The 144,179-nt window shown below is 40.5% G+C and overlaps 1 protein-coding gene across 5 annotated transcripts; it reads right to left on the reverse strand.

The window, feature by feature from the left end:
- Positions 1-11,388: 11,388 nt before the first annotated feature.
- Positions 11,389-107,773, reverse strand: SNCAIP (synuclein alpha interacting protein). 5 transcript variants are annotated; one of them, XM_053932499.1, is made up of 12 exons: positions 72,741-72,816; positions 72,529-72,645; positions 71,144-71,246; positions 53,579-53,651; positions 42,720-43,582; positions 40,920-41,099; positions 39,248-39,361; positions 33,778-33,903; positions 28,397-28,566; positions 21,476-21,568; positions 18,013-19,081; positions 11,389-11,958 (listed from the first exon to the last, which is right to left on the reverse strand). In XM_053932499.1, exons 3-12 carry the CDS (start codon positions 71,198-71,200, stop codon positions 11,953-11,955), a joined length of 2,751 nt encoding a protein of 916 aa, XP_053788474.1. In that variant the 5' UTR covers positions 71,201-71,246; positions 72,529-72,645; positions 72,741-72,816; the 3' UTR covers positions 11,389-11,952. The 5 variants fall into 5 exon arrangements, with proteins under 5 accessions (XP_053788474.1, XP_053788473.1, XP_053788472.1 ...); XM_053932498.1 differs by having other exon boundaries at positions 72,731-72,812; XM_053932497.1 differs by lacking the exons at positions 72,529-72,645; positions 72,741-72,816 and adding an exon at positions 107,537-107,773.
- Positions 107,774-144,179: the final 36,406 nt, after the last annotated feature.

A 144,179-nucleotide genomic window follows, 5' to 3' on the forward strand; every position in this document is an offset into this window, starting at 1 on the left:
TAAATCACGTCACTGGAGGAAAATTCTTTGAAGAATAAAGTATGACTGGGGGCAGGTTCACAGCATGTGAGAAACTCTGAAGATCTCTGGAGATGAAAGACATTACTTAATTTTAAACACTGGGGAAAATTCCCAGTATAGTTGGAAATTAATAACAATATTCCCAAGGAACTTCATTAGAAGGAGTTTTTGGGTCATGTGACATAGTACAGGTGGTTGAATTTTATCATGATGGATACTGTGTAAATGACTAAATAAAGGAGAAGACGACATGATGAAATAAAAACAATAGTAGTATGTATTTTCTAAAGTGATCTTAAAATGGATGCTCAAAATAGATGTAATTCTAGGATTTTGCTTATGTGAAAAAGCCTTCCCCCCTTTTTAAGTTTCTGTTTGAATGAACAGAGAGATTTCCTAAAGCAAACCATGCACTAGCCGAGTAAATTCCAGTTCAGGCAATATTCATATAAATGCATGTCCTACCTGTAGAAGTATATATGGTTTCTTTTCTCTGGCCACTATAGAATTCATTCTGCTAGTGAGAACCAGCACAAACTTGACATTTCTGAGAGAAAATAGAACAAGAGAACAGTATGTGTCTGCTTATCTATTTCAGCTTATTTTTAAATGTGAAAAACTTTCAGTAAAGCCAAATGCCAGCAATTTACAGCCAGGTAATCCTTTTGGCCTGACTGATCAAGAAATGGCATTATTTCAGTGCTATAAAAGAAATGGTTCAAAGAACTGGCAAATGGGACACTTTTTTTACACTAAATTTAAAACAGTTGCAATAGCCAAAATTAGCCAAGGTCATAACCATATATAAAGGTGCTATTTTGAACAGAAAAAAACGAGCTATCTGATTTTAAAAAAATGTTTTTTGCCTTGCTGTATTTTGGAAGCTTCAGTGTCTTTCCTTCTTCTCCCCTATTCTTCAAATAACTTTTCATACCACTGTGTTTGAACAGCTAAAAGCTGTTTGTATGTGGTAACTTAAAATGAGTGCTGTGTAAGCAATCCATTCCTCCTGCAATCATGGGTGGTGCCCAGAAGAAATGATAGATTTTCTGTGTGAGTTTTGAAAGACAGAATACTTGAGAGTCCACATTATCCTGACCATTACAGAATGGTTTTGCTCCAACACATGTCAGGGAAATGACACTGAATGGGCTTTCAGGGAAAAACTGTCTGACAGCCCAACTACTTGCAAATCATTAAGTTGCCAGTTTTTTCTTTCCTATCAATAAAGTAAGATAGAAAGCAGAACGAAGTAATTTAGCCACATAGGCAGTTAGCAAATGCAAGTTCTTGAGAGCAGAGGATGTTGATTAGCTATGGGACCTGTGAGAAGCCATCTCATCCAGGTAATTATGAGGCCTCTGAGACCTGCTGGTCTTTTGCCTGGAGCAGTACTATGATTTTTGGCTGCTAGATTTTTTCCAACAGTCATTGCTACAGCCACTGTAGACTTCTAAATCATTATTTTGGCTGATGAAACAGTAAAGGCTTGAGTTCATCATCCACAGGATGATCTCACTGCTCTGCAGGTGTCAGGCAGAGATCATCTCTGCTGTCTTTTCAGCCTTGTTATAACACAGGTTAATTACAAGAAATGTGGCTATAAAAGAGAATGTACTTCTCAGTATTCTCACAACCAAAATTTACAACATATTAAGAAATTTTGAAATAATTAAATATCATTGTAGACATGTCATTTTTAACAACAACAGGTTCCCTCTGGTGTGAACATGGGGTCTCAAACACCCCTACACTCCTTTCGTTCTTTCTTAACAAGGCAGCACCCCAAAAAGCACACATGGGCATGCTTCTGTGCTGATTTTGTTAAAGCATTTGTGTTTACATATGTATTTCATTAATTTAGAATAAAACAAAATGATTACTAGTAAGTCTGTCTATATTCAGAAATATTTTGTCCTGCGCTGGTATGAAGTTACTCATCTGTCTCCTGTCATATGCATGTCAGCCCAAAAGAAAACAGAGCAGAGCAGTGAAGTCTCCTTATTATTCATATCTGTCACTGTTTTGGAAACTTACATAATCTCATACTACCTTTACCTTAAGCATTGTTTGCCATTTTCAGCACTACCTTAGAATGTTACACGCTCTGTCTCCCTCTGGTGATCAGCGAGGCCACAGGGCAGCCGGCATCCCCATGATGCATTTCTGTGGTCTACACATAGGACACTGTTCATTTGCCACTCAAAATCCAAATGACTGCATGCAAACAATATCTGCATTCTTACCCACATACCTTCTATTTTAACAGCTTAGTCCCTGCATTTTGCCAACAGTTTGCTGAAAAATGTTCCTGTAATACTTTAGTGCCTGAAGCTAGAGAAAATGTTAGACTTATGCTTTAAAGCCTGGAGCATACTGCACTCACTGTTGTATAAAAAAAGCATCTTGAATACTGAAAATAATATTCTGAGGATAGTTACTAATTGGATAATCATACTACTGACATATGATTTTGCAGTTACTGTTTCAAATAGAATTCCAATACAAATGGTTTGATCTTGTCTTCTAAAAAGTTTGTATGTAAAATCTTTCCAAGCCATGTTGAATCAAGTTCTAAATATATCATTAGGAGAATTGTGGCTCCTAAAGAGACTTTTGAATTAAATATTTCTTAAAGAGCACCATATTGTCTTGCACAACATACTTTCAGTTCTTTGAAGTTACTGTTATTCTGATAGGAAGTGTTTGACTGACGTATGCTCTGCTCCATAAATCTAGATGAAGATCATAAAATGCCAGAGAAAACCTGCTAGTTTAACAGTAGCTGCCAAGTGATATTTTGCATTTTACCTGTGTGACATCCTAAATTCTTCTGATGTGTATCTATACATTTACGTATAAATATACATACAAAAGAGTGTATATTTATCCACATCCATCCACATACTTAGGGGACAAGGGTAAAAATGAAAAATCAATTTCTGTAGAAATGTATTTCTCCTGTTTCTGGAATTCTGTATTGTCCTTACTTTCAGAACAAACTCATTCTCTTCCCCTATCTGACTTAATAGTCCTTAAAATGGTGGCTTCAAACTGCTTCCAAAGGTGCAGTTAGAGGAGAAGTATGAGGGGCCTCTTGACTGCCAAGCACTTTTCTGAGAGACAGCAATGGAAATCTCCACACGGCTTAGCTACTTTGGTTTTAATCAACACCAAACTCTCTTTTCCTTAGTCTCTGCTGGATATAGTCCAGTCTTTGTTTTAAAGGCTGTTCAGAACAGATAACAATGTTAAACACACAGAATCTGGTCTAAAATATTCATATGGAAGTGCAAGTCTCTCCTGTCTTTCAGGAGAAAGGCTGAAATAGGCATTGAAATGGCTCCCTAGAGATGCCTATTATTTGTCATGTGGCAAATTTCTATACCCAACAAAACCAGAAATTCTGAAAGAGCAAGTTCACTGCTTTTCCAATGGAGGACTTTCACAAACACAACCTCAAATTAAATTAAGCAAACATATGCATTTGATGTCCAGATGAGTATTTTGTTTTTTTAACACTGGCTAATGAAATATGTGCCTATTTAATGTTTGTTTTAAAAGTATAACAAAAAGCAAACTAAGAGAATGCCTGAGGTTTTTAATTGCTATGGCATAAAAAAGGATTTTCTCCCTGTTTCAACCTGTTCATATGAAGACAGCAAAGGTTTTCAATCTGAATATCTACATTGGGATTTATTTGTGGTAATCTTTGTTCTTTATTTCTTTTAATGCATTGAATTATGCTTTAAAGCCCTTACCTTCAGAATCAAAAGGTTTGAGAAGACATACTGCTATTCTACCAAAAACTGGCAAAAATCATCCTCAATGCTGACGCTGGATGTCACTGGATGGCAATTTTCTACCACAGAATTAGAATTGCTGATGAATATGTTTGTTTTCTACTCCCTACTGTAGAGGGAAAACAGCTTCAGAAAAGCCACTTAGGAGAGCATGCCCAGGAACATATCAGGCAAACACATTCAAGACACTGAGACATCCAAGTGACTTTTAGGTGAGACCAGTCAGCACTTTTGCTACAGTGCTGTTTGTAATACTTCAATGCATGTAATTTTGTTTCTTGCAAATGCATTCTCAGTGGATCCAGAAATTATAGGCTATAGATTTTGAGGATGTTTATTTCTTCTGTTAAGATTTTAGGAAATCCAAGGACAATTGTGATCTGTAACATCATCTGTAAGGGGTATGCAAAGGATTTTCTTATTATCAAGTGTCTCAGAAACTCATTTCACACAAATGCAGCTGCCTCAGACATGTTTTTGGGATTTAAATCTTCAAGGTAGGAGGAAGTTTATTGTCTCCTCTAGGTCAACTGTCAGATGTCATGCTCCAGGAAATAAAAGAATTGGCTGATTTATTTACTTTTTCACTTGGTAAATAAAGGACCTGGAATAACACAGATCTAATCAGCATCCTGTTGTGTATTGCCAAATGAGCTCTTCTTGAGCAACATCAGTGAATTATCCCCTGACACCAGCAGGAAACAGTGAGCACTGCAGCATGTGAGTGCACTGCAGCATGAGGTAGCCAAGAGAACTACTAGTACCTGTGGCAAGTTCAACCAGTGACATATTACAAACAATTCCCTCTGAAAAACATGAAAAAACTGTGAACAGCCTGTTTTACACATGCACTTTTATGGTGCAGCTCTTTTCTGCACAGGCCTTGTCCCATTGTTAGGAAAGCAGACAGTTTGTAGGGCACCAGCACTTCTGTCACTTGGTAGGTGTTAGGGCAGTGCAAATCATAATGACTATTGCTCAGTGAGAGGCTTGAGTACTTCATGAAGCAGCTGATGCTGATGATGGAATTCTTCCTCTTTTCCTCCCAGAACATTCCAATATCAGCAGCAACTCTGGCTTTAAAGAGCTCTTCACCAATGTTCTGTTTTAATGCCAAAGAACTGACTCGGTCACTGGAATGGTAAATTTTTTCCTGTGCTGCTAGAAAGACGACTTTTTTTTTTTTTCTTTTTTTTTTTTTTTTTTCTTTTCTTTTTTTTTTTTTTGGTATGTCTAAGATGCTTTTATACATATATATGTCCAGCAAGAGAATGACAGGATCCATGTTTGAACAACAGGGAAAGGAACTTGTAAAGTAATATAGAAAGCAGAAAAAGTGCTTTCTTTACTTTTTTTTGTAAAGTAAGATAGAAAGATAGAAAGAGTACCAAATACAGGACAGGATTAATCCCAGGACCTCCGTTCTCTCATTCCACACTTGCTCTACTAACTCACTTGGGCAGTGGCAACGTCCCTTCACCAAAATATGTACCTTTAGTTGCTGCTCAAGGTTCTTCCCTTTGATTAAAGCTGGTCTGTTCAATTATTCTTTGTAAACCATCACAGAGAATGTTTAGGTCTGGAAGGGATCACTAAAGGTCAGTTAGTCCAAGCTCCCTGCTCTAGTAGGGGTCCCTAGAGCACATTACTCAGGATTGCGTTCAGACATGTTTTGAGTATCTCCACAGAGGAGACTCTGCAACCTCTCTGAACAGCCTGTTCCAGTGCTCAGTCATCCTCACAGTAAAACTTTCGACATTGTTCAGGTGGAACTTCCCGTGCTCCAGTTCCTGCCCAGTGTCCCTTGTCCTATTGCTTGGCACCACTGGGAAGAGCCTGGTCCATCCTCTAGACATCCTCCCTTCTGATACTCACAGACACTGATAAGAACCCCACTCAGTTGTGTCTTCTCCTGGCTAAACAACTCCCTCAGCCTTTCCTCATACGAGAGGGCTTCAGTTCCCTTTTGTAGCCCTTTGCTGGTCCCACTCCAGGAGCTCCATGTCTCTCTTGTGCTGATCCCAGAACTGGACAGAGCACTCCAGGTGATGCCTCACCAGGCCAAGTAGAGGGGCAGGATTGCCTCTCTTCACCTGCTGGCAATGCTCTTTGGAATGCAGCCCAGGATTCCATTGGCCTTCTTGGACACATTGGGTCTATTTTCTCCTGTGCCACTACTGCATGTACAGTGAAACATGAGATTCCTGAAAAAAAGACTTTGCTTATAGCTCCTGGTGCCCGGTGAGAACTGGACATTGCTCTGAACAAAAGGATTTTATCTTAAAAGACAAGAAGAATATTTTAGAAGCTGTCACATTTGGTTAGATATTTTCAAGAAAGCTTAAAGTTAAGTCACGTATTTGATTCCTTAGCAAACCTGTAGGCGAATCTTACCTGACCAGTGTTCTCAGAAAATAAATGCCATATCATGGTCCACTAGCAGAATTGTTGGTTGTCTTGACAGTGCTATAAAAGTCACAATGTGTGAAGACCTCACAGTTTTCCCTTTTAAGTTGATTCTTAAAAGGGAAAATCACAGTAGAATCACAGACCCATTAAAGAACTTCCTGAAAGGGATCTCAGGTCATCCAAGTCCTGCTGCCTGCCTCATGGCACTTCTGATGGTTGTTGATGGCATGTAATTTCTGACAGTCCCTTCTCCCACCTGTTCTTAAAATCCTCTAATTATGACACTCTCCCATCTTCCCCCTGGCTATTGTTTCCAGTGCCATCATTACTTGTGGAAAGTTTTGCTAACACATGACCTCCGTATCCTTCACAACAGTTCTATATTTACTGCTTCTTGTTCTGCCCCTAGTAGACAATGTGCAGAACAACAAGGAGGGGCATTATTTCCATCCTCCTTTATAGCTGTATACTGGAAGACTTAACATTTGGTCTTAACATTTTCATGCATATGCAAACACATATGTTTATGGCCAAGCCACAGCTTTTTGAACTGCAAAGCCCCTGAATTTGTCCCTCAGATGCAGTTTTTCCATACCCTCTCTAAATATAAGGCTATGTTCATGTCTGTACAGGAAAGAGGGCTAACTCCTTTTGGGCCTTTTCCCTTCACTTCTAGACCCACATGATTTTCTTTTCTTGGAGCAGTATTGCCTTCTGAAAACAGAGATAAAAGGCTAGCTCTGTGTTCCAACAGCATCAGGATTTCTTATCAGTTTCCTAAATATACCCTGAATAATTATTTTCCTTCTTCCTGTGCACTGCTTGCCAGTAAGCACACTGGCAAAACACCTAACTGTTAGAGTGGGAAAGGAAGTGACTCTGCAGCTGTCAAAGAAAAGTTCTCCAGGAAACAGATGGCTAGAGCTATTATTTACAGCTGACCATATATGTTAGACAAAAGCCCACACTACAAAATCTGGAGTATCTGGAAAAGTGGTGATACATTACTAAATGTATGCAAAAAGGATGGGTGGTTGGTGCTGTGCATGCAGCACCCTTCTTTACTCGGAAGAGGTTGTATGGCATATTAAGAACCCATCTGATTTCTCCTGTCTAAATTCTCTGATACTTGGATCAAAGTTACATATTGACTGGCCATTATAATGAAGTACAAATTAGATGGGTACAAATAGTGAATAGTCTGTCTGGTATATGCAAGAAGGTGATAGGGCAGTGATATTCTACAGAGGCAGAGGATGAACTGCAGTTAAACCCCTGCCTGGGCTTTTACACTTGGGCATAGAGTGCTTACCGTAGTTCTATGTCTGAAAGATATTTTGGTTGCAGGGCATGTGCTGTACTTCTCCTGCACAACTGTTTGGTTACTTCCAACCTCAAAATGCAGAGGGAAAAAAGTTATACATAAGCTAACTAACATACTTGGGCACAGCTGTACAGTGGGAAAGACATTCTGGAACTTAGGATAGGAAATTAAATATATTTTGAGAAATTATTCCTACTATGTCATTGAAAAGCCATTTCATGACAGACAATTAAGCCTTGCAGTTTGATGCTACAATTGCAGGGACTACTTTTAAAACAAATCTTTCTATTGATTTTTCATTAAGTAGGTTTTCAAAAGGCTAAGAAATATTTCAAGTGTATGAGGAGGTGAATCTTAGTCTACATGCAAAGTTGTTTCACCTTTGAGATCCCTTCACTAATCCATTAATTCATACCTGGCGTATGATGTGCTGACATTTTTACATTAGTTTTGATTGTGTTGCATGATCATATCCTGACGTTCCTTGTGATGGTAGGTGATGAAACATGCAACAGATCAGCTCTCAGAGTGTGTATTTCTGAGACAGTTACCATCTTGTTATAAATAAGTGGATGTTGGAGTATTTTTTCACTGTTATGCTGTCAGTCATATTTTGTTATATGCCATTGATCTTATGCCAGTTTGATGTTACAAAAAGGTTTCTGAATGACAGTTTACTGTGAAGTGAATATTAAATCTAAACTGTCTAACTAGTCTCTTTCATTCACTTCATACAACTACGCTGACTATGGTTTATTTATTAATACCTTACTAAACCTAAGTAGTTGACCTCTCACTTGGACACTGAAAGGTAGACAAATGGAGTATTATGAAAATATTGCTCTACTAATTCAGGACAGAGCACAGCCCACCATTCTGCTGATGAAATTAAAGCATTTTTGCAGTTTTGATGCTGCATGTGTGTCCATATGCTGCTTGTCTCAAATACCAGAACCAAATAAATCAGTCAACCATGAAAAAAATCACAAGGCTCTTAGCAAATTATTTTCATTTTTCAAAAAAGGAGTCAGAGATTACCTGAAATTGGGAATTCACTACTCTGGCACCCTGTTGATCACCTTTGGTACAGAACTGCAGGATAAACACTGGGAGGCTTATTCTGACATCTTCTGGGTGACAGATCATGAAAATTTATTCTTTGTATCTGTGGTGTCCACAGGTACAGTTTTACTAGGACACACATTGGTTCATTAGCAAATCACTGACTTCTTTGATCAAAAACTTCTGAGTGGATGGACGATGATCTTTTATGTAAGAGCTGTTATCATAAGGGGTTTATGTTCCTGCTAAAATCTTTGGGTAAATGATTTTTTCTGAAGATGTTTGATGGAAATTCCCTGATCATCTGCCTCTGGGAAATGCTTATGCTTTGCTGACAGAAGCCTCACTCATGCCAGAAGGGATATGTTTTGAGGATTATAAACTAAACAGGAGCAGTAACAGCACCTGGATTTTATAGCTGCTAAGGATACAATTACACAAAGTATGCAGCCATCAGCCAGCTGAAGATCACAGAATCAGCATTTCTCTAAAAGGCATGACATCATGTACCATGTGCAGGCTTTGGGGCCCTAGGTAGGAAAGAGACTACATATAAGGAACAATAAAATCAGCAGTTTATACAACATGAGTTCACCTTAAGCCTTCCAGACACTACTTTTCATGCTTACATCAAGCTGGCCTCTCTTCTGCACTAGTTTTTCCCAAAATATCTTTCTGTTGCAATGTGCTCAGGAGCCATGGATGTCTTTAATCACAGACCCCAAATATCTCCTGGCATTATATTACCTCATGTAGTAATACTTGCATAATTAGATTCTCCACATGCTGTATAAGAATATACTTTGGAAATACTACATTGCAGAGAGCAGATAACTTTTAAATTCTCAGTTTCTAGAGTAGGCAGTTTCTTACTTCTATGGTTTGACAATATTTACATCTTTGCTTCAAATCCTATCACTGAAATTCAGTTTTATCCCCTGCTTCAGCTAGGTACAACAGACTGTGGCAGACTTTACACTTCTCCAGTCAGTCAAGATCATTCAGCACGATTGCTGCTTCTGCCATTCACATGAGCACAGTCAACTCTCTTCACATTCTCAAAAATGCAAATTGCCAGAGAAACAAGAGGGGCTTGTTTTAAGCCCCTCTACTAGACACAGAATCTCTCCTTTTTAGCTCACTTTCACCACTCTGGCAATTGCACATGTGTCTCTTCTCATTTTGCTTTCAGATTTTTCATATGCACACAGATGACAGGAGGCCCAGTTAGAGGTATTGCTGTTCCTGACTCATGGATATTTTTGGAGGTTTGGTTGTTTCTTTAAACAGGTCAGCTAATGTGCAAGGTTTATCACTTTAGCTAAAAATCAGAGTGCTGCCAAGTGGCAGATAAGAACTGTGGAAAGAATTTCTGAATTTCATTTCTGCAAGTACAAGCTGCTATTTTTTTATATTGTGTGGGCTTTGGGGTAGTTTTTTTGTGTGTATTTGTGTATTGTGTCTTTTTATTTTGTTTGGTTTTGGTTTTTGTTTGGGGTTATTGTTTGGTTGGTTGGTTTTTGCTTGTTTGTTTATTTGTTTTTCTGATGTCTCAGTTGGCCCTGTATTTATCATTAGTACTCTGTGTTTATCCAAGGTGCCTGGGGCATTCAGCCATCTTGCTCCATGCAAGCTGTGTGGCCAAATGTGACATCACCCTGAAGACTGACACAAAGAAAGACATTTATCACACCTAATTAAAGGCATCCAAATAGTAAGTAACTATTCCTATAGCTTTGCTATCTCAGCTCCCCTGTAGTTGTAGTAAGTAGGAAGGGATTAGCTGATTCTCCTGGCAAATACGACATATCTAATAAGTAGAATCATAATCAGGAATTTTCTCTCTCCTCACTGACCATAAATGAAGCCCAACTGTCAAGATAAACACAAAAAAAAAAAAAAAAGGCAAGAGAAACTGCACTGAAAGCAACTCCATTGTACTTAATCAAAATCCTCACATGCCCACATTTTTTTGGTTACTTGTTCTGCATTTGCAGGAATTTAATTATCACAAGATCATAATTTTTATGTCCCTGCCCACTACTAGGAGGCTGGAACTCAATGATCTATAAAGGTCCTGTCCAGTCCAAACCATTTCATGATTCTATGACTGTCTTTGTGACAAAGAAAAAATTTCCTTGGCAAACTTTCTTTGACTTCCCTGTGTTCTATTAGAACAGTCAGCAAAACAAATCCTCATGAATTTGAATCTTTCTCAGCAAACAGTAGCAGTCTTTAAATGGAAATAAATCAACATAATCAAAACAAAATAAAGCAAAAATATACACACATATTTGCTATAAATAAATGTGACAAGTAAAGATTGCCTAGTAGTCTGCTTTTGAATGTTGTGCTGTAGGATGCATTTGAAGAGTGTACTCATAGTTTACAGAAATGAAGTGAATTATTTCACTTTCTCTGAAAAGTTAAAAGAACATTCAATAAAGCTTTCAATTCAATGGCAGCTTTGAAAGAATGTGAATTAGAGTTTCAACAGATTATGCAGTAACTTCAACAAAGCTGAGCACGCTGTCAATGCTTGGCAAGTAGCAGTAATTGGTAACTTAAAACTGCATTTGTACTTTTTATTTCTATGCATTTTAAAGCTGATAAAGGACTACTAAACATTAAAGCAACTCTTAACACAACTAATTGATTGAAATCCAGAAACTGGATGTTGTCCAATTATCAAATGAACATCAAAAAGAACAAAAAACCTTACAGCTCAAAAGAGGAAATGAATTACAGGAAGTATCTGTACTCAGTGTATCCTATTAACACCGTCTTTATTTTCTTTTTACAAAAAATAGAAATAACAACAGATAAAACATACTAAAAAAAAAATCAACGCTTTTGCCTTGATCTCACTGAGGAGCTGCACAGGCAGAGTCCTGGATGAAACTTTGACACTATATGCTGTTGAAAAAGGGAAATAAAGATATATGACAATATATCCATGCAAGACACAAAGTACAAAACGTGTTCCATGGCCTAACAAACATTTTGAAGATTGCAAGTGTTATAACAATTTTCAAATTGTTACTTCTGCTCACCAATGCGCCTTTACACAGCACAGCTTACAAACAAGTTACATATACACATATATCATATAAAAGATTTGTATATGGTCTAACTGATACAAATTAAGGCATCCTAACAGCTGCTGTTTTGCTGGTGAGGGGTATGTCTAATATTAGTGTTTCAAAAGGCTATATTTCAGAAATTTCAAACTAAGTGAGATGTCATGACATATCTTAAAGGAAGAATTCCTGCAGCTCTGGCTCTTCAATACTCTTTTGACTGTCAGATTTCTGGATTTTTCAGTTGATGTCATCATGCCTGGAGAAAAAAAGGAGAAAATTACTCAGTGGTAACCCTTAAAATATAAACGGGTTGACAATGTGTTTATTTACCCTATTTTGTTCCATTTGTATGTATTCAAATCAGAATTCATATTTCTCTCTGGGATTATTTTTCCAGACATATGCTGCACAAAATACTTTTTAATATTGTGGATTTTTTTCTGTGTTATAACTTCCGTTCTGAAATCAAACCTGAAAACCAATGGGATGATGAGAAGCTTTTGAAGTCACAGCACTAACTAGTGCGCTATTGTCATGTTCTAGTAATAATGCAAAGACATAAAAAAAATTCCTTGTACTATAGAGAAAAGTATCACAGTGACAGAAGGATCCACTACAATCAACATTAGACATATCCTATTGGTTTTTTACTCTATATGTAATAGCATTATCTTGTCCCCATTAATAATCATCAAAGAGAAATTAACCTTTCTATCTATTGCATAGGAGATTTGAATGACAGCTTGCCAAATAGAGTAGAAAAATTAAACACAACATATTTGTAGGACTCATTTTCTTTACTCCTTTCATATGTTCTTGTTCTGAATTGCCAGTATGTTTCCCTTCTCTTCAATTAACTTTCCAACTGATTGCTGACTAAGCATCCAATCCACGGCAATTTTCAAACCTGTTAAGAGCCTCACTTTTAGTTTTTACTACTGAAGAGCAAAACTCCTACAATACAATCATGACTAGCTGGTTTGCTACTCCAAAGGACAGACACTAGAGTGAGCAAGAGTGTGTATGAGTAAGTTTATCTTTAACTCATGAGCCTGACTCTTGTAAACCAGAATAGCTTTATTTCAGTCTACAACCATCACAAAGAACCAAATATTCCCAAGAAACTTATACTTAGGATGGTTAGTTAATCTGGTGATTACTTCAGGGTTTAACAGAAGCTGACCTCATGGTTTTGGGTCCTAATAAGAAGTTCAGGGTGATCATTCTATTTTAAAACGCCCTTTATTCATCTAAATTACAGTTGTCACATACCCAAAGCAACAGCAAAAGGCACAGAATTGAGCCAGACGAGACAGACTTTGCAGAACTGAGTCTGAGGAGGTAAAAGAGGAGCTTAACTCTTTGCTATACCTACATGGCATTTCACGTGCATTGCTATTATCATAGTGTTAACCGTATATCTTTACTAAAAGATGCTTTATAAGGCTAAGACTAACCTGCTGCATTGGCTTAGGCTTGAAAGAGCCTGTGGGTGAGTTCCCCATGTAGAGACTCATGAGGCACACCGAAGACCCCCTTTGGCAGCTCTACATTTGCAATGTGGCCTCAAAGAAGAAAATTTGTAGCTAATGCAGAGATGTCTCTAGGTGACAATACTGAACAGATATGCCTTTTACAACTGTGCGTCCTGACGTGGTGAAAATGTATTACTAATATTGCTAATTAGTAACCAAATTTCTAATTCAATTTCTAACATTATAGTGCCTGTATCACCACTAATACACCCTCCCATGCATCAAGCAGTGATGCATGATCACAGCAGTTCAAAAGAGAGCAAATGTAAATCTTCCTCGACAAAGTTAGTTTCACATTCATGTTATACTCTACTAGTTTGAATGGTTACTATTTTGTTGGACATATAGATAAGCATTCTTTTTCTGCAGAATATATTTGAAGTTGTATTTTATCCAGTATTAGGCCTAGCAATGGGATACGTATTAGTTTAGATGCACTTGCTGTTTTAAAAGCATGCCCATTTTATATGAAAGACATCTGATGATGGATTCTGCTGAGTGCCCCCATATAGGAAGCAATTTTTGCTCTTGATAGCTGTACCCAATACAGGGTTTTATATTGATATGGTGAGTCACTGCTTATTTTAATGTAATGCAGATCTCAGATGATTCAAAGTGTGGGAAAGAACTGTTCGTTGGCATACATGTAAAATGGAAAAAATACTACAAGTATTTGATTGAAGTTGTAATATGTAAAAGTGAGCTAATTCTTCCAAAAGAGGAAAAAATATAGAAAACTTTCTTGCACATCCAAAATTTCCTCCAAGGCTTGAAGAAAAATAGGGTGCATCAAATTTAAATTTAGCACAAAGAATTTAGCACAGTCTTCTACTATTAAGCTGTGCCCAACTTAAAAAAGTAAACTACAAAGCCTTACTGTACTTTAGGGTATTTTGAATGAAAATAAAAAAAAACAAATGAAAAGAACAGAAGCAGAAGAAAAAGTGCTGGAAACTAGTTGGCAGGAATGCAATCTCACTGAAAGTAGATTTTGTATAATGACTTCAGATTTCAGAAAATCCTAATTAAAACCCCTATTATAAGGGTGTAGTGTCACAATGGGCTTGGGACAGCATTCAGAAATATAACTGCCCAATGTAAAAATCTGTTAAGGTTTTAACCACCAAAGACCGTCCTGTTTTCCAAAAAACTTTTTTTATTTTTTTCAAAATAGTTCTGAAATGGTAATTACATAATGTCTCCAGACTATCCAGGGAAAATTCAAACAGTGTCCAGGAGGCTGTAGTGCACAATGGTGATGTTCTTTTAAGATTTAAATGTCACAACTACTGGGCATCGTTGTAGTTGACAAATGACAGGCACCCATTTTGCTATTCAAAAATCATAACATATGCTAAAGGTCATTACAAAGGCTAGCTTAGAAGCTCTGAGAACCTTCAGGTCTATGTCCTGATTTCTGACAAGCAAAATACAACTTCCATTCTTATGTGACATTTGGAAATCTCATGTCACAGACTGGCACATAGTTTGCCCACTTCCTAATTTGTGGGTACTGTAACAGCTTCCTCAAGCCATACTGTTTGTGCACTCTGCTCCGTGTTTCCTACTCTCTGGTTTTCCAAGTGTCCGTGGTAATGGGGGCAGTTTTAGGACATGGTGCCTGGACCAGCAATACCTGGAGGAATAGCCAGGAGTTTGTGCCCAACCATCACCCTCCCAGCAAGTGACTCCACAGCCCTGCACTGGCAGCCAGATATTCCCTATCTCTCATTTCTGGGAAAATGCCACATAGCCATTCTCACACAAGAGCAGTTACACAAGGCAAGTGACCAATTACAACAACTGCCTACACGTAGAAGATGATTCTAACATAAAGTTGATCTTAATCATTTTGCATTACTCTATGAACTGGACAGGCAACTGGATGTTTTGACTGGAAGCTGCCCACTGATGCTCCCTCAAACTGCTGCTATCCAGTTTTCTGCACAGAAGTTTCCCTCTTTGTTTTCAAGAGAGAATGAAACTTCTTGGAAATCTTACAGTTTCTGGTTTCACATACACTGTGCCAATAGCTTCTGAACAAGACTCACATTTCCACTACAGAAATTGAGTTTTTAAGTCTGGGAAGGTCCTGGCAATAGAAAACTAGTGAATGGACCCCCCTGCCCCTTCCCCCATGCATTAGATATTTAGAAAACACTAACTTGAAAGTGAGTTAGGACTGTAGAAAAACTAATATCAAACTAACTTTACATCTCAGTTTAACAGAAAAATCAAAAAGGAATTTGTAAGTGTTAAGAGTTAAGTGAAAATGACAGGTCATTTTTAGAGAGAATTTGCTTATAAAGTAAACATTTTATCAAGTGTTGTTTTTTTCCAACATATCTTTATGGAATCAAGGGACTGGTTTCTATCTGCCTGAATAATACTGATGGAACAGGACTAAATTAAGGAGTTTGAATATAGTCAGAGTTAATCAGAATTTTAAAAAACAGATTTAACTTCAAAGTCTAAGGGAAAGTAAGAAAAATGTGTGAAAATAGCACTTAGACATACAGTAAAGCATTCTGCTTCATGTTCTCTGTACTCTCTATTTAGAGATGAACTGTGGTCTTTTTGCTGTTCTCATGAGAGGAAATTTAATTTCCATTCTCATCTAGTGCTTGACTTTTATTCAACAGAGGCAGAATACTCAGCCAAAGTCTGCTACATACCCTGCTGGATTTATGAGCATGAATAGTTTCTGTACTTGCTTGGAACTGAAATCCTGTAGCCAGTTCAATGGTGATATCAGCAGAAATCCATCATGAATTTCTGCTTTTCTAGGAATTTAAATGTTCATCTACTTCCCCTCTTGTGAATCAATCAATTCGAGTGCTTCAGTTACAATGTTAACAAACACATACAATTTGAGAAAAGAAGGCAACCAAGATGCTAAACATTACCATGCATAAGCACATACCAAGCATAGTTACACAGCTCTTCATTCAATGTGCTAGAAGAAAGACTGGTGTAGCTGAAGTAAGGATCCTAAAGTACAACATCATAACAATTAAGAGCATGCACAGAGCTTCCCACATGCCTAACATGGAAATATACTAAAAGAAGCAGTCAGATAGCCACAGTAACATTTTAACAGGTTTCATTTTGCACCTGAATCTTTTACATGTTTGAAACATGTGCTGTGGTCCTTTGGGTTGGTATGAAAATTTCTTTCCACAGTTCTGATGCTAGCAGCAGGGATATGTAAATATGGCCTTTTCACAGAACAAGTATTTTATATTGCAAGCATCAATACTGTTAGAATTACCTCATACAATCCTTCAAATTTCTTAGGGAACTATAAAAAATGCTCATGGCCTTGAAACCTATCAGAACATCTTTGAAAACAGGCTGTCTGTTCTCCTGTCACCATGAAATCTGAATTACCCATTAAAAAAAAGAGCCATTGTGTTATATACTTCTTTGTAAATTGGCTGTTCAACTAGATGGTACGTGTCTTTAAAGACTCAAATCAGTAGTTCATCTTGTGATTCTGAGTAGACTTTGAGAAATGCAGTCCCACTTCTATTTAGCTGTTTAAGTCTCCTTTGAATTTTTCATTCAGTTTCATTTAATTTCATTTCAGTTTGCAATAGCATTACTGGTCTAACAGCACCCACTAATACAGACTATTCACTCTTTCCAGTTCTCTCTTTCCACTCTTTCTTTTGCCTCCTCTTTGTCTAAGATTTTCCTGTATTTTTCTCCCATTACCTTGTCATACTTTTTACCGTATATAATTCACTACAGCTGCTCCTCCTCTTATTAGCCTGCTTTATGGGGTTTTTTTCATCCTGAAATTATTCTTTTGCCTCATATCTTTCCATCCACTGCTTCCCTCCCTGCCTGTCTTCCATAGAGGATTAAATAATCTACAATTCCCTCTCACTCACCTCTATTGTATCTCCAGATGCTCACATTTCTCTCAACTCCACAAACATACTGCATCCACACTATTTCCTACATCTGTCTCTTCTATTCAGTGCAAAAGCACAGAATTAACTAGGTTGGAAGAGACCTTTGAGATCACTGAGTCCAACCTATGACCTAAAAAATTGAAAGATGCATTTGTTCCAATTATTTTCTCCTTTTTTTTAAACAAGAGGACCAGCCTTTTAACTGCACACACCTCTCTTTCCCTTGGGTTCCCAGAAAAGGCACTCTGTTCGCTACAGAGAGGGGAAGATCTGAACCCAGTATGTTTTGTAACAGGCCAACCACATACTCTGACACAAGAAGACTGTCCTGTGAGAAGAAGGTGGTCAAAGAAGACTTGCTGCTGACAGCTTCAACATCTAGGGCTGGCTGTAGCTCCCACAGAAGTTGGAAGGACCATTCCTGCAGTTTTTCCTTGTTATTTTTCTTACTCGGTTGGCCTCATCAGTCTTTATAGGACAGGACAGGGCTAGTCCTTCAGATATTTACTCCTAAGAAAACCCATGGTTTCAAGACTGACATTCTCATTGTATGTTTTGTCACTCACTGCAACACCAAACATCATTTCTATGTGAATCACATCTCTGTGGAAAGCTTTCAACATAGAATATGGGAATTGTGTGCCCTAAGAGCACAGGCTCTATACATAAGCAATACCTGCCACTCCTTGGAAAATTCTTCTAAAACTAAAACATGGATGGGCTTTCTGTAGGTCAATTACAATAAAATATTTGTGTGTATCATTTTGCAATAGAAAGGCAGAAGGAAGAAGTTGTCAAACTTAGGAATTACTTAATGAGACAAGAAAAAACAGTCCCTCCTTTCAGTATACTCACTGGCTTGTTTCTTCCTTTTGAGACAACTGCTGGATTTCCCTTGCTTTCTGTTGTCTTCCTTCCTAGTGAGGTAAAAGGCAGCGTTGAGGAGGTTTTGATGAGGTTTGCTGTTTGACAGTTGTTGTTGTTATTTTGGTTGCCACTCAGTGTCTCCATTATGGACCGAAAGGCTCCAAAAGGCCTTTTCAGGTGGTCCCCTGCATGCTCCCCAGAGCTGGCTGGAGCCCGCACAAATCCTTTGCTCCGGTCTTTATCCTTTTCCTCGTTTAGTTCTGACTCTGCTAGTTCCACCTGCACCACTGGCTCCTCAAAAGTTACTCGAAGTTTCAAATTTTGAGAGGTTCTGCGCTTTGAGGATGGAGACTTGAGAGCACTCTTTGGGCTGGTTGCAACCTTCTGGGCAGTAACACTGTCTGTGCTAGATGGAGAGGTGTCTCCACAGAACTGGTTCTGAGGCACTGTACCAGACTGATATGGGGCTTCATTATCTGCATCGCTGCTCTCTGAAGTAGGGGAAGGACTGTGGCCATCCACAGACTTAGAGACCCTGATACCAAAAGGGAAGCGCCGTCCTGCTGTGGACGTATGCTTCTTAAGCATCATGTTCAAACTCTCTGTGCTCTCAACACTCTCCACTATAGGTTGAGGTCTTGGTTTGTCAGTTCTTTTCACAGGGGTGTTCTTGTGGTCCTCAGAATTAGCTGAATCTGTATCAGACTCACTGAGAGACCGTTGCATCAGTTGCCTCAGTCGGGCTAACTTCAACTCCCTTTTCTCTGGCAAAATCTTCTTCACGTTCTTGGAGGATGCATGAGCATCCTGAAATTCCAAAGTCAGCTTTTCTTGCATACAGACATTTTCAGAGATTTCCTTCCCCAACAACTGACGCAAGATTTTATCGGAGTCCTCATCTTTTATCATAGCTCGAGCATGAGTAGATGTGCTCATTCCCAAGCTGCCAAGAATCTGAATCCCATCTTGGGTATTCAATTTACTTTTTGGTGGAGACAATTCATCTGCTTCAGATGATTTCCACTGGGGCTTGCCAGAAGCAGGAGATGACAGCAAGCTTAAAGAAAAAGAGAGGTAAAAAAAATTAAGGCATATCTAAAATGTGAAAGTGGCATTTCCAATATAGATGTCTGTCTCAGTTTATTGTTACTTATCCTTTTCATTGCTACTCACATGGAATTCATTACTGTGGTGCCACAGCAAAGATTCCATAGAGAAGGATGCAATACTGTTTCTACTCCTATGTAGAATTTGAGTATCTTCACTTTCTCTTACAAAAAAAACCCCACCCAAATCTCATTAAAATCAAAACAGAATGGTTATTCAAACACCAAATATGACTTCATGAGGAAAACTCTAGAGAAATGACACCTATTTGTCTGAGCTGACATGCAAAAAAAAACTCCACAAGGCCAAATGCCTACTATCCAAGTCACATCATAATAAAAAAGTAGCATATTCTAAGTCCTGTGAAAGTGCCCCCTCTCTGCACAGCATTGGTTTTGTAATTCTAAACTGCATCTCGTGTTAATAATAACAACCATATAAGACTTCATAAAAAATCAGGGCAATTTGCACTGGAAAACTTTTAAGATATGAAATACTGACAAGCAAGAGAAAGGTGACATGAATGTATTTCAATACAAATAGAATAATAAATTAAATTTAGAACTCCAACTGTTTTACAGAAGGAAAGAGCAATTTCAACAATACCTGATTTGTGAAGAATGTAAATTGCAGAGATCTTTTCTTTTCCTGTGACATATGCTAGAGCTCATAACACTTCACATTCTTACTGTAAATCACTTTTCCTCTAAGGACAAGGTGACAAAATTTAGGTTCTTGTGAGGCTGGCAAGCACCTTCTTCTCTGATGAGTCCATAGTTCTCACAGTGTAAAAAATTCACATGCCTATACTAAACACCTCATTTTCAATTAATTTTATGGTTTTTTTTTTCCTGTGGCAAACCTACACACTGAAGAACATGCATTTATCTACAGCATTCCTAATAAAAGGGATATGTTCTCTTAAATCTGCTACTGCCTCCTTGGATGATGAAAATATCTACAAATGAGTTCCAACTAGAAGGAAAAGTAGTAGCCAACTATGAAATAAAATAAATAGAGTGTAATTTTCAGACTTGCTCACTTAACCAAAATGATGTTGAAGCCTATCCTTTTGCAGGAATAATAAATGATGAGAGATTTGCTTTCACCTGATCTTATCTGATCCTGAAATTAAAACAATCCTGGTGCACACCAGAACTCAGATGAGAGACCACTTGGAAAAATCAGGCAGCAAAAACCACAGAAACCAAATGAGCTGGAAAACAGCATTTGGTCCCATTGTCCCTGTTGAGCTGGCACACAGGGAAGATAAAGATTTCTAAAAAAAGGCAAAACCCCCTTTTTCCAGTGTGGTTTTCTACTTCAGCAAGAGTTTGGAGTTTACAGCCCTTTCCGAGCTGAAGTTCCTTTACACAAATGTGTCTCTAATCCTAATGTCTTTGTTATCTACAACTGCAACTGTTTGCACTTGTTTGAAACAGTGACACATGAAATTCACAGCCATGGAGCACTTGTACAGGAAAATGCTCAGGATTCTGCAAGAATTGAAGAAAAGCAGTCACTGATCCTACAAGTTCACACTTGATGACCCAAAACTCTGATCGTCAATGGATGCAGAAGCTTTCATGCCAGCTTAACAGTTTCACATACATGTAGCTCCTAACAACTCTGAAATAGGGAAAAGCACTGTATATGGCTTCCAGAGGGGAAAAATAGATTAACAAATAAGGATAAACTGAGCTCTATTTGCAGGTGAGTTACTTTATTTCTTTCAAAATCATCTTCAGATTGCTGTGAGAGTGAAGTCATGCTTCATCTGGTTTGATGCAGATCTCTCACTGTCAGGGAGACCCAGTCCTCTGACTTCCTTTTTAATGTCTGAAGCCTGTGTTTCTTTCTGTGACTTCTGACAGGATACGTAAACAATAGTTTCCAGAGTTTTGACTTTTTATACAAGCTAGAGCAGGTAAAAGATTTAATGAGTATGAGCCTTATTAATATGAAAGGAGGTTTTTTGGTAACTTTTTATAACTTACTGCTAAAAGTAATGTATGATAGGCCAATAAAACATCAAATTTTGCATCTTCCCTAGGGTTTCTAGTATCTTCTGCTGTTCGTCTAATTCAAAACATACTACATTCCACTGTAAAATTGGCTTTCACTCTATTGTGAAGCAGGGACTACTTGGCTTATACTCAGGAATTTCCAATATTTACCAGCAATACTTACTGTCAAACTCTAGAAGCTCAGCTTCAAGTCCATGAGGTAGTCCCACATTTTCTTTACAGAACACATCTACTATTTAGCCAAATCACAGCTTCTCCTGATAATAGATATATTATGAAAATGTGCAAATACTGTAGTACAGTTCCAGCCACCTTACCTTGGGGATGTAGGCAGTGACTTGCTCTCCAACCGCTGGGCTTCTAAAAGCTGCTGGAGCTGGTTCTGTAATGTCACACGTTCCACAGTCTGCCTGCAAGAAAATGGAAGACTGTTTATCTCAATTTTTAAAACTGACTGAATTAGTAAGTTACAGGAAAACTGATACTACCCTTTCAACTTTGAATAAAGAAAGAAGTCCTCTTCACCTTTACTTTATATACTGAATAGAGAACTTATAAATAAGAACATAGTGAGTTTGTGCTTCTGTCTGAATCTCTGCTGACAATTTGTGATCACTGTACAAGAACAACTGAGAAAAACTTATTTGTCAGATTATTTAGTATACTTCATATAAGGACAAGTGTATGATCATAAGCACCAGTAAATTGAAACTGATTCACAGACACAAAAATATGGTAAACTTAGGGTGCATAGATTAAGCAACCACTTCCTACGTTCAGTGAATGGCCTTCATCATCTGAGCAACAGCTCAGGCAACTGTTCTCTCCCTTTCTATTTGCAAATGAACTCAGAGAAAGTTTCTGCCCACTGGAAAGGATTGCTCCAAACTGGAGGATGGAGTTGGGTGTTTGATGTCTGTACCACATCTGCTTTTTGCACAACCTTCCCCAAGGTCCTATCTGTGCTCTGCATCCACCTTCTCCCTGTACTATACCTACCCAAGTTTATCACTTTCAGTGTGGTGTTGTGATCTCTACTGTTTTTCAAATAACTTTAGAGACCAGCACTTAAAAAAATTGCAATAGTACCTAAAAATTGTTAATGAGAGTGATATCCACAGTACAAACTCCATTTTCCATTTGTCACCTGTAATCACATCCGTTTGTCCTGCAACATACCTGTTTCCCTTGGATGGTCTCAGTTGAGCATTATACCAGCAAACCCTCAAGTACAAGAATGGCAGATCAATTTGCCACAAAAAGATAATATTTTTCCTGCTTCCATACAATTCAGACATTCCATTCTTACATCAAAACACGCCATTTTGTTGACCACCACAGGTAACATCTGTTTAGTGATCTGTAATTTCCAAGGCATCTAAACACTGCACAGACAGCATTATTTGAAAACTTCCAGAAAATTAGAGATTTTGAGGTTTTTATTCCCTGGTCCTGACCAAATGACCATGGGAAAATTACTTTCTATCTACTTCATCCAGGCTCTGCTTCTGTTGCTGTCTATGTTTTTAGTAGTTTTATTCTTGTTGGATTTGCAGAACTAAGGCAAATCCAACTAAGCTCTCTACCAGTGAGCTGGACACTTTCCTAGCTCACATGCCACCAGCAAAAGATTTAGCTGTGTTCCAGATGCAATCCTTATAACTGGCAATGTCAAGGCCAGAAAGAATCCAGATCACTTTTTAGAGGTTGTACTTACAGGGCTGGCAGAAAAAATATGTTTTACTTTTAATATATCAAAGTGAGTTTGAAAAGTGAAATAGAAATGAAGGTGTGATCTTGACATACTGCCTTGCATTTTACAACACAGCCATACTTTTTGAAGATCCTTTCTTTATTTATTTTCCATCTTTCTTCCTGTGGCCTACACAACTTCCTTAGACTATTTTAAAATTACTACTACCATCTGTCAACATTAGCTTATATTGCAGATCCCCAGATACTCTCCAATAAGAACCAGTGAAATTCTTTTTAGATTGTGATGCAATTCATCTGTTTTCTTTTCCTTTTATCATTCCTTCAATTTCTTTTTCTAAATAATGCAGCTAACAGTTTTTTATGTTTTTAGCTTCAGTGGAGATCTATGACATGTCTGCCTCTTGAGGTAATGCTCATTCCACTTAAACAATTTATTGTGCTTAAAGAGTTGAAGTTTACTCCATTTTCACAGTTTAACTAGTTAGTACATAACACAGACACACACACTTCTTGCCAGCACTATCCCTAAAGATAAATAACATGCACATATATATTCCAAGATAATACTGGAAACAGGAGATTACAACTTCTTGGAATAGCAATACTGCAAAATATTAAAGCCAGACTGATTTAGAAGACAAGATCACTGTATCTTCAGAGGTAAGAGGGTATATTCATTTTATTATAATTGATGGCCACATTCTGGGGATCTTAGCTTAGCCAATGTTCCCAGTGAGTGATATGTAAGGACCCTTTGGTGTCTAGTTGGATATCTGGGGCCCCCAAATATCTCCTTATGGAATCAGAGAACTCAGTAACTGCAGAAGGAATAGGCTGAGACACTGGCCTCTGCAGGAACATCTCTCATAGCATGTTTTTTTATTTCTCCTTCTTTTTTTTTCAAATAACACAAGAATGACTATGCTACAAAGCAGAACATAAAATGGCTTAATTAAGTGAAAAAGAGATTAACATTTCAAAGTTTATATTTGGTTTCTTACTATATGTCTATATAATGTTCTACCCCCCCAAAAAACCCACATAACCAAAAACCACAGCAACCTGCACACACTTTACCATACCACTACAGTTATTTTTTTATGCAGTTATTTTTACAGCTACTCCTAAGATGTTCCAGGAAAATAATGGATTTCTTTCATACAGCACAGAAAAGTGCCTACAACAGAGAATATTAGATTATTTTCTCAATCTTATCTTTTGACTCATGGTTTGTTTTGATCTTTGCCTTGACAGAGATGTTGGCTTGATAGCATATCAGAAGAATCAGTAGGTGTCTCACTCATTAATTGATTTCCCCATCCATGTCCATAAAGGTAGGACAGTAAAAACTGGAAATGCAGGTCCATTTTCAGGTGGTATTGCATAAGACATCTATGGAAGTACTCTATGTTATTAATTCTAACATGGTTTCTTCAGAGCAGGAAAGCCCAAATAATACAAGTTATACCACATGTAGGAAATTTCTATACTGGCAAGTACAGATTTTTTTGCACAGGTGAAATCAGTGAGAGAATAACTAAGATTGTAAGACCTGTGAAGACCTTAGGAAGTAAAATGGAAGCAAATTACTTTGTATAGACTCTATAGGAAACTTTTGTAACTGTTCTAAGTATTTTGTTTAGCTCAGAAAGTCATACTGGATTGAAAAAAAAATTCTGTAATTAGCAAGAGATTTAAAGCAAAGCTTACATTTTGAAACCAGTAACACCAGGTCTTTGTGGGCCTCTTTCCTTTCTACCTATGGAAAGAATTGCTTAGTTTTTTCCCTTTTAGGGGAAACCCTCAGCTAATCCTCTTGTGAAGATTTGATGGAACATTTGTAATTTCCACTTATTTCCTTCTTCCCAATATAAAGGCTTTTGGCTCCGAATGGAGACTTAGACTCAGCTCAGAATATTTTTCTATACTCCTTTGTATTTGTCATCTGAGCTGCTTTGGTTCAAAGAGCTGAAAGATGTGATGACTGGAAAAAAAAATATGTTATTGTTTTGATTTTGTGTCCTCTGTTAATAAATGGCTCCAAACAGTATGATAGCTTGGAATAACTTCTCTCTAGAACTCATCTGTGTTGCTTGATGACTGGAAGAACTCATAAAAAGAGAATGGAACATCTCTTCTTTGGGTTAAAACCTTTGAAGATATAGATACTTGTCTAAGAGAGTTTCTGCACTATTTTTCTTCTTGCAGAATATCAACCATTCCAGTCTTTCTTTGGCTGGGGAAAAAGTATTACCAGATGAGGCTTCTTTGTTTCATCAATAAGGCACTCAAAAAAAAAAAAGAAGATTGCATGATCAGCTCTTGCTTATGAAAACTGAGGAAAGGCTGGGAAGCACATAAGCACCCTCAGTGTTGATACTGACCATTCAGGTAATCCATCATGATACAATTATATCTCTTCTGTCTCTAGAACAGTGTTCATTAGCCCTGGGAGAAGTATTGGTGAAAATCCAGGAAAGACAGCTCAACAGCCCAGGTTGCAGTTATTCCTATGTAACAGCTACGTTACATAAATTTGAAAGAATTAGAGAGCAAACTTGACTCCCATCGGTTGACATCTAATGTCTTCATGATCTTCAGAACTGCTTTCAGGATTTTCAGTTGCAGCCAGTGAATTCTCCTGCTGTGAATAAGGCCCCCTTGACAAGGTGCTCCACTTTGTACCATCCTTGGATTTTTCAGAAGGATGACGACTGCAAAACAGGGCAAAAGCCTTCTTCCCTCATCCCTTCTGGCTCCTGAGCATGAGCCTCCGAACAGGGTCCATTGCTTTATCAAAACCACTTGTGGCTTGAGGCCTGCAGCCCAAATAGCCATGCAGAAGCTGCTCCTTCAAGCAGAAAATAGATTATTTCACTGCCTCAGTAAACTGCAACACGCTTCCACAAGAGACATAACTCTGTGGAAGAGGGAGAAAAGGTTGCTGCTGCAACCTTACTGAAACTAATCTGAAGCCTGAAAAATAGGCTGCTGAAGGGAAGCAGATTTAACTCCAGCTGAAACAAGCAAAGAAACTCATCAGGAGTCAGATAAGAGTAATTTCAATGACTTCCTATGGATGCAGTCTGTGAGACAACAGGGATACCTGGTAAAGTATCACACATGCTTTTGTCATGAAAGTCACAGCTAGACTATTTCTGTGGGAGTAAGCAGACTGCTGACTCAAATAACAACTACTTTTTTTTTTCAAATGAGAAGTAAAACTTTTATGAAGTACTGGGTGCATACAGAAAAGAACTGAAACATGGGTATTCTGTGGCTGCCACCTCTATTTCCTGGTGTGTGTATGTGGTTTTAATTTTTTTTTTTCCTATTGAATTATGGGGGAAATATATTTCATTATATTACTCATTATATGAGTCAGCTGCTAATTCTGTCTTCTAGGGAAATAACGATGTTTATTTTTTTCCTTTATGTCAGATGATTGTATTTTTCCGCAAATGGACCAAGTACAACCAGGTATGTTGACATATCCAGGGAACATTGTCAGGCTGTAAAATTATGAAAATGGTAAATGTTATAATGGTCCTTACTGGGGTACACAAAACAGAGAGTACTTTGGACCTTATAGCATAAGAGATTTGATAAATAAAATGCCTTGGCAAGAGCAAACAGAACTTTGAGAATTAAATCAAGATTTCAAGAAGATTAAATCAGACAGATCTACTGGAAAAAGAAAATTACTTCAAACTCTGCAAGCAAGAGATGTTGTAAAATGCATAAGTTTGTTTGTGTGATTTTTAACCCAATCATTGTAGTAAAACTTCACTAGCCTTCCTAAAATACTATATAAGAATTTGTATCCCATAATAAATTCAGATTCTTTGACCATCTCACTGAGTCCCCATCTCTCTCTCATCATCGCTGATAGATCCTCAGTTCAGTTTTTGTATTTTTGATAGTATAAATGTCAAAGCATGAAGATACTGCAAAGAGAAAATGTAAAGGTAAACACAGGGCAATCACTTCTCTGTTATTGTCATGAACAAAAGAGATTCAACATGGGGAATGTAACTTAATTCATGGTTAATTAGTACAATATTTCATTACTGGTTCAGGTATTAGGAAACAAAGAAGGACAGACATTTAAAACATCTATCCTCTGCTTTTCCAAGCTCAATTTCTCTCCCAGATTCATCTGCACACCTATCTCCTCTTCACCATTCTCAGGCTTCACTCCAGACACCTCTCTTGCCCTCTTGTCATTGCTGCAGGTTGTCCCCAGTCTTTTCAGTAAGCCAATATGCAGCACAGGTCAGGGTTAATGTGTAGCACTTTCTCTCCGTTGTTCCTTTCTTCCCACCCTCTCCTCCTCTCTAGTGTGGGTCTTTGACAGGCTACATTCCATTCAGGAAATCACCAGGTCTGGGCTTGTCCATGGGCTACAGCCTTTTCAAGGGATATACGTGTTCTACCATGGGTGTTCCAGGGACCATTTGTGAGTGTGCCTTCTCCACCTTGGTGCACCTCCAGCTCCTCTGACCTTGCTGTTCCCTGTGATTGTCACTCTTCTGTTTCCTTCGCCTCTCTGGCATTTTCTGCTCTTTTTTAGGCATGTTTTCACAGAATGACCAGTAGCATGTTTTCACAGAATGACCACTGCTGTGTCCTGCAGTGGGTCTGTTTCAGAGGGTTCTGTCTAGCAAAGGGAAACCCCTCACTCGTTCTCACTGAGGCCACTCTGCAGCTCCCCTGGTAGGAGAGTATTGTAATTTATACCCAGTACAATTAGCTACATATTTACCACCATAAAAAGATATGGTCTCCTTGAAATATGGGGTTATCAGAAGTCATTTTCATGGACTGTGATAGCTGACATCTTGATCACGTATCTATACTGGAACAATGTCAGGTTAGTGCTGATGGTTTCTAAGAGTCTTATAAGGATACTGACACGTTAAGCCACAGTAACTGCATCTACAATTAAAGCAAGCAACTAGAATAATTTGTGTTTTAAAATAATAGGGTCTTTACAGAATATTTAATAAAAACCATACCAAAATATTAAAACCAGTTCATATGAAGAAATATAGAATAGAAGATATTTCCTCGGTAGCCATTGTAGGTTTTGGTGACTTTCCAAGACCAAAAAAAACCTCCTTGCATTTACTGTCTCTACTATTCCTCCCAACATCAACACCCAGCAATGTAACCTGTAGATAAAAGCATACTATATGAGCAGAAGCAATGATCTGTGATTATGTGACTGCCAGATATGCAAAGGAAAAAGGGACTGGATTTCTTCATACATACCCTTTTCAGCTGCCACTCCCTTCATGTATGTCCACAACAAACTGCCACAAAAAGAACAGCTGAAAAATTGAGCTGCTAGAGGTGAAGGGACAAATACTCAAGAGCAGGAAAGAGTGGAGAAATAAGGTAGAAATCCAACTTAAAAATGTCATATATAAGAAGAAGAAAATGGACACTGCTAATAAACTGAAGATGAATTAGGGTATGGTTTTAAGATCAATCCCTCTTGCTAACAATGAAACACTTACTCCTTCAGCTGCTTAGTCAGCTTCACAACCTGAGAGGCCAGTGACATACATGTCTCCACAACTACTAAGTAGCGGGAACACATGGTGTGCCCATGTCGTTCAGCACTTTGAGAAGGTTTCTCTCCCACATGGTTTTGCATGGTGACATTTGCTCCATATTCAACCAATGTCTGTAAAAACATAAAAGGGAACAGTGACATCTGTAAGTGTTAATCTCTGCTGTGACTTCTGATCAGCACAAGAATGGTTGGAGAAAAGGCACTGCTGAATAAAATGCTTGATAAACATTAGTCTAAGTCAGTAATTTTTAAAATTCAGTCACTGACAAATCTGCAGCTTGAATTCAAGCCACATACCAATAAAATATACCACTCAGGTGCAACAGTAATACAGAAGAGTGAGCTGCAGTTCAGAAGAGCTATAAAGAGACTATATTTTATATGCTACTCCTTCTTCTCCCCTTGAAGTTCTACTAAATTAATTTGTTTTCTGTTCATTCATTTGTACAGCATAGCATCACTTGTAGCATTCATACAGTGAGTGAGACTACCAAATGAAAACAGAGGACTTTTGTTTGGCCATCTATTGATTCTGTCCTGCACTGCAATAACAAACTTTTGCAGATGCGCCTATCTATGCATTACAGACCATTGTGATAACTTTAAACATGGCAGACCTAGAAAAGAAAACACAGGACATCTCTTCTAGATGGCATCTGGGTCCAGAGCAGCATGAACACACTGCTAGCCAGTTTATAGTGGGTAGTGATGAGCTGTAATAGCTTACCAGGTCTTTTTTTGGGATCTCCACACTGCAAGGTATTGCAACACGCCCTCAGAATCTCATTTTAGTAATGTCTTTGCTACAATATTTGCTGACTCCTTTTGTTGTTTAACTCTTCATTTTTTACCACAGCAGAATCCCAATGTTTAAAACACTCCATAGGGAAGTCTCAGTGTCCCGACTCCTTAACTAAGTAATGTTTAGACATGAAAGATAGGGGAGATACTTTAGGTCAGATAGGCACAAATTTCTTATTGTAGATAAAAAACTGTACAATGACTATATCAATCTGGTTGGAATTTTTGGGGGGTCTGGTCACTGTGACTTTTTAATGCTGAGAGAATCTCATTGCTTTGCACTTGCTTGGTTAGTCACTATTTTCTTTTTAAGACATACTGATATACGTGTCAGCTTTTAGTCTTCAATAAAAATAATATCTTATACTCTGATGTATATCCCTGTGTTACTCACAGTACCAGCAGAGAACCCTAGCTTGCTGCTGGAGAACCATCCAGGTTGTAAGCATGACATTTGAGTTATTCTGAGACTAGAACAAAGAGCATTCTATGTGTAAAAAAAGTTCTGCCTGTCTGACCTCAAGATATCTAATAACTGAAGCAAGATTTGAGACCAAATCTTCCCTCTTTATGATCTGTTTGTGAAAATCAAAGTTAGGAGCTATTTGCATTACTGGAGTAGGTAAATAAGACCTAAATATTCTCAACAATGCTTTGATATGCATTGATACCAGCCCCTAGGAAAACTTGTGATCCTGTACAGCCAGAAACTACAGCATCATTAACTTCATGCATACACATGCAGAAGAGGAATTGCATGGCTGAGCTCTTGGTTGACTTATCCAAGCAGAGCTGGTAAACCACTGAGGGCTGGAGTGACTTGGCTGACCACAAACAGCAGACACAGAGACCTCGACATCTACTAAGAGAGAAGTGGAATTGGTGGTCTGTCTGATCTGCTAAAACTGTACAGAAAGGAAAGTTATGAACTCTTGCAATGCATCTCATTAAGGTTGGGCTTAATTTGTCAAGAAGGAAAACAAAGGAAAGTTATGACCTTGGAGAAACGAATCATATAGCTTGAAAAATGATTGGAGCATCATATGCTCATAAACACAATGAATAAGTGGGCCAGGGAATCACTGACAGCCTGTGATTCTTCAGATTTTATGCTGCTGCCGATAGTTTCTCTGTTTCCTTTATCACTTCTTTCTTCTTACCAGATTATTCACTGTACATTAAATTAGACTGACTGTAAGCTTACTGGGCACAGAGCTTATTTTGTTTCACAGCACAAAATATCAACTACACTTAAGTCTGTGAGGTGTTTGCGAAGTGATATTTCTGACATTGTGTATTTTTATCACCACTAGGTATTTTCATGACTTATTTCTCATGGCCTCAATTCAACAAAAAGCACTTCTTGAATTGCATATTTATCTAAAATAAAATAATTTTTAGAATTCTGAGGCATTTATTAAGGCTTGTTCTTCACAGAAAAAGCAGGGCTAGTCTCTTTGTTTAGTTTTATCCACAAAACCAGCCTGCAGATGTCACCACTCTGTTCAAAATAATCTATACCCATTTCTCCTTCAAATGCAGTGCACATCTTGATGAGGCACTGTTGAGATAGCAACCGTAAACACACAATCTATAGGAACCCTAAGCACACCCTCTACCACAACAGTGCCCCCCACCAATAAGTCATAAACATTTCTTCTATCCATTTTTTTCCAACTGATCATAGCAATTGGCTACAATACAATAGCAAACCCACTAGATTCAGCATGGATGAGATGGTTTGTTTATTTTATTCTAATATGAGTTTCTACAGGATCCATTCCTTAAGTCCTTAAGAAAAAAGACATGTCCTCTCAGTAAGAAAATACAGAGATGGTCATGTTCAGCAAATCTATTTGTCTTCTTTTCAAGTCTATTCATTCAGCTCAACCGGTTTTTCTTTTTTTTATTATGCAATACTCTCAAACTGGCTTTTACAGCGTTATGTCTTCTGGGTGAGCAAATATATAGATAGACTGTAATAATAATAATAATAATAATAATAATAATAATAATAATAATAATAGCTCTGCAGCTGTAGATACAACATAATAGTGTACACAAATATACTTAGCTCTCTGGAGAGATTAACTAATGAAAATTCACTCTCTGTATGTTTACTGACCATATCTGAGTCCTTGAAGTCCTCCTTCTTAGACATGTTTTCCTCCCTAACTTGACTTAATCACTTTAATTTTTATTTCTTGCCTTTCTGCCAAGAGGTTATTTATCTTTTCATCTATTCTTCTCCAATGACTAGTTTGATTATCAAATACCTCTCTGCAATTTCTGGGAATAATTTTATTATTATTGCTTCTCCAAACAGCTTTTGCTCAAAGTGCCGACAACAAAAATACTGAAATGTACTCCTGTGACTAATGGTTCTAGCAAATTTGATGGACAGAGGGTACATCTGCAATTAACACAAAGTTAAGTTGCTTCACCTTCAATAATTTACCAGAAGTGCTGATCAAGCAGGGAGGCTCCAGTGAGTGGAAGTTGCCAAACTTGGCACCCATGAATAACAAGGGTTCGAGGAAGGAAGGATCCAGGGAAGAACAGGCCTGTCAGCCTGATCTCAGTGCCAGGCAAGTTCATAGAGCAGATCATCATGACCATACTCATGCAACAAGTACAGGACAACCAGGGAATCTCACCCATAGCACAGGTTTATGAAAGGCAGCTTCTGCTTGACCAACCTGATCTCATTCTATGACAAAGTGACCTGCCTAATGGATGAGGAAAAGGCTGTGGATGTGTTTACCTAGATTTTAATAAAGCCTTAGATATGTTTTCCCACTGTATTCTCCTAGAGAATCTGGCTGCCTATGGTGTTTACTGAGTGAAAAACTGGCTGATGGTGAGTGTATTTACCTCCAGATTGTGGCTGGTCAATGGTGGTTTCCCCAGGGCTCAGGCTTGGGGCCAGTCCTGTTTAATGTAATCAACAACATGGACAAGGGGATCAAATGTATCATAAGTAAATTCACAGATATGTCAAGTTGGGCAGGAGTGTTGATCTGCTGGAGGGCAGGAAAGCTCTGCAGAGGGATCTGCACAGACTGGATTGAAGGACTAAGGCCAACTAGATGAGATTCAACTGCACTTGGACCACCCCAAGCAGCACAACAGGCTTGGAGCAGCGTGGCTGGAAAGCTGCCTGGCAGAAAAGGACCTAGGGGTGCTGGTTGACAGTGGTTGAACATGTGCAGGGGCATCCTGGCCTGTGTCCACAATAGTGTGGCCAGCAGGACCAGGGCAGTGACCATACCTCTGTACTGGGCACTGGTGAGGCCACGCCTTAGGCCCTGTGACCAGTTCTGGGTCCCTCACAACAAGAAAGACATTGAGGGGCTGGAGCAAATCCAGACAAGGGCAGCAGAGCTGGGAAAGGATCTGGAACAAAAGCTCTATGAGACTGAGGGGACTGGGGTTGCTTAGTCTGGAGAAAAAGACACTGAGGGGGTACATTGCTCTCTACAATTGCCTGATAAGAGGTTGTAGCTAGGTAGGAATTGGCCTTTTTTCACAAGTTAACAGGATGAGAGGAAGTGGCCTCAAGTTTTGGCCAGGAGAGGTTTAGATCAGTTATTAGGAAAAAAAAAAATCACAGAAAGGGTTAAGCACTGGAACAGACTGACCATTGAAGTGGTGGAGTCATTTTCCCTGGAAGTGGACAAAAAAAATGGGGGTGTGTGTGGATGTGGCATTAAAAGCACATGCTTTAATGGTGAACATGATGAAGGAGCTAGTTTGGTCAGACTTGATGATCTTTGAGGTCTTTTCCAGCTTTAACGGCGAATGAGTCTGTGACCAGCCATCCAGTTCAACTCCATGACTTTTTTGGTTTGTCTGCATTGAACACAGGTGCTGGACAGAAGTATCCAAACTGGCTAATTCTGGCTCCTGTAAGTACTGTAGATGTGTAAGCCTTCTCAGCTAGACAAATTACCATTTTTTAGCCCCTCTATAAACAGAAATATATTGTTTTCAGACGCCAAGATGAATCACTGAAAATTAGTTAGAAATCAGCATCACTCTTCATTGTTAGCACAGATTCATTCCAGGATGGTAAGTCTGAAAAGGATGGTTTATTCAAGGTGTAAATCGTTCAACAAATCTATCTGCTATACTTTCCCTGAGCTGGATAGCTATAACTGTCCTTTCTCAATGGAAAAAGAAACAGAAGGAAAATATCAGAGTAATGAGAAAAGTATGCATATCTGCACTGGCTGCCCTTTTGTAATACAAAAACATACATACTAGCTGTTTATATATAAACAATATAATAATGCTTTCATCTTGCAATACAAGTTAGTTTAGGCTTACAACAGCATACTCAGGAATAGAATCACAACCCAGAGCTTTTCAGTATTTCAGTCTGATTCCTACTGGTTTAAAGTTCTTCCTTCTGATATATTTTAATGAATGAATAATTATTCCCACTTAGATTTCTAATAATATTTTTTTCTGCCATTCAAGCTTGAAGTTTAGAGGTTTCTGCTGGAGCTATCACTCTACCTGTATGCATCCTAGATAGCCATGTTGAGCAGCTATGTGAACAGCAGTATTTCCATCCTGGTCAACTTCATCCAGTGAAATCCCTTGTTCTTGCATAAACTGAAGAAGCCACAGAAGGATTTTCTCCTAAGGGCAAAGAAATGTCACAAAAGATAAGAACTAAGGAATACTGGTGCTGTCATCTATTATTAATACTATCCAATAATTCTTTGTTTTCTCTCTTAACTTTGTAGGCTTAGTGCATCATGGAGCTTTGGTTTGTTTTTCTGGGGGTTTTGGGTTTCTTTTTTCCCCCCAAGGAAAAAAGCTGAAATACTTTATTTTATAAAAAGAAATAGCAGGAAAAATACGAGTACTGTAATGCATTCTGAGGAATTGTACATGAAGATTTTGAGAGCCTCTGTGTTGGTGATGAAACCTGAGAAAGAATAACCTGAAAAACCTGAGGAAGAATATCAAGCTGAAAATCAGGTTGTGAAATTTGGTCAAACATCACAAGCCTCTCTGGAAAATTAAAATAGGATTATGCTCAGATCACAGAGCTAAGCAGTTAGATTCTTCAAATCTATAATCATTCCACATCTCTGTGTGGTTGTGCTAAAGAAGAAACAACACAACTAAAACCAGAAAATAAAGCTACCCTAAGAACTAAATGTATTGACTCATGGATCATTTGTATGTCCTGCCTGCTGGGAAGGATGGAGAAACTTGGACTGCAAAAAACTTGTTGTTGAAGGTGTGGAAGCCAAAACTGAAATATAAACTTTTTTTTTTTAACACCTCCTTTTTTTTTTGTGTGTGTGTAGGTGCAATACACATTTATTTGGGTATTCTTTCCTAACAATGGAGACTTACATATGTGCACTAAGCTTTTTTGATTTCTTATTTTCCCCAGGGAGTTTATTTGGTAAAAAATTTTCTTCTCTCTAGGAACTTCCCATGCCACTCCAGATTAAATTTCATTGTGCCATGATGAATACAATACATATTGAAAATCTAGAATAAATCTATAGATTACATAGAAAAGTGGGGTCTATTAAAGCTGACTACAGCTGCTTTCCCAGTTTTTCTATCTGAAAAGGTGCAAAGACTAAATTACTTCCTAAAATAAAACTTTTTTATTTAAATGCACATTTTTTAATATCTTGCATTGATATCTATCACGTTATACTGACTCAGAGGTCCAGTTCAAAGGGGCTTTGTGGATTCTAGTATTGCTGAGGCAAACACTGATGCACAGACTTAACTTGGAGCACCTCAGTAGCTTCAGTGACACATAAGTTCATAATCACCCAAAAATAGAAATGTGAAAAACTAAAGTAGACATAAATAAAACAGTACGGAAAGCACATACAGGACTCTGAGCAGTAATTAGTAGAAAAGACAATGAATAAAAATGAAGAAAGAAAATTCTAAAAAGGTTAGATATAAACCTGTATTTTTTTTTGTGTAAAAGTACCACAGAAATTTTAATCTCAATGAAAAGGAGAGGACCCTTCTAGACCTACTCCAGGATGATTCTGTCCATTCAAGCATCTGGGTCCCTGCTTACTACTTCAGAGGGCTGCTCTGTCTGATGCTTATCTTCTTCATAGCTTCACTTTAGCAGCAATTTTGTTCTTATTATAGGGTGACGGAATAGGTATTTTGACTTCTCCTTGGCTGAATGCCCAACACAGCTGACAGCCAGCATGGAGAGATGACTATATATCACATATCCCTTTAAAAATACTTTTGAGCATTTCTCAATATGCCAGTGGTGTGGGCCAGCAAGGAAGGATTATACTACTCCTATGAATTGCCCCTATGTTTTAATAATTAAAAGAAAACTATTTTAGCAAAACTTATTTGCAGAATTAGAAGACAACTATAGCTTTGAAATAAAATATTTCTTTGGAATGTATAAGAGACCAGAATGTTAAGCATGTTCTGCAATTTTATGATCACAATCAGCATGGAGCAAATTATCAACAAGGAAATCTTATTTATCAACAAGGGAATCTAATGGCTGGGTGGCTCTATTCAATCATCTGTACTTAGGACTACCTGTGCACTAAGTGATCACAGGCACAATGTCATAGGTCTCAAACAGTTTGTGTTTCAACAAATTTATCCTTGACCAAAAAAAAACCAAGAAAACAAATATCTTTTTCACTTAAAACTAGGGAAAACAAAAACATCATATATCAAAATATGCCACATTTCACTTTATTAACAATCATAATATGCATTTGCAGGAAAAATCTTTCTGGGAATAGATTTATAGTCTTCAATTTATTCAAACAAAAGGAAAGATAATAAGAGAATTCATCAGATGAAGACAAAGAAAAATTATCACTTTTTTTGTGAAATAATAGGAACTGATAAATACTGATAAATTATTCAGTATATCTATTACTTTTAAGACCGACAAATGCTTATGCTGTAGCAGTTATTAACACCTCTCTGGCATATTCTAGACCAACAATAATTCAAATGTCTGCACAAAAAGATTTCAGGAAAATTTGGGACAGGCTGCTGACTTTGGTTCCATCAGACAACTTTTGGAGAAGAAAGTACAGCTAACATGGACCGCTTAAATTATGACATGGCCTACAAAAGGAAGGCTTAGCATGCTGAAGGGTAGTGACTCTACAGCTAATCCTAACCCCATCACTTGATACTAATTAAATAAGCTGGTCTTCTCAGTATCCCTTCACAGTATAGGAGTAAGAGTGAGTGAAAACAACACATTGCTTTTGTTATAATGACATTAGACAGGAAGGCAAATATCCTGAGATGTAAAACAAAGGTGTTTTGTTAGGTATCTGCATATCTGACTGTCATATACTCCTTCCCACTGTGCTCTCCAGAACTGTACATCAAACTCTCCAGAACACCATCAAAGTGTGCACAGGATCCCTTCTAGATCCTCAGTTATGCTTCAGGCTGGTTGCCCAAAGTCTCCCTAGATTCTCCTGAGTTCAAAAACCACAAACCCTTGGCATTCTGCCTCTTAACCTGTGCAGTCCATACCACAGCATCCCTGATGGAAAGATATTCCAGCCCCATGAAGCTCTATGTCAGGACTAGGATGATGTGCACCCAGGACTGCACCACCACCTTCCTGTGACATGGTAAACTGGGTCAGATACAGCTGGCATGCCCTGTACTCATGACTTATGCCCAGTGTGAAAAGGCCTGCCAGCCATCATGGTTTCTTTTGCCTAATCTCATGCTTAAAGAAACCCTTGCTAGGAGCTATGCTCACCAGGCTACAGGTTGACTTTGAACTTTTGCTCTCTTCAATCACATTAATTTATGCGGTCTCCTCTCCCATTGGAAAAATAAAATGTTGCTGACATGTCCTTGGAGGCAGTCCATGACTGTAGTTTGATGACCTTTAGCATAGGAACTTTGCTATGAACTCCCTCCTGCTGCCCATTCTAAAGTATAATTCCTGAAGAAAAATATGGCATGCATGTCTAATGCCTGGAGAAACAATGGATGGACTGACTGTCTTAGAAAAGGATTCAATAACAGGTCTTCCTTGTAAAAATACTACTCTTGTAATTCTGCCAAGACCAGTGTTTACATGGATTATCTCTCGTGTAAGTAATGGTAAAATAAATTAAAGGTTCCAGGACAGTGCCAAGTAAGCATTTAAATTTCTTGAAGGTTTTTTTCTTTCTTAACACAGTTGGGTAAGATAGTCTGGCACCCCTTCAGCCTAAATATTCCCTCATGTTTCAAGGTTGTTTATGGATTATAAAAAAAAAGATAATTGGCATTATATATGAACTTTGTTTGGCATTCAGCTAACTAAAAAAATTTGGCAGCAATTGATATAGCACCTTTTCAAATTTCATGGGTGGTTGACTGTAGCTGGTGTTCCTTAAGTGGTAGAGCTTCCGTTCTGCTTTGAAAATAACCTAGTTAAAGCGTGCCAGATCTGTTTCTGGCAGTAGATACCATAGCTCACTGAAAAAAACCCAAAACTTCACAAGCTTTAGTTTATATAAATATCTTTAGAGATGAGGACAAAATCAGGTTAATCAAGTGAAGATAAGAATTTAAGTTCACATGCAACTTTCTCTTCCAAACTTTTTATTCCCAGTAACAAGCACTCTTTTCTCTAATCCAGTTCTGATCTGGCTCACATATTCTCTATCCTCAGTGTTGGGTTTACAGCAAACTTACTAACACCAGCAATCCGTATATCCATCAGGGTTCTATCTCGCACCAGTAGCATCTGTATAGTAGGAAAGTGCAGAAAAAAGAAGGTCTTTGCACAGCATGAAAACAAGGGTCTCTCTGTGCCTATGGAAATGGCAGGAGAAAAGGTAGACTCCCAGCTCCATAGCCTTCCAAACCTGCCTCATCTCCTTCCCTACCCTTACAGTAAATTCATGCTTGGACAGAAGCAGTTAGCAGCAGAAAAATGCCACAATAATTGTATGGCATTGAATGAGACAACCACACACAGCAAAGAATGGTTTTCTTAGTGGTTATATTTTGTTTGCTCTCTCTTAAGAAGAGTAAAAAGCATTAGCACAAAATCAGTGGGGTTTGGTGTCCATGCCAATGTCTGGGGAGTTGGAACTGGATGATCTTTAAGGTCCCAACCCAAACCAGTCTATGATTCTGTGATTCCATGGTTTATCTTTAATGTCTGTCAAAGAAACTGTGGGATAAAATGGTCCCTCTGCCAATGAGATTAGAGAAGAATAACTGATCACTATTTCTTTCACAGCAGATCCTGGAGAAGGTTCCTTGAAGATGAGTTATTGGAAGATTTACTTAAGAGAAAACAGACATTGTGGGAATAGAATGTAGTGTAACTAAGTGGCATATATGTTCCTCCAAATATCAGCAAGGCACCAGAATGCTGTACTTCAGTGCTGTCTCATTGTTATATTAATAGACAAGTTAGGTGTGAAACTGGATAGATTTATAATTAGCTCAGATGGTTAGAGCATGGTACTAATAACACCAAGCTTATGGGATCAAGCCCAATATGGGACATTTAGATGATCCTTGTGGGTCCCTTCCAGATCAGAATATTCTGTAAATCTACAACTTACTTTTGTATGTAGTTTTCAACTAAAGTGGCTAAAGCTAGACAGATGATCAAGTTCCACCGTATTTCATACCAATACAATGAATTATTAAATTGCAACATTTTGTTGCTTTTCTGATGTATCCTATGAGTCGTCTAGATGACAGCTAATCACTGTAGACATTCTTAGGATTTACTTGTTGACCTAATATGCCAGCTAATCTTCTCTTTGCCATTATTCAAACCTTATAAAACAAAACCCAAGAAAATGCTGAAAAAAATTATACAGGTTAAGTTAGGAAAGATTTTGCTATACTTCAACTAATTCAGAGCACCTGTAATTAAAAACCACAAAATGACACAGATACTTTAATTCAAATTCTTGTACAAGCATCTAAGTAATCTATTTGAAGAAGTAAAAGAAAGTCATACCTGGCCATAGCAACCTGCATAATGAATAAGGCTTGGGTGGTCTTTTGAGCAACTGAGTTCTGCAATAGCTTCTGTTTCGCTCACCATCCACCGAACACACTCCAGCTGACCATTCTAAACAAGAAAAAAAAGTCTAGATTCCAGCTGTTTCCATTCTAAATACATCTACTAAAGAGCAAAAAGGTTATCAGAATTATTAAAAATTTCCAGTTTGTTTAAGATTTTAAAGATTAAGTCAATAACACCTTTTGTCTTTTTCTGCAGAAAGGCTGGCTTATTTAACAATTAGCTCCTTTACTTCCAATAATGCTTGAGTATTCTTTGTCATTCACAGAAAAGAGTGTAAGTGTGCTGGAGTTCTTCCTGTAAGTGAGGGTGCCCCAGCAGAAGTATTTCTAATGATTACCTACATAACTGGACTTGTCCTCGGTTATTGCAAAGTTCTGTAAGAGCCTTTAAGTGATCTGGCTTAACTAAATCTTGTAGCTCTTGAGCTTTACTTCCAGAGTGGTTTTCAACATTGATACAATGATATTTATTTTTTCTTGCTCTTCCTGTATAGCACTGTAACTCCCACAATGTTGTACTGTGCAGGGTGTGGCACCTCTTTTCCACAAAAGCGATAAGTATCTACTGGCTTACAGACACATTATATACCTACCTCGAATAATCAAGAAAGAAAAATTGCAAAAATTTTCTAAGACTTTAAACTGGCAGACTGTAACTATACAGTTTGACACAGGCCAAGATGTTGGAGCATTTCATTAATACAACTAGGATCAGTTTAATTTTCTAATTATATGGCTTGGCCTAGAAAAATAAAAACCCAACCCTGCCACCTGCACTAGGGCCCTAGATCATTGAAATGATGCCTCAAATATGCAAAACTGCAGGTTGGAATCCACCAGTCTTCTCAGTTTCCAAACCTTTCCCAGGAAGCAAGTAACAGTAAACCCCTCTAAAGAAACAGAAACTCTTGTATTATGTTTCACCCCTTCTCTTCTTTGTCCTTAAGGTATTTAGAGGATAAAAGGAATGACATTTAACTATTCACTCTCACTAAAGAATCAGAACCACTGTGGTTAAATCATCAGACTTCCTGCACTGTCTTTTATTTTAGCGTAGTAACAGCATGAATTTTCATATTTTCCTACATAATAAGTTTTCCTGTAAACTTGGACATTAAATTTATTGAGATTTTAACAGGTTGTTCTACAAAATGTACATTTTAACTTTGATGCAACTGCTTTAGACAACAGGGAATTTTCACCTCGAGGTGCTTTTATGCTTTGTAAACTTATTCTCACACTTGCCTTACAAGATTACACTGCTATTTGTAAAAAACCAAGAAACTGTTACGCTAAAGAAACAACTGAATCCAAGTTAAGTGAAAGCTGCTTGAAATATAAAAAATCTTTAGATTCAGTAGACTGATTTAAAAATTGATGCATTGATAACAATGTAAAAATTCTGTCATTGTTACACAGTGGATATTACATCTTGTGTAGTAATCCATTTTACTTTGCTTATGTAGTACCAGCCAACAGGAGTTTTTTTCCCTCACTTATAAAGCTTGAAAAAGAACATCCTGCTGGATGCGTTTTTTATTGCCATGACAGGAGGAAACTAAACGACTTTTATGTCACCTTACAGTAGAGAAAGGGTCTACTACCTTTATTGCTAACCCAGCTGGAGTTAGCTGCTCAATATTTCGTTCATTCAAACAGTCTTCACCCATCAAAGAAGTGAGATGCTGCAGGCATTCTGCATGTCCCTTTGAAGCTGCTACATGCAACAGATTGTTGTCACATTCATCATGGATCTTATCCAGATTATCTGCTGCTAAATGTGGCTGTTAAAAAAAGCAATATATTAGTTACAACTAAGGACAAAAAGATACATTTATCCTCACAGCCCCAGACACACGCCAAACACAAGGAGGTTTCCCAATAGGCATGTTATTTTACAAGTCAAAATCCAGAGCTTTTCACTTCACTGTATAGAACCTGGGTACTATTAGCATAAGGACAGAAGTGGGATGTTCACTGGCTTGATTAATTGTGACTTTTCTCTCCTTCTCATGCAATTGTCATGCAATAGTGCAAGATCTTAAGTGCCTTTAAGTGTTTGCACTAGTCTAATGAACAAGATAGCTGCAAAAATACCCACATGTTAATAATTTCTGTCTATTTTGAGTTTTCTCTCCTTTTAAATTTTTTTGGCATTATATTGATAAGTAATTGAAAAGAAAATATTCATTACTTCTGAAAGACATTCCTGATTAATTTTGCTCATCACAAAATGGTAGGTTATGCTAAACACCATTTAAAATGTAGTTAAAGCACATGACAGAAGACTTTTATGTGATAGCTTGTTTCCATGAAAAAAACTGTTGAGATATTTACTCAAAGTTCAACACCACTATGATGTAATACATTATTTCTGCCCAATTCTAATTTAAAGACAAAACAATTGGATTGAGAAATTCCAAAAGAAAAACAGAAGACTGAAGACAGTCAAGAACTAGCAATAACAAAGTTCCTAGAGTTACGTAGTCTTGCCAGAGTGTTGTTCCATGAGTGTACTTCATGAAGAGGTTTCAAACAATTTGGAAAATATACATATTTTCTTACCTATGATGTCCTCTTTTTTCCCCCAATTTCTATTTCAGGATGAATTTAACTTGCTTTTATTTCTTAATGAGTAATCTAATATTCTCTTCTGCCTCTGTCTAGTTTTGAATATCTTCCTTTGTCCTTGCTTCTCTGTTAATGGCATGCCTTTCTGCTTGAGCTAGACTGCTAAACAGAGAAGCTAAACAAAACTCTAACAAAACCAGTTTTTATACATACACTGTGCCTTCACCAGCTGTTCCGTGTGGAGATCACATGCTCTGCATCATTGTGCTAACTCGCAGCCAGTTACTTTGGAAACCATCATTGACAGTGCCTGATTACAGAGCTAGAATTTACTAAAAAAACTTTCATATGGGTCAGAGGCCAACAAGGCTTTACAGAAAGCTCCTCCCTGAGAATGCTGCTGCAACAAGACAGCATAAACACTCCTGAATAATAATCAGAATACAACAGAAGCCTCTCTGTTCCCATCATCAATCTCTACATAACAACAGTGTAAACCAGCAATAATTGAGCCAAGTGACCCACAAATGTGAAAGACAAAACAAATTTGATATTTAAGTGATCCTATTAGTTAAAATGTCTGCCTTCTTTATAATTTCAGTGTACTGCATAAAACAGCAATCTTGGCCATGCATACATAAGCTTAGTATCTTGGTTTTGCTACATTTTTTATTTAAATATTAATACTTTCCATTCCATAAACTTAATTTTTAAGGAGTCTACAAGATAAAAAGGGCAGTGGTTCAAAATATGAACATCAGCTTAGCTAGCTTAATAAGCCACATCATAGATCACTTTTATTCGATGTTTCTTATGAAAAAGATGATACTTACCAGTAAAGATATTTGGCCTTCCTTTACAATGTTTAAGATGCTCTTAATTTTTTTCACCTCTTCACTCCTCTCTTCTGGGCACCCTGCACTGCTCCAGTTCATACTCAGCTCCTCTAGCTGCTTGCTTTCTGCCACTGTCATCTGCAGGTGGAAAGTCCTCCGGTGGCAGTTTGGCATAGTCTTCTCAGCTTTGTGAGCAAGAGGATCAAAAAGTGTCTTGCTGAAGAAGCCCTTGCCTTGGGCTTCAGATTCATGGGCTGAGCTACACTTAACTAAAGGCTGGGAAAGCTCTAATTCTTCTGCTGAATGCTTGTGCTGATCAAGGACAATGGGCTGTGTTTTTCTCAGCTGAGCGCCTTTCACAGGGGACAGCACACAAAACTGTGTCCTGCCAGCAGGCGAGCTCTCTGTGCTCCCTGCAGGACAGGTCTTGACACTTAGACCGTTCACAGTTGAACACACACTTAAAAGATTTTTCTCAGGAGCTACCTTTGTAAAAGGAAAAGGTTGCTGACTTGATTTAATATAAGGCACGTCCAAAATTTCATCCATATCTAGGTCATAGTGCTCCAGCTCCCCAAGCGGAACAGCAGGCTCAGAGCTTTTGCTTTTAAGGCTCTCTCCTTCTCCTGGACTCTGGTCATCGTTTGGAGGTGCAGACTGAGAATCCCTGCCTTTCTGGTATTCTCCCTTCTGGTTCTTCTGGTCATCACTTTCATTGTTCTCAGAGCTTTCCGGCTGGTGCTTTAATGGAGAAACCCTCTTCACTGGTCTGAATTTATTGCACACATCTGCAATTCCTGTTGGTTTCTGTGCATTGCCAAGAAGAGATGAAACCCCACAGTTCCAGCTGCTGCTGGAAACTAGAGAAATAAAGGAATTTGATTTAGCAGTGAGTGCTACCTGACATGTGTCATGACAGAATGCTTTAATATATACCTGGCCAAACACCAGAAACAGGAATTATATGATAACATGCCGGATTAATATCTAAACAGATTTAATGGCATCTCTATCAAAACTGAAGAATTTTACATTCCTAAAAGAAACTTTCTTCAAGAATGTATAATGTAATAATTACAAATAATTAAATTCTAACCAAGAACACAAGTTGTCTGTGAGCCAACAATATGTGCTTGTGCCCAAGAAGGCCAATGGCATTCTGGGGTGCATCAAGAGAAGTATTGCCAGCAATGATCTAGAGGTGTTCCTCACCCTTTACTTGGCCCAGATGAGGCCACATCTGGAGTGCTGGATCCAGTTCTAGGCTCCTCATACAAGAGAGACATGGAGCAACTGGAGTGGATCCAGCAGAGGGCTGTTACTAGTAAGGGACAGGACCATCTCTCTTACAAGGAAAGGCTGAGGGAGCTGTGCCTGTTCAGCTTTAAGAAGAGACAACTGAGGCAGGACCTCATCAATGTCCACAAGTATCTGAAGGGAGGGCTTCATGAGGAGAGACCAGGCAGAGCTCAGTGGTGCCCAGCACTATCAGGAGAAGCAATGGGCAGATACTGATGCATAGGAAGTTCCACCCAAACACAGGGAAGAACTCCTTTACTGTGCAGGTGACTGAGTACTGGAACAGGCTACCCAGAGAGGCTTTGGAACCTCCTTCACTGTAGATATTCAGGAACAGTCTGGACACAATCCTATGCCATGTCCTCTGGGATGGCCCTGCTTGAGTAGGGAGATTGGACCACATAACCTGTTGTGGTCCCTTCCAACCTGACCCATTCTGTGAGTAATAGCCTAGTGGCATTTACAGGGGTCCTGTCCAACCATATAAGTTTGTACTCTCCTCTGCATTGAAAGGCATCATAAGATGAGGATTATTTCCTGAGAGGGCAACAAGAGTTAGCCAAACCTTTCTAGTGGATTTGTTTTAGCACCAATAACAACAACAACTAAATTTTTAAGAACTGTTTCCTCTGGAAGATGTATTTTTCTTACAAGAACTAGAAATTCATGAACACCAACTGAGAGACTGGACTATTCAGCTTGGGAAAGGAAAATGTCAGGAGGAATCTCATCATTAAGAAGAGGTAACAAGGCTCTTCTCCATGACAGGACAAGAGGCAACCAGCACCAAGTGAAATATAAGAAATTCTATCTGACCAAAAGAAAACACTTTTTAAATTGTGTGGCTGGTCAAACACTGGCATAGTTGCCCAGAGACTTTTTGAAATCTCCATCATTAGAAATACTCAGAATTCAACTGGACGCACACCTGGCTTAACCTGCTCAAGCTGCCTTGTCATTGAATTAGATTATCTTAAGTGGATACCGCCAACCTAAACAATTCTGTGATTCTCTGATCTAAAAATTAAGCCTACTTATTGAGGTGTGATGTTCCTTTTGAACCTTTCCTCTTTATGTTGGGCTTTTCTGTCAAACTTTCCATCCCTTATATGTATAATCTATGTACACTCACACCCACATCCACATCTACACCTATAGCTCTGAACCTTCCAGACAATTATTTCAGTGCATTGCAGGATAGTTTGACCAGGGAATCTGACTTGATAGAAGGGAAGGAGCTCAAGTCAACAGAACTCTTAATCCTACTGAACTTGAACTCAATCCTACTGAATTTGTACTCCTTCAGAATTAGTCCCATCTGCTAATATTGGTGATCTTTGTGATAAGTGGAATTCTGGAAAACAGTTTTCTTTCTCTTGTTATTTTCAGCTGAGGGACAGCACTACACTAAAACCACAAAAGCATTTAAGCAGTTACTATGCCCCTCTCAATGTACACTAAGAGTTAATGCAGTCTAAAAGTCAAGAATACTGTTTAAACAAAGCAGATTTATAACATGTGCTAACTGCATATCCGTGGGATCTAATTTGTGGTCAAAACACACAATTTGCCATGAATACCTTCCTAAGGAAACAGATATATACACTTTCAGTGCAACATTAATATCTGAAGCAAAAGATTAGTATGGCTTAGTAGTTGTGGATGTCTGAAAATTACATTAATACTTTTGGAAGTGCTTAAGAAAACATTTCTTAAGAAGAAGAAATAAAAATAATAATCAAAAGGCATGTAACTTAGTGGGCCAATACAAAGAACGCACTGTACTGACTTATTTATGTATTGTATAAGATTCTAGGTTCAAAGGCCTACACTTTTATGTTGGTTTTATTTACATGTGAAATTTTTTCCAAGTGATACAGGAAAATGGATACCATATGTTTCCCAGCTGTTTTGTTCTGACAGGAACTATTAAGCACTCAGTATGGAAATGAATTCTGTCTGAGTTTTATGAAAACACTGCTTTCAACACAGGGGTCTAGACAGAGGAAAAAGCATTAGCATTTTGTTTGTCATCACTTTATTTAAGCTTACATTTATTTTGTTGCTTCACTTTCTCCACTTTTTAACTTTAATAACATGCATTTACATAAACCACTGGTGACCAAACTGTAAAATCAGACACTGAGAAGCACTGATGTTTGTTACAAATCTGCCTCAGATAATTGTGAAGTCATGTACTTCTCTGTTCTTTCATTAAAGTTAGAGCAGAGTAAGGTACTTCCATTTTTCATTGTTTTTTTCTCCTTACAAACACAGGTTTTCCGGGGAAAAAGAACCAAACTGGAACACCAAAACTAGTTAGCAATATTTTTACTGACTTAAAAACATCCTCTTCATTTAACTGAGATAATGAATTTGCACTGGTTTTAAAAAAGGATTCGAACATAACATTTAACCATATAGCTGAAGGGATAAAAGCAAGTCAGACTAGCAGAAACAATATTACTTTGTGCCATTTACTCCTTGGGAGCTGCATTAGTCCTTAGGCAGTTAGAGCATGATTTCCCTTTACATGGCACTGCAGCCATATCCTGGAGTGGACCAGGACATGGCTTGAATCTCCTTCATTCTGCTTTCAGATGCTTGTTACACAAAGAAGCAAAAGCAAGTGTTGCCTATAGCTTCCAAAGCACCAGTAGAGCTGAGTAGTCTTAAACAGCTGCTCCAGAGAAAAAGCCTCTTGCTCATCTCTCCATACTTATGAACTCAGACAGAGGCCATTAAAAGTCTGGGTCAAATAAATACTGTTTGATTATTTTATAAACAACAGTAAAAGATGGCCTGAGTTTAAGGCAGGGGGCTAGAAAGTGGAGCAGATTCCAGAATCTGACAAATAATTCTGGTATACTCCTAAAACGTGATGAAAATTTTTTCCCTAAACTATGTGTCAAAATTATTTCCCAAACTTTTATTCATTAATATAAGAGACTTGGATTATCCTACTATTGTATTACTGAGGCAAAAAGACCGAGGAACACAAAAATCACAGACTTCTTTTGCATTGGTAAAGAAGTGTTACCTGCCTGATAGACCTGAGGTGTCAAAGTATTTCTTTGGCATAAAAAAAAAAAAAAAAATAAAACAAAAACTTTACCTGATGAAAACCTGCAAAGGTCAAATTTGCAGATGTTGCTCTTCACCGTATATTGCACTCTATTTTTTTTTTTTTGAGGAAGACAAAATGCAAATGAGTCCAGAGGCCTGCAGGTTTATTTATAGGTTTTCTTATGTATTTACTTAGAGCTGTCCTAGAACTACAGGGGGCAAATAAGCAGAAAAGGGCACAACTAGGAAGCAACTTCTCTTTCAATTTAATCCCCATCTGACTCTATGTTCAGGAATCAAAATTGATCCTTGTAACATGTTTCCAGTTGGAAGCATCTGTTGACTTCAGAGTATTTTTCAATCATCTCTGTGTCTAGAGCATGGTGATAAGTGGAGTTTTATCTGGTATACAAACATCTGTAGAACTAACCATCAAGATAACCACATGCACAGATGAAATTTTACACTTGTGACATGCAGTTTCTGTGATACTTACAGTCTAATCCCAAACATCAAAATGCCTCTAAATCGTCCTGAGTATAATGGAAATATCATGTTTTACTTTAATAAAGTTTGTGAATAACATTGACAACTGCTCATATTTTTTAAATGCAGTATTTCAGCATATTGCTCATGCAATATTGGGAGGGGATGTGTAGCAAGTCTACACAAACTTTTATATTTGGAGTTTTACTCTCATCTGAAAGAAATGCCTGAACTTCTTCCTTGTGATATGCCTTCAGCAGAGACTTGAATCAATTAAGACCCATATTAATTCTAGGTCCATATAAAGCACTATGGTTCTGACTTTGTATACAAGTGCTGAGGTGTTGACTACACTAGGAAAACTTTCCAAAAACTTATGTTTGTTAGCACCAATGCATCGCCAACACTTACAGGAGTATGTGCTCCATGTGATAAAGGAAGGGGTGTCTCCTACAAATTAATGGATAATCAGAGCCAGATCTGAGTATCTATTTACTCCTTTATTAATATCACAAAATTCATATTTAAATTAATTCATTTTGACTGAAGGTGGCACTGTTTTACAGTTTTAATATATCAATAACCTGTACCAGGAATACATACTGGAGTTCTTTAACATAAATTCTATAGCATGACAACCTTAATTAAAGAACAACCCTGTATAGATAAAAATGGAGAGGGTTTGCTCCCATTTAAGAGGAATTTCAAATTACTCTAAAGAAGAAAGGAAGAGTATACAAGATAAATAATAATTAAGGCTTTTAAAGAACAGTTAATCTTTTCCAGGTAATTCAAAATTTTGTGTCTCAGTAAATGAATATTTTTTCCTTATCTTGGCTTGAGGAAGAATAATTCAAAAGCTGTCATTCTCAAATAGATAATAAAGGGAAGGCAAAGAAAATGTTGAAATTAATAAATTTTGTTTACTCTTGTATAGAGTGATCTATCGATGTAAAAGGAAGGTAGCAAGCAAAGTTCTAATGAAAAATCAGAAGAGGTTACTCTGGCACAAAATGTGTTAAAAAAAAAAGAGAGAGGATGGAAAAAATTAGGTAGGAAAAGAACTTATATGTAGCTAGCACAATTGTTTTTTTATTAAGAAAATTCTTCAGTATTCTACCAAGGAATGATCCAATCAGTATTTTATTGTTTCAGACATATTTACCTGGGAGATATTTGGAGAACAAGTCTGTGAAATTCATGTTTTTTAACACTGCTTCCAAATCAAATTTTACTTTATTTTCTCATACAACTAAAAACTACCAAAAGCTTGAGACAGAAATAACATGGTTCGCTGAAGCTTGTTGAACACTGTTGTCTTGAACCATTTGTTCAAGTGTCCTTAGAAAATTTGCCCAGAAAGATTGCAACCAATTTCATGCTTAACAACATAAAGGACTGATTTCTGTTTCAGTTTATCAGTCTATATTAAACAATGCTGGAAATCAACAGGCACTCTGGCTAACACTTCATTTCAGGAAAAATGTGCTAGCTTGGTCAATTTCTAAACCACACTTTTTAATTTTCTATCTTTGAAGAAAAAAAAATTATAGCATCACAGAACATAAAAATGACAGAATAACAGAATATTCTGAGTTGGAAGGGATCCACATGGATCATTGAGTCCAGTTCTTCACTCCAGTGAATGGCCTGCACAGGGCTTAAACTCAGTCTTAATTAACATCTTGCTCTAAACAGCTGAGATAATGTCCACCTTAGTGGTTATCATGCTACCTAAAAGATCATTATCTCGATGCATGATTGTAGAAAAAACAATTACCCTTAATCACCCTTTATTGTGGACAAATCATGACTTTCCCTGCAATTTTTTGCCAATACTGTATCTCTTTCCTCTTGTAATCTGGGGGTACTGGCACATATACTTTGGCTCCAAGGATGCCTTGGAACTTTCCTGAGTCAGAATTCCCTAAATCCAAGAAGGACTCAGAGAAGTCATAAGGGTCTTGGATGCAGGACTTGAAGGAATACTAAGGAAATTTACAGATTACACAAAATTAGGAGGAAATGGTTACTCCCTCTGAAGACAGAGAGGCCCTGCAGAGAGACCTCAACAAATCAGAAGCCTGGGCAATCACCAACTGTATGAAGCTTAAGAAGGGAAAGTGACACATTCTGCTCCTCAGAGGAGGTAACCCTGGATTAACAGACAGAATAGGGAATGAGAGGCTGGACAGCAGAGCTGTGAAAAGGGACCTGGGGTTCCTGGTCAATGGCAAGTTGAACATGAGCCAGCAGTGCTGAGGCAGCCAGGAGGGCCCCATGTCCTGGGGTGCATCAGGCACAGCATCACCAGGTGGGCAAGGGAGGGGATTGTCCCTCTCTGCTCTGAACTGGGGTGGCCTCACCTCAAGTGCTGGGGGCAGTTCTGGGTGCCACAACACCAAAAAGACATTGAGCTGTTAGAGAGTGTCCAAAGGGGGCCATGAGGATGGTGAAGGGCCTTGGGGTGAAGCCATGTGAGGAGGGGCTGAGGTCACTTGGTTTGTTCAACCTGGAGAAGACTGAGGGAAGATCTCATTCCAGTTCTGCAGTTCCCTCCTGAAGGGAAGCAGAGAGGCAGGCACTGCTCTCTTCTCTGTGGTGAACAGTGACAGGACTCAGGACAATAGCGTGAAACTCTGTCAGGAGAGGTTTAGGTTTGATAACAAGGAAAGGGCACTGGAACAGGCTTCCCAGAGACGTGGTCACAGCACTAACCTGACAGAATTCAAGAACTGTTTGGGCAATACTCTCAGGCACATGGGGTGACTCCTGGGGTGTCCTGTGCAGAGCCAGGAGTTGGAATTTGATGATCCTTGTGGGTACCTTCCAACTCAGAATATTCTGCGATTCTTTGATTCTGAGTCAGAGTGGAGACTGAGCTGCTTCATGGCTGTCATGCACCTCTAGCAAAAGAGAGAGGCAGGAACAGGACCTTCCAACAATACACTCCACCTACCAGTCCTTTCCAATAAAGGGAGGCGATGGTGGCATTTCAAGGAGGAAAAACTACACATTGGGAAAACTTTCTAATACCTCCCTTTCCAAAAGAACAAGTAATCTGAGCAAAAGTTACAGTCCATCAGAAATAGTTAAAAAAACCCAAAAAGTCTGCTGAAGGAATTATGTTAAATGCTTGAAAAGATACACTGACTTCTAAATACTAGTACTTGCTTAGGATTAAAAGTGTTTGGAGTAATTTGAAATAATAATGTAACCAAATACTTTAATATGTTACTAACTTATTATTCAATGTTTACATGAAAGGGGGAAAGAAAATCGGAATGACAGGCCTAATTACCAAACTTATCTGCAAACAATGAATAGCAACACTTCCATATTATTAGCCATATAGTTAAGAAATGTAATTCCATACCAAGAAACTCTTCTGGTTTATATCTATTCTAACAATCCTGCTGGTGAAAATAGTTGCCTATATATATATATATACACACATACACATATATACAATTATTTTTTCAAGTATAAATTCTAATCTTACTTTCTCCACAATTTTGGCTTAACTGTATTAGTGAACAAAATATTTTCCTGAGACAAAGATGACAGACAATTGCTTTTTAGATTATGACATGTCTTATCTATGGTCAACATTTGCTTAACTTTTAGCTTTTCTGAAACAAGAATTATTGGATAGCTACTTTCATAGTCCTCTCTGTTTTAAAGGAGAAATGCAACCTCTAACTAAGCAGGAGTCAGTATGAGGTAAAAAGCTGGATCAGCACTTTGTAAAACCTCTGAGTTTTTCTATTTGTAACTACTTGAATTAAGAGTGGGATGCAGATAGAAATTGGTATGAATGCTTCATGCTATAGTTTGAAAGATTTATTATATAATCCATTTTCATAAAAAATAGCATACATCAATACTTTGGCAACATTATTTTAATGATCTACAATATAGAGAAGGCAAAAGGCTCCTCAAAAGCAACTGTGTCAAAAGCAACTGTGAAAATTTATCAAATGGAACCTTATAGTTATTAGATGACTAATCCAGCTCTGTTGATATTTCAAGATACTTGAGATACTGAAGTTTGTACAGACATGTAAAGTAATACACTCCTGTTCAGCACTGTATTATTACTCAGTAAATAAACAGAGTAAAAATAAAAAGATTTCAGAACTATCTCCTATTCACCAAAATAAGTGGTAAGTAGCAAGAAAACCCAGCTTTCAGTACTGTTTCCACTTTGCCAATACTACTATCAGTGCAAAAGACCTCTTTTTTACTCAAGACTTTTACTGGTAGACTCCCCAGAGATACTACTGTCTTCCAGCAATCCCTGTATTTGCTTCTGTCAACCCCTTTTTAAGGGAATAGATGAGTACTGATGTAATTAAAATCATAATCAAAAAATGTCCACCTGCAGAGGCAGCCATGGAACAAGAGAGATACACAGTATGCTGTCAGCATCCCACAATCTAAAGGAAGAGCTCATAACCAGTATTTCATCCTTACTGTTGGACTACATTTCACTTTTAAATGGAGAATGAATGGGAGGAAGAATATGGGAAAGAATGGTGGGAGCATGTGGGGAGTAATGAGGGACTAAATGCTATGGAGAATGGCAGGGAAGAAGGATGAGCAGAAGAGGGAAGAAGTGGGTAAAAAGAGGAAAGGAGGAGAGAAAGAAGAAGGAGGAGTGAAAGAAGAGTTGGAGAAGAATAGTGTGGAGCAGTGGTGTGACAATAGGAAAACAGGGAGAGTGAGAGTAAGAATGGGTAAGAAGGGAAGGAGATGGGAAAAAAGTGGCAAGGAAACGTAACAAAAGGGATAGAGATGAGGCAACGGAAGGATAGAAGTGTGTAAAGGGGCAGGATGGGAAGAAAGAGGGGAATATGCAGGGGAGGATGGAGGGAGACTGGGGTAGAAGGAGATAGGGCAATTTGAAGGGGGTGGATCAGGAGTCTTCAGCCATTACGCTTCTGCCCTGCTCTTGCTTGCAATAAGTAATACTGTGTGTGCAGTCACTGTTGTGCCCTGTCTAGGCAAGTAAGAATTGTAAAAGCAATACACAATTAAGTATTGTAAGGACAGCTTTGCTTCTTTTTATTGCCAAGGACAGTGGCATGTGGTGACCTGGCCTCTAAAAACTCTGTTAGAAGAATTAGTAATCAGAAACTTTCCACTTACATTAAACACAGTAGAAATTTTTAAAAGTCTGAAAGAAAATATAGAAATAAAAGTTGCTGAAGTATAGCATGATTCTTAAGTCCTTGTATCATCCCATCAATTCCAGATCTCCTGTTTCTGTTATAAAAGTACTTGATGAAACAACATTAACAAAAGTTCAATTAAAAGATGAAAAAAGCACAATAAACTTTTCATAGCTCAACAAAAATGCTTCTCTTACCAATTCATTTCTCCTCCATCAGGAAGAGAAAAATAAAAGCAGATTAATCTGATTTACAGAGTGAAAAACAATGCTGAATGAACTTTTTGTCAGGGGGCAGGGGGAAGGTCTCCAGCTGGTTCTCATCTGTATGCCATGATTCTTCATTTAGTTTACACTATTAAACTAAAAACTCAGCTTTAATCTTAACTATTACAGTATGCTTTAGAGTAGATTCTATCATGTAGCATCCTTGATACAGTTTCAGACTCTGGCAAAACATCATCCCTCAGATTGGTCGTGGCCATATGGGTAGTAAATGTATCCAACATTTTTTCATTGGCGCCTACATTATTACGTCTTGTCACCAATGGTTTCTTGGGTTTTCAAGTAAATTGTTGCACATACTGTGGTTTGGAGCTGCTGAGATGAAGCCCTACATTTATCTGCATACAGCCAAATCCTTTTTTGGAACTTTCTTTCCTTCTAATGAACTAACATCTGTTAAAAAAAAAGAAACTCATGTTTCCAACTGAACATAAATGAGAAAAACAAAACAATAGAACACTGCCAAAAAGCTATTGTTGCCAAATTTTACATTATTAAAACAAAGCCTAGAATATTATGGGTGGACAGAAATGATACAGCATCATACCTGATCTGTCTTCATTTTGTGACTCACACCTTCTGCATAATTCTGGGATGGTCTTGAGAGAAGTTACAGAATACTGTAAAAAAGGACAAAAAATGTATAGAAGTAATAATTAAAAAAGATAAAAAGTAAGATTTTGAAGAGGATCAAGTGTCGTGGACACTAACTAACCTACAAACCAAGGCTGCTTCTGGCAGTCTGATGGTCTTTTTAGGTTGCATGAGAAAAGCAGATGGCACCTGCTTTTGTTTCCCACATGGAGACATATGAAACAGACTTTCAAAGCTAGAGCAAAGCAGCTCCTCACCTCAGATTTCTCCTTCCTGCAGGTCACCATTATTCAAGGCACAATGTGAGATACATCGGAGGTCAGACCACATTCAGGCTTCAAGGGTCTCACTTTGCCCACCTATACCTATTATAGTGTTGCACTGCAAGAATTGCCATGCTTAAAAATTACAATTCAAGCTGTCACAAACCAATATGTAAAAGGAATGCAGAATATCTGCTCTGCAGAGATTTGATTTCAGAGAGGGGGTGTGTACCCACACATATCCGATAACAGGCTCATTTCTCTAACCTGGGCTTTATTAAAGCAAACTTGTACTATTATTTTGATGTAAATAAAATATTTACAAAATAAACCACATCTAATATGAATCAGCATGTTATTCTCCACATTAACCATTCAAAAATGGAAAAAAAACCCCAGAGGTGCCATAGGTATTTTACTAAACACAATTTTTTAGTTTATACACTTGTGGAATACCTTTAGAAAGACACAGGGTCCAGTGTCATAAAAATATACATTCTGATATGCAGTTGTTTTATAGCAAGTCTTCCTTAATCAAATGCTTAGATGTTACAGGAATCTCCACTTAAACAAATGAAAATCATTATGTTTGTGAAATAAATATAAATTACTTTGCTTATATGAAAAAAGACCTTATAAAAACAGTATTTTGGAAACTTAAATAGAAAAAAAGCATTTAGGATTAATGCAACTGAAATTTTTCTAAGAAAACATAAACACCATATGTTTTCAAAGAAACAGATATTTTTAGTTGGTGTGTTGTTGACCAATGAAGCAAAACAACTACATATAAAACCATATGAACTTTCCACACACAAAAAAAGAAAGAGTCATACATTGTCTTGAGTTTTGCTGACATTTTGTCATTCACTGTTTGACATGCTTCTAAAGCACAGCTGGCAATCTTCTTCAAAATAATCTAAATTCAAGTTCATATGACCAATTGCAGAGTAATGTACTTTTCTGGCGCAAGTTTAAGACTGTTACTCAAATAACTGTAGTTACCCCATTAAGCCTAGAAATCCTTTCAGGCCCTACTTTTTCCCTTGCCAGCCTAATTCAGGGATGTATCGAGAAACCTCAACCACAAGAAGAAACCTCATAAGTATTCCCAGGATCAACAGGATGAGCTTATTAAATAAAAAGTGTAGCAGCATTCCAGAACTACCCAGTGATCCCAATCCCCATTAAACAAGGGGCTGTCTATAAGGCTGTGACTGCTTCAGGATGTGACAGCCTAAAGTAAAAAAGAACAGAGCTGAGACAGGGAGAAGGACTACTAAAGACCAATTAATACAAGTTAGACACAGTCAAGCACCATGTGCTGTGCTTCACTTTAGTTATTGTTTAATAAAGCCTGAGCTGTTAAGCTATACATCTTGCTATTTCAGCACAAAGACTTAGAATTCAATGTTGAACTGGTCTAGTAAGATTCTTAAAAGAATCCAAGGAGCATATCTCCAAGGAATATGGTAGCTTCATAAGACCAGCTGTTGCAGTTTAAACTATTACACAGTTTGTAATTCAATTAGAAAGAGGCCTTTTGTATTCTATTGCTATGTATTTTGTGAGGCAACTTCAAAAACAGAAAGCCATCTTCCTTTTTGTCTTTTTCCTATTCTTTCTTGGAAAATCAGATTTTTTTTCTGTTTCAACATTGCTCTAAAATGTATTCAGTTAGTTGTCCCCCCACCAAAAATCTATTGAATGTTTATAAATTTGTTATGCATTTTATTACTATAGGTTTGAGTTCATTAACAGGTTTCCTGTTACTGTTCTCAAAACAGTAGCACTTAGCTCTGTTCTCAAAAATATTTCTGCAAATTTACATTTCTGCCTTCTGTAATTTGTGGTTAAAACATAAAGAACCAGCTCTTGGTCCACAAAATAAAATTACTTTTTCAAGTGGACCTTTCCCAACCACAAAAACAATCCATTCCCAGTTCTTCCCAATAGAATTGATTTCTCACATATCCAGCTCCAGTTCTAATAATCAGTAATGTTTTCTAGCTTTTGTTCAACCATAAATTTCAAGGTTACACATGACATCAAAAGAAGTTGAGACTGCAACCCTTCCTTGGAACAGAATTTAAGACTTAATGTTTATTCAACAATATTTAAAATTAAATACTTCCAAATCTTAATTCAATAATTTTAATTTTTTTTTGTTTTGCATGCAAAATTAAACACCGCTTCTCACGTTTCACCATTGGAGTAACCACATCAGCCAGAGCTGAGGGCCGTGGCCAAGGGCATAACTGACTATGTAATAGCTGAGCACATCATGTTACTTCCTTAGTCAATGCTTATTGTGATCTTTGGTATTTAATTAAAGTCTGTTGTGGTTGATGGTGACATTCAGTAACAAACTAAGAGCTTGTTCCTAAGATAACATATTTAATTGAATTTTTGATTACTGTTTGAGGTCTGGGTTCCTTGTCTGCATTTAAGGCCTGTCAAAATAGTGAATTCTAATAAACCCCTAAAGAACTTTTTAAGATGGAAGAGCAGTATCAACAGCAAATGAGACAAGAAGCAGTAGCAAGCATTCCATGCAAATGCAAGATATTCCCAGCTTTTTCCAACAGACACTGCTAATTCAGGGAAAAATGGGACTTCCCTTATAATACAATACATTTGTTTACTATGTAACACTGCACTACAGAATCTGAACTAATGACAATGTTAACCTTTCAAATTTCACATGATTTTCAAATTTTAATGCAATGAATTTTAAACAAAACACATGAGAAAAATATCTTTAATAGGGCTGTTCTGCTCTGTGCCACTTGTCCACCACTTGTAGATGCACTTATGTTCTAGAAGTATCAGAAAGAAGAAAAAACTGATCATGAGTAGTTATTGTAAAATGCAGGCAAACCCAGTGTCTTTTTTGTGTAAATAAATAAAAAAGTAAATTTTTTAATTTATTTTGTATAAATAAATAAAAAAAAATTTAAAACTGCATTTGCAATTCTTTTGCAGGGCCCTTGCAAAAGAGAGAGTAAACACATCTCAAGAGGTTCCCTCAGCAATTTGATAGTTGTCAATCAGAACCCAAATCAGATGCTGATGTGGAATGATCGCTGACATCCTTTACCTGCAAAACATCCACTTCTATAAATCTCTAAAACAAAGCCTACAATACAAAAACCCAAACAACAATTAAAAGAATGCTCAAGGTTAAAAGTCCAAACAGCTGAGTCTCAGGAGAAGGTGTCCATTGACTGGAGATGTTGATCTTGACATCCTTAAAAGTTCTTCTCAGTCCTGAAACAGAGAACTGAAGAATCCTGAAACAGAACAACTGAAGAAAGTCCAACATCAATTAAAAAAACATAGAAAACCACCAAATGTGACATCGTATAATTATCAAACACCAGAGCTCTGAATGTCATCCCAGAGTCTACAACAGCTGATAAAACTCAAATGAGCAGAGCTGGAAATTATCTCTGGATCATGATTTTCCAAACTCCCCTGATTTTGATGCAAAAACATCTGGGCTGATCGACAGCCATGCAAACATACCTTTCCCATGCAAAAAACCATCACCAAATTCAAAAGAACTGAGAAAATCTCTGGAATGTCATGGTCAAAGCTTTTAAATCAACCACTTTTATGTGTTTTGTCTTTTCAACCATCTCGACTTAATTAATCTTAAAACTAATTTTAATGATTTTTTTCTTTTTTTCTTCTTGGAATCAGAATGCCCAGCAGCAGCAGGTTTTAGGACCCTGCGGTGCTGGGCGGGATGGTGAACCCACTCCGGGTGGGTGGAACAAGGATCCCAAACCTTGCCCGTGGGGGGCAAGGGGGCCCCAGCCTGGGAAGCTGGACCAAGCGGCCCAAGCCCGACCGGCAGGGCAGTGGCCCAGGCCCTGGTGGGCATCCCAAGCGGCCCCAGCCCGGCTGGCGGGGCGGGGTCTTCATCTTCACAGCATCTCTTCCAGGATTTCGTTCATCCCGCACCGTGTCCGGCTGTGGACGCGGTTGCTCCCGCCCTTCAAACGAGAGCAGGACACCAAAGGTGCCTCAGGGCACAGCAGGGAAGGTGTTTTCCCCAGAGAAATGTTGATTCTCAGGATCCGCGGTACAGCTGGGCCGGCACACAGCTTTCTGACCCGTGGCGGCACCACCCCCACACTCTCCGGGCACAAGACCAGCGGCAGCATTCCTAGAACTCGTCCCCCTGCCCCCCAAACACAAGTGGGAGGGGCGAGGGGCCCCGAGCCCCAGTGAGAATCCCACCGAGCCACAGAATCCCCCACCCAAGCGAGAGCTGGACCGAGAAAAATGCTGTTCCCCAGAAAGGCACGAAACTTCATAACTTTCACTTTCGCGGCGGTAGCAGACGGCAACAGGGAGCAGGCTGGGAGGGGACTCTGGGCTGATCGGAGGTGGCGGGGGCCCCTCCAGCACGGAGCCAGACTGCTGCTGCTCGCTGCTATCGCTCTCTGTGTTGCCTAGCAATCCGGCGAAAGCCGCAGGAGGCGGCTGGGCAGCCGAAAGTGGTGAAGCGGGCTCCGCGAGCAGCGAGGTAGGCTGTGGGTCTTCTCCAGCATCACCGCTCGCATCGGGAACAGGCTCCGGGCCAGCGGGAGGGGTTGGAGGCGCAGCTGGGGCGGCGAGCGGGGCTGCCGTGGGCAGGCAGAGCGGCAGGGGAGGCGGTGTCTCCGCCTCTGCCAGGGCCGGGAGCGGCCCCACAGCCTCCGAGGGGACATGGCGGGGGGGGGTCACATGCTGCAGGAGGAGGAGGTGGAGGAGGAGGCGGTAGAGAGGGCTCCTCTTGTGCAGAAGCAGAAGAAAACTTCTGAGCCATGGACAAAGGCTCTTCCCCCTGCCCTGCGCGGGGTAGCACTACCAGCGGAGACTGTCCTTGAACAAACTGGTCTCCGTCCGGCCATGACGGGGGGCCTGAAGGGACCCCGCTGGGGGCTCCCTCCCGCCCGGTGCAGACATGTTCACTTGGGTCCATCCCTGGACTATCTGAAAAAGCTTTAAAAAAAATCTCATGTACCGAATTGCTCGGAAATCTCGCCTGATACGTTGCCTGATGACAAAATACAGGGATTTCCTCTGGATCCAGGGAAAAGGCCAGATCCATGAGAAAAACACGACCGTTTGCAAATTCAAGAAACTCCAGTAAATCATTGTCAGAGATAGAGACTCTATGTTTCCGAGCCAGATCTCTCCAGACGACAAACACAGGATGGCCATCCACACAATAAAAACAAGTGCTCAAATCTGCAGATATCTCTTCCCGAAGTTAAAGTCCACCCTAGGTCAGGGGCAGTACTATTATCAGAAAATCAGTACCTTTCAAAGGAAGGCAGAAGCGTCCAGTTACTGCAAACTGCTCGGGGCTGCACCTGGTCCTAGAGAAGATCCCAACGGTGTCTTATCTTCCCAATCCCTCGCAGGGATTCCAGACATGACTTTTCAAGAGGGTTCACCACCTCCCTCGTGTCCAACCACGGTTGTGGACTGATCAGATTGATCCAGGTCCTGGTTCTTCATCCAGCGTCAGGGGGGTCACCACTTATTGTAAAATGCAGGCGAACCCAGTGGGAAGAAATGATGATGTCCAACTCCAGTTCAGAAGGCTGAATGATTTCTTTATTATAACTATGCTATAATACATCAATATACTATATAAAGGAAGATACTAAAACTACATACCTACTTTTGCTAACTTAGAAACTCACAACTTGTGACCTTCTCTCGTGAGTCCAGACACAGGTGGATTTGATTGGCCATCAGGCTCAAACAATCCTCACCAGAATCCAATCAAGCAATCACCCCAGGTAAACAATTCTCCAAACACATTCCACATAGGAAAAACAAGGAGCAGAAATAGAAATTGTTTTCTCTTTCTTTCTCTCTGTGCACCTCTATGAAAAATCCTGAGAGAAATGTGCTTGCCACAAGTAGTAGCACAGAAATATTACAGAAAATAGTAAAAACCCAAGTAAATCAAGAAACAAAAGTTAATTTTCAACATTCTGTTGTATCCTAAATTGAGTCAAAGTGCAATGTTTTATGCAGTGTGACTCTCCAACCACATTGTCATAACCATGACACCCCCAAAGTATGAAGGACCATGTCCAACAGTTTGCAGTATCAGAACTCAAATAATTTACTGCCACCAATGATCTTGACTGGATAAAGACACCAATGACTCCATCTTGATTCTAAATGCACAGCTCTTTGTTTTCACTTTGGTACTGAAAACAGGCACCTTCCTCCATTGCAGCAATTTTTTTCCAAGTGTTTCCAAGTAAATAGTCTCATTTCAGTTTATTTGTGATAGTGGAAAAAAAAATGTTTCATTGATATTAAATATCTCTTAAATTAATGACTTTACAATGTGTTTTCTTAATCATTTATTAACTGTGCAATGCCATCATATTTCTGAGACATTTATTTGGGAATAGGAAGATATATTGAGAAAAAGTAAAGGAACAACACTTGGTCTGATGTTGCAGGAAGGTTTTTCTCAACAGTAGTGTCAATTTAAGCAGCTTCCAAACAAAAAACAGAGAAGGAAAGACATGAGACTGGTATGGTGCGTGTGGGAAATACCACCTCCACAAAATAAATGTCTTTCTTACAGCTATGATGTGTTGCATCCCGGGTTTGGGTTCAGATTAGGGGTTCTGATACGTGTTAGTTAGCCAGTTCTGTTACCCCCGTGCACCCCCCATGTTCCCCCCCACCACGGTGGTCCGCTCTGGGTTACTTACCATTGGAGCTCACCCTGCCACTCCTGTAACCACTCCCCTGTCCACTCCAGAGAGTTCGGTGTCTGTTACCCCACTCCCGCAACCCCATTCGCCCCGGACACCTGGTCGCGTCCCCGTTGGTTACCCCGGTCCACATCACACCCCCGTAGCCTGCCCCCATTGGGCGAGGGGGGCTTCCGCCTCCCTCGGCCCGCCCTCTATAAAACCTCATGCTTTCCTTTGTTTGGGGCCATTTTGTCCACGCGGCACTGGGAGTGAGTTGCGTCTCTCTGTGGCAGCTCAACGCAACAATAAAAGCTCTCCAGCTGACCACACGGACTGAGTGGACAATTCCTTCGCCTCTTTGTCTCGCCCCTCATGCATGGCAGCAGAACGCGGCCAGCCCACCCTGGTGCGTGGGTTGGGTGCAGAAGCACCCCAGACTAGCGGCAGCCCCAGTCCTGCCAAGAAGCAGCACCCTAGCCGGGCCCTCCAGAGCTGCCCAGCACCAGGGAAAAACAAAGCGAAGCCACAGTGGCGCCCAATGTGGGGCCACATCCAGCACGAAGCCACCTGTGCAGATAAGAGACTCACCGCGAAGCACCCAGAAGCCGCACGGAGAGCCGTCGCCGCTGCTGCAAGGCCGCGCCACCGACCAGCGAGCGCCGCTGCTGAGCCGAGTGAGCTGCGGTCCGTGCTGGAACAGTGCCTCGCATCGGACGGAAAACAGGAGTGCAAATGCCCCGATGTATGTCAGTGAAGTCTCCACCACCCCTGAGGAAAGCACGCGGTGCTTTCCCCGCGTGGGAGAGGAAGTGCAACTTTTCACGGCCACGGAAAGCTGGAGGGAAGCTGTTTCCCGGGAGCCGAGGACCCTGGTAGCAGTTTTTATTTGCGGAGATTCCGGTTTGGTGAGTATTTAGTGGTAGGGACAGACCCAGCTAATACTCTCCTTCACATGGGTGGGCTTTGCCGCGTTCCTGGGGCGAGGGGACACGCAGTGCACAGGGCGAGCGGCGGCCACCGGGGTCTTTTGCCTTTTTTGATTTTTTTTCGCTTTTCCTGCACCAGGAGTGAGGTCGGGTGGGTGGATAGCATGGGGACCGTGCTAACCACCCAACAGAAGAAATTCTATACCCAAGTTACACATATCATAACGGTGAAGAGTAGTTTAATGGTGAAGGGCCCCTACCCCAAAAGTTCTGTTAAAAATTTTGTTTGATGGCTGTGCTTTTCCTTCCCCTGCGTTTCTGCGGGGGATGCTCACAAAAAGGAGTTCTGGGAGCGGGTAAGAGCAAAATTAGTGGAGGGAATTGAGTGCAGGGACTCCTCTGTGAAAGATTGCTTCCTTAAGCTCCATGTGTTAATTTGGGCAGTTGTAAGAGCAGAGAGTGCGCGGGACGCAAGCCAGGAAGGGGAGAAGCCATCGGACAAAACTGTTGTTCCCCCTGAACCCGTTTCCTCACCTTCCTCTTCTACCCCTTCTTCCCCTAATCCAGGTGGGCAAGGGGCAGTACTCCGCCACTCTAAGGCGCAGGGCAGCTCCAGAAACGTGGACCATGCTCATGGCACCCCCGAGCTCCCCTGATGCCCCTGCCTTAGCAAAATTGGCCACTTTGCTGAGGAACTGACCCCAAACCATATAGTTAAGAATAGTTAAGAATCCCAGTTCTGGCACTACCCTGCGCAGTTCTGTTTCTTTGAATACTTTCCTTTGTTCCCCTGAGGACGCCGTGGCCACGTGGTTGGTGTCTTTGTCTCCACAAGATGGAGGACAGCCACATGGGAGGGCTTCTTCTTCCCATAATACCTTTCTCTCCTTTGCTCCCTGTGTCCCCACCTTTGACCCAACCCCCTCCTGTCTCCCTGTGGGCGTGGGTGCCGCCCCCTTGGGAGATCAGGTTACTCCTCCACCCACTGTTCCTTCTTGCATGGGCGTTCCCTCAAGTCCTTTACATGTTCTCCCAGTTGCATCATCAAGCCCGCCCTCTCCCTCCGGGGAGAGTTCTGCCGTCTCTGCCCCGCTGCCTCAGGAAAGTGGCAGCCCCCGTCCTGTTCCCCACACCCTGTCCCCATCTTCCCATGGGCTCCAGAGTGGGGGGGAAGAGGGGGGAGGGAGGAGAGGGAACCCCTACCTCCAAGTTTCCATGGTCCCCGGAGATCCGGGGGCAGAGGAAGAGGAGGGAGGGGGGAGTAGGAATCCCCGCCCCCACATTCTCATGGTTCCCAAAGACCTGGGAGGGAGGGAAGTGGAAGGAGGGGGGAGCAGGAGTCCCCACCTCTGCATTACCATGGTTCCCAGAGACCCGGGAGGGAGGGAAGCAGGGGGAGGGGGGAGCAAGGGCAGGTTTCTAAGCCTTTTACAGATTCCACAGATCAGGTCAAGGTGGCAGTTGAGAAGCATGTAGAGGGATCAGAGGTCCAAGACAAGCTTGTCCCAGAAACAACATCCATGAACACTGAAACACAGCTCAAGATCCCTGAAAAGCCCAGAAACCACGTGGTTGCCTTGGCTGCTGTGCCTCCAAAGAACGTTGCTCCAAGGCAGTCTCCATCGAAATGCCAATGCTTCCACTGTGATCAGAAGGGGCATTTTGTAATCCAATGTCCATTTTTGAGGATGGCACCCCCAGGGACAGTGGGAGGGGGGAAGGGGAGAGGGAGACCCTACTTTCCAAAAAAACTGAAAAAGAAACACAAATCTGCCTCATGTGAAGATAAAAATAAGGCAGGCCACAGGATCTCAAGGGGAGCTGTGATTTATCAAGTAGTGCAGGTGGCGAGTCGGAACACCAGAGTGCCTGTGGGTGCAGCAGATGACCCCACCAACTGGGGGGTGGCATTAAACCGCAAGCGTTGCAAAGAGGGAAATATTCTACATCTCTTTAAAAAAATGTTTTTTCCCCAAAGTCACAGAGAAAACCCTTCCAGCCACCCCAGTCTGTTTGTGTCCCCAGTCCATGTGTTTGTAATAAAGTTGTTGTCCCAGTTCCCCTATCCCCAACCACCCAGGGAAGAACCACCCCCAGCATCATCGCAGCAAGCCCTCTCCATCTGCAAAGGGCAGCCATCACAGCAGCAGAAGGAAACACCAGGAGCAGAAGCTGAGTGAAGAAGCAACCAGACGAGCAGCAAAGAAGACCAAACAGCTGTCCTGTTATATATTGAAAAACAGGGATATGTTGCATCCCGGGTTTGGGTTCATATTAGGGGTTCTGATATGTGTTAGTTAGCCGATTCTGTGTACCCCTGTGCACCCCCCATGTTCCCCCCCACCACGGTGGTCCGCTCTGGGTTACTTACCATTGGAGCTCACCCTGCCACTCCTGTAACCACTCCCCTGTCCACTCCAGAGAGTTCGGTGTCTGTTACCCCACTCCCGCAACCCCATTCGCCCCGGACACCTGGTCGCGTCCCCGTTGGTTACCCCGGTCCACATCACACCCCCGTAGCCTGCCCCCATTGGGCGAGGGGGGCTTCCGCCTCCCTCGGCCCGCCCTCTATTAAATCTCATGCTTTCCTTTGTTTGGGGCTATTTTGTCCACACGGCACTGGGAGTGAGTTGCGTCTCTCTGTCGCAGCTCTACGCAACAATAAAAGCTCTCCAGCTGACCATGCAGACTGGACGGACAATTCCTTTGCCTCTCTGTCTCACCCCTCACGCATGGCAGCAGAACACAGCCAGCCCACCCTGGTGCATGGAACGCAGAAGCGCCTGGGACTAGCGGCAGTCCCGGTCCTGCCAAGAAGCAGCACCCTAGCCGGGCCCTCCAGAACTGCCCAGAACCGGGGAAAAACAAAGCGAAGCCACGATGATGAACATCTTTGGAACACTGATTAGGTTATTTGTGGTATATGTTGTGTATCTTATATAGACACTTGATATGTTATTCTTCCCTTTAGCTTAAAAGGGGACCTATATAGACACTACTAACACTGTTAGGGGTACAAAATGTCTGTCTGAAACTAACACTTCCTATGAACAGCCCAGTGGACATCTGCATTTTGCTTCATTCTGAAATGGGAGACAGGAAGAAAAGAGAGAGATGTAAGAGAGAGCTTCAGCTGGATGGTAAATAAATTAATCTGCTTCAGCTAATGATTGTGCCTGTACAGCGATGTAGGACCCTGCACACTGAGCCCAGCAGGACTGGTGGCTGGGTAGGCAAAATCTGGCTATGTGTGAGCCTGAGCCTGAGGGGTGACTCAGCTCTTCCTGTGCCCAAGGAAGGGTGCAGCAGGCTCAGGGGGGGCCCTGTGTCGAGTAAATGGGAGGCTAGCAGCTTGGGCATACTCATGACCACGCATAGTCTATGTCTTCCTTCTTGCCAGGTGAGGATTCACAAGAAGTTTTTTAAGCTGTTCCAAATTTCCTGATGATTCAACAGCTGTTTACTTAGATTTGAATGCAATCACTGCACTTGCATTTCACAAACCTTTAAATTAGGTGCAGTCACACACTGGCACCACTGAGCCTGGCTTTCATTCATACAGAGCTAAGAGAATGATCAGAGCAATTATCTATACACTCAATCTCTAACAGTTTACAAGTATTTTAGCATGAGGATCTCTGGTTATGATGAGGTTATCTTGTACTATTTCTGTAAACCAAAAAATAAAATAATTTCAATTTCCTCAATTTGGCATTGCAATATAAATCCTGCATTCCAATCAAAGGGTTAGGAAACCTTCAGGTAACCATACCAACAGCATAAAACTTCAGAGCAGGAATAAATTTATAGTCAAAATCAGGAGAAACAGCAAAAAAGTGAAAGCAAAAAACATACAATTGATAACGTATCTATCATTTAATGCAACCTAAAGGTCTTTTTTCCCCCCTTCCTTTCTGTGAGCAGTCATTAATGAAGAAATAAATGAAAATATTCAGCTGGGTTGCTTAATGCTACTGCACATAGAATATTACTTTTGTTTAATGCAAAAAAGAGCCCCAGAAACCTATTCTGCTGTCTGAACTACAGTCAAATATACTATACCATTTAGATCAGGAATGGAACCATCTTAGTTTATAAAATGAGCATCATATTCACATTCCAGAACCCTGATGGAGTTGGTAGATGTAGCTGCTAATCCACTGTCAATAATATTTTAACAGTCATAGCCGTCAGTCTCCAATGTCTGGATAAAAGTGATAACACATTCTCTTTTAATGAGGATGAAAAGAAGGCCCCCAGGAACTACTAGTAGGTCAGCCACACCTCAGTGCCCAGTAAGAGCATGGAACAGATCCTCCTGGAAGTTTTGCTGAAACATATGGATGGCAAAGAGGTGATTAGAGGTAGCCAGCATGGCATCACAAAGAAAAATTGTGCCTGACTAAGATAGTGGCTTCCGACAATGGAGGGAGAGTGCTACAAGAGAGAGTCTCAGCTTCTGTAACACCTTTGGCACACTGTATCCAAGTACAACTTCCTTGCCTCTAATTTGGAGAGATATGGGTTTGATGGATGCATGGACAAGGAATTGGCCATGTCCAATGAGTTACAATCAACAGTTCAGTTTCCAAGTGGTGTCCCTCAAAGATGTATACTCCAACTGATAGCATTTAATATCTCTGTCAAGGACATAGATTACAGGATCGGGTGCAAGTTTTCACATGACAACAAGCTGAGTGGTTGATTTACTGGGATGGAATGCTATCCAGAGGGACCTTGGGACAGGTTGTTGTGTGGGCCCATGTGAACATCATAAAGTTCAACAAGGTCAAGATCCTGTGTCCATGTGTCAGAGCAATGCCCAGTGTCATACAGACTTGGATATTGAGAGCAACCCTGCGGAGAAGGACTTGGCATTCTGGAGGATGAACAATTCGACATAAACTGGCAATGCTCACTTGCAGACCAGAAAGTCAGTCATATCCTGGGCTGCACAAAAAGTCTGGCCAGCAGAGTAAGGGAGGCGATACTCCCGCTGACTTAATTCTTGGGAGAATCCACCTGGAATAATGCCTCTGGCTCAGAGGTGGCTGGGACAAAAACAACATAGACATGTTCAGTGCATCCAGAAAAAGATCATGAAAATAGCCAGGGGCCTGGACCACCTCTTCTGTGAAGTAAGGCTGAGAGAGAGTTTGGATTCTTCATCCTGGAGAACAGGTGGTTGCAGGGAGACTTTCTTACAGCTTTCCAATATATATATAGGACACTTACGAGAAAAATACAGAAATGCTGTTTTCCAGGGCCTGTAGTGACAGGACAAGGGGCAAATGAAAAAAACATCAATTGAGATTGAACACAACAAGGATATTTTTTACAATGAGGGTAGTGAGACACTGCAACAGGTTGCCCAGAGAAGTTGTGGATGCCCACCACACGATTGTATTTGGTTTATGTGGCAAACTAAGAGCGGAGGCTGCCTCCATGTAGGACTGGCTGCTGGCAAAGGTTGAGCCCATCAGAGATGTCGGTAGCACCTCTGGGATAACAGATTTAAGAAAGGATAAAAACCACTGCATAAAAGCATCTGGGAGAGAGGAACAATAGAATGTGAGATACCAAGGTCAGTGAAGAAGTAGGGGAAGGCAGAGTTCCAGATGCTGTAACAGACATTCCCCTGAAGTAACAGGAGAATACCATGGTAGAGCAGATACCCAGCCTTCAGCCCACAGAGGACCTCACACTGGCGTGTGTGGATGTGCCCTGAAGAAACCTGCAGCCTGTGGAAAGACAGTGCTGGAATAGGGTTCTGGCAGGAACTAACTCTTGTGGAGAGGAGACCACATTAGAGCAGGTTTTCTGGCAGGAACTGTGACCCTGTGTGAGACCCATGCTGGAGCAGTGTGCTCTTGAATGGGAGGATGGAAAGGATGCATGCTGGTGCAGTCCATAAAGAATGCTGGTCCTTGAGAAGAACTCACACTGGAGAAATTCACAGAGGATTGCCTTTTGCGAGTGGGACCCCACGCTGGTGCAGGCATGAAGAGGATGAGGAGGGAACAGCAGAGACACTCTGTGATAACCTTGTGGAGTTGTGTTTTTAGGTTCCACTGTATGTATGTTCAAAATGGTTTATCCCTCTGTACCCCCCTTGTGCCTTTTTGGTTCATCCCAGGTTTTCCCATCAGCACCTGTATGTCCATCAATCCCAAAAACCCTGACTCATGCCCCTGACCCCTCCCAGGTGACTTGTCCATCCTTCCCCTCTGTCTGGAAGCTTCTGCCGGGGTTGCTGGGTGACTGGACAATGGTCTGGGGTCCCTCCCCTCCTCCCTCCTCCGTGGATACCCCGGCTGTCCTTCCCTCAGAGGGACACTCCCATGTATTCTCCCATTGGCTGATCGGGTTTCCCGCCCACCCTATATCAGGGCCTGCTCAAGGCCCAGAGCTCACTCTCTTCTGGGACCTCTTCAAGTGCTGTTGGGCTCTGGGGCTCTCCTCAGAGTCACAATAAATCTTGGACCTATCCCCAGAAGAGTGTCGCCTCCTTCCTTGCCAGTGGGATCAGCAGTGTCCTCGGACCCACGAAGGCACTCTCTGAAGCCCTGCTGGGTTCAGCAGAGAGTGCCTCTCGCTGCCCTATCGCCCTGTGGAGCTAGCCAGGGCTAGCAAGGGATCTGCTCTTGGGAAGTTGGGACGAGACGCGGCATAACCTGTCTTAGGTTACAATGTAAGATGTACCCAAAAGTATGTATTCTATCACCATCTTCATAAGCTGTTAAAACCAGGTACGGCAGTGCTCCTTATCTACTTCATGACTCATCCCTGATAACTCTGGGGGATATCTTCTGTTAATGGGCCATCAAGTCTCATTGCAAAACTGATAAAATTACATCATCCATTATGAGATGCTCCACCCAGGAGGAGGATCCAAGCATTCCTATCTGGATATAATCTGAAGTATGGAACACAACTGGCAGCTTTATCCACTGAATTCCCAGAGGACAAAAGCTCCATAACCACCACTGGATCTACAGAGGAAGAACAAGCCCTTCTACAGGATCACTGCTTCAACAGAACAACATCTATTACTTCAAGAGGACTGCAGCCACCATTTAATCGGACCGCTACCAACATTCTAACCAACAGGGTGTCAGGTCATATTCTGACTCTGTCAGTGTTGCTGTATTAATGCATTTATTTTAATTTTCCTATTAAATTGTATTTCTGACTTGGGATCGCCCACTGGTTACCTTTCAAACTAGTACCTAACCTGAATGCAAACCCTATCCTCCCCCATCCCCCTGTGCTTATCAAGGTGGAAGGCAAAGGACCCAGGAGTAAAGTTGAGACTGTAAAGAGGGAGGGATGGGGGAAAGGTGCTTTTAGATTTGTCCTTGTTTCTCATCATCCTGTGCTCTTTGATTTGCAATAAATTAATATCATCAAGAGGAGTCTTTTTTTCCTATTACAGTAATTGGTGAGTGGTGTCCCACTTCTTAAAGCACAGATTTCTTGATGGAGTAGGATTAACAGAGTGGCTTGGTGGGCACCTGATGACCAGTCAATGTCAATCCATCACAATGAGCCTTGGAACAACCTGATCCAGTGGAAGGTATCCCTACCTATGACAGGAAAATTGGAACTGAATGACCTTCAAAGGTCCCTTCTGACCAAAACCATTCTAGGATTCCATGATACTGGAGAAATGTAGTTTGCTTTTTTCATGTACAAATGTAACATAAAAACAAACAAACAAACCAACAAAAAACCCCAAAAACCAAACAAAAAAACCAACCAAATAAAAACAAACAAAACAAAGGAAAATAAAGTAAGAACTCAAACACACTCCCCCCACCCCCCTTCCTTTACTTATATATTTGCCTTCTAAATCAAATTCCTGTCTTTCTGTCTATCTTTTTTGATTATTACATTTTGGTCAGTTTTGCTGAAATGGATGACAAGGGTTTGGACTACAAACAGTGTCTTTCTAAATGAGGTACATTTGTAAGTGCGTTATTTTAACAGCTTTCTTGCTGCCATTATTATTAGTCACTTTTCTGCACTGGATTAGAATCAGAGAGCTAACATGAATAATATAATTTGCTAATACAGATGCTATGCATCTGCTCCTACCAGAGCATGCTAATGATAAAATGTGAAGGTCAGGTATTTCTAAACTGTGTATGATGACATATGAGTAGATCACTAGAGTAACCATGAATTCTCTTGTTGATCTGGGTTCTGGCAACAAATCCTTTGTCCTCTTACTTGTTAAAGCAGGGAGTAAAAAACTCAATCATTTGTGATGATTTTTTATTTAATGTTCAGCATCCACTGAAAGAACAGCCTATGAAAGCAGGCAGCCTGAGCTGTTCAGCAGAAAAGTGAGTAACCTAACCCACCAGTATGCAGAAACAGCCACAATGGGAGGGACATGGAAAGGTTACATCTATTATGTTTACAGTTTTCTAAACTGAGTATAGAAACAGATACCAGGACATAATCTGGCATATAACAGTAATGTAAGAAAGTTGCCCCTCATAAGGCATTCACTCAAGATTGGCTCATTGTCTTGTAATATTTTGGGCATTTGCCATATTCTGCTTTAATAAAAATTCAACAGTACAATAGTAGAAAAAAAAATTTCTCTTCCAAAGGAATTTTTCAGTGAATAAAGCGTCTGGAATGTTTTAAAAGGAATCAGGAGTCTTAAATATTAACAGGAAAAACAGGCCCTTTGTGAAAAAAAAAAAAATTAGTATAAAACTATGAAACGTGGAAGAAGATAGTGGCATACTTTAATCTGAAAATTGAATTATTAATTTATAATATTTATAATATTATAATATTATAATATATTTAATATTTAATATTATAATAATATTTATAATATTAATTTATAATATTTATAATAATTTATAATAAATTCTCTTATGGGAGATTTAATTTATGTATTCAAGTCTATTTTTTATCAAACATTGAACATATGAACAACTCTGTTGCACAAAAAGCAGAAACACTGGCAGCAGGAGTAGTATTATAAATAATGGAGAAATATACAGTACCAGTACCTCCTATAAAAACACTAAAAATGTAGAAAGTAACACAGTATTTTTGTTTTCAATTAGGGCTGTTTTATTTGTGTCACTAAGGATCACTGCTGCCTATGAATCCCTCAAAGTCTTTCTATCTCTTTCTGTACACTACCACATCATATCTATTGATAAAATAGAGCTGTATTGGGAAATGGCTACTCATGAAAAAGACAAAGGCGAGAGAGGCAGGTTTTCTACAACTGAAATACATTTGATTAAAAAAAATGCTGTCTAAGGCTAGCACTACAGCACAGCTCATTCAGGACAATATACGAGAGAAGCAACCCAGAAATGAATCTAATTTATTAATTTTGTCTACAAGTAATTTTTAATACCTGAAGGAGAGGAATCAAGTTTTCATTCCAAGCTTTTTAGAGAGATTTCCCTTACAAAACATCTTGATTTTTATTCTAGATTCAACCTATTCCCTTAAATTAAGTAAAAAGAAGTGTGGCTTCTAACACGAGTGTTGCTTTTTACATCAGGATTGAGATATCTAAGGTCATCTTAACTTCAACAAATAAAATAAGACTTGTACTTACCGATATGTCATCACTAAAATCTATTTCATCCAAATCAAGGTATTCAGGAGCTTCCATTATTCTCTTATGGACATTTTGGGTGAATCAGGACATTAGTAAAGACCTATTAAGAAAAGATAAATTTGTTGTATTTAGAGAGCCAAAATCACACAGAAGAGTTTTCACATAGTTTCTACAATACTGAAACATTTAACTTGAATAGTAAAGTGTTTCATAACTTAATCTTAGAAGATAAATACAATTTACCACCTCTACTCAGCATACTGTAAAGCAACATTCCAGTTTTCTGGGAGAATAGCTAAATGCTACGGAAAGTAGAAGTAAAAAATACTTGGTTCAGCATCACTCAGTCCCTCCAGAAGTTCAATACAAGTGTAAAGACCTAAGCTGTTGAACACCCTCATGACCTTGCAACCATAGCTGTGTTAATGATGTGCCTTCTCAAAAGGATGAGACATTTACCCACAGCAACTCCTTTTACTCTGCCCAAGATGGCAGAAAATAATTGAGATTCCTGCTGTGCACAGACAACAAAGTCCTATCACACCTTATCTCTGCTTACAAGCAGACTAACACACAATGCAGCCAGTGCTTTACAGATTAATGGTTTACCACCCCTCAGGCTCTGAGTGCATATCCCCCAGAACTGTACATCTGATTCAATACCAGAACTATATCACATGCACTAATTATCAGGGGCATTAACCATTTTCTTACAGCAAGAGGAAAAGAAGAGTAAATTCACTTGCAAAGCAAGAAATTTGTCTGGAAAAGTCAATTATTAGATCTGAATAAACTGAAGCTTCAACAATCAGAGGATCAAAGACAATAAACCCCTCATTGTCAACGTTAACTACAATGAAGGTGTGTGTTATCACTACAGACAAGTGCCATGGAAGTAAAAGTAGAAAAGGAAAATATTTTAAAGAAAGCTGAAAAACAAAAGCACAATGCATTTTTAAATAATGTGAGTCACTACATAAGGATTAAGTATTACTATAGAAAAATAAATCCTCCAGTATTAGCACATAGCAAAGGAAACACCTTAAGGAAAAAAAAGACACAAACCCAAATTATTCATACGACAACTACCAAGACATATTTATGAATAATGAAATCAGCTGTGTAGGCCTAAATAAAATCACTGCGTGAAACTTTCACATGCATTTAAAAATGACCTAGGATATGGTGTCTGAAAAAAAAAGCTTTTCTGTAAGTGTCAGACAAAACAAAACCTCGGTAATTTATCTCCCTAATAATACACTCTCCAAGCACAAAGCTGACCTTAATACACCTGTTCTTGAGAAGCTATTAGAAAGAGAACCAGGAGGCAAAACTCCCGTAATATGCTGAAATAGATGGAAAAGCAAATTTTTGTTTCTCACCGAGTTACTGGAGCACTATCAGCATCATTTTCTCATTAAGTGAATGTTCCAGTTTTGGCTGGGGTGGAGTCAATTTTCTTCACAGCAGATAGTATGGGGCTGGGACTGGGACTTGTGCTGGAAACAGAGTCGGTAATTCAGGGAGGCTTTTATTACTGCTGAGCAGGGCTTACATAGAGCTAAAAAATTTTCTGCTCCTTACCCGTCCGCACCTGTGAGCAGGCTGGGGGTGCAAAAGGAGTTGGGACAGCTAGGACAGATGATCCCAACTAACTCAATGAGATATTCCACAGCAGGTGACATCATGATCTGCATAGAAAGCTGAAGGAGAGGAAAAAGGAAGGTGTTTGGAGTGATGAAGTTTGTGTCTTCCCAGGTCAGCATTACACATGACAGGGTCCTGCTCTCCTGGAGATGGCTGGTCTGCTTATGTAAAATAGTGAATTAATTCCTTATTTTGCTCTGCTTGCATGCACAGGTTTGCCCTTCCTTACTAAACTGTCTTGGTCTCAACCCAAGGGTTTTCTCACCTCTACTCTCCAAGCAATTGTGTGGTGACACTGTGGAGGAGAGCAGCATGTAACAACAACCTCAACTACCTAAAATTTTCTCTCATGTGACTGTTAGACTTAAGTGAAGCAGTGGGAAAAGGCTACAGAAAGGTAAAACCAGAAATGTCTCTATCGTGAAACTCATCAGAAGCTTTTTATTTTGCACATTCCCAAATGCAAAGTTTGTTCTCAGAGAGACCCACTAAAATCAGAAAAAAGCCTGAAAATGAAAGGAAATAGCTATTGTGAAAAGGCATGACATATTCAAGTCTATAAATTTCTGTATTGCAGATTTTCCTTAACAGAAACACAAAGTATCAGTATATTTTTTAAAGATTTATGTATTTGGTAGACATTACAGCTAAATTGTGCAGTGGTAATGTATTGCAGTGATTAGCAAGGCAAGGTTTTGGTAGTGGGAGAGTTACAGAGTTGGCTTCTGAGAGAAGATGCTAGAAGTTTCTGCTGTGTCTGATGGAGCCAGTTCCAGACAGAGCACTCCAAGACAGATGCACTGCTGATCAAACCTGAGCCTATCAGTGATGGTGGTGGCACCTCTGGGACAACGGTTTTAAGAAAGGGAAAAAGTTACTGTGCAACAGCAGCCAGGAGAGAGGAGTGAGAATATGAGAGTAATGGCCCTGCAGACACCAAGATCAGTGCAGGACCGTGACAAGGTGGTCCAGGTACCAGAGCTGGAATTCCACTGTAGCCCGAGTGAAGGCCATGGCAGGGCAGCTGTGTGCCTGCTTCCCATGGAGAAGCCTGTGGAAGACTTCAAGTCAGAGCAGTTGGAAGCCCAAAGGAGGCTGTGACCCCACAGAAAGTCCATGCTGGAGCAGGATCTTTGCAGGACCTGTGAGCATGTGGAGAATGGAGACTATGCAGAAGCAGTTTGCAGGCAAGACTTGTGATCTCTCTCCAGAGAAGTAGAGACTAGCTGTCAGTCTATCACTGTGACTACTGACATCAGCTCAAACCAAATTATTATTAGTTTTTGAAGTAAGACAAAGGCTGACATCTATGCCAAATGTATTAGACAAATTCTTGCTGTATATGCCAGCTACCAGAGGGTGGCTGGGCACTGGAACAGGTTTCCCAGGGAAGTGGTCACAGCACCAAGCCTGACAGAGCTCAAGGTTTATTTGGACAATGCACTCAGACACAAAGTGTGACTCTTGGGGCATTCTGTGTAGAAAGCTGGATTCTATGATCCTTTTTTGTCCCCTTGCAACTCAGAATATTTGCATTATTTTGTATGTAGTGTCCAAGACAAATTAAAGGACTGTGTTACTACATAAGGTGAAAAATGTATGAAGTAGGGATGAGCATTAAAATATAAGTTTGAAGGTTAAAAATATATATGGACAATATAACATAGAAATAGTTTGAAAACAAACCAAAGCTTCAATGAGTTTCTGTTTTTCACTGGAATTAAATGGATTAAAGCTGCCCACCCACTATATTTAAAAGTCAACAGAAGAGACAAATAAAGCTACTTTAAATGTCTCATGTAAGGAAGAATCAAGAAGTAATCCAGGGTTTTTATTTTCAACTAAAACTGAAGTTATTCAGTTAAAATTAAATTATATTTTTAAATGAGATTTTGAAATAATTTTTAAAAGTAAAATTAAATTAGTCACTTAAAAGTTATTCAGTGCATAAAAAACTCCAGTAAAAAAAAAACTCCATAGCTTTAGTAAAATAACTATTATTCCTGGTTACCACATATCTCAAGATTTAGAACAGAAAGATATCAACATTTCAAACTTATTTTTTCCTTCCAAGTTGGAAGAATCCATTGAAGCAAAAGAAATTTGCTGTATCCATGCACAGTTGACAAAAGGACTTCATTCCACCTAGTGATGTAGAAAACCCATTAAGTCAGTCCACAGTCCCGTGTCACTACTTCCCCAAAATCTTATCTCTTCTGTCTTTTCAAACCCTGAAGACTATAAAACACACAAAGGCTGAAGAGACAGTCAATAACTAAACCACAGACATTTTCTCTACGGAAAGCTTGCTGAAAGTAGTGTTCAGTTATATGAAAAGAAAGGGCAAGAGATTAATGTATTTGCTTTGCAACAAGATTTTAATTTTTTTCTTAACAAAGTAAAATTGAACAGTACCTCAATTCAATTATTATGACTAAATAAGATTTCTCATTACTATATTTGGAGTTTTATGCAGAAGGTGTACTTTCTGGATACAATTTAACACAGTAGAGCTCCACCATGCATAATCCAAACCATATGGTAAGGATGGTACACAGAGCTGCGAGTATTTTGAGAGCTTAATGATGGCTGAATCTGGCACAACACCAGCAGCAGAAACAATCTGAATAGGATTCACAGGAAGATCATAAGCCCAACTGGTCAAATTCAAGGTAGAAATAATTGCAACCAAAATTACAGCTGCTAGCAATGGTTGACATGAGATGAATAATGTGTTTTCAGTACCAACTTCAAAGCAATACAGATGACTGTCTCTAGTTTGTCAGCAGAAATGTCTGACATTTAACCTATAAATGGTCCTAACTGTATTTTGGAAACTAGTAATTTAATATTCCACAAAATTTTAACCCCAAAAAGGGCATTTCCTCTCTGGCAATTTGACTTGCAGAGAGACATATGCACACACATGTATGTTTTATATAGGTTAAAGAAATTTGGTTGGCTCTCATAATTCACAATTAAAAGAAGAATACCACATAAACATCACCCATATGTACTCGGGAAAAAAAGTGTCTTTTTACAATTTTGGGAACCAGTTCGCCAGGAGCAATCAAGCTAAAAACTACTACAAAGAAATGAGTAATACTAGAATTATCAGTAGAATATAATATTGCATATGTTTCATTGCAACAGATAGTAGTAAATGGAACCAAACTCATCCTTCTCCTTTTCAAACACACTGTTTTTTTAAAACAGATTTCCTCTGCTGTTTTCCTTCTCAGCTAAAACTAGACACCTGAGTTCAAATCCTGTTGCTAACATTTAGTGCAATCAGATAAATTAGAGGAAAATGGGACAAAAAGAGCAATTTCTAGAATAATATTATTAATAATAGTAGCAATTAAGTATTAGATGCAGCGAACAAATCCATCAACTCCTGCAAACACTAAAAACTCTCTCTGAGTGATGGTACATATTATCAAGATTGCTTACAATTGTTCACAGATTTAGTTTCTAAGGTAGACCAAGCCCTGGATTTTTCTTTCCACACAGTGTCAGTCACACCATCAGCAATCCCTAGGGCCCAGTGTGCCTTTTGAAGATGAAGTAGACTCAATGCAGGAACAGCAGGAATGCTTTACATCACATGACCCATACTAGTGCTCATAGGCAAGAACAAGACCCTACCGGTGAGCTTTTGCTGTCAGCCAATTAACTGAGTAAATGAGGAGACTGACATAGGAGGCAGGATATGTGCAACCATCAGGTTCAGGCTCTTGTTCTGACTGTTCAATGCAAAACTGTGGAACAAAACAGCATAACTGATTTGTAGCAATGCAAACAAAGGCTGTAGTGAATTCAGTAGTTTCTAAAGCAAACTGATCCAGTGCCTCAGACAAAAGCAGTCTCAGTGTAGCATGCAAAAGGCTTAATCCAAGAATGAACACAGGGAAAATGTCCCTTACTGAGCCAAAATAAAACATGTAATTGAAAATGCATAATTTTAATTATTTATGGATACATAAAAACCAAGAACAAATAACAATAAAAGATCTGCTGTCAATTAAATCTTTACTTCAGTTGCAACTCAAAGAAATCCTGCTAAATGCCACATGGGCTTTTATTTTCCACATGTCAGAATTACTTTGACAAAATATTTGGGGATTTACTTAAACTTTCAATAAAATATAAAGTGAATCAGATGTAAAATACTTCTAAGTTTCCTTTAGCACAGTTAATATTAAAAATTAGGCTTTAAATGCCAAAATGCCATGACAGTTGCTTTTTAATTAGGGGATAAGGTTACATTTTTCAATTATAGGTCTAAGATAACAAAATAAACATATGGTCATTCCTTAAGCATCAGAAGCTATAGTAGCTCAAGATGAACAAGATCTGTGGGCAGAAATTAAAGACACTACATTTTTAATTTAAGCACACAGTATGCATTTCAACTAATGCTTGAAATCTGGTAAGCATCTGCCTTTTATTCCCTACCATTAAGAAATACCAAGATCATAACCCCAAATTTCTTCACTTTCAAAAAAACAGAAGAGTGTAACATTACATTATGTAAAATCTATTCAGCATGCAATGAAAAGCCCAGCACACAATTAAAATCTACTGTTGAGGAAGGGATGTCAGCACTAGGAAATGCCTAAAACTGAATTCAGTTCCTCCATCCTTACATTCTACTGTAACACCCAAGTTCTACAGACAATTAATTTGGCCTTCCACCCCTATTTAATAGAAAATGTGCAGAAAGCAGTACAGTAAGTCCATGAGCACTGCCACAGCTGGGGGATGTGAGATCTGGACTGCTGAATGAAGGCAAGAAAGCTAATCTACTCTGGGCTACACTACCACCTCTCTAGCTATGCCATCACTACTTATGCTCCCTGGTACCTGGCTGTGTGTTGTCTCCTATTAAAGATTACATGTTCTTTGAGACAGGGATTGCATGGTCACTGTACACTTGTCTGGCTTTTCGTATAGCTGGTATCCTTGCCCATTAACAGAGCTTTGTGGTGCAAGAGTAATCCAGTTAAATATAAACATAATGCAAATACACTAGAGTGGACCCTGGAAGAGGACACATTTGAAGCTTTGTAGACAATATCTTTATTCACTAAATACAGATGGTGCTCTTGCAGGTGATAAGTGCCGAAGTCAAGGAGAAAGCATCAAATGCATAGAAAGCATCGAACATGCAGGAAGCATACAGTTTCATTAGAATAGAATAGCTGAGTTGAAAGTTGAAAAATGATTATACCATGATCATTTAGGTATGACTAATTGTAAATTTAACACTATACATATATGCACTCTTAGAAGACCCCAGCTTCTAACTCATATTTCTATTATCTTCACCATCTCTAAAGGGGAAATTACTTGGATATAATCAATAAATTTTTAAGCAGCGTGATTTTAGGAATATAAAGAGTGACAATGAAACTCAAATGGAGGCTGATTTCCTTTGTAAGTATACTACTTTAACTTCATGCATTTAAATAAAATGGCAACATGATACATGGTTAGACTACATTGGTATTTTTAAGTCATATAAAAGTTTGTGATAATATAATGTATTCTGAACTACATTGTGCGAACAATTTTTGTTACCCTCTGGATCTCCCAAAGTATTTTTTCTGACTATGTGATGTAACATTTTTTCTACAACTTGTCATTGAAATTACCTATCAAGTCAGATCTTAAACATAAAAATATATAGGGAAGGCTCAATAGGAGTGGTAGGAGTTAAGAGTTAAGATGAATTTTAAATAACAATTCATTGGAAAAAAATAAAAAAGAAGTTACAGTGAAGCTGAAAAAATATGTGATTTATTTCAGTGAAGGAATGTATTCTGCAACCAGGATTACCTAATCCCTTATCACATTTATTCGGGAATACTCCTGAGTTTAAAAGTTCACAACAGCAATTCATAATAGTATGATACCTCTAAGGCAAGTAAAAACAAAAGCACTGCTTTTAATCACCACTCAAGTACTATCAGTGCACAAGCTATACAGATAGGACAGGAAGACAGAATTCAGCAAAGCACAATTTTCCAAGATCAAAAGATGCTGTTTGCAAAATTTTACTTCAGAAAAATTCTGCATTCCAGACATATGGAAACAATCCACCTACACCCCTGAATAGTCCCAAATACTGAGCCCAGTTCTGTTCCTAATGAAGCCAGCATACATAGAGGACTGGTTTAAGATAAGAACAAATATATTTATTCCTGGGCAAACATAGTTGAACTTCTCCTGGTTATATACCCAGACCTTGAGAACATGTGTTCTTCCATACTGGTTGCATATACAGAGCAGGACTGTCCCACCCTGCTCTGCACTGGGGCGACCTCACCTCGAGGCCTGCGTGCATTTTTGGGCACCACAATATAAGAAGAATGATCTAAAACTATTAGAAAGTGTCCAAAGGAGAGGTATGAAAATGGTGAAGGGCCTTGAGAGGAAGACATAGGAGGTGCAGCAGAGGTCACTTGGTTGGCTCAACCTGGAGGAGACTGATGGAAGACCTCATTCCAGTTCTGCAGTTTCCCCGTGAGGGGAAGAAGAGAGGCAGACACTGATCTCTCTCTCTGTGGTGATAGTGACAGGATTCAGGAAAATGGCATGAAACTCTGCTAGGGGACGTTTAGGTTCAATATCAGGAAAAAATTTTTCAGCCAGAGGGTGGCTGGACACTGAACAGGCTCCCCAGGGAAACAGCCACAGCACCAAGCCTGACAGAGCTCAAGAACTGTTTGGGTAATGCTCTCTGATACAGGTTGCAATTCCTGGGGCTGTCCTGTGCAAGGCCTGGAGCTGGATTTTGATGATTCTCATGCTTATTTACTGACTTGGGATTTTCTACACTTATATGATTCTATTATTCAATCCCATGGAGCCTTAAGAGGGATGCACAATTTGCACAATTCCTGCAGCCCAGAAAGTCAAACATGTCCAAACTAAAAGCACTGTGACCCCCAGGTCAAGGGAGGAGATTCTGCCCCTCTACTCTGCTCTCATGAGATTTCAGCTCAAATAGTGTCACCAGTTCTAGAATCCTCACCAGTTCTAGGATCTTCAGTTCTAGGATCCTGTCAACTTGTTGGAGTGGGTCTATAGGAGAGCCACGAAAATAACTAAAGGGAGGGAAAAACTTTCTTACAAGGAAAGCCTGAGAGAGTCAGGGGTGTTCAATCTGAAGAAGAGAAGGGTCCAAGGAAACCTTACTGCTGCTTTTCAATACTTCAGAGGGGGCTTACAAGAAAGACGGGGACAGATTTTTAGTAGGGACTGTAGGGATAGAACAAAATGTAATAGTTAGTTAGTTAGTTAGTTTAAACTAGACATAGGGAATAATTTTTTTTTGCAATGTGGTGGTGAAACACTGGAACAAGTTGACAACTTGTCATCTGCCAACTACCCCTGCCAATATTCAAGGTCAGGTTGGACTGGGCTCTCAACAACCTGATCTGGTTGAAGATGTCCCTGCTTATTGCAAGGGATTTAGACTAGATAACATTTCAAAATCCTTATGATTCTATGATTTTGAAGAAGTCATGTGGAAGTAGGTAATAATACATGGTTCACCTACTCTTCTACTTCCATGAAATGAATGGAAAATTCATCACAACCTCAGGCATTTTAACATCAAATATATATAACTTCTATAAAGACTGACATCTGTAAGATGTGTGTCAGCATACACAGAGTGAAGATAAAGCATGCTTATTAAGATACAGTTCCTCATGTTTTTGGGGGTCTTTTTAGCACATTTAATAATACTTCAGATAACTTCCTGCAAGTATTAGCCTAAGGATGACATCTGAGCTGCAGTAACATACAAGCAAGCTTTGCCATTGATATCTGTGTGTCTAAGATGCTACCCACCTTAGCACAAGGAATGTCTGTTTGGCTGCTGGAAGCATCTCCTTGCTTTTTAAATTCTGGTCCATTTAGTTGTCTCATGAACAACCATTATATTCATATTAAAAGAGAGTGATTCTACTCCTTCACTTCCAAAATAAAACAGCAACCTAGCAAGAAGAAACTAATATTCACGCTACTGGGTGATCTGAAAAACTGAAGAGTTATTTTTACTGTAATTCAACTGGAAAGACATCTGCTCACTGCAAACCACCTCAGATTTCTTATTAAAAACCATTCTTCCAACCCAATAGTTTTATATTCCTTCAATATTCAAGCATAAAGAAACGTGGACTCCAAGCATTCATCCAGAAATATGCACTTGAGCATTCTGGAGTGAGGCTTAGAAAAATAAAGTTGTTTGTTTCACTTAGCCTTGAAAAAGAAACCTTAGGAGTTGGAAATTAATAGCTTTTATTTCAAAACTGCCACAGCATATGATTCAAGCACTGTAAAAAAGTTAATACACTGTCTGCTTAACTTTGATAACAGGATCAAAACAAATAAGAGGTCAGCTGATCTGTTCAAGAATACTTAATTGGCTGTAGTTGATTAATTTATGATTTTATTCCCTTTTAAGTACTACATCGTTATTTGTTCTTAATATGAATATCTTTATATGAAAAGTCATGCAAAATTAATACACTTATATCATTGCAATCTTGATTATATGGCAACTGTTTCAGTTATTTCAGACCGGCTAACTCCTTCTATATGCTTTAGGACTTACTGACATGCAGATCAAATCCAGATCAAACCACCTCCCTTTGTAAATATGTATGTACATATATGTGTAAAAGCAGGGAAAGAGAGGGCAAAAACCTCACTAGAAAACAGAGCAAGAATAAACACTACTCCATTATCACAACTTGTTTCTACAATCACTACTGGTGGTAGTGATCTCCAGTGGGACAGTGGCCACACTGGACACTCTGTGTTTGGAGTGAAACACAGCTGTGCCTTAGATGTAGTCCCAGACAAACTGTAAGAAAAGCAGGTGGTGGGATTTACTTCAACTTCTAACATCTTAACCTTTACACTAGAAGTGGAATTGGGTCTGGCTTTGACACTTACCAGTTGTCAACTGATGCCAGTAAGAAAACTATTGCTTTATCCAGGTACCAGACACAGAGGTACAGCTTCTGCAGAGTGTGCTGCAGCAGCATCCTTTCCTCTTCACTGTGACATGCTGTTATATTTGCACACAGGGACCACAGAGTAACTTTAACCATAATGTCTATAAGCTCATTCCTTCTTTAGTAATTTTCCATGTTAAAAAATGAGGCTCTACCTGCAAGAGGAGATTAAATGAACCAATGTACTATTCATTTTTAGCCATTTTTTGGTTAATGGCCATTAAAATAGTCAAGCATGGAACATAGCCTGTAGTTCTACTTATTTCTACTGCTGCTTTCATGACACTTACCTAAGATGTGGAGTACTACATTCTGCCAGCCACTGACCCTACTTGGGCATGAGGGCTGCTCCCTTCATTTGTTTAAAAATGGTCTTTAAATCGTAATGAACTTCTGCTTCTTCCTTTATACTGCTCTGTGAATACGTATTTTATTGTCATGTTATCTTCAGTTACTATTTGTTTTCAAAATGGATTTGCTCAGTCTTCCCATTAAACATTTTTGAGACAGCATGACTCTAAAATAACAAAATGTTTCTGCTTAGCACAGAAAATAATAATTCTCAAATCTCTATTACAAGAGAAATAATAAAGTCCATATGAAATTATGTACTTGTAAATTTAAAAACCTGTCACCCAGAAGCATAAGAAATAGTTGCAAATAAAGCAATGTAGTTAAAGTGTGAAATTCTTACAATTCATGTATGAAATGGCCACTTCCCACAAAAAAGATCAGCATCATCTCCATGAAATATAATTTATTTTCTCAAAAGAAATATTCCTATAATTTCGAAAACGACACTTGAGGTAAACACTGCATTTACAAGAAAAAACTGTAACAGCAAAAACTCAATTAAAAATTTATTTTCCATCAACAAAAATCAATTTTTATAAAAGAGAAGATTCATTTTCTCAAAGAAAAAAATATAAAAATGAACAAAGACTTTTTAATAGCTTTATATATCCTCAAAAATAACCAGCAGATACATCAACATTATCACCCAGAATAGCAGCATGAAAAAGGCTGAAAGGGTTTGCCTGAGTTCATTTAGTTCAACCCCTCTGCTCACACAAGGTCAGGTAGAGTAGTTTAAATCCAGGACTGCACCCAGCTGGTTTCTGAATAAGTCTAAGAATGTACACTCAAAAATGTCCCTGGGCAACCTGGTCCAGTGTGTGACCAGCCTCACAGCAAAAAAGCATTTCCTTGTGTTTAGACAGAATTTCATGTGTTTCACTTTGTGCCAATGGCCTCTTGTTCTGTCAGCGTGCACTGAAGAAGTCTTCATAGAGAAGAGCCTCACTCTTCTTCACTCTATCTCAGCCTGGAAGAGAGAGGGCTTAGGGATTACCTTTTTGTGGCCTTCTAGTTCCTGAAGGGAGCCTACAAGAACGATGGAGAGGAACTATTAATAAGTTAGTGACAGGAGAAGAGCAATGATTTCAAACTGAAAGAGGGTAGATTAGATTAGAAAGAGGTTTAGATTAGATATTAGGAAGAAATTCTTCAATGTGAGGCTGGTGAAGCACTAGAACAGGTTGTGAAAAGAAGTGGTGGATGCCCCATGCCTGGAATGCTCAAGGTCTAGTTGGATGGGAAGAATCTCAGGTAGTGAAAGCTGTCCCTCCCCATCACTGGGGGCATCAACCCAGCACCACCACTGTAATTCCTAAACCACTAAAACACATGATCCAGTGCCTGATCCAGATCTCTTAAACACCTCCAGGGATGGTGACTGCACCACCACCCTGGGCTACTTACCCCAGTGCCTGACCCTGCTAACAGGGAAACAAATTTTTAATATCAATTATCTCAATTTAAGGCCATTTCCTCTGGTCCTCTCACTGGAGGAGGCACAGGAAGGGACCAGCCCCATCCTATCACAACCTCCAGAGAGTTGTAGAGACCCATGAGGTTTCCCTCTTGCCCCGAGACTAAACAAACTCATCTCCCTCAGGAGTTCCTCATAAGACATGTTTCTAGACCTTTCAAGATCCTTGCTGCCTGTCACTGGATGTGCTCCAGCACTTCCATGTCCTTTATAAAGTGAGGGGTCCAGAACTGAATGCCAGGTGTGGCCTCACCACTGCTGAGTACAAGGGAAGAGCACACACTGGCCCATAATGAGCCAGCTGTCAACCAGCACCCAAGGTTCCTTTTTGCTTAGCAGCTTTCAAGACTCTTCTGCCCAAGTCTGTGGTTCTGCAGGGGATTACTACAATCCCAGTGCAGGATCTGGCATTGGGGTTGCAGCTGAACATCCTGCAGTATCCTCAGCCCACTGACCAAGTCTGTTCAGGTCTCTCTGCAGAGCATTTCTAGCCCCCAGCAGATCGACACGCCCACACAACTTGGTGCCATCTGCAAATTCACTGAGACTATCCTCAATCCCCACATCCAGATCATCAATAAAGATGTTAAAGAGGACTGGCCCTAAAACTGAGCCCCAAGGAACACTGCTAGGGACAAACTGACAACTGGATTTGCTCCATTCACCACAGCTCTCTGGGCCCACCCATCCAGCCTGTTTCTTACCCATTGAAGAATACACCCATGCAAGCCAGCTTTTTTAGGAGGATACTGTGGGAGATGGAGAACTCTTTACTGATGTCTAGATAGACAATGTCCACAGCTTTCCCTTCAACTACTAAGCAGGTCATAGAAGGTGAATCAGGTTGGCCAAGCAGGAGCTTCACTTCATAACTCCATGCTGGCTGGACTTGATTCCCTGGTTGCCCTGCATATTCCATGCAATAGCACTCAGGATGATCTCTTTCATGACCTTGCCCAGGACCAAGGTTAGGATAAGCCTAACCTTGTAGATAGTGTAGCAGGATACTCTGCCCTGGAATGTGCTTCAGCCACTGGACTATTTGCAAGGCTCACAGTAATGGATTGAGAGGGAGAGTCATGTGCTGTTTTGGTATTGAATTATGCTAAAACCAGTCTGGTTCACTAAACCTGAATTAATATCCTGATTACTGAGGCAACTGGAGACGTGACTGGCAATCAATCTCTTTATACTATGAAAGTCCAGTCCATTCTAATGTGGTTAGGTTCTTCTAACATATTCCTTCTTGCAGTATGTATGAAGTTTCCTCCTCTAAAGTGTGAATGCCTCTTCAAGGATACTCCTCAACACTGAAAGAGATCTGCCCACAAGCATTGGTATGGTGACGTACATCAATCTCTACTTAATAATTGTTTCTTTTTGCTAGCTTTAGTATAATTCCTTTGATATAGTGCAGTATCCTATCTTATACTATATGCTACTAGTAGTTTTAGATTTTATACTGTGTAGTAAGTGATTCTGATTAAGATATTTTGTCTGATTATCTGTCTTCATAAATAATACATTTTATACATATACATCTGATGTGCCACCTTTAATTCTGTGAGACAAAGTTATCTAAGCTGCTGACAAAAGACTGGGGCTAAGATTGGATTCAGCTGCACGCAGGCTCCTCTTATGAGAAGTTTAGAAAGCAAGGAGGTCCTTTCTGCACCTCATGACTCAACAGGACAGCTTCTCTAGTAAACTTCATCTGAAGCTCCCACTCCCACCCATGACAGATTGACAGCCTATAGTTCTTCGGTTTATCTTGTAAATTGGCACTATATTTGCTAATTTCCAGTCAGCTGGAACTTCTCCACTAAAACAGGACTGCTATTAAATGATTGAGAGTGATTTGGCAAGTTCTTTTGCCAGTTCCCTCATTATTCTGGGGTGTATCCCACCATGGCCCATGTTCCTTAAGGTCCCTCCCAACCCAGGCCTTTCTATGATTCTATGATCAACAAGTGCTTTCCAACTCTTCTTTCTAGGGCTGTACCCATGGGATTCTTTCAAGCAGGTCTCTGAAGTTATGTATGGAACAGTATTGGTGGCTTTTATACTAACAATGACATCTTCCTCTAAGCATTTATTTTCTATTATTTTGCTAGTTTGTAAATGTGTGTAAAACTCAGTAATAGGAAATTTATATTCCAAACATAGGATATCATAATGCTAGTAATGTAAGATATCCCACGCTGAGAACTAAATCCAAGGCAGAGATGAGGACTAATTTTGCATTTTTCCAGGTTGGCAGGGTGTCAATGCTTTTTTGTTCTCATGTCCTTTTTATATATTGAAGTATTTAGCAGAGACAAGAACAAGAAAGAGATAATGCTGTTATGCTGTTAAAAGGCTTTTTAGCAGATGTAGAAACAGAAATACCTATCAAAATAATTGTTTGCATAATCATGACATAAACAAGCTGCAATTAGACTGTACTTATAATTTCATTATATTGCTCATTATGACCAAGATATCCTGTTTGTTCTGCCTGTTCAAACAGAAAAAAAAAAAAAAACCCAACTCTTCATGAAAACAATTCTTTAATAGTGTTTCAGAAGGAAGCTGTAGCTGGTAAACACATGTTCTTATGGGAAATTGCCATCATCCTGACTATATCCCAGCAGGCTCTGAAAATATTTCTCACAAAGTCTCTTACATAAAATCTACAACATATGTACAGCAGACTGTGCTTCACATCCTTTTAAGGAACTTGTGAGATTAATGAAGAGGACTTTACTCTTGCTTTTTCTTCCAAATGTCTACCTCTTGCAACAGGTATTCTGTAGTATTTATTTTCTCTCCTATTTTCATGGTTTCTGCATTACCATGAATCGGTAAAAGAGGCTGTGAAAGTTTACACTAGACCCCCTATTGACAGCATCTTACTGTCAGCTTCTTATGGAGCCTATCCAACACACAGACTATTGATAAATGCATTTCATTACATTTGTACCACTAAGCTCCAACCATTCTTCCAGGGCAATTATCAGAGAAATCAATACAGTTGCGATTTTTTATGTGGTTGCTAAGAGGTTTTGAAAATCAATACAGTAGTTATTTTTTAAATGGTTACTAAGAGGTTTTGAAATGAAACTCACTTTTTTTTTTTTTTTATATTACTATTGACTGATGTGTCAAAAAGAACACAAACAGACCAATACAGCTCCCTTACTAATTGTCATTCAGCTAAATACCTATAAGCTATTAGGGACATATAAAAGTCACAAATTTCTGGATGAGGAACGCTAACATGCATGAAAATTTTAATAAACTTCATCATTTGAAAAATGTAGATCACTCTTCACAATCTAAAACAAACAGAATGGTTTTCTCAACTACTTTTTCTTCACAACTTCTTAACTGAGTTTTTGCCCTCTTGCATCAAACAAGACAATTCAGTTAGAGAAAATGAGACCAGAAAATGAGAAATTACAGACATGGAAAAATTCTCAGTGCAACCAGAGAAAAATTCAAGAAGTATCTGGAGCTTTTTATTTTAAATATAGTTTTTTTGATATTCCAAATTAGAAACCTAGCAATTAGTCTTTCTGAAAAGCTCTGTGATCCAGTATCACCTACTGTAATTATCTATTTTTATCAAAACCAGAATCAGTAGCAATTAGAAGTCTGCCAGGACTACTGTGCATGTTGTCTCATGCCTCATCTTCTTTTTAAACTGTTGTTTTTTCCGGAATTGTTTACCAGACAGATGAACAGTCACGCCTCATTGTCTTCTACTCATTGGAACAAAACTGACTTTTACAATTTGTGCAACTTGAAATTATGTGTTCAAAAGACAGCACAGATAAGAAAGGGGGTGGTACACTTCTGATCTGTGTAATTTACTAAATCTGTAAAAAGTGTATTTAGAACTCATCTATTCTGATTTACCAGCATTATGCTCATGCTTAGGCTGCATTTGTAGAAATAGCTGCAGAAAATGCAGGAGGGAAAGAAAAAAGTCAGACTTAATGAACATACAGAAACTTATAACCAAGGTCCTCCACACTGAAATAACACAGATGGTAAGATTAATTTTTAAACGACTGTGCTTTCCTTTACCACATGCAAAAATATTGCAATAGTATTTTTAACTTTTTGGATGTTAGTTGGCCACAATGACTTGCTACTACAGTTGGAAACCAGACCACAAATGTTCTACCACTACAGTTTAAATCTATCTCTTGGTTTTGACTCCACACAATAAATTACTAAAATAAACAGGAAAACTTTTCATTTGCACTTCTGTTACTTTCCATCCAGGACTCTCCTCTCCAGACTCCTCTCCTTTCCTCTCCAGACTCCTCTCCTCTCCTCTCTTCTCCTCTCCTCTCTTCTCCTCTCCTCTCCTCTCCTCTCTTCTCTTCTCTTCTCTTCTCTTCTCTTCTCTTCTCTTCTCTTCTCTTCTCTTCTCTTCTCTTCTCTTCTCTTCTCTTCTCTTCTCTTCTCTTCTCTTCTCTTCTCTTCTCTTCTCTTCTCTTCTCTTCTCTTCTCTTCTCTTCTCTTCTCTTCTCTTCTCTTCTCTTCTCTTCTCTTCTCTTCTCTTCTCTTCTCTTCTCTTCTCTTCTCTTCCCTTCCCCTCCCCTCCCCTCCCCTCCCCTCCCCTCCCCTCCCCTCCCCTCCCCTCCCCTCAACTCCCCTCAACTCCCCTCACCTCCCCTCACCTCACCTCACCTCGCAATTACGTATTACTCTTTAAAGCCCAAGGTTTTAAGTACTCTGCCTAGAGCACTCTAGCTACTTCTGTGGGTGTCACTGTTAATCAAGGACACATGAAAGGAAATGAAGGAGCCAAAAAGCAGCCTTGTCTGGAAAAACCTCAGAATACATGGACATGGGTGACAATGGTAGGAAAAATCAGAGCTGGATAACAGGAAATTTTTGGAGCTTACTGAAACAGTTTAACTAGAGCCTCATTTTAAAGCCTATGAAGCTGAATGAACAAAATTTAGCCACAAACTCAAACATCACTAAACCTGTAGTCATTTGTAAACCTACCAAAACATGTAGTCAGCTATAAAGAGTGAATTAGGATGTTTAATAGCTAAAGATGATCAGATAGGCCCTTTCAGTAAACCAGTAGGGAGTATTAGAGACAAACTAACTTACTGACTGATTTGGAATTAAGCTTTTTCCTCTGTGGTAGCCTCATTTTTGATCTACACCAACTACACTTCTGTTCACAGCAACAAGAAAAGCATGCCAAAAGCATGCCAAAACCAGGTAATTCCGATCTCTGGTTATATTAACTAATACCCAGTTCTGGTGTCTAGCTGCTGGCTTTCACAAGTGAAACAAACATATAGCTTAGGATGACTTCTGAGAAGGACTGCAATTTAAAATACATAAGTTGTATGCCCAAACTGCTTATCATACATAGCAAAGAAGTGATCTTTCATCACTGAGCTATCATCTTCATTTCCAGATCCCTTCAAGTCCTCCACTGTGATGGCCTGAACTACACTCACAAACCCTTTTCTAGTCATGACTCTTGGGCCCACCAAGAACAGCTGTTACATTTAGCACAATCTATAGACATACATTGAAAGAATGTATGGCCAAATACCATGCTCTCTTATTTTTTCACTCAAAAATTATGCCAACCAACATTTCTACTCCTAGTTCTAGGAAGATGTAAAACAATAAAATTACAAACTGGGAATAGAGGAAATCCCCCCCTCCCCAGATTGACAATATTTGGCAAACAGCAGTTTAGCATGACAAGTAAGTATTTAGGTGTCTGCAACTGAGAATTAAGCAGAAACACTGATTGGCTAGACTTGGTTCAAAAATCTACGCAAACAACTAACAATCAATGTTAGGATGTTTAGTTTTCCAGTAAACAATATTTGTCATAGGAAAGCTTGTGCTCGTGGATAGTAGTACTGTGATTTGTAGTTTTATTAACATAACTTTCAGCATCTATAAAACAAATTATCAGTCTTGGCATGGGACCAAGGTACCAGTGTAGTCACTTCACTGGAATTAATGCAGTTGGCTAGGCAGTGTTGTAAGACTGTTATTCCATTTTTTCCCAACAGAGGAGTACTTCTTTTACTGCCTCTTTTTCACGCACATATACACTGAAACAAGCAACCAGTTAGGATCTCTCCCAGTTTCGGGAAGGGAAAACAGCTTTAACACTACTTAGAGAAAATCAGCACCAGTTGCAATTGTTAAAGAGATTATTCCTTTTAAATAAGCTCCAATCTTTTCCATTCACTTGTTGCAAGGTGAAGGGGCATTACATCTGGTGAGAAAGAGGAATGAGGATTTCCTGCTTTGTATATCCTACTACACAGAAGAAAGCGTTGCCAATCCCAGAAATTGAATTTTGGAATACTGACAAAGTTATGAACCTTATGTGGTCCAGGATGTTCATATGGTGTTTCAATTACACAGATGATTCACAGATATTTATCATAGCCATACAGTCTGAAAATGAACTTTGGATGGCTATGTCAGTTAGGCAGTTAGCTGCTACTGATGAATATGATCTTAGGTTGCTTGTTATCTAGCAAATCCATCTTTGAAAAAGTATAGTCTTGCTATTCAAAAGACAGTTGTTACTCTCACAAATACTTTTAGGAGATAAGAGACGATGCCTTACAATTCCAGCAGAACCATGCTGGGCAAAGAAAAGAGTATATTGTCTGGAGCTGTCAGAGTCCAATCTGTCTGAAATCCTGGATCCAACCGTTTCCAGCCCTCAGAGCCAAGTTCTCAAAGTTCTGACCATTAATGAAGAATTTCACCCTCTTTGGCTCAAACACCCACAGATCCAGCACTGTCACAAGTGCAGACCAGCAAAACTGAGTTTTGTAGCAGTACCATTCTTTGAGGATTTGCAGAAATGCATGCAGAGCCATAAAGTGCTGGAGAGTCACACAAAGAAACTACTAAGCGGCTTATGAAAGAGTTTCCACAAGAGATCAGGCACATCTGTAGACCTGTAAGCGATAAAGGCACTAATCTCTTCCTTAACTGATAGATCCAAAGAGCCTATCACCAAAATACTTAGGAAGATACATTCTTCCCTGCAAGATCACAGCAACCTTCTTTTTGCCTGCAAGTTAGTAAATGCTTGTACAAATTCTTTAAAGCCCTAGCAGGACCTTTTAAGCACGAAATGCTTAATCCTTTAATGCTGAGGAGAGTGGCTCTTTCCTTAAGGAAAGCCAGGTCTAAGTGAGATATTTCAGAATCAACTCGCAGTCTCACTAGGGCAGAAAACACACTGTTGTATACTTCTTTAAATATAGAAACAAAGACTGAATATAATAAGCAATTCTACAGAATATCCTGCTCTACCTAATCCACCACAGAACCTAAAATTCAGATTTACACTGAAGAAGAAGGCAGGAATTGCTCTTAATGTAAAAGATTCATCCACCCACCTAAAATCCAGAGTTGCTGCATCAGCCAATCTCCAAAATGAACTTAAGTGAACTTGTAACATATATGTACTTTTCAATTTGAAAAGCTCCCTTTGAGTCTAGAAATGAACAAGCACTGATTACCCTTCTACTTTCACCAGTGAATGATGTAGAAGTTCTAGAAGCAGCTGTGCTGACTCCAAACCATCACCACTTCCATCAGCCAGGACAGGGAACCTTAAAGTATGCCACAGGGTTTGAGTGAGGGATACAAAACAATTATTACTATCTCTTTTTTTTTTAATGTACACATGTAGATTTAGTTTACAAAGCAAGAAAGAGAATTGCTTCCTTTGCTCTGCAGAATTACAGTGATGTAGATATCAGCATTGGAGATTTTTTCACATTCTCAATTTTATGGAAGCCATTTCCCTCAAAGCAGTTTAGTTATTACATATTGCCATTCTGCAGGCCCATGTCTAGAGAAATTGTAACTGCAAATATTTTAAAAATATTTTGCAAGTGCTGTAATTTTTCAAACATCTTGATTGATTCAAACCACTCTATTTGTGGAAAAAATAAAATTTATTTCTATTGGTCCTAGTGAAATTTGTATTTTCCACATTGCAGTTGGAGATCTAAAATACATTTAGGGAACATTTTATTACCCTATACCTGTAAATAAAATATGGGTTTTGCTTCCTTCCCCATCAGAATCATGAGCCTTAACATGTTTTAAAATATTAATAAAATAAGAAAAAAAAGCCTGTTTTTTAAAATTTGAATTCCAAGCTGTTCCAAGAGCCAATATTACAGCAATGAATTGATAGTGCAATATTTTCTTATGGAGGTTCCAGTAAGATTGAATTTATGATTTATCACACTATACTACCCCGTAATCAATGCAACCTCTGAAACTGCAAGATCTCAGCAACATGTAAAAAGCAGTTCTGTCAAGGTCTATGAAACGGCTTTTTCCTTTGCTTTTGAATGGTGAAAACCATAAAGAATATCATATCAATGAGTGGACTAAACCAAAACAAAAGCAACTGAACCAAAGGGAAAAAATTACATATCCTATCAAGGATGTGTATGTTAAACCATGAATAACATTAAATTAGACCAAAAGCAGAATCTGGAACAACCAGTAATAAAACACAACATACACAACACTGGGAAACCTGCCATTGATATATTTTGTAGCACTGAATGTACAAAGGCTCAAGTTTAAATTCTGCAGCTAGTAACTAGTTCATTGTGCTTCCTCTGAGTTTTAAAAATATTTTCTTAAGCAGAACTAGCCAAAGAGTCTTCAAATAAATTTGTTTTGAGTACTGGTAATTCAACACTAACACCAAACCCAGGTTAAAATAATACCTTCACATATAGATCTGGAGATTGTGTACGACATAATTTTCCATGGAAAATTATGATCAAGCAGAACATCACGAATTTAACTAATCTGTTCTTCAGTCATTTTAGAAGTGAAATATGACCAGAAAAGCTTTCTTTACAAACTAATCTTAAAAGACACTCATCTTTTTTCTCTACTTCCTGCAAAATTTCAGGGAAAAAACCCCACTGCTATTCCAAAGTGTGACTCCCTGGAGAAAATGTACACACAATGTTTGCTATTACTAGGAAAAGTCCACTGTAAATTGAATTTATTACTTTACTAGTGGAAATTCAGCAGCTGAACTAACAAAATCAGGTTGAGTGTTGATTCTTTTTAATAACTGCCTCTTATGTCAGTAAATTCTATGGCAGAAATAAATGTTATTTCATGTTACCTATCTGTTCTACCTATGCCAGTGCAGGAAGTTCATAAATGTGAATCCTCAGGAGGCTTACACGCATCACTGAGAACAGTAAAATGAATGGTTACACATCTGCAGTCTGAACTTTGAGAGGAATACAAGCAAATAGTGAATGCACATTTTTCAAATGATTGCACCCATTATTTTCCACTGACTCATGACTGTTGGCAGAAATGAATAATACATTTTAATATGTAGAGGTTCAACAATCACAAGTACAGAGAGTATGTATGTGTATATATCCATCTTCTCTGCATACGTAATACTAAGGCTATAGGTTTTCATCTGTTCTTTATACTTGAACATCAAATAATTTATAATGCAGAACTGTAAAATATATATAGAACACTGCATCAATCATGTCAAAGTACAAGTGCTGTTCAGCATTTCTGTAAATCCTTCATTAAACCTAGATTTGAGACTAAACCAAAGACTTACATTGATGAAGTCATGGTCACTTGGAACACTGAGAGACATAAAATGCTGTGTTATTTCATGTCAAGATTATTTGCAGCTCTCTTCATTATTTCAAAGAATATTAGTGACAAATACAGTGTATTCCACAATAAAGCCAGTGCTTATGCCCTTAAATTCAGAAGGCAATTGCTAAACAAGGACTACTGGGAAATCAGCTGACCTGAGTTCTGAGGTATTTTACACAACCAGTACACTGCTAACATACACACAGAAAACACATATGTGTAACTAACTTTCAGTAACATCGTCAGATAAGAAGGAATTTGTGAATACTGACAATGTCTTGCTCTGCATCTCTACTCTCCCTATCAGGCTTTGTAACATACCATACACCACTTCTCAAGACATGAACCACTACATGTTCTGTATGGAAATACACAGAAGAAACTAAAATTCAACCAATACATCCTAAATGGTGGCTGAAAGTGTAAAACACATGTGTCACCTAGAAGCACTTCAAAGCAGCACAAAACTTTACTAAAGTAAATAAACAGCATAGAAGAAAATGTGTGTGTACACTGCCCTTATACTTAAGCAAGACTTTGGAGATGTGCATTTGAGGAGAATTAAGCAGAACATTCAAGAAATTAATGGTTCAATATGGTTCCAAATCAACTCAAGAAGAAAATTATACATAAAAATATGCAAGATATTTTGATTTAACAACTTTTTACTCCACATACAATTTGAAAAGCACTCTGTTGTCAAAGCACTCACAACTTCTAGTCTTTTGGCAAAGGCAATGAATATCGAACATCTGCAGGGCTGTTGTGAGTTCATGAACTACAGAAATAAAAAATATGCCTTCTTTTGGTAGCCTAGTTCTTATGTAAAAATCCAAAAATAATACACCCTAGTAACCACATCCACAAGGAACCAGATACTTGGCCCCAGAGTAAGACAGAGAAACATAGGGCTTATGGCAACTACCACTGCTAACGTAGGCTCCAGCATTTATGTTAGGATGAAATCAAGCACAGCAGAGCTCAGCCTTTCCAAATCATGCCTTGGTTGGGGAGGAGGTGGAGGATTCTGTGTCAACGTCTCTAATAAAGCAGATGTGACTCACTGCACTCTTGTTTCAAACCATAAACGGAGGTTTCTCTTCTTTCTCTGAATTACTGGCAGCAGCACTGGGGGCAGTAGCACTGGGCAGCAATCCTTCATAAGTTTTTGCTCAGTACAATAATTTCAATTAAATTATATTATTTGATACTGAAGTTTTGTTACACAAATCCTGACTTTAGTTTGTCTCCTTAATACCTTGCATCCTTATTCACCTTATCTTCTTCAGGTACTGCTCATAGAAAAATATGGAACCAATTTAATCAGTATATCATCTCCATCATTCTTCCTGAAGCTGCATTTTCTTTTTGCTGAAGAACACATTTCATTTATAAGTGTTGTTTCCATAAAACGAAGCAGTTCAAAATATCTTTGTTTAACATACTTTTTATATTGAAAGCATCTGTTAGGTCATGTTAGAGCTTGAGTGTTGCGTCCCGGACATTGGGTTTAGATCAGGGTTCTGATGTGTGTTAGCAGATTCTGTGTTCCCCTATGTATCCCCCGGGTTTCCCCCCCTGTGGTAGCCGGTTCCCGGGCTGCCTGACCATGTGGCCCGGCTCCCAATACCCCCCGTCCCTGCCTGTGGATCCTTCCCTGCCGTTACCCTTCCCCCGTGGCCGGGGCCGCCCCGGGCCCTGGCACCGCCCCTGCCGTGCCCCTATTGGCTCCCCCTGGGCCCCAGTGCCGTCCCCTATTGTGTCCCTATTGGCTTCCCCAGACCACGGGACACCCCCCGCTCCACCCCCGATAAAAGCCCCACGCACCTGGGGCCATGCGGCCATATTCCCAATACAGGGATTGGGAGCGCACCAATAAAATGCTCTCAGCTCCTGCCACGGAGAATTTGGTCCTTCCTTCACCCCCTTTATCGAGGTCCCTTGCGTACAGTGGTAGAAGTGGCCGACCCACCTTCCCAGAGCGCGTGGCGCCCGGGAACAGCGGCGGGACCGGGACTGGAGGAGCTGCGGTGCCCCGCCGGGCATGGCGGCTGCTCCGGAGCCGGAATGCCACACTTGAGGCTATTTTAATTATTATTACACAGATGAGTAAAAGGAATTTTTCAAACACTTCCTTGCATCTTTCCTTTTCCCATTTAAATTACTCAACCAAAATTCAATAATAGTCCAGTAGAATTTCAACACCTTGTAGCCCTATAGTGGCCTGCTCAATTATTTCTAGAAATATCCTGGAAAAGAATTAATGCCAAACAGTGCTCTTAAGTTTGCAACATTCAAATGCTGTACTTAAAGTTAGAAATTTAGAACTTGCCTTATTTACATTTCCCTGCCAAAATCCTGCATTCAGTCCCATGATGATTTCTTGCTTCATGTGAGCTTTAATTATAAAGTCAAGAGGAAACTCCTATGTAAGTAGATTCTCTGCTTCAAGGGTCAGAATATGCCAAGTGTATCCATTTGTGTGAATTCTATGCACTATCCTGCTCTCTTGTGGGAGGCCTGTTTTCTCTGCAACCACTTTTCTATGGTTCCAGTCTTCCAACTACACCCTTTTATATTTTTGGGCTGTCAATTCCACTGCCCCATCCTTTGTGCCCTGAAACTGACTAGAACATCTAAGCTACACTCTAGCAAATTCTGATAATCCAAATTTCAAAGTTGAATTTTCCATTGACACAAGGTGAATTCCAATAACAGTCAGGGTTGGGGGGCAGAAGTGGGTAACCAGCATTACGCTTCAATTTGGGATGTGAGCCAGCGTCACGCAGGGCTTGTCACACACAGCATATATCTGTGCACATGGTACCCACAGACCAAAAGAACCAAACTTCAAACTCTAAAAAACAAACCTTGAACTCAAAAAACTCACTCCAGAACTCTCATGCTCCATGTCACTCAGACCAACCCCCCACTTTCATTTGAGACTACTTGATGAATAAAATAAATTTGACAAATACTATATGCATATATTACAGGTTTTACTTTTCTTATGTTTACTTTTAAAGTAAAAAATATTGAAAATACAAAAAGAATTAGCATTTATACTGCAAACATTAACTTTCCTCTCACTTAGAAATGACACTTGACCATTAATATCCATGCAAATATTTTCATTTTGATAAAATTAAAATTAAGACAGAATAGAAATGTCACAATTTTTCATACTTTATTCTGTAGACATAGACTATGATGTTGCTTGCAAAACTCCTTAAAAATTAAACAGTGCAAACTACTGCAAATTTAAGCACTGTCAAAAAAAAACCTTTTATTTCCATTATAGTTTGGTGGAAACTGGAATATTCAGTGAAAAAGAGCTAAATTATTCCTGAGAGACATCTATGCCCCTATAAATAGAATGCTGTCTTCTGAAACTGTCATTATTTTCTCATTTGAGAAATAGACTGCAACTGCAGCTCTGCAGATATACAATGCTATTCTATATAGAACACTTCTATCCAATATTATTTGTTGAAAAGGTTATGGGCAGCAGATACAACCAGTACTAGTGTTCCGCTGTGCTGTATTAAGTGCGGTATATAGTGTATATAGTGCTGTAATAAACTGTGGGACGAGGTTGCAGAAATGCCAATTAGAAACAATACTATTATTTTAAGCTGAAATTTTGTAGAGTCTTCAGAGATTCCTAAAACCCTTCATTAAAAAAAGGTTAAAGAAATTAACCTCACTACATCAAAAACCACAATGTTACAAAATTTACACATAAGCAGGTTTCTTGCTTGTACTGATTTTGATGCATGGACTAACTGAAGGATCCCACTTCAATGCTTTGCAAAAGGTGATCTGTCTTACATAGAGCACACAGATAAACTACTCAGAAATATCAGGCGTGCATTCATTCATTTCCTGTGTTCCCCCATCCAGCATTTAACCAGCCTAAATGTATTTAAAATTTTAGACTGCTGAAGCCCTATAGCAAGCAGAAGATATCCTTGCAGCTTTTTTCATGGATGCTCATCAGCAATGTCCAAGTGTTTCACAAACATTCCACAATTCATTCACAGTCTTACAGGATTACAGGATGAGAAAGCATTATTATCCCCATCCAGAGGCTGGAAACAAAGGGGCTTACAGGAAGCCACAGAAAACCACAGACAAAGGGCCAGGACGAGAAGCATGGGAGCACACAGGTGTTCCTGTGTATCCGTCCACATCTCCAGACTGTACTGATCACTGCCAGAAGTGGGATGTGACTCTTACTGCAGTTCACTTACTTCATACACCCAACACCAAAAGGCTCAATGAAGACAACATAAATAAGAAAGCACACATCTTTCCTGGCTACAGTCTGCCTTGTTTTGAGTTGTGCTTATTAGCATGCAAGGCTACCATCACAGAGCCAGAGACACAGGCTATTCCCTGTAGCCTTGTGTGTATTAGTTATAACAATGTTTCTTCTTTTCACAGTGCTTCACAGAACCACGAAACAGTTGAGCATGGAAAGGAGTTCTGGAGATCATCCAGTCCAACCCCTTGCCCATGCCTCAGCTGGAGCCTATTGCTCAGGACTGCATCCATGTGGTTTTTGAGTATCTCCAAGGACAGAGAGACGCTCCACCACTTCAGAGAAACCTGTGCCAGTTCTTGGCCACCATGATAAACTGTTTCCTCAGCAAGGCTGCTGATGACATCAAGCTGACAGTGCAGCTGACGCTCCTGAAGGGTGGGATACCATCCAAAGGGACCTGGACAGGCTCAAAATGAGGGCACAAGGGCTTGAGATGAAGCTCAAAAAGATCAAGTGCAAGGTGCTGCACCTGGATTGGGGCAATTCCCAGTATCAAACCAGGTTGGAGAATGAAGGGATTGAAAGCAGCCCCAAGAAGAAGGACTTGGGGGTGCTGGTGGATGAGAGGCTGGACATGGTTCAGCCATGGGCATTTACTGCCCAGAAAGCCAAATGTGTCCTGGGCTGCACCAAAAGCAGTGTGGCCAGCAGGGGAGGGAGGGGATTCTGTCCCTCTGCTCTGCTTTGATGAGACCCCACTGCAGTGACCAGCTCTGGCGTCCCAGCACAGGAAAGACAAGGACCTTCTGTATCAAACCCAGAAGGGGGCCACAAAGATGACAAAAGGGATACAACATGTCTCCTAAGAGAATTGGGACTGTTCAGCTCGGAGAAGGCTTTCGTACCTGAAGAAGGCCTACAACAAAGTCGGAGAGGCATTTTATACCGTGACTTGTGGAAATAAAATCAGAGGCAATAGTTTCAAACTAAAAAAGAGTGAGTTTAGTTTGGGTTTTAGGAACAAATCCTAATTTGTGGGACTGATGAGGCACTAGAACAGGTTGCCCAGAGAAGTGGTGGATGTCCCACTCTGTCCCACACTCTGAACCTCACAGTTTGAAGGTGCTGGAGCTGTTCAACATAAAGAATTAATCCTTTTCATAACAAAAATATTAGGCACTGTTTGATTACCACTTTACAAAAAGATGTTGCTACTGTCAATTGGCAGTTTTCTACTATACTTTCTTCTCATAAATGAAAATAATTAGATCATTTATTCAAGACCACATGTGGCAGAAACCAGGCTTAGCTTGCATTCTTGTGCAGCATCCAGTGAACAGTGTTCTTTTTCCTTAGAAAGGTGTCAAGGACAGGAGTAAGAAACACTTCTTTTAAAGAATTGTTTGATGAAAGATAAGAGAATATTTTATTTAGTTCAGTTTAACCATTTATTTAGAAACAAAATATTTTCTTGGCAGACAAGTAAGCTCTAGCATCCCACCACACTGAAAAGCTCGGTTTCACCTTACTCCTCTACAGCATCTCTCATGTCACAGTAACAAATGAGAGTCTATTTTGTATTCCTCTTTGTCTGACAGTATTGATTTTATGTGAAATATTTTTTTGGCATGAAAAAAAAATTGCACTAACTAATCCTTTTATGTTCTAACTTTTAAGCCATGTTTTCTCCCTTGTCTTTGTTAAATAGCATGGAAAGTGCAGAGTGAAAGAATTAGACGCTTTACAGACGTTTTCAGACTATATCCTTAGATACAGATCAATTAGGTTTTTTTGGTTGGTTGATTGGTTTTTAATGCAGATAGAAAATAAATTTCTGCATAAAAAAATTACTAAAATCTGATGTGCGACTATACCTATTGACAAACTTCACTCATACAATAGAGTACCCTAATAAGAAGGTTCACTGACTTCATTTTCAAGCAGATGGAGTAACTTAACAATTAATTTGACAAATCAAAAATAACCCTTACTACATAAACTAAAAAAAAAATCCCCAACAACAACAAAACCCTCACAAACCAAAACAAGAAACTCTTAGCAGTGCAAGGACCCTCCTTGAAATGTTGAAAAAACATACACATTCCTTCTCTTAAAAAGAATTCCAAATCCTTTTAACAGAGTTGGATTGTGTTTTATATACTATAGTGACCTTACTGTTTTTGTTGATATTTCTTATAATTTATATAATTTCACTTTTTTTCCACACCGTGATTATGCTCTAGATTCAATGTTTTGATACAGAACATTTTAAAACCTCACTTTCCAACACTGTTCCTTAACCCAGTCTCTCATCTGGATTTTAACACTTGCAAAATATATGACCTGGATATGATGGCTCTTTAAGGCTGAACTTAACAATCAAATTTGGAATAGGGACTATAAAATTAATTTTTGGGACTGGAAATTTGCCAGAAATCTCTCTGACACTCTATTGCCCTTTCCATAATTCCTTACAGAGGGGAATTAAATAGTGAGACAGTCAGTTAAAACTCCATGGAAAAGCAGACTACCTCAGTACAAACAATAAGGGATATACACCCAGATGCAGAGCATCCACCACCAATGCTGCAGGAGGCATGAAGTGGGCATGCAGGCGTGAGTTTATGTCAGCATGTATAGGCGTATCCATGACATTGAAATCTATAGAGGACAGTTAAAAATAGCCGTGGAAACAGATGAAAGCAGACTTCAGCATGGTTTAATAATCTGTCCAGAAGGCTTGGAAAGCCCTCTCTTAAGTCTAGGTTGGCATGTCTTCATATCACATACAGATCAAAGCAATTACACAGCTGTCTGCATGTCCTGCAATCACACTACTCGATTGCAGTGTAGGCACATCCAGAAATAGTGCTACTGTAGATATGTTCATCTAAAAACTGCATTTGCAAAAAGCAAAGCCTGGAAGCATACTGTAAAGCATATGGGACTTGATGAGGAATATATGCTGGAGAGTGTCCATTTTGCTAAATTCCATTAGCTGGAATTGTGGAGGGCTTCCCTTATACTCCTGTACCATGCATTGGTTGGCCTCTCCTGTGGGGATTCACAGAGTCAGGCCAGATTAACCTGAACCTTCAAGGACAGCAATTCACCCGGCTTTACCATCTACAGAAGAGACACCATACACTCTAAAGGCAGCTGGGAGAAACCTTGTGACGTGTAAACAGCACTCATTCCTCTCCATTCCAATGCAGTACCAATGCTGGGTTCTGAGCCCCTGACCCAAGCAGGCATATTAGCTACCTACTGATTCAAGGATAGTAATTTCAGAAGAACATCAAGACACCAACACCTTTATCTATCAGTACTGCTAACAGGGACAGGACTTACTGTGATGCAGAAACCCAGAGCTGATAAAACCCCTCAAATTCAAAACCTCCTCTCCTCCAACAGTGGTTTGCTGCATGGCAGCAACACTACAACTCCTTTACTGGCTCTAGCCTCTACTGGCTACAAAAAACAAACCACAACAAACACTATATCCTCTCAAGGATTGCTTACTACCTTTTGTCCAGCAAGTCACCAAAGGGATGCACGTATGTTCTTAAACCGTCTGCACAGTGAATGAATGATTCACTCTGAGGAGATTTTGTGTGCATTTTGCTAAATCACAACCAGAAGACAAGTTAAGAAGGAATGCAGTTATTCAGCATATTTTGCTGCCTTACCAGGAGAGTATAAAGACACACAAGAGCTAATGTTGATTCAGACAATTAAAGACCTGGTAGGAATTGGATCACAGAAGCAGGAATTACATACATGCCAATTTACCATGGGAAGAAGCAAGCTAGTGAAATACATAAAGTTTTGTGTGCAGGGATAAACATTCTGTGCTGCTGCCTGTCTCTTTGTGGAAACCCTAAGCACATGCACAGTTGTGCTCCAATTAGTTGTCTGGACCTGAGCATCTCAGCACCCAAACAGCAAAACCTTCACTCACCAGGCAACACCATTCCAGCAAATTCTGCTAAACTGGGAGAAGCTGCTGACTCCATTGAAGAGATGCCCTGCAGACACCTTGACAAATTATAAGGCTGGGCAATCACCATTCATATGAAGCATAACAAGGGCAAGAGCCATGTTCTGCACCTGGGACAGGGCACTCCTAGCTGTAAGGACAGACTGAGAGGCTGGAGAAGGAATTAAAGGTCCCATGAAAGAGGATCTGGTGGTTCTGATCAAGAGCAAGTTGACTATAAGTCAACAGTATGCCCTGGCAGTCAAAAAGCCCAACCGCATCCCAGGGTGCATCAAGCATATGGAAGAATTCCTCTACGTTATAAATGTGAATTTGGTAACTACACGAGCGCTACTCTCAGTTCTTGCCAACAAAAGAACAACACCCCACATCCTGGGGTGCATCAGGGACAGCATCACCAAACTGGCCAGGGAAGGGATTGTCCCTCTCTGCTCTGCTCTGGGGCAGCCTCACCTCCAGTGCTGGGGGCAATTTTGGGCACCACAACACCAAAAAGACATTGAGCTGTTAGAGAGTGTCCAGAGGAGGGCCATGAGGATGGTGAAGGGCCTTGAGGTGAAGCTGTGTGAGGAGTGGCTGAGGTCACTTGGTCTGTTCAGGCTGAAGGAGACTGAGAGGAGACCTCACTGCAGTTACAGCTTCCTCCTGAGGGGAAGAGGAGAGGCAGGCACTGATCTCTTCTCTGTGGTGACAGTGACAGGACCCAGGGAAAAGCCTGAAGTTGTGTTAGGGGAAGTTTAGACTGGATATCAGAAAAAAGCTCTTCACACAGAGGGTGAAGGTTCTTCACCCAGGGGAGTGGTCACAGCACCAAGCCCAATGTTTCAATGTTAATGACAAGTAAATAATTAGTGATGTAAGTGTAACTCATTTTCCCAGTGATTCCATTCTGTAACTCGAGGTAAGTTTTTGGCCATGTCCTAGCAACAAGCACAACTATTGTGCTTTATCCAGAGCTCAGCATGTGAGTTGGCAAAATGGTAATATCCTAGATATTAACATAATTTGGACACATAACTGAAAACTCTTTCCATGTAACAAGAGGACAAATGAGTACACTTATACTTAGCACAATAGAATGTGGGTCAAGGAATATGACACAGCTTATTTACTTTACTAGCACTCTTCTGCTTCTGTGTGTGGTATATTTTCAAGATATATTTTGCTTCATTTTTTTTTGGCCCTTTTTTTTTGTTTGCTTTTAAAAGCATCTTTGAGACAGCTTTTACAAATATTCAAATAAGTGTCTCAACAGGCTGACAACTTCAATATTTAAAGTCTTAAGCCCATTCAAAAGCAGCTCATGGGATCTTCATAAATGTACTACAGTGACTCAACTGGAACTGACAGCATAGCATAAAAAAGGCAGAATATTTACATCTGAATTTTAGTTAAAGAGAACATGAGGAATGTACATGCACATATAAGCAGTTAAAGGTATTTTCTAATTCTATAAGAAAAAGAGGCCAGTCAGTATGGCAAGATCCTGCAAAAGAACTACATGGATGAATAACCTGCAGGGAACCACAGCTCCAAATCACAATCACATGCACGTCCCTGTCATGCACATCACAGATTCACAGAATGGCTGGGGTTGGAAGGGACCTCTGGAGATCATTTAATCCAATCCCCCTGATAAAGCAGGCTCACCCAGAGCAGGTTGCACAGGATCATGTCCAGGCTGGTCCAGGAAGGAGACTTCACAACCTCTCTGGGCAGCTTGTTTCAAGAAAGCTATGCAGCACAGCCTGGTTTTTAGTCACAGATGCAAACAAGTTGGTTAAAATGGGGAGGGAGGGAGGGGATTGAAGGGAAGTGCTAAGTTCCTGATTAGAATTTCATTTTAAATGGAAAGTTCCAGATTGATTCAGTAACAATAAAACAGAAGGGGGGAGAAGGGGGAGGACTTATATATAAGATACGTAAAACAATGCTTTTTTTATCTGGTATAAACAAAAATAATGCCAGCAATTTGACTGTAAACAAGAACTGAGGAGGAAATTGAACCGAAAAGGAAATGATTACAGCAAACCTCACAAACCTCTTGCTATGTTTTAACTAGAAAAAACACTTTTAAGCACTGCTTCATAATTCTTTATGAAGTGCAAATCAGCCATATTCATATTCAAAATAAGGAGTGTTTTTGTAAACACTCCTTAACACACAAGAAAACATACCTACTGAAGGATTGTCCCGATTGCCAAACTATGACAGCTGAATTGTACTTTTCTTTGATAACTCTAAGACCTTCAGACCTCTGAGTCACTTGGAGCTTTATTGTAGAAGAAGAAACCAGTTCCACCTTAGACAGGTAAATAGCAGATGATATTTCTACCACAAAAATTAATTAATTATTTCCCCCCCTCAGTTTAGAACTGTCTTAGGGACTTAAATCAATAAAGTATCTGATGCATATGTTCTATCTTCTTGTTTCCAATGGTTCCACTGTGCATATAAAGCTATTGTAGAAACACATTTGTATTTAAAGAGAAATTCCCTTGTGTTTACTATGCACCTGCTCCATGTAAGCCTATCTTTAAGAAACAACAGATCTGCCAGAAAAAGAGGGAGCTCAGACACAACACTACTCCAAGTCCCCTTGCCAATTATCTAAGCACTGTTTCCTTCAGTTTAGTTTAGTTATGGTCCTATTCAGACAAGTGTTGAAAAGAATTACTATTTGCCCTTCCAAAATCCAATGTTTCTCAAGTTTTTCTAACATACTTTTCATTTTGACAATGATCATATAGATTTAAACTGTAAAAAAAGCACTGTATTTGCTAAGCAACACAAAGTAAAGCAGTGGCAAATAGATTACTTACAGATTTGCACATGAAAAATATAAACTTTGTTTTACTTGGCATCAATTTTAATTATCATGGCTGCATAAGGAAGGGTGAGAATATTACCCTCTTGACATCTACCTGAAAAGAGATGCAGGTTTATTCCAGTAAAACTGAAATAAAAAATAATTGTTCCCTGCCTCCTTAGTCATGATTCATGGGTTGCCTCTTGAACTTCATGCACAAAATCAGAGACAGACAAGGGTACAGATAAAGCTCTGATACACACCTCATCTAGTCAGCTGAAATGTTTAAACACCAGGTGAGGGAGATAACTTGCTGCATCCCACAAAGGCTGCTGAACCTTTGTTCAGTCTTTGTGCTCATGAGGTGCAGCATCACTGCTTCATGACACCAAACTATGTGCAAGGACCATCATTCCTGCACCACTGCCAACAGGACTTTTGCGCTGCTGTCTGTGACAGATGAGCCACCCCACAGGGCTGCCTCTGGCTGCCTGCTCCGCCTTTCTTGACGGCATATCTAGCATGTAGAAGCAGCGCTACTTGTGTGTCTTCATTTCCGAGGACAGACGCTACAGTAGCTGCAGCAGGGCTGCCATGCTTTCTCCTTCCTGCTTCTAATCAGACAAGTGTCCAAGGACAGAGCTATTGTGAAGTAGGTACAGGTCTGAGACATCCTGGAAGAGGACTGTGAGAAAGAGAGCTGTGCCAATGCAGGTGGTATTCCACCTCAGGTGTGTGTGGGATGAACTCTTCTTCCACCTATGGAGTCCACATGGGAACAGATTTCAGGTGCCAGAAAAAATGGACAATTGGGAAGCAGAGGGACACTTCATAGTTTTTCAAGTTCTGTTGATGCCCAGTCAAGAAACAGTTACAAAATACCTGATATTTGGGATCATAGTTTTGCAATTATGAAAAAAATGACTTATCGCTTATTCACAGTACTCCATGAAGGGACTGAATCTTCAAGGGTACCTTCAGTCACCTTGTCCAAGCAGTCTAATTTTACATGCAGCTCTTTGTAAACTTGGAAGTTGGCCCCAAAGAACTCATGACATACTTACTTTCCATGTTGCTGTCATTAGAGAAAAAGATAGTAAGACAAGCAGCTTCTAGCTAATGTAAGCTACTATCTTCTAGAATTTCCCTACCTGAAAGACTGCCCAGCTCCTTATACCAAAATGACACTTAAAAGCATTTTGAGTAGCCTGCACTGGACTGCTTGCTCAAAAAAAGAAGGAGATTTTTTTTTAACCAGTCTCCTTGAATTTGGAGGTAATTCTGCATTGGGCCAGTACTCTGATGTAGTTTTATTTTACTCACTTTTTCAACAAGCTGCAAGTTACACACATGCTTTCTGCAGCACACTGAATCAATGACACAGACCAGAAATCACAAACACCTGAAAAATAAGTGAACTGCCAGTTTAAGACAGTGTAAGTGACTGTATTAAGCAGAATGGCCAGTCTGCACAAGTCAGTCTTATACCACATACCCCTTACAAAGGGAGCCTTTTTATTACAGGCCTTTTCACACATGGGCTAAAGTGATGAGGCAAGTGTCTCATTGACTACTGAACAAGCCAAATTCTAATTGTTTCATTCAGATGAAAAGTGCTTCTCACTGTGTTTGAACTACCTCTTGAGTAATCCCCAAAGCCTGCTCTTGCAACCAGCTCACCTGCTAAATCTTCAAAATATGGCTCCAGTTTTCTACAAGGCATATTTGCAGGCTTAGCAGTATGAAGACTGAAGTGGTTTACCAAGTTCACCAACCATGAGCTCACCCATGAGCTAATTGCAGAGCATTTTATGGTGAAGAAACTCATGTTTATGGGTGGTAGTAAGGCAACAGGTCATGCTTTTTATGGCTTGCTGGAAGCACACGTAGTGCACATAACTCCTATATTCAGCAAGGGCAGGACACCATTAAAAGTCTGCTACAGCATGCTACACAAGGCTAAATGCATGCACATCATTCAATATAATTTCTGGCTGCAGGATCAGTGCTATTTGCATAAAATATAAAATTATTTTGATTTCCCAATGGTATGATTGTATATATTTCTTCAGACATTTAAATAGCAGAAAAGGGTCCAACAGTCAAGTGATTTGCTTCACTTGATTTCACTTCAATTTCAACTCAATAATTGAGTTCACTTCAATTATTTTTTAAAACATTTTTTCGGCTACCTTTTGCTGTTAGAATGCTGAGGTATAAAACGAGGCTAAGATTGTCCATGGAAAACACAGGCACTAGCAGTTTTTTGGTGGGTTTTGGGGTGAGGGGACTTTTTGAGGACCAGTTGTGACTGATTAATATCTCTGTAATAGATGTGGCTTTAAGCTAGCCATTGAAAGTGCTCTGAGATGATAACACTGAGATGCTTTAGGTGCTGGTTTGTATCCAGTATCATCAGAACCTGATTCTCGAGTTCTTCTTTATATAAATTACATCTGCTCTCATTAAGCGCTCATTGATGCGGGTATGAAAAAGGTTTGATCCCTGCTGCTGCAGAAACACGATTTTGGTCTGACCCAAGTATAAGCCTTGGAGCATGTTTCTACCAGACAACTTGGCGTTTGTTTCCCCACAGTTACAAACATGAAACTCCTACTTGATTTTCTTCCAGATTTCGGCTTGCCCGGCGGGACAGGAGGGTGCTGACGGCTGGGTGCCCGCCCGGACGCCCGGCTCCGAGCAGAGCAGCGGCAGATCTGCGGCGGCGGCGAGTGTCAGCGGCTTACACTGCGCTACCAGGGCTTCGCGGCGGCACTTCGCGCGGCTGACATCACGTATGTGCTCAGCCCCAGAGAAAACCCCCGCGTTCAGCCCTGATTTCATGCCCAAAGCACTTCCCCGGGGCGGGCTGGCGGGGACTGGGGCCGGGGCTCGCCCCCCGCCGTCGCTCGCTCCCGCCTGCCGCCCGCGTCTCCCGCCGCCCGGCAGCCCCGCTCCAGCGCCCCGGGAACGCCTCGGCGAGGGAAGCGCCTCCAGAGCCATCCGCACCCCCGCGGGGCACCCCGGGCTCGGCTCCGCGCCCCTTCTCCCGCCGCCCCGGGGGCAGCGCTGTCGGCGGCAACAAAGCCCCCGTCCGCTCCGCTCCCCTCTGCTCACCTCACCCTTGCGCTCCGCTCGGCCGCGGCCGTTCCACGGCAGCCGGGGTGATGGAGACGAGGAAAAGACCCAGGTGCCTCTCGGCTGCCGCCCCCCGCCACTCCCCGCCGGTATAGGCAGCGCTCCGGCAGCAGCCCGCCTCCCGCCGCCCCGCCCTCCGCCCCTGCCCTGCCACCAGGCAGCGGCCGGCAGGAGCGGGAGGAGGAGGAGAGGGAAGGAGGGAGGCAGGGACGGAGGGAGGGAAAGGGGCGGCTCCGCCCGGACCTGCTGCGTCACAATGCCGGGGCGCTGCCACGTGACCGGTGGGGGGCGGGGGCGCGGGGGTTGCGCGGAACCCTGCGCTGGGGCGGCCGCAGAGGCGAGAGCGGCGGGCCGGGGCCGGGGCCGGGGCCGGGGCCGCGGCCGCGGCCGCGGTGCTGCCCCCGGCACCGCCGTCCCGTCACAGCCGTCCCGCGGGTCCTGCGCGCGTCGGGAGCGATTGCCCGCGGTTTCTGAGAACGCTGCTCCGGCGTGTCCAATGCGAAGCGCGTGGCACGCCGCTGCACTAAAAATAATGGAAATGCAAAGCTCAGTGCCTGAAATGCCGAGTTCGATCCGCTCGCATCTGTTTAAAATAAAACTCGGTGGATTTGGGGGTAGATTTTTTTTTTTTTTTTAATCTGCTGTAAAACCTGGAAAGCCTCGCTGCTTCACTCTGTTCACAGGTTCACGAGGACAGAGGCGGTGGCATCCTAGTACGCCTTCCCATCGAGCTGGTCCCACTTGCCTTGGCAAGAAACCAGCGTTTTCTCAGACAGTGCCGCTAAATGTCCTTCTGCACCCCGCCGCTGCAGGAGCTCGATGAGCCGGGCAGAAACCCGCCGGCTGTCCCTCAGGCACTGCAGGGATGCACGAAGAAAAGGATCCTCCAAACAGCTTAGCCCGAGTAACATCTTGCCACCCAGGCACCTGGTGGCAGCACGAGGAGAGTAGAAAAGTGAACCCTTTGGCTGGGTTTTCCTCGTTGTTATTTAGCCTATTTTGTTTCCCCCTTACTTTTCATAGGCACATTTTCCATCCTGTCTCTTAAGGTGTATCCCTTTATATACCTTTCCACCTTCCACTGCTTTTGTGTGCTTTTACTTTTCAAACACAGAACATTATACATTTCATATGTATAAGTGAGGAGTGCAAGAGCCCGCAAGATGCAGAAATTTAAGTGAATTTATGCTAGTTTGGCTTTGTGGAAAACTACTGCCCAGAGAACACACAGAACACGCTCAGCATTACACAAGCATGCCCACATCAGTCAGCACGTAGCACTGCTCTGGACAAGTGTCTCTGGGGAAAATGCTTTAGTCTCCAGCTAAGTAGGTCTCTGTTCTTCCTGTAGGGATTTCTAGTGAAAGTGCCTGAACTCCCCTACTCCCCCCATTTTAATTCTGCTTAGCTGAGTCAGTCACACAGACACAGTCATCAGACAGTACCAACCTTGAGAAGCTTGTCATCTGAACCCAGCAACTTGGATATAAAAGGAAATATAGTTTTCCATGATAGATTACTTGGGCTATCTAGGAGCTGCATCATGCATTTTCAGCTTATTTAATATATTTCCCAGAAGTGGGAAGCTGTTGTATTTTTTCTTTTTAAATTACATTTTTAAGATTTGTAGAAAATAAACTTGAATATGAATTACAGTGATGGACTCTAATGTTTATGTGCAAAGCCAATTATATGGTGCAATATTATCTTAACCAGCTGTGCATATTGAACGTGGAGAAAGGAGTGCTTTGGACAGGTCTTCTGCTTTTATGTCATTCTCTTTTAGGAAAATGATATTTGTGTACTGCACATTTCACACATGTATGTATATGGAGATTAGTAACCATTTGGGGTATTTGTAATGCACTTGATTAGGTGGTTTTATCCAGGCATGTTGGTCAGCTGTGTGTGATTAAATGGTTTGAAAGGAATGCAGGTCAGCTCCAGAATACAATGTCATATAGGAGTATGACCTGCCTGACAAACAGTGTTGATGAAAAAACAAAACCAAAAAAATCTTATTTTAATGTCGAGTCTATAAATACCATTGATATGCAAATACATTTTGTAGGATAAAAGCTTGCCAAGCGTCTTTGTGCATGTTATATATTAGTATCTCTATTAGCACTGATAACCCTGTTTGTGTATGTACTTCTGAAATCATTGCTCAAAATATTGTTTAAATAAGAAACGCTGATTAGGCTGTATGACTGTAAAATCCCTTAAATTACTATATATAACTTCAGTTCTTGTAAGAACTTCAGGATGGATTTTTACTGCCACTTATATGGCCCCATCATTATTTTTTGTCTAAAATAAAATCACAGAATGTTAGCTCTCTTCTTGCTGTGCGTGCAGATACAAACATTTGTTGAAATAGTAAAAAGCTTGTCATTGATAATCCTATTCCCAATGGAGTAAAGTGATTTAAAAATATGTTGCCTGTTGTTTTTCTAGTATGTCTCTGCATACTAGTGGTTTGTTGAACCTCGGTATTCCTACGTGGTGAAGCCAAGGCCAGTACTTGTGTCAACTGCAGAGTATGGCTGGATGCACATGAGAACAGACTGATCTCTGGCCCACATCAAGGGCCCATGGCAGCCAGCAGCAATCACAGCATCTGTCAGTGATCACATACATTGACTTTAATGAACACAAGACAAAACCTATTGCATCCTGGGTTTTAGGTTCAGATTTGGGGTTCTCAGATTTGGTCTTTGTTAGCTTACCGGTTCCATGTATCCTCGTGTATCCCCCATGTCCCCCCCTCCCACGGATGTTAGCCCCAGGCTGCCTGCCATTGGGTTTTCTCCCCTGCCACTCCTGTGACCACTCCCCCTTCCGTCCCCAGGAATTCCATGTCCGTCACCTAATTTTTGCTATCCCACTCGCCCCAAAGCCCTTTGTCCGCCCCCGTCGTGTTCCTATTGGTTGCTGTGGCCACGTCACCACCATGGCATCTGCGCTCATTGGGTGGAGGGTTCCTGTCCTCCCCTGTCCCACCCCTATATCCCTCCGCAGGTCCCCAGCCTCCAGACGAGATTCATCCATGCAAGGTTGGGAGCAGCCGTGGCTTCTCCATCAAGGCTCCCGCGACCAATAAAGCATCCAGCCGCCATACGGACAGATTTGGATGAATTTCCTGCTTCTTTGTTTCCTTCCCTTGCGCTGACAGCAACACGCGACCAGCCCACCCCGGGGTGCAACCGCAGAAGTGCCCGGAAGTAGCGGCAGCACCGACCCCAATGAGAAGTCGAGGCGCCCAATCCGTGAGCTCAGGAGCCGACCGGGTCCAGGAAAAGTAACGCGCAGCTGCTAAAACCCTCCATTGCTTTTGAAATTCTTCTAGGAGAGGAGTTTGAGACAGATTTAAAAGTGTGGTGTTTGGTGACACTACTCATGAAGACATGGCCACATTATCCTTAAGGCACAAAGCCCATAGGGACATTTCCTGCAGGAGATTTTTCTATTCCTATGCAGGACCAATGGTAGTGTCTCTATATATTTGTTCCTGGATATGTGCACCAGTCTTGTGAAGCAAAAGGTAGACAGGAACAGAAAGGAGGCAGCAGAAGCCTGGAAGAGATGAACCCAAGCAACATACAGTACGTTGTCATTTTTTCCAGAGCATTAAGGCTGGGAATCAGAGTTGTACAGGTAAGTCTAACAGTTGGTAACCTGTGAACTTCCAGATGGTGATCTAGGACTGCTGATGTATAATATCTCTACCAAGGAACATCACCAAGAGTATCATATTAGCAAAACCTAGCAATTACAATGTAAGAATATCTCCTGAAATAACAAAGAACAAGCTTTAGTACGGTCAAATGATGAACCATGATTACTCACAGTCATTCAAGGCAGTCATCGGGGCACTTCAATGTTCTCTTTCTTTAAAAAAAAAAAATTACAAAGATTGAAAACACATTTTGCTTTGAGAATCAGTAAGAGCAACTACCATTTTGAAGCATAACAGAATTTATCTACTGATTTCAAAAGAGTGAGTCCAAACCAGGTGAATTGTTCCTGGCTTCACCTTTCAGATTCTGAGTGAATGTAAATAGGACACAGATCAAGTCAACTTTGCATCTAACTTTCAAAAAGCATAATTCCTTTTTTTCCCCACCTTCAGTCTACCCTGCAATAAATATATAAAATATTTTGCTCAGTTTGGAAGAAAACATTTTAATTCTTAGATGTACATAAGAATTGAGCAAATAACGGTATAGGCACAATTCTCTTAGGCTGAGAAAATGATGACAATATTTCACAGAGTGCTGGAAGTGATGACTTACTGTTTCACCTTGATTAAGACAAACACATACAAACATATGCTGATGAGTAAGTCGACCATCTGAGATTCATGGAACTGCTAAATCTGAAGGAAAATTGAGACTACATAGCTAGGACTGCAATAAAACAATTGTTTTTCTGCTGTGTTTTTGCATTGTTTTCAGTGCTTGTAATGCCTAAACCTGATCTGTTAGCCCACAGTGGGCCAATCTCACATCAGCAGAATTCAGAAAGCGTTTGCCTTGAAAAGAATGCAGATCAGTTCCTCATCCATAAGAAGAGAGAAGCTTACAAAACCAGAAATAATTGGTTCAAAAGCATCTTTCAGTGCACATAGCTTTGTTTCTGGGATTGAGCAGAAAGCATTTTCTGCAATCTTAAGAGGCCATTTAGTTGGCAGCATCATGGGCGGAGAGGAGACTCAAACCTGGGCTTTATTAAATGCTTATTTATTTGATCTATTCTGCCAGATAAATCACACAGAGAATTTCACAATGTGACATCCAAGGTCCTGCTTACACATTTGGTGCAGGTGTGCAGAACTGAACATGGTATGTATGGTTGAAAAGCTAGTACATGGCATTACTGCATCAAAAGGTCAGGGACAATTACCATAATCAGCTACTCTGATTTCTGGCATAAAGCCCCACAGTTCCTGGTTGAACTAGAGAATGTTTTTGAGAAAGTGATCTGATCTTGATTACTACACTCCTAACAACGTTGTTGTCATAGATCATTAGCTTCACTGTTAAATTATGTATGCTTTGTCCATCTTCTTATTCAGCTTGTTTGAGTTTTGAGATTCTGACTTTGCCCAATGTAAATATTGGGCAATATCCATTCTCATAGGTTTTCTTACCATCTATGCATTTGCAGTATGTTTTCAAGACACCTTCTGAAAGTTTTTTGGATAGATTATAAAGGATTTCTTAAAACTTCCTTCATATTTTGACAGTAATACAAGCCCACAACTTTGAATTTTTGAATATTTGACATCACAGATTTTTATTCTGAAAATTAATTTTGGCAAATTGGAGAGCTTCTAAGTGTGATACTCACAACAGATTACAGATCATAATAAATCTTCCTCTTTTAATTTCTGTCCATTATTCCCCTGCTTTATGTACCAAGACCACCTTTGAATATGGCCACATTAGCAAGTTGCCACAAGGCAAGACAATGTGAAGCAATGGATTACATATCTGATCCATAACCGCCCTGTTGTAACTCCTTCTCCCTCCCATGCTGAAGCCAGATCACTTGCTAGGGGAATGCTCCTGTTTAAGGGGCAGTTGAATTTGCACTCTTCAGAGGATGAGAGCATGCACAAAGCAGCTGAACCTGACTGGTTTTCACATTATTTTACAGCATTAGAGCTTTGTGGGATTACTTGGCTACTGTTTTATACTGGGAATACATAGGGTTGGCTGTCGAAATTACACTCCAGTTTTCTCCCATCCTGTATATATGACACGCATTCTTTGATGTGACTTCATTAGGCAAGAAAAACAAGGGGAAAAAGTTGTTTTTTTAATGTGATTAGACTATAAAGATGTTGTATGGTGCCAATCCAGAGATAAGATAAAACGTCAAAAGCCTTGGAGTTAGGTTCAATATCAATTTACACATATCCTTTTCAATTCATTAGGGGTATGAATGAGTCATTAGGAGAAATCCTGACTGGGGAACACATTAACTAGGATTAAGACCAAATATTATGTTTCACTTGAGCCTCAAGCAAAATCTGTACCGCCATAAACTTATTGTAAGAGCCAGAAGTGAATTCCGGTCACAGCAACCCTGTGAATTAATAAAAAACTTTATAGCTTTAACCAGTACACCACTACTGATCTGACTGTTTTGAAGATGCTCCAATTAATAACATTATTTTGAGAAAGTTTAAATCTGTGCTTACTGTCAATCCCTTGGCAGAAGACTCTATTTCCTGAGTTAGATCAAAGCAAGACATTTCAAACAGTCTTTAAGTAATTGCTAAAATAATTATTTAAAAAACACTCTAGAGAAGACACTCTGTAAGCCAGCTGACTGTAATAAAGGCCTAAAAGGAAGGCAAATTCCCATTAAAAAGCTAGGGCAGAAAAGCTTCAACTTTGGGGGTTGACCAGTGTATTGGGGCCTATTACTTCTCTGCTGAATTGAAGGGTTTTACAATAACTCTCTGTGGAGGGAACTCAGGGGACACTGAGGAAAACAAAGTGTTTCTAAGCAGTTAGAGAGGAGGCTGCTTCCTGTTTTCTTGTTTTACTGAATCTCAGGCAACACATGCGGACTTGCAGTTGCACACAGACACACACATCTATCTGCATGTCTACCTATATAAAAAGAACTCGACACAATGACAGCTAAAACGAGCCCTGAAATTATTCCTTGGAAAGTAAACATCAGTTCTTTATCCCTCTTAGTTCACTTAGAAGAGAGGGTTCATTTGCTGGGTTAGCTCAACAAATGAGAATACACAGTCTGCTTTGGTTCTTATAAAAAAGTAAAGGTGCAAACAGTGGCCACACTACTCCCATGACAGAGCACTGTCATTATGATGCTTTCTTAACCTCTCAAAAGATTTTTTTCATGATCAAAGGCACTGTTTTGGGTAAAAACAGTAACAGAGTTTCAATATATGGAGAGAGACAACAGCAAAAAAATGTGGCATTTACCCAGAAGGTTGAGTACAGGCATTTTGTGTGTGAGCATCAACACAAGGTGCTGCTTTGTCCTGGAAGAAGGCCCATTCACCTGTAGAATCTGATCATTGATGTGATCAGATGTTGAGTGTTTCCACCTTCTCAGTTTCTGACAAGATGCTTCAGAACATTAATGTTCACATAAGGAATAAAAATTCCCCTTCACATGACTTCTTATTTGTTTACTAGAGCTTACTAAAACCACCTGTCTGCCTGAGCTTCCATCTGTAAGACTGGAAATAGTTCTGTGAACAAAGAAAAACATGGGAGTATTCTGCTTTCCTTTACCATAATTAACATTTAGAATTAAAGATTTTTACATTTTACTATACATTTACATATTACTAAACTGGAAAAGGGGAAATGTTTTGTGTCAAGCTGACTTAACCTGACTGCTTTAAGGTTAAGAAATCAGGTTTCAGGCTGATTTTTATACAATCATAGAATCATAGAATGGACTGGGTTTGAAAGGACCTCAAAGATCCTCTAGTTTCTTCCATGGGCAGGGACACCACCCACTAGACCATGTTGCTTAGGGCCATCCAGCCCAGTCCTGAGCATTTGCAGGGACAGGGCATCCACAGCTGCTTTGACCAACCTGTTCTAGTGCCTCATCAGCCTCACAGCAAAGAGTTTTATCTTAATACCTAAACCAAACCTGCTGTCTTTCAATCTGAAACCATTATCCCTTCTCCTGTCAATACATGTTCTTGGAAAACATTCCTCTCCATTAGGCTCTCTTCAGGTAAGGGAAGGCTGCAATTAGGTCACCCTGAAGCCTTCTCTCCTTCAGGCTGAACAATCACAATTCTCTCACCCTTTCTATGTGGGAGAGGTGCTCCATCCCTCTGATCAACCTGGTGGCCTTGCACTGGACTCACTCCAACAGGATGATGTGCTGGGGACCCCAGAACTGGATGCAGCATGCCAGGGAGTCACACTGGAGCAAAGCAGAGGGCAAAACCACAGGAAAACCTGCTTTTCTTACCTTGTAAGACAGTTGCAAACAAGCTTATTTCTGACAGCAGTTTCCTTTGGCTCTTCTGTGTTCTATTCCACTGTTCTTTTCTTCCACTGTTGTAATTACCTATCTCTTTGCCATCTTTGATATCTAACGGATACCTATTTAAAGTATTGGGAACTAAAGAAGAAACAATTTATGTTCTTTTTTCTGTATTACTCTGCTGTTGCTACTAAGTAGTATTTGTCTGCAATAAATAATTCATAAAAGAATCACAATTGTAAAGGCTTATTAGACTGTGGTACTCTTTGCAAATACCCTTGTAAAGAAGAAGAGGATTGTGGGTAAAATAGACCAAAACCTAATTAAGAAACAACATACTGTTCTTCATGAGGAAGAGGGCATATTTTCAAAGCACAAGCTGAACTGAAGTCTAAACTAAATCCCTCTAAACTCAGGATACTCTCTAAACCTGGAATGCAAGTTCTCCCCACATGGTCAATAACACAGAATCAACTTTTCCCTCTCCCAACACTCACTTGTGCAATTATGAACCAGCAATAACACAATTCGGTAATTGTCATTTGCAGACATCATTTAGTTGCTTGATACCAAATAGGGTTTTTGCCAAAGAAAACTTCATTAGTTATTCAAGTGGAATTGTATTAAGCATACAAAAGACTTTGAAAACTCAAAACAGCAGTCATGTCCCACGGGATTCACAGTTCGTATTGTCAATCCATCCTCTGTCCTGTGACCATTGCTGTGATTTACAAAAATAAGACCAGAAAAAAAGTGTAAAAAAAATATGGGCCAAATAGCAGCTGTTCTAAATTGTCATAACTTTTCCAATCAAAGAAGAATGATGTTGATTTACACCCGTGAAGATTCCAACACTGATCTTTTATTTTCTTCCTTCCAGTATGTCATAAGGAGGATGATAGTAGCCAGTGATAATGCATCTTGCATGGTATTCCTATTCTCTTTGTATTTGTCCTACTAGTATTATGTACTACACTAGTGTTATTTTTTCTCCAGCTGTTTCTGTTTCTTCTCCTCTTTCTTTTGTGTCTTTTCCCTTGATATATTATTGTTGGTTGAAATGGCAAAGAAACAGGTTCCAATTATTTTTTCTTCAGAAGAAAACAGATTTATTTGAATCTCTCTTGGCAGCATGTTCCCCGCTCATGGGCCACCATGCAAGTACCAGCCTCTGCGCCTTGTGACAACTCCATTGTTCTAGATACTGGTTGTTATTGTGGTGTGCCTGCATAATGAGAAAAAAATCCAGAATACTTAGCCTCTTGAGAGCTTGGAAAATGAAGATGTGAAATTATATAATCTCCTTCTACACTCTTAGCAATATGAGAGGATTACCAAGGGGTTTGAAACTTATCATTTACCAGAACAGAATTTCCTAATTTCCAAGGAAGCCTTATATTAGCATCTAGATGGATCCTTACATGCAATTTGTCCTCCCAGTCCAAGAACTAGAAGCTGGTATGATTGCATTGGGATATGCCAACCTGGCAGATGCTTCCTCCAGAGCTACTATCAGATGGTATAGTTTAGAAATGCCTTTTGGTCACTTGAAATGGTTTGGGAGCTGGCCTTGGATAAATATGAGGACCAAGCTATTCAGCCCTCCTTCCCCCACACCCCTTTGTGTGATTGACAAGACCAAATTGAATATCTCAGACAATCTGGCCCAAAAATTAAAGTTTAACCCAGAAACCTACTCAGTCAGATGCTCTATCTATACTATCAGAATTTGTACAACAGTAGGCTGTCACATCCCTCAATCTTTGGGAGATTATCCTCGGCCAGGTATGGTACATTGCAGTTGTGAAGCCTGAATGCTCACAGGGTCATGGGTCATCCTCCATTAGCCAAAACAGGCTATCTCCTGGCCAGCCAAAAATCCCAAAGTTTTTTTTTTTGCCAGCTACTGCTTTTGGATGTCTGTTTTAAATAGTGAAGCATGAAAATGCAAAGTTTAGAACCAGACCTAAGGATGTGAGGTTAGTTCTTTCACTTAAGGATGATATCAGCAAAAAGAAAATGTAGGTGGAAGTTTGAGCAGTGGAGATCATGGAGGTAGTTGTGACTTAGCTAAAAAGGATTTGTAAACTTCAAGGATAAAATAGACAAAACAAGAGCAATCGTGATCTGATGCCGATGCGTGCCAAAATCCTGCAACTCCATTTGAAGACATACAATTTAAGAATCTGTGGAATTTGCATTCTCAGCACCTCTCAAGATTACAGGCTGACTTCATAATTTTTTTCCAAACAAAGGTTAAAACAAGAAAGTGGAAGGATTTCTGAAAACAGGAAAAGGAAGGCACAATTAGAAATATACAAAACATTTAAGAAAAGGATTTTACTGGGTCCACTGTGAGTGGGTGAGAATTTGATTACAGCATGTAAGAGGGTTGGGAACACAGTCAGCAGATTCAGAGAGAATATAGGTCAGAGCAGTGTTAACTGCAACAGAAATTCCTTCAAGGAATTTCAGGCCATATGGAGTAATTATAAACTGTATTCACAGAATTATAGAATATCATTACTTGAAATGAATCCATAAGGATCATCAAGTCCAGCTGCTACACCTGCACAGGATAACCCCCAAAATTACACCATGTGCCTGAGAGTATTGTCCAAACCCTCTTAAACTCCATCAGCGGTCCATCAGCTGTGACCACTTCTCTGAGGAGCATGTTCTAGTGCCCAGCCACCCTCTGGGTGAAGAACCTTTCCCTGATATCAAACCTAAACCTCCCCTGACAGAGTTTCATGCCATTCTCCTGAGTCCTGTCACTGGTCACCACAGAGAAGAGAACAGTGCCTGCCTTTCTGCTTCCCCTCAGAAGGGAACTGCAGAACTGGAATGAGGTCTTCCCTCATTCGTCCTCTTCTCCAGGCTGAAAAGACCAAGTGACCTCAGCCCCTCCTCACACAGCTTCACCCCAAGCCCCTTCACCATCCTCGTGGCCTCCTCTGGACACTCTCTAACAGCTCAATGTCTTTTTGGTGTTGTGGCACCCAGAACTGCCCCCAGCACTCAAGGTGAGGCTGCCCCTTACCTCGAATAGAAGAATTCTTCCACACGTTTCTTTGGTTGTTTCTCTACATGAAAATCCAAAACTGTTGCCAGTGTCAGAGTGTTCTCAATTATCTGCTGTGACATTGCATAGAAATAGCATATGTTCCTACATTGATGGATGATGTTTCAATGCCTTATTGACTTAAAGGAAATGGTAAAACATTTCAGGCAGTTGAATATGAAGTAATCCTGACCCAGCAGTGAGATGCCTATCTCTGGCATTGTTCTTCTCCTTGCCAAACATTGTCTCAGCCAGCTGCTATTTTAGATTTAATATCCTTGACTTGACATATCCCTTCTATTTTCATTATCTGCTTCTTCGTTTTTCTAGTTTATGTCATTCTCCTGTATGGAATAAATAATTAAAAAAAATAAACTCAATAAGAGTATTATCAAGAAAAAGATAATGAGCAGAATAACCTCATCTGACCCAACAGAACTACACAGATAGTTACTGTTGAAATGAGACAAAAATTGATTTGCCACACCTGATTTCCCTGATAATTTCCCTAATAGATGTGATCTATTTATCACTCATCTTGTATCTCCTTCTCCTACTTTAGCTCCCTTCATTTTGATTTATAATTAATGGAATCTTGCCTTTCCATACTTTCACTCCATATTTGACCTGTATTTTCCCTCACGGTCAGAATCACAACATTCTGGCAAGAAATGACAACGTAGACAAGCCACTTAGAGCTGAGTTTCTACTTCATTCTGATTGCAGAATGGCTTAGGCTAAACATGATACGAAAGCACAGTGTGTTTGGTGAGAATCCTGCAGAAGAATTAATTTAATTTCTAACATACTTCAATTATTCCATCAACTACTCCATCAACAGCAGATAAGACAAATTCATTATATGCTTAGATATTCATGATCATTAGAAAGCACTGTATATCAGAGTAAGGGTCAAACTAGATTTCCAACATCAGTAGTGAGAAATAAAGAAGGTATTATATATATTGTGAACATCATGATACACTGAGAAAGTATACCACTAGCTAAGTGGATGAAGGTTTATGGTCAAAGTTATGGTTGGCTACAGAGACCTCACTATTTTTAAGATTTCAAGGAAAAATATTATACAGAAATAATAGATATCTTCTTTGAGTTGTCTTCATCTGCCATCTACCAGTTGGAGAATTTTACTTTACCCTATTGGAATATTTTTTGTGCTTTAAGATAATAGAATAATGTGGGGTTTTTTTTTGATGGGTGAAACATACAGTAACAGCTCCAACTTCTACGATGGATAGTACCAATTCAATGTCTCAAGAACCACCTAATAGTAATTTTATCTTGCTAATTCTTGTTTTGTTTTGTTGCTTTGACATTGCTCTTCAGAGTAAACAGCACACTGTCAGTAAATCCATGATTAAGAGGAGTAGCTTAACTAAATTAAAATAATCCTTTTTAGCATGCTTCTCCTCTCATATAATATATTTTAAGAAGACATACAGGAGTCAAAGTAATTTGTTGAAGTGTTAAAAGATCCCGCACAGAATGTAATTCTGGCTCTAGTGAAAAGAAAAAAAACAAAATTTCCATTGGCTTCACTGGGGTCAGAATTTTGAAAGATGTCATGTTTCCATATTGCAAATGTCAACTCATTGGCTTTTAATGTGTGCTTGCTTTTTGCATATCCTGTGAAACAGACCCATGAAGTTCTGCTCTTTCTGAGGTATTCAGAGTGTGCAAAACCTGCTAAAATAATAAAAAAAAAGTTTTATTTTATATAATGCTATACTTCTGAAATTAAGCTTTTGCTACTGTTTAAAATAAGATACATTCAGGTTTGTAGTAATGGGGTGAGATTTCAGGTTACTCTGGTAGTATCAAATCTCTCAGTTCAGCTATCCAGATAGTCTTAAAACAATGCTTTATTTCAGAGTGGAATAAACCTAGGCTTGTTTGTGTTCTTTTAGATTTATGGAGGAAATTCTGTAGAAAGACAAAAAAATGCAGATAGTTGATGGGAATACACACTTATTTATTCCACCAATGTGTCATTATTAAAAAACAAGGAATGAGTTCATCACCACTGGTTTTTTTGGTTTTTTTGTGGCAGCTTTGTGTTTGGTTTGGTTTTGGTTTTATTTTTTTCATGTTTTTGATGTTACGGCATGATTTCAATCTACATAATGCAGTGTACAATCCCACACAACTAGAGGTATAAATACCTATGGGCCTTGTTTAGTCAAGGCAAATTATTTACAACATATATCCTTATGAAATTTAAGATGCATAAAGGATTAGTTAGGTGCTGTTCAATGAGATGATTGTTGGAGAAATGCTGACTGATTTTTAGCAACAGAAGTAATAGGGACCCATGCCATGGTAATAGCTGTGCAAAGAGAGGATTAAACTGGACAAACCTTTCTCCTTATGCATGAAAGAGCACCTTTATAAGTCAGTATTTTTGTCAGTTATAATCCTTGAAGTCTAATTCATGGAAAGTTTATTAAATAAGATTTTCAGTCAAGGAGATTAACAGTCTAAAAAGTAGGGCAGGAGTTACATCTGTAAGCTCATGTTTGAACATGCAAATACATTCATTTGCTTTAAAAAGGAATTTTTGTGGTAAATAAAGGACAATACATCAGACTGTTGCATCCCGGAGTTTGGGTTTAGACTAGGGTTTTTAATTTATGTCAAAATGGGTTCTGTAATCCCGCGTTTCCCCCGTGTTGTTCCCCCCCGTGGTTTCTGGCCCCATGCTGCCCGCTGCCGGATTCTTACCCCTGTGCCGCTCCTGTAACCACCCTGCCGTCTGGCCCCGGGAAACCCCATGCTGGCCACCCCGAGCCACACAATCCCGCTCAGCCTGCGGCTCGGTGCCCGCCCCTGCGGGGTTCTCTGGTTGGTCGCTGTTGCTGGCATCACCGCCACGGCAGCCGCCCCTATTGGCCAGCAGGCCATGGATCCTCTCGCCCCACCCCTCCATAAAGCCCTATCCTGCCGGCAGTCAGGTGCCATTTTCTCCCATGCGAGTGCCGGGAGCGGTCACGTCTTTCCATCAAACCGCGCCATGTGTGACCAATAAACCGTTCCTGCCAAGCACGGAGTAAATGGACAAATTCCTTACCTCTCTGCCGGCTCCCTAGCGCACGGTAACAGAGGCTGGCCAGCCCACGTGCCCGAGACACGGAGCCGTGTCCGGGAACCCGCGGCAGCAAACCCCGGCAGCACGTGGAAGCTACGCCACAGCCGGGCTCCCAAGAGCCGCGTGCAGCCGGGGAGAGCGAAAACCCACGCCGCAATTGGCGCCCCAGCGTGGTGCCGAGGCCAGGGCTGAGCTGATTGCGTGGACGGAGGTTCACCGCGGAGCTCCAGGAACAGCGCCGGGAGCCACCGCCGCCGGCCAGGGACCGCGCCGCCGCCAAGGGGGGAGCGCCGCCGCCAAGCCAGAGCGGGCAGCGGTCCGCGCCGGACCACAGCTCTGTGCCAGACGGAAACCGAGAGCAGGGGCTCTCCAAAGTACGTCAGTGAAGTCTCCATCGCCCACGGGGGACCAGACAGTGTGTCCTGCATGGGACAGGAAGTGCAAACTTTCACAGCCAGGAAGGCAGAAGAAAGAACACTAACCAGGACTCCCGGACCCTGGTGGCAGCTTTTCTTTGCAGACACTTCAGTCTGGTAAGTATTAGTCGTGGAAACGTGTCCAGCTAATACGGGGAGGGCTGGCCGTGTTCCCGAGGTTGGGACGTGCGGCGCGCAGCACGAACGGCAGCTGCTGGAGTCGCCTGCGTTTTTTTGCTTTTTTTTCTTTTTTACTGCCCCAGGGGTGAGGTGGTTTGGGTGGAAGAAGCATGGGGACCGTGCTATCTGCCCAACAAAAGGAATTTTATTCCCAAGTTAAAGAAATCCTTTTGGTGAAGGGCCCCTACCCAAAAAATTTAGTTAAGAAATTTGTCCGGTGGTTGTTCTTTGCTTTTCCCTGTCTGTCTACCGAGGAGGCGCGCAAAACAGAATTTTGGGAGCAAGTGGGAAAAAGGCTAGCAGAAGGGATCGGTAGGGATCCCTCCATAGATGACTGCTTCCCTAAATTCCATTTGTTAATCTCAGATGTGGTAAAATCAGACCCCGCGCGAAACTCGGTTGGGGAAAGGAAAGAACCATCCAGAAAATCTGTTACTCCCCCTGAATCTGTTTCCCCATCCCCTTCTCCTACCCCTTCTTCCCCTAACCCGGGTGGGCGAGGGGGGGCACCCCGTCAGTCTGAGACGCAGGGCAGCTCCACAAACGTGGACCGTGCGCCTGGCTCCCCCAAGCCACCCCGGCATCCCCGCCTTAGCGAGATCGGTCGATTCGCTGAGGCCACGACCCTAAACCCCTTTTCCAATCCCTTTTTCCCAGTTGAAAATCCCAGTTTCGGCGCTACCCCACGCAGTTCTGTTTCTTTAAACCCCTTTCTTTGTCCCCCTGAGGAGGCCGAGGCCACGTGGTCAATCTCTTTGTCTTCCCAAGATGGAGGGCGGCCACATGGCAAGGCTTCCCCTTCCCACAATCCCTTTCTTCCCTTTGTTCCCTATGACCCCACCCCCTCCTGCTTCCCCGTGGGCGCAGGAACTGCCCACTCAAGGCATCGGGTTACCACCCCTCCCCCTGTCCCTCCTCGGGTAAGCGTAGGCGTTCCCTCCTTGCATGTTCTACCTGCCGCGTCAGCAGCCCCGCCCTCTCCCACCCGGGAGGGCTCAGTAGCCTCCTTCCCACCTTCCGAGGAGGAGGATTCTCCCCGCCCTGTCCGTCCTCTCCCTCGCGCTCTGCCCCCGCGTCCTCCCGCTCCTCGGAGACCTGGGGTGGGGGGAGGAGGGGGGGTGCAACGGAGCCCGGTCCATGAAGTCGAGCAGTCGATCCACACTCCAGTCCCCTACACAAGGGGAGGGAAAACCCTGCGTGGACACCCCTCTCCTACAATTCACTCAAAGAGGTCTGCAAGACATTGCAAAAATTTGGCAGAAAGAGTCCTTTTTTTAAAGGGATTCTAAAAGCCACTTTAACATCTAAAACTGTAGTGCCAGCTGACCTTAAGCGTCTATTCAACTGCCTGCTTCTCCCTTCTGAATACGACCTGTGGGAGAGGAGGTGGAAAAGGCTAGCGGCAGACCTGCTTCCCGAAATCCACGAGGGGCCTTATGGCCTGGATTTCGCGGAAGAGCAAATCACCCTAGACCATCTTGTGGGCGAGGGAGAATGGAGTGAGGGGCAACTGCAAGCTCGGGGAATTCCCACAGCAGTGTTGGACATGTCCAGGAATGCAGCAGAGCGTGCGTTCCTGGGCATGCCTGCCAGGGATCCGGGGATACCCTACACGGCAGTAAAGCAAGCCGTGGGGGAGCCTATGTTAGATTTTGTAGATCGGGTCCGGGCAGCCGTGGAGAGACGCATAGAAGTACCTGAACGCCGGGAAGGAATGATCCTAGAAGTGGTGCACATGAATGCCAACGCCATGTGCAAAAGAGTCATCATGTCAATGCCGGCCTCACCACCGCCAACCCTCAGCCAGATCATCAAGGAATGCACACTGAAGGCGCACCTGATGGAAGAGGAGGAGGCCCCAAAGAAAAAAGACAAGCAAGTTGCCTCGGCTGCTGCTCCTTCGAGGAACCCAGCACTGAAGCGACTTCCATCCACACGCCGGTGTTACCATTGCCATCAGGAGGGACACTTCCAGGCTCAATGCCCACTTTTAGGGACTGCGCTACCCAGAGTTGCGGGAGGGGGGAGGGGGAATGGGAACCCCGCGGTCCAAAAAAACTGACCCATGAACGCGCACTTGCCGCGCGTTCAGACAAAAATGAGGCAAGTCGCGGTGCTGCAAGAGGAGCCGCAATGCACCATCTAGTACCATCAGTAAGCGGCTGCCTTTCAACTAGTGACAACCGGGAGCCTTATCGACTCCGACTCACTAACTGTGTTCATTTCCGTTCCCAGGACTGGCAGTTTTTCATAGCAGATGCAGAGCTTCTATCGCACATCTGCCGCTGTGAGATCAGGAAAAAGGAAGATCTCTTAAATTGCAGGTACCTCGTTGTTGGGGACACAACATCTCTTCTATCTCTGTTTGAGATAGAAGTCCCTCCAGTAATCTCTACCCTCAATCCGAGGCTCTTCTATCTCGCAGCACGCTGTGTCCACCCCCCCCTCTTCCTGCCTAAGGGCCAGGTAATTGCACAAGCAATTCCCATTCCTCGTGCTCTGTGCAATGACCTGGAGCTCTCTGTGTTTTATGCTGGGAAGTTGGGAGAGGAAAAACCCCTCGTATGGTGCAAACTCAAATGTGAGGGGCGATCTGTACACCTACAGGGGATGTTGGACACAGGGGCAGACGTGACAGTCATCCCACCACACAAGTGGCCGTCACACTGGGAGCTGCAAAGCGTGGCCACACCAGTCTTAGGACTAGGCGGGTCCCAGCCAGCAAGACAATCCAAGAACATTGTCCAAATTCAGGGTCCGAATGGGCTGCTGGCCTCAGTGCGTCCGTTCGTGATCGACTGCAAATTTACATTATGGGGGAGGGATGCCATGTCGCAGTGGGGAGCCAAATTGGAATTTCCGGTCCCCCAGCATTTTTTGGTGCGGCCACTGAAGAGCGCCCCACACAGAAAGTAACATGGCTCACAGATAAGCCCATCTGGGTGGAGCAGTGGCCGCTGAGTAAGCAAAAGCTGCAGGCGCTCACCAAATTAGTTAACGAAGAGTTAGAAAAAGGACACCTTGTAGAAACAAACAGCCCCTGGAACTCTCCTGTGTTTGTAATAAAAAAAACGGGGAGAGACAAGTGGCGACTCCTCCACGATTTGAGAAAAATTAATGAGGCAGTGCAAAATATGGGTTCCCTCCAACCGGGTATGCCATCTCCATCTATGCTACCCCAGAATTACAGTTTGGCTGTAATTGACATTAAAGATTGTTTCTTCCAAATCCCACTCCATCCGGATGATGCTCCCCGTTTCGCATTCTCTGTGCCTTCCATCAACAGAGAAGCCCCAATGAAGCGCTACCACTGGACGGTACTACCACAGGGTTTTAAATGTTCCCCTACTATATGCCAGTGGTATGTCACTAGGGTTCTATCCCCAATGCGTGCCAAGTGGACATCCTGTATTTTCTATCATTACATGGATGATGTGCTGATTTGTGCCCCTGACAGCGAGATCCTGCAAGTAGCACTGGAGGACACTGTTAGGGCCTTGTCGATGGCCGGATTTGAGTTACAGAAAGAAAAGGTACAGTTGCTGCCACCCTGGAAGTACCTGGGCCTGGAAATTAACAACCGGACGATCAGACCCCAACAGATACAGATAAATGATAACCCCAAGACGCTGAATGATCTCCAGCACCTGTGTGGGTCATTAAATTGGATCAGGCCATGGCTAGGACTCACTACGGGGGAATTATCCCCCCTCTTTGATTTGTTAGCAGAAAGGGAGGGGGATGAGGGTTTAGGTTCCCCGAGAGTCCTGACCCGAGAGGCCAGAGCAGCGCTCGAGAAGGTCCAGAAAGCCATCACGAGCAGGCAGGCCCACCGTTGCCAACCAGGGCTGCCTTTCCGATTCATCGTCTTGGGTGAGTTGCCCCATTTGTATGGTGTGATATTTCAGTGGGACAAGGGTCAACGGGACCCCCTCTTAATAATAGAGTGGGTGTTCCTTGGCCACAGGCAGTCCAAGAGTATCACCAGGCCACAGGAGCTGATGGCGCAGCTCATAATACGGGCCAGGGCTCGTCTGCAAGTACTAGCTGGCTGTGACTTTACATGTATCCATCTCCCCATCAAAACATCCACGGGGAAGATGACCAAAGAGGCTTTTGAACACCTGCTAAGGCAGAATGAGAACTTGCAGTTCGCTCTAGACAGCTTCTCAGGCCAAATTAAGATCGGACATCCTGGCCATTATTTGTTCAATACTGAATTCAAATTGTTACCCAAAGAATTACAGAGCAAAAAACCCCTCCGAGCACTAACAGTATTCATGGACGGGTCAGGGAAGTCCCACAAGTCAGTGGTGACTTGGAGGGACCCAGAGACTCAGGTGTGGGAATCAGATATTAAGGTAGTAGAAGGTTCCCCACAGGTGGCTGAGTTGGATGCTGTAGTGAGAGCGTTTGAGAGGTTTGAACAACTGTTTAATTTGGTAACAGATTCGGCATACGTAGCTGGAGCAGTGTCTAGAGCTGAACATGCAGTTGTAAAAGAGGTGCCAAATCAGGTCATCTTTGGGTTGCTCTCAAAATTAGTACACCTGGTTTCTAACCGTGAGCATCCCTTTTATGTGGTACATGTGAGATCACACACGGATCTCCCAGGCTTTATTGTCGAGGGAAACCGCAGAGCAGACGCCTTGGCAGCCCCTGTATACTTAGGAGGCCAGCCGAGCATAGTCGAGCAGGCCAAGCTGAGCCATTGGCAGTTCCATCAGAATGCCCCGGGGCTGGTACGCCAGTTTAATCTGCGGCGTGACCAAGCCAGGGAAATTGTGGCCTCATGCCCCAACTGTCAGGAGGCAGCTTTACCAACACTGGGAGCAGGTGTGAATCCCAGAGGTCTCCGCAGTTGTGAGGTGTGGCAAATGGATGTCACCAAGGTCCCTGAGTTCAGTAAGCTCAAGAATGTCCATGTAACTGTGGACACCTTCTCGGGGGCAGTTTTTGCTTCAGCACACATAGGGGAAAGGGCCACAGACGTCAGGAAACATCTTGTCCAGGCCTTTGCCACCTTAGGGGTCCCAACCACGATTAAAACAATGGTCCAGCCTATACTTCCAAGGTGTTCCGCAGCTTCCTGCAAGATTGGGGGGTTCAGCATAAGACCGGGATTCCCCACTCCCCCACCGGCCAGGCCATAATAGAGAGAACCCACCAGACTCTAAAGCAAGTCCTCAAAAAGCAGCGAAAGGATGTGCGAGTGCTGTCACCGCACGAGAGGCTCTGTAAAGCATTGTTTACCATCAATTTCCTAAACTGTTCCTTTGACAGACCAGAACCGCCAGCCCTGAGACATTTCAAACAACATCAGGAGCTCCAGCCAGAGGAGCAGCCTCCAGTGTTAGTGAGGGATCTGGACTCTAAAGAAATCCAGGGTCCATTTCCACTTTTGACTTGGGGACGGGGATATGCCTGCGTGTCTACGCCTTCAGGAGTCAGGTGGATCCCCAGGAGGCATGTTAAACCCTACACAGCAGAGCAGTCAGTGAGTCAGAGTGATACGGTGCCAGTAGATGCAACCTGTGATCCCACCAACCTAGGGGTTGCATCCAATCGCAGATGCCGCAAGGAAGGAAAAGATTCTACCTCTCTCTAACCAATGCTTCCCTTACAGCTACCTCAGCCCAGTTATACCCCCAGTTCCTATGTTTGTAATAAAGTTGTCCCAGTTTCCCTATCCCTAAACACCCTAAGAAGAACCAGCACCGTACCATCTCCAGGCCCTCTCCACCTGCGTAGCAGCCACTGCAGTTGCAGCAGTAGAAGAAGCTGGGAGAAGAGGCCACCGCTTGAGAGACTGAATCAACACCACTGCTTTCTTTTTATATTTTATTAAGCGGGGAAATGTTGCATCCCGGAGTTTGGGTTTAGATTAGGGTTTTTAATTTATGTTAAAATGGGTTCTGTAATCCCGCGTTTCCCCCGTGTTGTTCCCCCCCGCGGTTTCTGGCCCCATGCTGCCCGCTGCCGGATTCTTACCCCTGTGCCGCTCCTGTAACCACCCTGCCGTCCGGCCCCGGGAAACCCCGTGCTGGCCACCCCAAGCCACACGATCCCGCTCAGCCCGCGGCTCGGTGCCCGCCCCTGCGGGGTTCTCTGGTTGGTCGCTGTTGCTGGCGTCACCGCCACGGCAGCCACCCCTATTGGCCGGCAGGCCGTGGATCCTCTCGCCCCGCCCCTCCATAAAGCCCTATCCCGCCGGCAGTCAGGCGCCATTTTCTCCCATGCGAGTGCCGGGAGCGGTCGCGTCTTTCCATCGAACCGCGCCATGTGTGACCAATAAACCGTTCCTGCCAAGCACGGAGTAAATGGACAAATTCCTTACCTCTCTGCCGGCTCCCTAGCGCACGGTAACAGAGGCTGGCCAGCCCACGTGCCCGAGACACGGAGCCGTGTCCGGGAACCCGCGGCAGCAAACCCCGGCAGCACGTGGAAGCTACGCCACAGCCGGGCTCCCAAGAGCCGCATGCAGCCAGGGAGAGCGAAAACCCACGCCGCATCAGACCAATCTTCTCTTTACTTCAATGATTTTTGCTTTTACATTAGAAGACCAAATGCAAGCACCTGTACTCTACTATGAGCTGAAAATTCGAAGACCCTAATGGGTGGGTGCATTGCACATGTTGTTACTGGAGGTGACTACAGATGGCAAAAGGAGCATACTTACTTGCTCTCCCAGCTTCCCTCCTGAAACATTGATATGCCTCGGTGTATTAAGGGATTGCAAGAACAGAATTTTCTTACTTTCTGATCAACGGTAGCAATCACAGCAAACTGTTTACCTATGGAAAACAAAACCACCATGAAAATACCATGGAAAGTTCACCTGTCCTTTGCGTTCACCTTTTCTGAAAATATAAATATCCAGCAACATTATCCAAAAAGTCACTCGTATCTTTCAGAATATTCTTGGTGAAATTTGCTTCAAAGTGAGAAATCCATGGAGAAAGCAGTAACAAGTAGATTATTTTAGACTAGAGAAGAAGGACTCTGTGCACAGCATGGTAGAGAAGACTGAAGGGGTAATCAGCCAAAGTAAGCAGGCCACAGGCAAAATGGGCAGGAAAATGAAGAAAAAGATACCAAATTAGAAATGCATTACAGAAGAACTGGAACCAAGGTTGGACAGTATGGAGATAAAAATATCCACATTGCTGTTTGTGTGCTGCCCTTTGGCACAGGGAATAAGTCTTAACTGAGGCGTGGAGATTATTCTCTTTTTCTAGCTTTGCTTAATGCCTATAACTGGAATGAGTAAAGCTCCTCCATATATAAGAACCAAAATGTTTTGTCCTTTAGGAGTCTTTGACAACAAGTTTTCTTTGTAAGTTAAATATCTTGTAAATATCCCCATTTACAAATGCAAATCTAATGTGATTTTTTTTTCCTGTAAAGATTGTCATGCTACCTCCTTTACATCCATGAAGAAAAGATGATGAAGCTTGTCTTCTGCTGCTGCTGGATACTCTACATTATTTATTTATAACAAAAAAACATCAAATTGAACTCTTTTTTTGTTGCTGTTAACTTCCCATTAAAAACCATACATGGGAAAAATCTGTGATGGAATTAGTTGGAATTTCTTAAATATATCAAAAGAATGGCAAAATTAGAGCTCAGTTTCTGGTTTTGACTCTGGGAGCATGCCTGTGTGAGAGGCTGCTATTGGCTGGCTGAATACAATGCCCTGGCATTACAGTGGGCCTGATGTAGCACGTTTGCCCTTCAGCAAAACTCTCAGCAAGCCCTACTGAATTACAGCACTTGACTGTCACTACTGAGGTCACTTCCAGGTGGGAACAGGCTCATCACCATCTGCCTGTTGTGGCGCAGGCAGTGGGGCTTGCTTCTGTGCAGGAAGACACACTTCCAGCTTTCTCTCCAGCAAGCGTTAGGAATGTCTTCCATTAGAAGATTCTTTAGCATACACCATCACAACACTTACTTTACAGTAAACAATATTTAAAACATATCATGCAGCTTGATTACCATGTTTCCTATCATAATATTCATTAAAGATAATTTTTTATGCTAAAAGCAAAATTATTTTGAAGGAGTCAGAGTTTCAGCTGATGTAATTTTATGAATTATGAGGACCCTGAAGAAGGAAGTGGCAGAAAAGCATTAGAGCAAGCAACTGATCCAGCTTATTACTGACTTTTTCCAAAATGTCTATCCTGAAATAATTTCATTATTTAGGACTGACATTAAGAATTCTTATTTAACTCTTAAACCTGAAATTCTCAAATGATGCTTTCTTGACACGGGGCTGCACTGTTAGCTTAGTTGTCTTCTATTGCTTCTATTCTACGTAATTTTGGATATTCCAGTTCGGAATATGTCATTGCTAAAGTAAGTAGGTCAACATTCAAGATTAAAATAACGGTGTATTTCACTTCCTAATGTCCAATATACTACCAAAAATTTGATTTCTTTTAAAAAATTGAAAAGACACAAAATCAGTCACTAGTTCATCTAAGTAAGACAGAATTAACAGTTTCACTCTTTATGCCATATTTTGAGGGCTAGTCCTCTGGTCATAGGTGATGGGTACATTTCAGTCTTACATGAGTGACGCAACAAGTATATCAAGTGAACTGTAAAGACAAAGGCCTCCACTTTTTGCTGACTAGTCTCTGCCAAAATCTTTTCACTTAGCACAGAGAAAGCAATGAGTGCCTTGATTTTGATGCTTGCAAAGGTGGGAAGGCTTTCTACAACAGGGTTTATAGCCAGGTGGTGTCTCTAAGCTATTCCTGATCACTATAAAGTCTCCTTGTTGACCTCTTGCTTTATCTGCAGAGACCATCATTATAAAGTGGACAACCCCTGTCACTAAGAGTATCATATAAGAAACAACTGACCAACTTCAGCTGGGGTTACACAAAGTCATGGATGCTTTGGTGGCATGGATTCTGAAGGAAAGAAAACATTCAGACCCAGACTACATCCAGAAATAACATGCTTTGTTTGAATTCTGGGGAAAGGGGAGGTGGGCGGAAACCATGACCTCCTGCTTTGCCTGCTTTTGTACAACCTAAATTCAATCTATAAGAAGGAATGAAACAGTCAGCATTTCAGAAGCTTACCAAATAAATTACTAGTGCCATGTCTATTTGTAATTGTAGGTCAGTTCTTAATACTGGTGTAAACCACACATTCCAGGGCTTTGCAGGCACTTAAAAACATATTTTAATCTCTTTGGATAAAAGAAGCAGCCATTGGCAACAATAAAAGAAATGCAGAATAAGTCCCTAGGTTCTTACTACAAAATTATGCTTTTCACTACTTTAAACAAGCCCAGCACACAAGCTGCATGCCCTCAGATACCACCCATGCTAAGCTATTTCTTGTGACAGTTTCAGCTACATTATGGAAAAACTCCATGTCATACTGTATCAGAGCACCACACTGAAAGTGCTCTCATGATATAATGTCTGGAGAGTATGATAAAAATATCAGAGGCAATGTCTCATAAAAGGCACTCACTGCTAATGGCTCCACAGATGTGTAAGATCCAAATGTATCAGGTTCAAAGAAGCTGCAGGCAAGTGTCAATGGCAGAGGCTTTGCTTCCTATGGATATAATTGATCCTTTTGGATTTTGGAAGGTGTACAAGGACAGTAAGAATTGTCTTTTTCTACTGTATGTGGAGTGTTCAAAATTAAGGAAAAACTACATTGGTTATCCTTTGTATCAGATAGTATGGGAAGCATGCAACTACAGCAACAAGTTCCTGCTGAAACAGGTACACTGAAACATTCCTTTGCCCTGAAATCCCTTACCTCCTAAAACAAGGTACAGGAGGCCACAAGGAAGACTTGTTCTGGCTTCTCTGGCTCTGTTGGATGCAGCTGTTACTGGCAGGGAGGGAAGGGTGGAAGCTGCTCCTTGGGTCCACCAGCTTAGTGGGGGCTCAGGATCAACAGTGCAGTTCTTTCTGATGCTCTGGCTCCTCCCTTGCCCAGAAGCTCTCTGCTGTGCTCTGTGTCTGTCACCAGGGCCTTCAGCTGTCCCACTAATCATGGTGTGATTCAGCCTCCCAAATAGGCTGGCTGGCAGGCAGGGCTTAATCAAGACCCTAAATTTTTTCCTTTGTGTTGAGAGAAAGAAGTGCTAAGCTGATGTTCTGGCTCCTACATTAGACCTACTGAAGCACTGGCCTCAGGAAATGAAAGACAAGTCGGACCTTAATATTTTAAACATCCACTTTATCTGGTCAGTGTATACTTAATAATAAAAATTAAAAAAAAAAAAAACCACACATTTTCAACTGTGTCTGAGTTCATGCAAAATCAGAAGGAAAAAAAAAGCAGAGTATTTTTCTACCTTTTCTTCACTCCCCATTTCCAACATTTGCTGTCCTGCTGATGAACATCAGGCATTGTGCTGATGTTAAAGACTAGTAGGCCAAATTTTGAAGATTTCATCAGTGGTTGCAGTGTCACAATCTAAATGGTGTGGCATTAAGTGAGCAGTACTATCCTTTTCCATCAAATGTGATAGAGCTCATCCTGAAATGATGGACAAGTTCAGCTTGACACTATTCAGGCTGCAAATACATTTGAATTTTGGGTCACTTCTGAAGAGACTTCTAAGAGAGATTATTCATGTTGCATGGAATGCTTTTTTTTTGTGGAGGAGGATGCAGATGCTCTTTGCATCGATTAATGTCTTTGACATTCTCTTGAGACGAAAAGCTTGTGTCTTCCAAGAACTATTTTGTTCATTATACAAAGTGGAAGGCTTTAAAACAAAACAGGTCACAAGCCCATTTCCAGACTTCCCAGGTATTGGATTGCCTGGTGGCTGGAATACACTAAAGGGAACTGTTAACATACCCAAAGGCAGGCAATGTGACTGAATCTGGAATTGGCAAGTCTTGGTGTATTTTCTCATAACTCAATTGCCATGAAATAGGGTTGCTGTCAGCCTGCCCAGCCTATCATATCTTTTCCTGTTTTATTATTTTTTAAAAGTACTCCAAAATGAAGGTACATTGTTTCTGATAAGTGTAACTTTTGGCATGCTCTGGTTTGGTTTTAAGCATGAAACAGGCTCTGAAATATTGAATGCCAAGTATGAAGGTGTTTTTGTTTGCTTGTTTTACTGCAAGAAAACTCAATATATATTTATTCTCTTTTCAGTTGTATTTATTTTAGGCTCATAAAGGCTGTGATGATCAAGTCTTGACTATTATTTTGAACTACTAGTATTTTTTAATAAGCTATAGCAGCTTTAGAGGTATTTTGTGTCAGTACTTTAATACAAAGAAGCTGCAGGACAGGTTTTACTGTCTTATACAGTAGCCAGATTCTGTTCACTCAAAATGGCATTGCCACTCAAGGAGAAGCCAGTAGCTGGAGTAAAGGTAGCTACCTATGTGTTGTAGCTTAAATGAGGGTCACAGCAATAATGTAAAATCTTATCTAGGAGTATTGAAACTGCTTTCAAAGTGCAGGTGAAAAACCCTGAATTTATTTCTGTGAATTATTTTCCATATGATTCTTATTGAAAGTTTTCAACATGTAGACATTAGTCGCAATCACAAAACCTTTTATTCATACACTGTAAATTAAGTGTTTAAAATGTGAAATTTTAATGTAGGCAAATAATACCACATATAGAGAAAAAGGATGTTGTGTCTTCTGCTGTGGTGATATTTGCTGGTGGGTTGGTGTCTGAAATCATGCAGAGGACTGCAGAACTGAGGTCTCAGTGGGCACAAATGCAAATCAGAAGGAACATTTAGTCAGGAGGACTGAATAGTGAAATCGGATACTTTCTACATAATGTTTGTATTTTTATTTTTGTTGATGCTGCTTCCTTGAAAAATGATGTTGTTTAGTTTGCCTACTTCACCGAGGGATGGCCTAATGCCATTATCCTTTGGAAACAAGTATGCTTTGGAGAAACATTCGAAGACAGTGTAAACACTGTATAAGCATAAAAAGAAAACAAGAAAAAGCATAATTTCTTTTCCAAACCTTTAATGAAAGCAGTTCCTATATGCACTGGCAAATTAGGAATATTAAAAAAAAAAAACAATAAAAAGGATAAAATCAGAGCTCCATTTTAAAGGCTGGCATAAGTTATGTGGAGCACCGGTGCATTAGGAGAATGATGAGATAATCTTTCACCACCTCTTTTCTTGTTTGGCCTTTTAAAAATGTTCTTTTTGAAGCATCTTACTGTGCCACAAAACAATTTTTATACAGACCAGTGTTTTATGTTTATTCACACATCAGTGACTCTTTTTTTTTGTGTTTTCCTACAAAGTGCTTAAGGGATTATAACTGTGCAGCACTACCAGTTGTTTTATTCCTCTGCTATGAAGGAGAGAAAACTAATGAACATTAAATACATTAGGCAATAAAGAGAAGAAATAAAGAATCATCAAACTGAAAACCTCTTGCATAAAAGGCCAGAGAATAATTAGTGGAACTCATAATTTTCTAATAAAGAAAAAAGCATGAAATTTGATTTGATTTGATTTGATTTGAAAAGTATAGGTGAATTTATGCTATTAAAATTTGAAATCATAACTCAAAGGAATGAATTATAAACTTATTATTATTATCCACTTAGATTTAAAAAATTTACAGCAAGCCATCCATCAATCTAAATAAATTGTCTTTTAGAGGTAAGATAACTACAGCAATTTTTAAGACAGGTTGAAAAGATATGGTAAGAAATTTGGATCTACAGGAAAAAACAGTATTTTCAAAACCACCCACATTATGGATATTGTTTTGAAAATCTAGAGTTGCTTCACTTAAGCATTTATTGCTAACACATCATAACTTTTTTTGTGTGTGTAATGAGCCAAGACTGTTTTGCAACTCCATGCCACAGAAGAAAATAATGTCTACTTCCCTGATAAAAAGACAGAAAATCCTACAATTTAGAGGATAGTCAATTAATATACTTCAACTCATTTAAAGAACTATGTCAGGTAAATGTCCCAGAATCTTTTGCCTGCACCAAAATCAATGGCAATTTTTTGGTTTTGGTTTGGTTTCCACAGTCAGGATTTTAGCTTTAGGGGCTTCTTGCAACAAAGACTTTACCCAAATTTACACAAAGGCACAGCAGACACAAAGATACAAGACACAAAGATACAAGGCCCTAAAGATGGGAAAAGGTCATTTCAGTGGCACAAGAAGGCAGTTAGTCTTTAGTTTGTTACGCTTTGTGACTAGCAACAACAGCACTGTAAACTGAACTTCTGCAATCCCCTCATTGAAGTGCATGCCTGAGACAGAGAAATAACATTACTGGGAAAGCTAAGTAGCAGTATCCCACTTGGAAACTGAAGCACTACATGGCTATGCATGGCACACTAGTGATACCCTCTGGAGTGCTCCACACATCAGCAAATAGTCTTTTGCTGCTTGTCACAAAATTTTGTCCTCTTTTTCAAAGCAGAGTATCTCCTTCCAGCAACAGCATATAGCTCATGTCCCAATAGAGCAAAAATAAAATGGAACTGGTATTGTAAAAACAAAACCACCGGGGAATGATAATCTTTTGGCTACTGATACCTTTCAACTTGCCAGGTTTGCCCAGCCCGTTTTTTGAAGAAATCCATCCCTGTGGTGTTTCCTGGTACTATACATCAACTTTTAAACAATAACACATTTGCATTGTACCCAGAATTGTGACCAAATTTCACACTTTGTGAAAATGCAGTAAATTAACTATACAACAAACAGCCTCGGCCATGCTGAAACAAAAAAGGCTTTCCATCCGTATTTCATCTCCTTAGATCACTTCTGAAGTAGTCTTTGGTTCTTCCTGTTCTTTGCCTAATTTTTTTCCACAAACACACAGAGGCACACTACTATTGTATATTGGCTTGTTGCAGAGATATAACTATAAAGTCTGGAAATTGGGTGATTTTCTCTTTAAATATTTATTGGCTTTTAGTAACTAATAAAAGTAAATATTTTTTAAAAGTTTGTAAAACTAGAAATTTAAAATATTTTTCAGGCCTGCAATAGAGAACAGAAAATAATACTTGCATGAATTTCAAAGTATTTCATGTTAATTTTTCCATATACTGGTCAAGCATTAATTACATTAGTGATGCACAGTACTTGTCCTTTTTTATTATTGTTCCTAGAACAATTTCTAGATACAAAGATTGGAATTCAGAGCTTGTGATATGAACAAAGATAAAAGACAAGTGTTTTCAAAAGCTAACCCATAATTCAGGTTCTTAATATCCGGTCTCCCTCTCAGTTGATCCTTTGTAAAATATTTAACTGGTTATCACTTGTAAAACCCTGACAATGTCCATTATATTTGCAGCTGTGATTTTCTTCAGGAATCCTTCTGATAAGTCAAGAGAGAAGCATTCCTCTCCACATCAGAGAATAGGTTTTGTTCTCAAACATATTTTGTACTGATTAAGTCACATATAGTTAATTCTTGTGGAGGAAAAGGATGCATTTCTTGGAATTACTTTCAGATTTTATAGCCCTTTCTTTTGTCTCCACCTCTCAGCCTGATCTAAAGGCTCTGTTCCCATGCTGGGCCATCTCAAGAACACATGGAGAGGGACTGTTGGTGATCGTTCCTGACAGAGCCTGGTGAGGAAAGAAACCGTACTGAAACAGAGGTACTGGTTGATGCAGCAGATCAAGGAGGCTGTTAGTTCTTCAATCACTTGGTGAGAAAGGGAAACATCATCCCCATAAGGGAGACTCTGGCACAGAGACAGCTATTAAAATCTCAGAAGTAGAGTTGGTTAACACGTCTGCCTCCAAGAGCTGCAGCTGCTCCTCCTAGCATCCTGAGATACTGCAGAGGAAGGGAATACAGAGGGATTGCTGGGAATTACTGCTAACATACCATCGAGCAGTTACTTCTTCACTGTAGATAATCATCCAGGATTAATGTGGCCTGGGCTCGGGGGTCCGTCCGGCCCTCCAGGCAGCCGCTGCCGTAGGTGTCCCAGATAGCGCTGGGCTGATAGGCTCAGCCTGTCTGGATCCCTCAGGCTCGGCTTCCAGCCGCAGGCAACTTAGTGAGCAACTTTGGAGTGTTTTCAGCTCTGTGAATTCAGCTCTTAGTGATTTCGCTCTTTGCTCCCACATGCCTCGGCAGATGCAGGGAGAGAGAGGAGAAGGCTGCATGCGGTTTCACAGCAGTGTCCTTTAATTTCAGCTCCAGCGAAGGTTTCCAGTGACAGCTCTTCTGCCTAACTGGGCATAGATGGGGGTTGATATAGGGTACCAAGGTGCTGGAAATTGTCCAGTGGCCAGGATTGAGGAGAACAAGACCTATAGCCTTACAGAGATATAACAAGGGTCTGAGGGTGGAAGAGGGGCTCCTTTGGTCTAGTCATCATGACTATGCATTTCTTATCTTAGGTGAGTGACCGCCATGGAGGTCTTGCAGGGCCTCTGACTGCTACACAGGATCTAGCATGTTTTTCTCCATGACCAGGTTCAGGGGTTCTCTTTGTACATGTTCAGCATTTCAAGAAATCCGAGTCTGTATTCTTGGAAGCAGCATCTGTGGGGACCTTCACTGGCCCTACCTATGTTCTAATACAGCACAGGAAACCCATCTTCCACTCCTCTCTTCAGTAAGGAAATGGGGCAGAAATTAGGAAGGCTATCTTTTAAATGTAGCTTTCCACCACCCTTTAAAATAATACTCAGCTTGGTGTTTCCTGTAGGTATTTAGGTGAATTGTATTACCAGGATAAAAATCTGTGCTCTTCTGTACAATGGAAGCCTTTTCTCTTTATCATAACTGCACTAAATGTGCTGTGTTTCTAGTAGTAACTGAGACCTTGTAGAAGCAAATATCTGGTGCATGTAAGAAACAGCGGAAATTGGGTCATCTTTGATTCTATCCAGTTGCTAAAAGAGGAGGTACTTCTTAAAATGCAATTTTGTACTGGCTTGCATCAAGCTGCAGTATGTCACATCAGATATTTACAGTCATTTATGTACTGAAAAAGGATGAGGTGAATTCAAGGTCAGGAGGATTCTGTAAATGCTATTCCTGCTGTTCTCTATAATCCTGCATACATGTGTGGGGAATAGTCCAATTTCTTTTTACACTTGTGTGTACTCACACTGGGCCCTACCTAAGTGGGTGCTGAGCACCTGCAGGCATTGGCAAATGCCAAACACCTTCTCCCAATCCATTACTTCTCCATAGTAATTAGATGAGTTGAAACCTTATAACCATACCTTCCAGCCCAGCCACAACTCTTACAATGATCCAGTCTAGATTTGACTTCTGTGGCTCATTGCTGATTTTGACCATTAATTTCTTCCTTGTTACAAAACACTTCATAAAGGCTGGGAAGTATGCAGATCTAGTAAGTTAGATACTCAGGGAGAAAAAACGCATGATATAACAATGCACCACCTGCACCGGAAAGACAGTCTGCTGGTTATAATTAATCAATATCCCAAAGGTGACTGTGGTCTTCTGCCTTTGACAAAATACATGGCTTCAGCCAAAGTCTGATCTCAATTACATGCACAGAAATAAAAAACAATTTCACTGTATTCTCTGATATAAACAAGACCAAAGTTCAGGCTTCAGTTTCTTTCCTTTTTTTTTTTTCTCTCCAAAATATGAAATTCCACCAAGTTTCTGATCCACAGAAATTCTGAGTCTGTGGCATACACAGACATACACAATGAAATTCTACCCATCAAGATTTAGCAGCATTTAAAGTATATCTGCTGAAACTTAAAGCAGGATAATATAGACATGGTCAGATATATAGACAATAAATGAAAATAGGAGGGAGGGGGGGAAAAAGAGATGAAACAGAAGGGCTTGAAGAAAATAAAATGCTACAATCCACAAGGCTCACATTTTCACCTTCATGACTAGTATGTGTTTTATTTTTGACACCCAGGTTTTTAAACAAATGTAGCTTGGCTAGCAAGAGACTTGAGCCTTCTTGACACTACACTGATGAACATGATGTGTATTTCCCCTTCTTAGGAAAAGTAACCTAAGGACCATTATAATCCTTCAATATATTTCAGAACTTGGGAATCCTTGAAGATGTTAATCTCTTGAAGATGTTAATCCAATCCTTTGTGACTGGGTCACTGTCAATCTCCCATGTGTGCCAGGTCTGCAGCAGGCTGTGGACACCTGGCAGGGCTGTCAGGGAGACCAGCACTCAATGAAAGTCACTTCTGTCACCATGTGCATTACTCAGTGAGGGGGGCAGCCAAGTGGCGACACAGTGGTGGCAATTCTGGGCATGGGAAGCTGCCACTAAGCCAATTAGCTCCTCTGTGCAGCCTGTGGGCAGTACACAGCATGGAGGAGTGGTGTGGGAAAGGGCTGGAAGCTGCTGACAGTTCCCATGTTCCACCCCTCAACTCCCAAATATGCTCCTTCTCCCAACCACCTCCCACCTCTCTTTCCCCAGGTCAAAGCTCATCAGCCAAGATGTATCCTCCCAGGCACAGGGCTCCATGTAATGCTGAATAGCTAGGAAGAGGGTGGTGCCAATGCCCAATGCTTAATGGGTGGCCTTGCCTCTGAGCTGTTTTCATCAAACCCAGATGGTGATGGTGTGCCACAGTCCTGATGCTATTTTTCCACATGAGTCTGTGTCTGAAGGCTAGGCCCCAAGGCTAGAGGGTCACAGACCATGAGTAGCACTGTGGCACAGTGCTGAGACTTGCTTGTCAGACTGTGGTCTCTTCTCATGAGTCTGTCTTAGAAAGGAAATGGTCTTAATCTCTCTCACTGACAGTGCTTCAGCTCTTGTCACAGCCAGCAGAAGCAACCTGCTAAGGCTGCTGGTTTGCCTCTGGGAACAAATCTTAACTTGAAAATCATGAGTCCTCTCGAGGTACAGCCAGGTCAGAAGGCAGACAGTGACTTCCTCTGAGCCCCATGTGTGACTAGGACTGTGATTGGGCCTGAGAGAGCACATTTTGTGAGGTTTATGTCCTTCTTTTTTCCTTTTTTTTATTTTTAAAATTTATCTATTTTATTATTTTTTGAAAACAAAAGAGCAAAATAGGAAACAAAACCAAAAACATAATTGGAGCCAAAAGTGCAAACAATATATCAGAAATCTAAGTTCCTAAATGTTAAAAATACTATTCAGCATGTCAGATGAGTGTGTTTATAGCATCCTCTGAATTGTTTTCATACAGCATAAGGATCCTGGTGCTTTGAGAAATTATTGAAGGATTCCTTCTTGAGCAGGGGCCTCTGGGAGTCAGGAGGATTGCTGGGAGTGAATTGTCTTCTCCTTCATACATTGCTGGTCTGTGGTGTGTGCATCTTTCACTCCAGACAAGTGATAGGAGTGTAAGTAGCAGGTATTAGATAAATATTACTGAGGAATTAAAGGCCTGGGATTGAGCAGGTTGCTCAGCAGATTTCTCAAGCAACAGTACTATGAGCAGAAGCAACCAGTTCTGTTCTCCATTCCCTGTTTGGGAATGCATTTGTTAAGACCTGTTTCTTATCAGCATTACAGAAAATGCCAAAGATTTTACATAGTCATATTGGTCTATATGCATCTGACTTATTCTAGAACTGCTTTGAAACATTAAATATTAATCTTAACTTCTATATTGTCTGCTATAGTTCAAAAGATCAGGCTTCTGGCACACTTCAACTTCCTAGCAAACCATTGAGTCAGGTTAGAGCGAACCATTTCTTAGAGGTTAGAGTGGGCAGAGGAAAACAGGACTGAGCTCTAACATTGCACTCCAGCAATCAGTTTTCATCAGCTTTAGAGTGGTGGTAGTGAGCCTTGCCTGGCAAAAGCTCTAAGCCTGAACTAATGGCTGGTATTAAAGTACTTGGAGAGCCCTGAAGAGAAGATGCAGTGCTAGTGCAAAGTATTACTCTTCTTAGAGGCTGTCAGATGCCTTAGCAGTCTGTGTGGAGTTCCTAGTGGCTCTCCAGCACTCCTGGTTCTTAGTTTCACCCTGGGGAACTCTCCAGTTACTTCAGTACCCAGAAGCCTGGAAGAGAACTTGATGTCCACTACAACTCACTTTCTCAATATATTTCTCCATGCATATACAGATGATCAGGACACTTCATGAGAGTAGTTTATGGCTATAAACATCTTCTTTCAATATATCCTTTGTGCCCTTCACATGCCTTTTTACATAAACTCTTTGAGTCTGTTTAGAAGTAAAGCATTCTAGTCCAATCTCGAGTAATTTCACTCCTCTTTAAACAGTACATTTATATACAAAAAGAGCTGGAAATTTATGTTAGCCACCAGGAGACATAATCTTGACATCATACTGCAGAAGGAGGTCATAGTTCTGAAGGAAACTGATTAATTGCAGAAAGAGCAAACCTTTTGAAACCATGACCCTGTGAGAATACTTACTTCATGTTGACTCATAAGTAAAACCTGCTTAGAACAGTACTTTAGGAGAAATTTCTGGTCAGAGCTCATTCTTTCAACACACAGAAATAAAGAAAATATCTGAGGTGTGTTTCTAGATGTAATCTGGTTGCAGCTACAAGACACTGTTCAATCTGAGATGAATGCAATAGTACTTGGTAAATTCCAAAGACACAAGAAGGATCCAGAGATGGAAAGGATGCCAGACTCTCACACGTGGAATTTGCATTATTTTAGTGAATAGAATCCCCTTCAGTGTTGAGGCCTATTTTCCATGCAAGTCAGACCTATGAAAGACTTAATCATAATGCTATTAGATTACAAGAGTTCAACGATTTCAAATTAGGAGAAGTGCTTATATTGCCACCTGCTGGGCTTCATTGCTTCGCAAGTACACAAGACAGCTCAGCAAGCACACTGTTTCTCAACTGCCTCTTACAGATACTGGGTTGCCAATAATTTAAAGTTGAATGAACAAAGAGAGTCACAGAAAAAAAAAATTTAAAAACCCATCAGTGTTAATGTGCTTGCAGTTCCAACAGACTACTTCTCACTAATCCCCAAACTCCTCTTCAGAAAACTAACTATACAAACTGTTTTTTGTTAAAATGCAAGTAAATCCATTTTTAAGGTCCATGTTTGGTCACTCTTACCACACGTGAAAGTATCTGTTTACAAGACAGGACAAAAATATATTTAACTTACTAAATAGCGGGGCTGTTTTGCTACAGTGTGATAGCTACTACAAAGACAGGGTAACAGTAAGTATTTGAACCCTTTTAAATAGAATAATTTACATATTTTCTATGCTGACTGTTGTAGTCACTTCTGTTGTTGTACAAATACTGTACAGTGCAGTGTCTGCTACTGTGAGACTGTATCAGTTTCCAGCTGTAATCAAGTGTCAATGCAGCCATCATTTAGTCCTGTTTTATGCAATGCAGTTCATCTACAAGATGATACAGCATAATTGGTGTAGATATGAGTGATGGCCGAAATTGGTGACAAGTTTGCAGCAAGTAAAGTGTTTCCTGAACACCTTTTCTCTCTTTAGAGTTAGAAAAATCGTGAGAATGGGAACTAGTAGAAAATTGCTGCATATAAGGCTTTACCATTAAAGTGTCATACATTCTGTGAAAATTGTATTTTTTCTTGCACAAAAACAGATCTTAGGAAACAACTGAAATTGAACCTAAACCACAAAATATTTGGGGGATTTTTGAATCTAAAAATTCTTTAGATGAAATAAAAAAATGAGGTGGGAAAAATACTTTTAAAAATTCAACATCAAAGTTAAAGTTGTGGTTTGGCCCTTTATTTTTACTCCTAAACAAATTTTGGTCCTTTGACCACAATGCCATTGAACAGGGACAAAAAACTTCCTAAAACTAGCAAAAGACCCAACCCTAAAAATGCTTGGTTTTCACCTGTGTATTTGCTTCATTCTTTACACTTCTAGGTCAGAGGATTTATGGCTGTTTAATCAAGATTTTCTTGGAAAACATGTAATTGAAAAACGTGCTTCACATTTATGTTTGGCATTCATCAAATGATTCTAACCCTCTACTTCTCTCGGACTTTAGGTGATGCACTCTGAGAACTACAACATGAATGGAAATAGCTGGGGTTTTTTTAAGGCAGTTCAGCTACATGCAGCTCAGAGCAAGGGACATCACACATGCTGCAAAATATGTCTGCAAATAGAATGTGTTAGCCTATTTGGATCATCATGGATAGAATGCTTTCAAGGTCAGAACCTGGTGAGTTGAACTTAGCTGGATGTTTAAATGCAGTGCTGCAGACTGTAGCATGGCAGCGTGGTTGGACAGCTTCAGTTGCAGCTTGTCCTCTCAGAAAGGCAAAAACTTCCTCACTGACCCAAGCGGAACAAATCAGAAACATCTGTATTACCACAATGTGGAAAAGCACTGGGTATGTACTGTAACTGTGCTCTCAACAGCTGGTATCCTTTTCCTGCTCTTTACTCATGACAAACATCTTGCTTGCATTGGAGACTGCCACTCCCAATACCAGCTAAGCTGGGTTTTCATAACCATTTTCCCTAATGAGAGAAGTGATACTTTGACATACCTTCATGTTGATTTTATCCATAAAAAATACCTCTACACATTTCTGCAAGGGCTGGTTCATTTTACTAGGATGATACTGCAGCTTTTGGATGACAAAAGAATAGCTACTTCATATGGCTGTTTGAAACTAATTACCTATATCAGTGTAATTTTACTGTACAGAATTTTATTATGTGATTTTATTTAAATGAATGAAAACACATGATGAAAATAAATTTGAAAAGAAAATACAAAAGTCTGCCCCATAAGTGAGCCAATTAAGTCACAAGCAAAACAACCATCTACAAAGAAAGGTGTTGTAAACAGATTTTGGGTATGAAAAAAAAGCAGACTCAAACTGTGGATAATAGCGACAGATGGAGGCTATAAACTGG

Source organism: Vidua chalybeata, chromosome Z (assembly GCF_026979565.1).
Source record: "Vidua chalybeata isolate OUT-0048 chromosome Z, bVidCha1 merged haplotype, whole genome shotgun sequence".
NCBI classification, from domain to species: domain Eukaryota; kingdom Metazoa; phylum Chordata; class Aves; order Passeriformes; family Viduidae; genus Vidua; species Vidua chalybeata.

Bases quoted from the DNA above. Each gene is read 5' to 3' on its own strand.
- SNCAIP (XM_053932497.1), bottom strand. From the start codon at position 71,200: ATGGAAGCTCCTGAATACCTTGATTTGGATGAAATAGATTTTAGTGAT. The intron at 39,362-40,919 runs GTAGTAGACCCT...TTTCTTGTTTAG, and splicing joins CAGCTGGGTTAGCAATAAAG to AATGGTCAGCTGGAGTGTGT. The intron at 21,569-28,396 runs GTAAGTGTTTCA...ATTTTCTTGCAG, and splicing joins CTGACTAAGCAGCTGAAGGA to GCAGACTGTGGAACGTGTGA.